The following is a 144,179-nucleotide window of genomic DNA, read 5'->3' on the forward strand; positions in this document are numbered from 1 at the left end:
CATTCAAAACCTAAATCCAGACATCCAGGATCACAGACTAACCCCATAACAGTAACACAGTACTGGGCATGATTTTATTCAGTAAAGGCCTGGTCCAACAGACTAACCCCATTATTATAAAACTTTTATGGGAATGATCTTGGCCGGGTTAAGTGTGACTTCTCTTAGGTTTTCCCACTATACCATGGTAACACTGGAATAAATTTTTAAGCGTTCAAAAGCTAAATATAGACATCCAGGCTCACAGACGAACCCCATAACAGTAAACCATTACTGGGCATGATTTTATTCAGTAAAGGCCTGAGCCCACAGACTCACCCCATTACTATAACACTATTATGGGCATGATCTTGGCCGGGTTAAGTGTGACTTCTCGTAGGCTTTCTTACTCGACCATGGTAACCCTGGAAGAAACTTTTAGGCATTCAAAACCTACGTCCAGACATCCAAGCACACAGACTAACCCCTTAATATTAACACATTACTGGGCATGATTTTATTCAGTAAAGGCCTGGGCCCGTAGACTCACTCCATTACTATAACACTATCAGGGTCATGATCTTGGCCGGGTTAAGTGTGACTTCTCGTAGGCTTTCCCACTCGACCATAGTAACCCTGGAAGAAGTTTTTAAGCATTCATAACCTACGCACAGACATCCAGGCGATATTGGCCAGTTTAAGTGCGACTTCTCGGACGCTAATCCACTCGACCATGGTAACCCTGGAACAAATATTGGAACGTTCAAAACCTGCGTCCAGACATCCAGGCTCACAGACTAACCCCATAACAATAACACATTACTGGACATGATTTTATTCAGTAAAGGCCCTGTATTACAGTTTTCTTTAAGGCATGGGCCCACAAACCCACCCCATTACTATAATACTTTCATGGGCATGATCTTGGCCGGGTTAAGCGTGACTTCTCTTAGATTTTCCCACTCGACCTTGGTAACCCAGGAAGAAATATTGAAGCATTCAAAACCTAAATCCAGACATCCAGGCTCACAGACTAACCCCATAAGAGTAACACATTACTGGGCATGATTTTATTCACGAAAGGCCCTGTATTACACTTTTCTTTAAGGCCTGGGCCCACAAACTCACCCCATTACTATGACACTTTCATGGGCATGATCTTGGCCGGGTTAAGTGTGACTTCTCGTAGGTTTTCCCACTCGACCATGGTAACCCTGGAAGAAATATTGAAGCATTCAAAACCTAAATACAGAAATCCAGGCTCATAGACTAACCCCAAAACAGTTACACATTACTGGGCATGATTTTATTCAGTAAAGGCCTGGGCCCACAGACTCACCCCATTACTATATCACTTTCATGGGCATGATCTTGGCCGGGTTAAGTGTGACTTCTCATAGGCTTTCCCACTCGACCATGGTAACCCTTGAAGAAATTTTTTACATTTCAAAAACTAAGTCCAGATATCCAGGCTCAAGACTAACTCCATAACAGCAAGACATTACTGGGAATGATTTTATTCAGTAAAGGCCTGGGACCAGAAACTCACCCATTACTATAACACGCTTTACGGGCATGATCTTGGCAGGGTTAAGCGTGACTTCTCGTAGGCTTTCTTACTCGACAGTGGTAACCCTGGAAGAAACTATTAAGCATTCAAAGCCTACGTCCAGACATCCAAGCACACAGACTAACCCCTTAATAGTAACACATTACTGGGCATGATTTTATTCAGTAAAGGCCTGGGCCAACAGACTCACCCCATTACTATAAAACTTTTATGGGAATGATCTTGGCCAGGTTAAGTGTGACTTCTCGTAGGCTTTCCCACTCAACTATGGTATGCCTGGAAGAAATATTGAAGCATTCAAAACTTACATCCAGGTTCACAGACAAACCCCATAACAATTACATACTACTGCGCATGATTTTACTCAGTAAAAGCCCTGTATTACAGTTTTCTTTAAGGCCTGGAACCACAAACTCAACCCATTACTATAACACTTTTATGGGAATGATCTTGGCCGGTTAAGTGTGACTTCTCGTAGGCTTTCCCACTCGACCATGGTAACCCTGGAACAAATTTTTAACACTTCAAAAACTAAGTCCAGATATCCAGGCTCAAGACTAACTCCATAACAGCAAGACATTACTGGGAATGATTTTATTCAGTAAAGGCCTGGGACCAGAAACTCACCCATTACTATAACACGTTTATGGGCATGATCTTGGCAGGGTTAAGTGTGACTTCTCGTAGGCTTTCCCACTCGACCATGGTAACCCTGGAACAAATTTTTAACACTTCAAAACTAAGTCCAGATATCCAGGCTCAAGACTAACTCCATAACAGCAAGACATTACTGGGAATGATTTTATTCAGTAAAGGCCTGGGACCAGAAACTCACCCATTACTATAACACGTTTATGGGCATGATCTTGGCAGGGTTAAGTGTGACTTCTCGTAGGCTTTCCCACTCGACCATGGTAACCCTGGAACAAATTTTTAACACTTCAAAAACTAAGTCCAGATATCCAGGCTCAAGACTAACTCCATAACAGCAAGACATTACTGGGAATGATTTTATTCAGTAAAGGCCTGGGACCAGAAACTCACACACTACTATAACACGCTTATGGGCATGATCTTGGCAGGGTTAAGCGTGACTTCTCGTGAGGCTTTCTAACTCGACAGTGGTAACCCTGGAAGAAACTTTTAAGCATTCAAAGCCTACGTCCAGACATCCAAGCACAGAGACTAACCCCTTAACAGTAACATATTACTGGGCATGATTTTATTCAGTAAAGGCCTGGGACCAGAAACTCACCCATTACTATAACACGTTTATGGGCATGATCTTGGCAGGGTTAAGTGTGACTTCTCGTAGGCTTTCTAACTCGACAGTGGTAACCCTGGAAGAAACTTTTAAGCATTCAAAGCCTACGTCCAGACATCCAAGCACACAGACTAACCCCTTAACAGTAACACATTACTGGGCATGATTTTATTCAGTAAAGGCCTGGGCCAACAGACTCACCCCATTACTATAAAACTTTTATGGGAATGATCTTGGCCGGGTTAAGTGTGACTTCTCGTAGGCTTTCCCACTCGACCATGGTAACCCTGGAACAAATTTTTAACACTTCAAAAACTAAGTCCAGATATCCAGGCTCAAGACTAACTCCATAACAGCAAGACATTACTGGGAATGATTTTATTCAGTAAAGGCCTGGGACCAGAAACTCAACCACTACTATAACATGTTTATGGGCATGATCTTGGCAGGGTTAAGCGTGACTTCTCGTAGGCTTTCTTACTCGACAGTGGTAACCCTGGAAGAAACTATTAAGCATTCAAAGCCTACGTCCAGACATCCAAGCACACAGACTAACCCCTTAACAGTAACACTCTACTGGGCATGATTTTATTCAGTAAAAGCCTGGGCAGAAAGACTCACCCCATTACTATAAAACTTTTATGGGAATGATCTTGGCCGGTTAAGTGTGACTTCTCGTGGGCTTTCCCACTCACCATGGTAACCCTTGAGAAAATTTTTTACATTTCAAAAACTAAGTCCAGATATCCAGGCTCAAGACTAACCCCTTAACAGCAAGACATTACTAGGAATGTCTTTATTCAGTAAAGGCCTGGGATCAGAAACTCACCCATTACTATAACACGTTTATGGGCATGATCTTGGCAGGGTTAAGTGTGACTTCTCGTAGGCTTTCTAACTCGACAGTGGTAACCCTGGAAGAAACTTTTAAGCATTCAAAGCCTACGTCCAGACATCCAAGCACACAGACTAACCCCTTAACAGTAACACATTACTGGGCATGATTTTATTCAGTAAAGGCCTGGGACGAGAAACTCACCCATTACTATAACACGTTTATGGGCATGATCTTGGCAGGGTTAAGTGTGACTTCTCGTAGGCTTTCTAACTCGACAGTGGTAACCCTGGAAGAAACTTTTAAGCATTCAAAGCCTACGTCCAGACATCCAAGCACACAGACTAACCCCTTAACAGTAACACATTACTGGGCATGATTTTATTCAGTAAAGGCCTGGGCCAACAGACTCACCCCATTACTATAAAACTTTTATGGGAATGATCTTGGCCGGGTTAAGTGTGACTTCTCGTAGGCTTTCCCACTCGACCATGGTAACCCAGGAAGAAATATTGAAGCATTCAAAACCTACATCCAGACATCCAGGCTCACAGACTAACCCCATAAGAGTAACACATTACTGGGCATGATTTTATTCACGAAAGGCCCTGTATTACACTTTTCTTTAAGGCCTGGGCCCACAAACTCACCCCATTACTATGAGACTTTCATGGGCATGATCTTGGCCGGGTTAAGTGTGACTTCTCGTAGGTTTTCCCACTCGACCATGGTAACCCTGGAAGAAATATTGAAGCATTCAAAACCTAAATACAGAAATCCAGGCTCATAGACTAACCCCAAAACAGTTACACATTACTGGGCATGATTTTATTCAGTAAAGGCCTGGGCCCACAGACTCACCCCATTACTATATCACTTTCATGGGCATGATCTTGGCCGGGTTAAGTGTGACTTCTCATAGGCTTTCCCACTGACCATGGTAACCCTTGAAGAAATTTTTACATTTCAAAAACTAAGTCCAGATATCCAGGCTCAAGACTAACTCCATAACAGCAAGACATTACTGGGAATGATTTTATTCAGTAAAGGCCTGGGACCAGAAACTCACCCATTACTATAACACGCTTACGGGCATGATCTTGGCAGGGTTAAGCGTGACTTCTCGTAGGCTTTCTTACTCGACAGTGGTAACCCTGGAAGAAACTATTAAGCATTCAAAGCCTACGTCCAGACATCCAAGCACACAGACTAACCCCTTAATAGTAACACATTACTGGGCATGATTTTATTCAGTAAAGGCATGGGCCAACAGACTCACCCCATTACTATAAAACTTTTATGGGAATGATCTTGGCCAGGTTAAGTGTGACTTCTCGTAGGCTTTCCCACTCAACTATGGTATGCCTGGAAGAAATATTGAAGCATTCAAAACTTACATCCAGGTTCACAGACAAACCCCATAACAATTACATACTACTGCGCATGATTTTACTCAGTAAAAGCCCTGTATTACAGTTTTCTTTAAGGCCTGGAACCACAAACTCAACCCATTACTATAACACTTTTATGGGAATGATCTTGGCCGGGTTAAGTGTGACTTCTCGTAGGCTTTCCCACTCGACCATGGTAACCCTGGAACAAATTTTTAACACTTCAAAAACTAAGTCCAGATATCCAGGCTCAAGACTAACTCCATAACAGCAAGATATTACTGGGAATGATTTTATTCAGTAAAGGCCTGGGACCAGAAACTCACCCATTACTATAACACGTTTATGGGCATGATCTTGGCAGGGTTAAGTGTGACTTCTCGTAGGCTTTCCCACTCGACCATGGTAACCCTGGAACAAATTTTTAACACTTCAAAAACTAAGTCCAGATATCCAGGCTCAAGACTAACTCCATAACAGCAAGACATTACTGGGAATGATTTTATTCAGTAAAGGCCTGGGACCAGAAACTCACCCATTACTATAACACGTTTATGGGCATGATCTTGGCAGGGTTAAGTGTGACTTCTCGTAGGCTTTCCCACTCGACCATGGTAACCCTGGAACAAATTTTTAACACTTCAAAAACTAAGTCCAGATATCCAGGCTCAAGACTAACTCCATAACAGCAAGACATTACTGGGAATGATTTTATTCAGTAAAGGCCTGGGACCAGAAACTCACACATTACTATAACACGTTTATGGGCATGATCTTGGCAGGGTTAAGCGTGACTTCTCGTAGGCTTTCTAACTCGACAGTGGTAACCCTGGAAGAAACTTTTAAGCATTCAAAGCCTACGTCCAGACATCCAAGCACACAGACTAACCCCTTAACAGTAACATATTACTGGGCATGATTTTATTCAGTAAAGGCCTGGGACCAGAAACTCACCCATTACTATAACACGTTTATGGGCATGATCTTGGCAGGGTTAGTGTGACTTCTCGTAGGCTTTCTAACTCGACAGTGGTAACCCTGGAAGAAACTTTTAAGCATTCAAAGCCTACGTCCAGACATCCAAGCACACAGACTAACCCCTTAACAGTAACACATTACTGGGCATGATTTTATTCAGTAAAGGCCTGGGCCAACAGACTCACCCCATTACTATAAAACTTTTATGGGAATGATCTTGGCCGGGTTAAGTGTGACTTCTCGTAGGCTTTCCCACTCGTCCATGGTAACCCTGGAACAAATTTTTAACACTTCAAAAACTAAGTCCAGATATCCAGGCTCAAGACTAACTCCATAACAGCAAGACATTACTGGGAATGATTTTATTCAGTAAAGGCCTGGGACCAGAAACTCAACCACTACTATAACATGTTTATGGGCATGATCTTGGCAGGGTTAAGCGTGACTTCTCGTAGGCTTTCTTACTCGACAGTGGTAACCCTGGAAGAAACTATTAAGCATTCAAAGCCTACGTCCAGACATCCAAGCACACAGACTAACCCCTTAACAGTAACACTCTACTGGGCATGATTTTATTCAGTAAAAGCCTGGGCAGAAAGACTCACCCCATTACTATAAAACTTTTATGGAATGATCTTGGCCGGTTATGTGACTTCTCGTGGGCTTTCCCACTCGACCATGGTAACCCTTGAGAAAATTTTTTACATTTCAAAAACTAAGTCCAGATATCCAGGCTCAAGACTAACCCCTTAACAGCAAGACATTACTAGGAATGTCTTTATTCAGTAAAGGCCTGGGATCAGAAACTCACCCATTACTATAACACGTTTATGGGCATGATCTTGGCAGGGTTAAGTGTGACTTCTCGTAGGCTTTCTAACTCGACAGTGGTAACCCTGGAAGAAACTTTTAAGCATTCAAAGCCTACGTCCAGACATCCAAGCACACAGACTAACCCCTTAACAGTAACACATTACTGGGCATGATTTTATTCAGTAAAGGCCTGGGCCAACAGACTCACCCCATTACTATAAAACTTTTATGGGAATGATCTTGGCCGGGTTAAGTGTGACTTCTCGTAGGCTTTCCCACTCGACCATGGTAACCCTGGAACAAATTTTTAACACTTCAAAACTAAGTCCAGATATCCAGGCTCAAGACTATCCCCATAACAGCAAGACATTACTGGGCATGATTTTATTCAGTAAAGGCCCTGTATTACGGTTTTCTTTAAGGCATGGGCCCACAAACTCACCCCATTACTATGACACTTTAATGGGCATGATCTTGGCCGGGTTAAGTGCGACTTCTCGGACGCTAATCCACTCGACCATGGTAACCCTGGAACAAATTTTTAAGCGTTCAAAACCTAGATCCAGACATTCAGGCTCACAGACTAACCCCATAACAGTAACACATTACTGGGCATGATTTTATTCAGTAAAGCCCTGGGCCCACAGACTCACCCCATTACTATAACAGGCGTGATCTTGGCCGGGTTAAGTGTGACTTCTCGTAGGTTTTCCCACTCGACCATGGTAACCCTGGAAGAAGTTTTTAAGCGCTTCAAAACCTACGCCAAGACATCCAGGCGATATTGGCCAGTTTAAGTGCGACTTCTCGGACGCTAATCCACTCGACCATGGTAACCCTGAAGAAATATTGAAGCATTCAAAACCTAAATCCAGACATCCAGGCTCACAGACTAACCCCATAACAGTTACACATTATTGGGCATGATTTTATTTAGTAAAGGCCTGAGCCCACAGACTCACCCCATTAGTATAACACTTTTATTGGCATGATCTCGGCCGGGTTAAGTGTGACTTCTCATAGGCTTTCCCACTCGACCATGGTAACCCTTGAAGAAATTTTTTACATTTCAAAAACTAAGTCTAGATATCCAGGCTCAAGACTAACCCCATAACAGCAAGACATTACTGGGAATGAATTTATTCACTAAAGGCCCTGTATTACAGTTTTCTTTAAGGCTTGGGCCCACAAACTCACTCCATTACTATAAAACTATTAGGGGCATGATCTTGGCCGGGATAATTGTGACTTCTCATAGGTTTTCCCACTCGACCATATTAACCCTGGACGAATTTTTTAAGCGTTCAAAAACTAAATCCAGACATCCAGTCGATATTGGCCAGTTTAAGTGCGACTTCTCGGACGCTAATCCACTCACCATGGTAACCCTGGAAAAATATTTGAACGCTCAAAACCTACGCCGAGACATCCAGGCTCACAGACTAACCCCATAACAGTAACACATTACGGGCATGATTTTATTCAGTAAGGGCCCTGTATTACAGTTTTCTTTAAGGCCTGGGCCCACAAACTCACCCCATTACTATGACACTTTAATGGGCATGATCTTGGACGGGTTAAGTGTGACTTCTCGTAGAGGTTTTTCCACTCGACCATGGTGACCCTGGAAGAAATTTTTAAGCGTTTAAAACCTAGATCCAGACATCCAGGCTCACAGACTAACCCCATAACAGTAACACATTACTGGGCATGTTTTTATTCAGTAAAGGCCTGGGCCCACAGACTCACTCCATTACTTTAACACTATTAGGGGCATGATCTTGGCCGGGTTAAGTGTGACTTCTCATAGGCTTTCCCACTCGATCATGGTAACCCTGGAAGAAGTTTTTAAGCGTTCAAAACCTACGCCCAGACATCCAGGCGATATTGGCCAGTTTAAGTGCGACTTCTCGGACGCTAATCCACTCGACCATGGTAACCCTGGAACAAAAATTTGAACGTTCAAAACCTACGTCGAGACATCCAGGCTCACAGACTAACCCCATAACAGGTTATACCCCATAACGGGGCATGATTTTATTCAGTAAGGGCCCTGTATTACAGTTTTCTTTAAGGCCTGGGCCCACAAACTCACCCCATTACTATGACACTTTAATGGGCATGATCTTGGCCGGGTTAAGTGTGACTTCTCGTAGGTTTTTCCACTCGACCATGGTGACCCTGGAAGAAATTTTTAAGCGTTCAAAACCTAAGTCCAGACATCTAGGCACTTCATCCAGGCGATATTTGCCGGTTTAAGTGCGACTTCTCGGACGCTAATCCACTCGACCATGGTAACCCTGGAACAAATTTTTAAGCCGTTCAAAACCTAGATCCAGACATCCAGGCTCACAGACTAACCCCATAACAGTAACACATTACTGGGCATGATTTTATTCAGTAAAGGCCTGGGCCCACAGACTCACTCCATTTCTTTAACATTATTAGGGGCATGATCTTGGCCGGTTTATGTGACTTCTCGTAGGCTATCCCACTCGACCATGGTAACCCTGGAAGAAGTTTTTAAGCGTTCAAAACCTATGCCCAGTCATCCAGGCGATATTGGCCAGTTTAAGTGCGACTTCTCGGACGCTAATCCACTCGACCATGGTAACCCTGGAACAAATATTTGAACGTTCAAAACCTATGTCGAGACATCCAGGCTCACAGACTAACCCCATAACAGTAACACATTACGGGCATGATTTTATTCAGTAAGGGCCCTGTATTGCAGTTTTCTTTAAGGCCTGGGCCTGACAAACTCACCCCATTACTATGACAGTTTAATGGGCATGATCTTGGCGGGGTTAAGTGTGACTTCTCGTAGGTTTTTCCACTCGACCATGGTAACCCTGGAAGAAATTTTTAAGGGTTCAAAACCTAAAGCCAGACATCCAGGCTCACAGACTAACCCAATAACAGTAACACATTAGTGGGCATGATTTTATTCAGTAAAGGCCTGGGCCCACAAACTCACCCCATTATTACAACACTATTATGGGCATGATCTTGGCCGGGTTAAGTGTGACTTCTCGTAGGTTTTTCCACTCGACCATGGTAACCCTGGAAGAAATTTTTAAGGGTTCAAAACCTAAATCCAGACATCCAGGCTCACAGACTAACCCAATAACAGTAACACATTAGTGGGCATGATTTTATTCAGTAAAGGCCTGGGCCCACAAACTCACCCCATTATTACAACACTATTATGGTCATGATCTTGGCCGGGTTAAGTGTGACTTCTCGTAGGCTTTCTTACTCGACCATGGTAACCCTGGAAGAAACTTTTAAGCATTAAAATCCTGCGGCCAGACATCCAAGCACACAGACTAACCCCTTAACAGTAACACATTAGTGGGCATGATTTTATTCAGTAAAGGCCTGGGCCCACAAACTCACCCCATTATTACAACACTATTATGGTCATGATATTGGCCGGGTTAAGTGTGAATTCTCGTATGCATTCACACTCGATCATGGTAACCCTGGAAGAAATATTGAAGCATTCAAAACCTAAATCAAGACATCCAGGCTCACAGACTAACCCCATAACAGTTACACATTACTGGGCATGATTTTATTCAGTAAAGGCCTGGGCCCACAGACGCAAACCATTACTATAACAGGCGTGATCTTGGCTGGGTTAAGTGTGACTTCTCGTAGGCTTTCCCACTCGACCATGGTAACCCTGGAAGAAGTTTTTAAGCGTTCAAAACCTACGCCCAGACATCCAGGCGATATTGGCCAGTTTAAGTGCGACTTCTCGGACGCTAATCCACTCGACCATGGTAACACTGGAACAAATATTTGAACGTTCAAAACCTACGTCGAGACATCCAGGCTCACAGACTAACCCCATAACAGTAACACATTACGGGGCATGATTTTATTCAGTAAGGGCCCTGTATTACAGTTTTCTTTAAGGCCTGGGCCCACAAACTCACCCCATTACTATGACACTTTAATGGGCATGATCTTGGCCGGGTTAAGTGTGACTTCTCGTAGGTTTTTCCACTCGACCATGGTAACCCTTGAAGAAATTTTTTACATTTCAAAAACTAAGTCCAGATATCCAGGCTCAAGACTAACCCCATAACAGCAAGACATTACTGGGAATGATTTTATTCAGTAAAGGCCTCGTACCAGAAACTCACCCATTACTATAACACGTTTATGGGCATGAGCTTGTCAAGGTTAAGCGTGACTTCTCGTAGGCTTTCTTACTCGACAGTGGTAACCCTGGAAGAAACTTTTAAGCATTCAAAGCCTACGTCCAGACATCCAAACACCCAGACTAACCCCTTAACAGTAACACATTACTGGGCATGATTTTATTCAGTAAAGGCCTGGGCCAACAGACTCACTCCATTATTATAAAACTTTTATGGGAATGATCTTGGCCGGGTTAAGTGTGACTTCTCGTAGGCTTTCCCACTCCACCATGGTAACCCTGGAAGAAATTTTTAACACTTCAAAACTAAGTCCAGATATCCAGGCTCAAGACTAACCCAATAACAGCAAGACATTACTGGGCATGATTTTATTCAGTAAAGGCCCTGTATTACGGTTTTCTTTAAGGCATGGGCCAACAAACTCACCCCATTACTATAACACATTCATGGGCATGATCTTGGCCGGGTTAAGTGTGACGTCTTGTAGGTTTTCCCACTCGACCATGGTAACCCTGGAAGAAATATTGAAGCATTCAAAATCTAAATCCAGACATCCAGGCTCACAGACTAACTCCATAACAGTAACACATTACTGGACATGATTTTATTCAGTAAAGGCCTGGGCCCACAGACTCATCCCATTACTATAACACTATTATGAGCATGATCTCGGCCGGGTTAAGTGTGACTTCTCATAGGCTTTCCCACTCGACCATGGTAACCCTTGAAGAAATTTTTTACATTTCAAAAACTAAGTCCAGATATCCAGGCTCAAGACTAACCCCATAACAGCAAGACATTACTGGGAATGATTTTTTTCAGTAAAGGCCTGGGACCAGAAACTCACCCATTACTATAACATGTTTATGGGCATGATCTTGGCAGGGTTAAGCGTGACTTCTCGTAGGCTTTCTTACTCGACAGTGGTAACCCTGGAAGAAACTATTAAGCATTCAAAGCCTACGTCCAGACATCCAAGCACACAGACTAACCCCTTAACAGTAACACTCTACTGGGCATGATTTTATTCAGTAAAGGCCTGGGCCAACAGACTCACCCCATTACTATAAAACTTTTATGGGAATGATCTTGGCCGGGTTAAGTGTAACTTCTCGTAGGCTTTCCCACTCGACCATGGTAACCCTTGAAGAAATTTTTTACATTTCAAAAACTAAGTCCAGATATCCAGGCTCAAGACTAACCCCATAACAGCAAGACATTACTGGGAATGATTTTATTCAGTAAAGGCCTGGGACCAGAAACTCACCCATTACTATAACACGTTTATGGGCATGATCTTGGCAGGGTTAAGTGTGACTTCTCGTAGGCTTTCTAACTCGACAGTGGTAACCCTGGAAGAAATATTGAAGCATTCAAAACTTACTTCCAGGTTCACAGACAAACCCCATAACAATTACATACTACTGCGCATGATTTTACTCAGTAAAAGCCCTGTATTACAGTTTTCTTTAAGGCCTGGAACCACAAACTCAACCCATTACTATAACACTTTTATGGGAATGATCTTGGCCGGGCTAAGTGTGACTTCTCGTAGGCTTTCTAACTCGACAGTGGTAACCCTGGAAGAAACTTTTAAGCATTCAAAGCCTACGTCCAGACATCCAAGCACACAGACTAACCCCTTAACAGTAACACATTACTGGGCATGATTTTATTCAGTAAAGGCCTGGGACCAGAAACTCACCCATTACTATAACACGTTTATGGGCATGATCTTGGCAGGGTTAAGTGTGACTTCTCGTAGGCTTTCTAACTCGACAGTGGTAACCCTGGAAGAAACTTTTAAGCATTCAAAGCCTACGTCCAGACATCCAAGCACACAGACTAACCCCTTAACAGTAACACATTACTGGGCATGATTTTATTCAGTAAAGGCCTGGGCCAACAGACTCACCCAATTACTATAAAACTTTTATGGGAATGATCTTGGCCGGGTTAAGTGTGACTTCTCGTGGGCTTTCCCACTCGACCATGGTAACCCTTGAGGAAATATTTTACATTTCAAAAACTAAGTCCAGATATCCAGGCTCAAGACTAACCCCTTAACAGCAAGACATTACTGGGTATGATTTTATTCAGTAAAGCCCTGGGCCCACAGACTCACCCCATTACTATAACAGGAGTGATCTTGGCCGGGTTAAGTGTGACTTCTCGTAGGCTTTCCCACTCGACCATAGTAACCCTGGAACAAGTTTTTAAGCATTCAAAACCTACGCACAGACATCCAGGCGATATTGGCCAGTTTAAGTGCGACTTCTCGGACGCTAATCCACTCGACCATGGTAACCCTGGAACAAATATTGGAACGTTCAAAACCTGCGTCCAGACATCCAGGCTCACAGACTAACCCCATAACAATAACACATTACTGGACATGATTTTATTCAGTAAAGGCCCTGTATTACAGTTTTCTTTAAGGCATGGGCCCACAAACCCACCCCATTACTATAATACTTTCATGGGCATGATCTTGGCCGGGTTAAGCGTGACTTCTCTTAGATTTTCCCACTCGACCTTGGTAACCCTGGAAGAAATATTGAAGCATTCAAAACCTAAATCCAGACATCCAGGCTCACAGACTAACCCCATAACAGTAACACATTACTGGGCATGATTTTATTCACGAAAGGCCCTGTATTACACTTTTCTTTAAGGCCTGGGCCCACAAACTCACCCCATTACTATGACACTTTCATGGGCATGATCTTGGCCGGGTTAAGTGTGACTTCTCGTGAGGTTTTCCCACTCGACCATGGTAACCCTGGAAGAAATATTGAAGCATTCAAAACCTAAATACAGAAATCCAGGCTCATAGACTAACCCCAAAACAGTTACACATTACTGGGCATGATTTTATTCAGTAAAGGCCTGGGCCCACAGACTCACCCCATTACTATAACACTATTATTGGCATGATCTTGGCCGGGTTAAGTGTGATTTCTCGTATGCATTCCCACTCGACCATGGTAACCCTGGAAGAAATTTTTAACATTTCAAATACTAAGTCCAGATATCCAGGCCCAAGACTATCCCCAAAACAGCAAGACATTACTGGGCATGATTTTATAGAGTAAAGGCCTGGGCCCACAGACTCACCCCATTACTATAACACTATTATGGGCATGATATTGTCCGGGTTAAGTGTGACTTCTCGTATGCTTTCCCACTCGACCATGGTAACCCTGGAAGAAATATTGAAGCATTCAAAACCTAAATCCAGACATCCAGGCTTACAGACTAACCCCATAACAGTTACACATTACTGGGCATGATCTTATTCAGTAAAGGGCAGGGCCCACAGACTCACCCCATTACTATAACACCATTATGGGCATGATCTTGGCCTGGTTAAGTGAGACTTCTCGTATGCTTTCCCACTCGACCATGGTAACCCTGGAAGAAATTTTTAACATTTCAAAAACTAAGTCCAGATATCCAAGTTCAAGACTATCCCTATAACAGTAACAATTTACTAGGAATGAATTTATTCATTAAAGGCCCTGTATTACAGCTTTCCTTAAAGCCTGGACCCACAGACTCACCCCATTACTATATCACTTTCATGGGCATGATCTTGGCCGGGTTAAGTGTGACTTCTCATAGGCTTTCCCACTCGACCATGGTAACCCTTGAAGAAATTTTTTACATTTCAAAAACTAAGTCCAGATATCCAGGCTCAAGACTAACTCCATAACAGCAAGACATTACTGGGAATGATTTTATTCAGTAAAGGCCTGGGACCAGAAACTCACCCATTACTATAACACGTTTATGGGCATGATCTTGGCAGGGTTAAGTGTGACTTCTCGTAGGCTTTCTAACTCGACAGTGGTAACCCTGGAAGAAACTTTTAAGCATTCAAAGCCTACGTCCAGACATCCAAGCACACAGACTAACCCCTTAACAGTAACACATTACTGGGCATGATTATATTCAGTAAAGGCCTGGGCCAACAGACTCACCCCATTACTATAAAACTTTTATGGGAATGATCTTGGCCGGGTTAAGTGTGACTTCTCGTAGGCTTTCCCACTCGACCATGGTAACCCTTGAGGAAATTTTTACATTTCAAAACTAAGTCCAGATATCCAGGCTCAAGACTAACCCCTTAACAGCAAGACATTACTGGGAATGACTTTATTCAGTAAAGGCCTGGGACCAGAAACTCACCCATTACTATAACACGTTTATGGGCATGATCTTGGCAGGGTTAAGTGTGACTTCTCGTAGGCTTTCTAACTCGACAGTGGTAACCCTGGAAGAAACTTTTAAGCATTCAAAGCCTACGTCCAGACATCCAAGCACACAGACTAACCCCCTTAACAGTAACACATTACTGGGCATGATTTTATTCAGTAAAGGCCTGGGCCAACAGACTCACCCCATTACTATAAAACTTTTATGGGAATGATCTTGGCCGGGTTAAGTGTGACTTGTCGTAGGCTTTCCCACTCGACCATGGTAACCCTGGAACAAATTTTTAACACTTCAAAAACTAAGTCCAGATGTCCAGGCTCAAGACTATCCCCATAACAGCAAGACATTACTGGGCATGATTTTATTCAGTAAAGGCCCTGTATTACGGTTTTCTTTAAGGCATGGGCCAACAAACTCACCCCATTGCTATAACACATTCATGGGCATGATCTTGGCCGGGTTAAGTGTGACGTCTTGTAGGTTTTCCCACTCGACCTTGGTAACCCTGGAAGAAATATTGAAGCATTCAAAACCTAAATCCAGACATCCAGGATCACAGACTAACCCCATAACAGTAACACAGTACTGGGCATGATTTTATTCAGTAAAGGCCTGGGCCAACAGACTAACCCCATTATTATAAAACTTTTATGGGAATGATCTTGGCCGGGTTAAGTGTGACTTCTCTTAGGTTTTCCCACTATACCATGGTAACACTGGAATAAATTTTTAAGCGTTCAAAAGCTAAATATAGACATCCAGGCTCACAGACGAACCCCATAACAGTAAACCATTACTGGGCATGATTTTATTCAGTAAAGGCCTGAGCCCACAGACTCACCCCATTACTATAACACTATTATGGGCATGATCTTGGCCGGGTTAAGTGTGACTTCTCGTAGGCTTTCTTACTCGACCATGGTAACCCTGGAAGAAACTTTTAGGCATTCAAAACCTACGTCCAGACATCCAAGCACACAGACTAACCCCTTAATATTAACACATTACTGGGCATGATTTTATTCAGTAAAGGCCTGGGCCCGTAGACTCACTCCATTACTATAACACTATCAGGGTCATGATCTTGGCCGGGTTAAGTGTGACTTCTCGTAGGCTTTCCCATTCGACCATGGTAACCCTGGAAGAAGTTTTTAAGCGTTCAATACCTAAGTCCAGACATCCAGGCGATTTTGGCCGGTTTAAGTGCGACTTCTCGTAGGCTTTTCCATTCAACCATGGTAACTCTGGAAGAAGTTTTTAAGCATTCAAAACCTAAGTCCAGACATCCAGGCGATATTGGCCGTTTTAAGTGCGACTTCTCGAACGCTAATCCACTCGACCATGGTAACCCTGGAACAAATATTGGAACGTTCAAAACCTGCGTCCAGACATCCAGGCTCACAGACTAACCCCATAACAATAACGCATTACTGGACATGATTTTACTCAGTAAAGGCCCTGTATTACAGTTTTCTTTAAGGCATGGGCCCACAAACCCACCCCATTACTATAACACGTTTATGGGCATGATCTTGGCAGGGTTAAGTGTGACTTCTCGTAGGCTTTCTAACTCGACAGTGGTAACCCTGGAAGAAACTATTAAGCATTCAAAGCCTACGTCCAGACATCCAAGCACACAGACTAACCCCTTAACAGTAACACATTACTGGGCATGATTTTATTCAGTAAAGGCCTGGGCCAACAGACTCACCCCATTACTATAAAACTTTTATGGGAATGATCTTGGCCGGGTTAAGTGTGACTTCTCGTAGGCTTTCCCACTCGACCATGGTAACCCTGGAACAAATTTTTAACACTTCAAAAACTAAGTCCAGATATCCAGGCTCAAGACTAACTCCATAACAGCAAGACATTACTGGGAATGATTTTATTCAGTAAAGGCCTGGGACCAGAAACTCACCCATTACTATAACATGTTTATGGGCATGATCTTGGCAGGGTTAAGCGTGACTTCTCGTAGGCTTTCTAACTCGACAGTGGTAACCCTGGAAGAAACTATTAAGCATTCAAAGCCTACGTCCAGACATACAAGCACACAGACTAACCCCTTAACAGTAACACTCTACTGGGCATGACTTTATTCAGTAAAGGCCTGGGCCAACAGACTCACCCCATTACTATAAAACTTTTATGGGAATGATCTTGGCCGGGTTAAGTGTGACTTCTCGTAGGCTTTCCCACTCGACCACGGTAACCCTTGAAGAAATTTTTTACATTTCAAAAACTAAGTCCAGATATCCAGGCTTACAGTCTAACCCCATAACAGTAACACATTACTGGGTATGATTTTATTCAGTAAAGCCCTGGGCCCACAGACTCACCCCATTACTATAACAGGAGTGATCTTGGCCGGGTTAAGTGTGACTTCTCGTAGGCTTTCCCACTCGACCATGGTAACCCTGGAACAAATTTTTAACACTTCAAAAACTAAGTCCAGATATCCAGGCTCAAGACTATCCCCATAACAGCAAGACATTACTGGGCATGATTTTATTCAGTAAAGGCCCTGTATTACGGTTTTCTTTAAGGCATGGGCCCACAAACTCACCCCATTACTATGACACTTTAATGGGCATGATCTTGGCCGGGTTAAGTGCGACTTCTCGGACGCTAATCCACTCGACCATGGTAACCCTGGAACAAATTTTTAAGCGTTCAAAACCTAGATCCAGACATTCAGGCTCACAGACTAATCCCATAACAGTAACACATTACTGGGCATGATTTTATTCAGTAAAGCCCTGGGCCCACAGACTCACCCCATTACTATAACAGGCGTGATCTTGGCCGGGTTAAGTGTGACTTCTCGTAGGTTTTCCCACTCGACCATGGTAACCCTGGAAGAAGTTTTTAAGCGTTCAAAACCTACGCCAAGACATCCAGGCGATATTGGCCAGTTTAAGTGCGACTTCTCGGACGCTAATCCACTCGACCATGGTAACCCTGGAAGAAATATTGAAGCATTCAAAACCTAAATCCAGACATCCAGGCTCACAGACTAACCCCATAACAGTTACACATTATTGGGCATGATTTTATTTAGTAAAGGCCTGAGCCCACAGACTCACCCCATTAGTATAACACTTTTATTGGCATGATCTCGGCCGGGTTAAGTGTGACTTCTCATAGGCTTTCCCACTCGACCATGGTAACCCTTGAAGAAATTTTTACATTTCAAAAACTAAGTCTAGATATCCAGGCTCAAGACTAACCCCATAACAGCAAGACATTACTGGGAATGAATTTATTCACTAAAGGCCCTGTATTACAGTTTTCTTTAAGGCTTGGGCCCACAAACTCACTCCATTACTATAAAACTATTAGGGGCATGATCTTGGCCGGGATAATTGTGACTTCTCATAGGTTTTCCCACTCGACCATATTAACCCTGGACGAATTTTTTAAGCGTTCAAAAACTAAATCCAGACATCCAGTCGATATTGGCCAGTTTAAGTGCGACTTCTCGGACGCTAATCCACTCGACCATGGTAACCCTGGAAAAAATATTTGAACGTTCAAAACCTACGTCGAGACATCCAGGCTCACAGACTAACCCCATAACAGTAACACATTACGGGGCATGATTTTATTCAGTAAGGGCCCTGTATTACAGTTTTCTTTAAGGCCTGGGCCCACAAACTCACCCCATTACTATGACACTTTAATGGGCATGATCTTGGACGGGTTAAGTGTGACTTCTCGTAGGTTTTTCCACTCGACCATGGTGACCCTGGAAGAAATTTTTAAGCGTTTAAAACCTAGATCCAGACATCCAGGCTCACAGACTAACCCCTTAACAGTAACACATTACTGGGCATGATTTTATTCAGTAAAGGCCTGGGCCCACAGACTCACTCCATTACTTTAACACTATTAGGGGCATGATCTTGGCCGGGTTAAGTGTGACTTCTCATAGGCTTTCCCACTCGATCATGGTAACCCTGGAAGAAGTTTTTAAGCGTTCAAAACCTACGCCCAGACATCCAGGCGATATTGGCCAGTTTAAGTGCGACTTCTCGGACGCTAATCCACTCGACCATGGTAACCCTGGAACAAATATTTGAACGTTCAAAACCTACGTCGAGACATCCAGGCTCACAGACTAACCCCATAACAGGTTATACCCCATAACGGGGCATGATTTTATTCAGTAAGGGCCCTGTATTACAGTTTTCTTTAAGGCCTGGGCCCACAAACTCACCCCATTACTATGACACTTTAATGGGCATGATCTTGGCCGGGTTAAGTGTGACTTCTCGTAGGTTTTTCCACTCGACCATGGTGACCCTGGAAGAAATTTTTAAGCGTTCAAAACCTAAGTCCAGACATCTAGGCACTTCATCCAGGCGATATTTGCCGGTTTAAGTGCGACTTCTCGGACGCTAATCCACTCGACCATGGTAACCCTGGAACAAATTTTTAAGCGTTCAAAACCTAGATCCAGACATCCAGGCTCACAGACTAACCCCATAACAGTAACACATTACTGGGCATGATTTTATTCAGTAAAGGCCTGGGCCCACAGACTCACTCCATTTCTTTAACATTATTAGGGGCATGATCTTGGCCGGGTTAAGTGTGACTTCTCGTAGGCTATCCCACTCGACCATGGTAACCCTGGAAGAAGTTTTTAAGCGTTCAAAACCTATGCCCAGTCATCCAGGCGATATTGGCCAGTTTAAGTGCGACTTCTCGGACGCTAATCCACTCGACCATGGTAACCCTGGAACAAATATTTGAACGTTCAAAACCTATGTCGAGACATCCAGGCTCACAGACTAACCCCATAACAGTAACACATTACGGGCATGATTTTATTCAGTAAGGGCCCTGTATTGCAGTTTTCTTTAAGGCCTGGGCCCACAAACTCACCCCATTACTATGACAGTTTAATGGGCATGATCTTGGCGGGGTTAAGTGTGACTTCTCGTAGGTTTTTCCACTCGACCATGGTAACCCTGGAAGAAATTTTTAAGGGTTCAAAACCTAAAGCCAGACATCCAGGCTCACACACTAACCCAATAACAGTAACACATTAGTGGGCATGATTTTATTCAGTAAAGGCCTGGGCCCACAAACTCACCCCATTATTACAACACTATTATGGGCATGATCTTGGCTGGGTTAAGTGTGACTTCTCGTAGGTTTTTCCACTCGACCATGGTAACCCTGGAAGAAATTTTTAAGGGTTCAAAACCTAAATCCAGACATCCAGGCTCACAGACTAACCCAATAACAGTAACACATTAGTGGGCATGATTTTATTCAGTAAAGGCCTGGGCCCACAAACTCACCCCATTATTACAACACTATTATGGTCATGATCTTGGCCGGGTTAAGTGTGACTTCTCGTAGGCTTTCTTACTCGACCATGGTAACCCTGGAAGAAACTTTTAAGCATTAAAATCCTGCGGCCAGACATCCAAGCACACAGACTAACCCCTTAACAGTAACACATTAGTGGGCATGATTTCATTCAGTAAAGGCCTGGGCCCACAGACTCACCCCATTATTATAACACTATTATGGGCATGATATTGGCCGGGTTAAGTGTGAATTCTCGTATGCATTCACTCTCGATCATGGTAACCCTGGAAGAAATATTGAAGCATTCAAAACCTAAATCAAGACATCCAGGCTCACAGACTAACCCCATAACAGTTACACATTACTGGGCATGATTTTATTCAGTAAAGGCCTGGGCCCACAGACGCAAACCATTACTATAACAGGCGTGGTCTTGGCTGGGTTAAGTGTGACTTCTCGTAGGATTTCCTACTCGACCATGGTAACCCTGGAAGAAGTTTTTAAGCGTTCAAAACCTAAATCCAGACATCCAGGCTCACAGACTAACCCAATAACAGTAACACATTACTGGGCATGATTTTATTAAGTAAAGGCCTGAGCCCGCAGACTCACTCCATTACTTTAACACTATTAGGGGCATGATCTTAGCCGGATTAAGTGTGACTTCTCGTAGGCTTTCCCATTCGACCATGGTAACCTTGGAAGAAGTTTTTAAGCGTTCAAAACCTAAGTCCAGACATCCAGGCGATATTGGCCGGTTTAAGTGCGACTTCTCGGACGCTAATCCACTCGACCATGGTAACCCAGGAACAAATATTTGAACGTTCAAAACCTACGTCCAGACATCCAGGCTCACAGACTAACCCCATAAAAATAACACATTACTGGGCATTATTTTATTCAGTAAAGGCCCTGTATTACAGTTTTCTTTAAGGCATGGGCCCACAAACTCACCCCATTACTATGACACTTTCACAGGCATGATCTTGGCCGGGTTAAGTGTGACTTCTCTTAGGTTTTCCCACTTGACCATGATAACCCTGGAAGAAATATTGAAGCATTCAAAACCTAAATCCAGACATCCAGGCTCACAGACTAACCCCATAACAGTTACGCATTATTGGGCATGATTTTATTCAGTAAAGGCCTGGGCCCACAGACTCACCCCATTAGTATAACACTTTATTGGCATGATCTCGGCCGGGTTAAGTGTGACTTCTCATAGGCTTTCCCACTCGACCATGGTAACCCTTGAAGAACTTTTTTACATTTCAAAAACTAAGTCTACATATCCAGGCTCAAGACTAACCCCATAACAGCAAGACATTACTGGGAATGATTTTATTCACTAAAGGCCCTGTATTACAGTTTTCTTTAAGGCTTGGGCCCACAAACTCACTCCATTACTATAAAACTATTAGGGGCATGATCTTGGCCGGGATAATTGTGACTTCTCATAGGTTTTCCCACTCGACCATATTAACCCTGGACGAATTTTTTAAGCGTTCAAAAACTAAATCCAGACATCCAGGCTCACAGACTAACCCCATAACAGGAAAACATTACTGGGCATGATTTTATTCAGTAAGGGCCCTGTATTACAGTTTTCTTTAAGGCCTGGGCCCACAAACTCACCCCATTACTATGACACTTTAATGGGCATGATCTTGGCCGGGTTAAGTGTGACTTCTCGCAGGTTTTTCCACTCGACCATGGTGACCCTGGAAGAAATTTTTAAGCGTTCAAAACCTAAGTCCAGTCATCTAGGCGCTTCATCCAGGCGATATTTGCCGGTTTAAGTGCGACTTCTCGGACGCTAATCCACTCGACCATGGTAACCCTGGAACAAATTTTTAAGCGTTCAAAACCTAGATCCAGACATCCAGGCTCACAGACTAACCCCGTAACAGTAACACATTACTGGGCATGATTTTATTCAGTAAAGGCCTGGGCCACAGACTCACTCCATTACTTTAACACTATTAAGGGCATCGTCTTGGCTGGGTTAAGTGTGACTTCTCGTAGGCTTTCCCACTCGAGCATGGTAACCCTGGAAGAAGTTTTTAAGCATTCAAAACCTACGCCCAGACATTCAGGCGATATTGGCCAGTTTAAGTGCGACTTCTCGGACCCTAATCCACTCGACCATGGTAACCCTGGAACAAATATTTGAACGTTCAAAACCTACGTCGAGACATCCAGGCTCACAGACTAACCCCATAACAGTAACACATTACGGGCATGATTTTATTCAGTAAGGGCCCTGTATTACAGTTTTCTTTAAGGCCTGGGCACACAAACTCACCCCATTACTATGACACTTTAATGGGCATGATCTTGGCCGGGTTAAGTGTGACTTCTCGTAGGTTTTTCCACTCGACCATGGTGACCCTGGAAGAAACTTTTAAGCGTTCAAAACTTAAGTCCAGACATCCAGGCGCTTCATCCAGGCGATTTTTGCCGGTTTAAGTGCGACTTCTCGGACCCTAATCCACTCGACCATGGTAACCCTGGAACAAATTTTTAAGCGTTCAAAACCTAGATCCAGACATCCAGGCTCACAGACTAACCCCATAACAGTAACACATTACTGGGCATGATTTTATTCAGTAAAGGGCTGGGCCACAGACTCACTCCATTACTTTAACACTATTAGGGCATGATCTTGGCCGGGTTAGTGTGACTTCTCGTAGGCTTTTCCCCACTCGACCATGGTAACCCTGGAAGAAGTTTTTAAGCGTTCAAAACCTACGCCCAAACATTCAGGCGCTTCATCCACGCGATATTTGCCGGTTTAAGTGCGACTTCTCGGACGCTAATCCACTCGACCATGGTAACCCTGGAACAAATTTTTAAGCGTTCAAAACCTAGATCCAGACATCCAGGCTCACAGACTAACCCCATAACAGTAACACATTACTGGGCATGATTTTATTCAGTAAAGCCCTGGGCCCACAGACTCACCCCATTACTATAACAGGCTTGATCTTGGACGGGTTAAGTGTGACTTCTCGTAGGCTTTCCCACTTGACCATGGTAACCCAGGAAGAAATTTTTAAGGGTTCAAAACCTAAATCCAGACATCCAGGCTCACAGACTAACCCAATAACAGTAACACATTACTGGGCATGATTTTATTCAGTAAAGGCCTGGGCCCACAAACTTACCCCATTATTACAACACTATTATGGGCATGATCTTGGCCGGGTTAAGTGTGACTTCTCGTAGGCTTTCTTACTCGACCATGGTAACCCTGGAAGAAACTTTTAAGCGTTCAAAACCTAGATCCAGACATCCAGGCTTACAGACTAACCCCATAACAGTAACACATTACTGGGCATGATTTTATTCAGTAAACCCCTGGGCCCACAGACTCACCCCATTACTATAACAGGCGTGATCTTGGCGGGTTAAGTGTGACTTCTCGTAGGCTTTCCCACTCGACCATGGTAACCCTGGAAGAAGTTTTTAAGCGTTCAAAACCTACGCCCAGACATCCAGGCGATATTGGCCAGTTTAAGTGCGACTTCTCGGACGCTAATCCACTCGACCATGGTAACACTGGAACAAATATTTGAACGTTCAAAACCTACGTCGAGACATCCAGGCTCACAGACTAACCCCATAACAGTAACACATTACGGGCATGATTTTATTCAGTAAGGGCCCTGTATTACAGTTTTCTTTAAGGCCTGGGCCCACAAACTCACCCCATTACTATGACACTTTAATGGGCATGATCTTGGCCGGGTTAAGTGTGACTTCTCGTAGGTTTTTCCACTCGACCATGGTAACCCTTGAAGAAATTTTTTACATTTCAAAAACTAAGTCCAGATATCCAGGCTCAAGACTAACCCCATAACAGCAAGACATTACTGGGAATGATTTTATTCAGTAAAGGCCTCGTACCAGAAACTCACCCATTACTATAACACGTTTACGGGCATGATCTTGTCAAGGTTAAGCGTGACTTCTCGTAGGCTTTCTTACTCGACAGTGGTAACCCTGGAAGAAACTTTTAAGCATTCAAAGCCTACGTCCAGACATCCAAACACCCAGACTAACCCCTTAACAGTAACACATTACTGGGCATGATTTTATTCAGTAAAGGCCTGGGCCAACAGACTCACTCCATTATTATAAAACTTTTATGGGAATGATCTTGGCCAGGTTAAGTGTGACTTCTCGTAGGCTTTCCCACTCCACCATGGTAACCCTGGAAGAAATTTTTAACACTTCAAAACTAAGTCCAGATATCCAGGCTCAAGACTAACCCAATAACAGCAAGACATTACTGGGCATGATTTTATTCAGTAAAGGCCCTGTATTACGGTTTTCTTTAAGGCATGGGCCAACAAACTCACCCCATTACTATAACACATTCATGGGCATGATCTTGGCCGGGTTAAGTGTGACGTCTTGTAGGTTTTCCCACTCGACCATGGTAACCCTGGAAGAAATATTGAAGCATTCAAAATCTAAATCCAGACATCCAGGCTTACAGACTAACTCCATAACAGTAACACATTACTGGACATGATTTTATTCAGTAAAGGCCTGGGCCTACAGACTCATCCCATTACTATAACACTATTATGAGCATGATCTCGGCCGGGTTAAGTGTGACTTCTCATAGGCTTTCCCACTCGACCATGGTAACCCTTGAAGAAATTTTTTACATTTCAAAAACTAAGTCCAGATATCCAGGCTCAAGACTAACCCCATAACAGCAAGACATTACTGGGAATGATTTTTTTCAGTAAAGTCCTGGGACCAGAAACTCACCCATTACTATAACATGTTTATGGGCATGATCTTGGCAGGGTTAAGCGTGACTTCTCGTAGGCTTTCTTACTCGACAGTGGTAACCCTGGAAGAAACTATTAAGCATTCAAAGCCTACGTCCAGACATCCAAGCACACAGACTAACCCCTTAACAGTAACACTCTACTGGGCATGATTTTATTCAGTAAAGTCCTGGGCCAACAGACTCACCCCATTACTATAAAACTTTTATGGGAATGATCTTGGCCGGGTTAAGTGTGACTTCTCGTAGGCTTTCCCACTCGACCATGGTAACCCTTGAAGAAATTTTTTACATTTCAAAAACTAAGTCCAGATATCCAGGCTCAAGACTAACCCCATAACAGCAATACATTACTGGGAATGATTTTATTCAGTAAAGGCCTGGGACCAGAAACTCACCCATTACTATAACATGTTTATGGGCATGATCTTGGCAGGGTTAAGTGTGACTTCTCGTAGGCTTTCTAACTCGACAGTGGTAACCCTGGAAGAAACTATTAAGCATTCAAAGCCTACGTCCAGACATCCAAGCACACAAACTAACCCCTTAACAGTAAAACATTACTGGGCATGATTTTATTCAGTAAAGGCCTGGGCCAACAGACTCACCCCATTACTATAAAACTTTTATGGGAATGATCTTGGCCGGGTTAAGTGTGACTTCTCGTAGGCTTTCCCACTCGACCATGGTAACCCTGGAACAAATTTTTAACACTTCAAAAACTAAGTCCAGATATCCAGGCTCAAGACTAACTCCATAACAGCAAGACATTACTGGGAATGATTTTATTCAGTAAAGGCCTGGGACCAGAAACTCATCCCATTACTATAACACTACTATGAGCATGATCTCGGCCGGGTTAAGTGTGACTTCTCATAGGCTTTCCCACTCTGACCATGGTAACCCTTGAAGAAATTTTTACATTTCAAAAACTAAGTCCAGATATCCAGGCTCAAGACTAATCCCATAACAGCAAGACATTACTGGGAATGATTTTATTCAGTAAAGGCCTCGTACCAGAAACTCACCCATTACTATAACACGTTTATGGGCATGATCTTGTCAAGGTTAAGCGTGACTTCTCGTAGGCTTTCTTACTCGACAGTGGTAACCCTGGAAGAAACTATTAAGCATTCAAAGCCTACGTCCAGACATCCAAGCACACAAACTAACCCCTTAACAGTAAAACATTACTGGGCATGATTTTATTCAGTAAAGGCCTGGGCCAACAGACTCACCCCATTACTATAAAACTTTTATGGGAATGATCTTGGCCGGGTTAAGTGTGACTTCTCGTAGGCTTTCCCACTCGACCATGGTAACCCTGGAACAAATTTTTAACACTTCAAAAACTAAGTCCAGATATCCAGGCTCAAGACTAACTCCATAACAGCAAGACATTACTGGGAATGATTTTATTCAGTAAAGGCCTGGGACCAGAAACTCATCCCATTACTATAACACTACTATGAGCATGATCTCGGCCGGGTTAAGTGTGACTTCTCATAGGCTTTCCCACTCGACCATGGTAACCCTTGAAGAAATTTTTTACATTTCAAAAACTAAGTCCAGATATCCAGGCTCAAGACTAACCCCATAACAGCAAGACATTACTGGGAATGATTTTATTCAGTAAAGGCCTCGTACCAGAAACTCACCCATTACTATAACACGTTTATGGGCATGATCTTGTCAAGGTTAAGCGTGACTTCTCGTAGGCTTTCTTACTCGACAGTGGTAACCCTGGAAGAAACTTTTAAGCATTCAAAGCCTACGTCCAGACATCCAAACACCCAGACTAACCCCCTTAACAGTAACACATTACTGGGCATGATTTTATTCAGTAAAGGCCTGGGCCAACAGACTCACTCCATTATTATAAAACTTTTATGGAATGATCTTGGCCGGGTTAAGTGTGACTTCTCGTAGGCTTTCCCACTCCACCATGGTAACCCTGGAAGAAATTTTTAACACTTCAAAAACTAAGTCCAGATATCCAGGCTCAAGACTAACCCAATAACAGCAAGACATTACTGGGCATGATTTTATTCAGTAAAGGCCCTGTATTACGGTTTTTTTAAGGCATGGGCCAACAAACTCACCCCATTACTATAACACATTCATGGGCATGATCTTGGCCGGGTTAAGTGTGACGTCTTGTAGGTTTTCCCACTCGACCATGGTAACCCTGGAAGAAATATTGAAGCATTCAAAATCTAAATCCAGACATCCAGGCTTACAGACTAACTCCATAACAGTAACACATTACTGGACATGATTTTATTCAGTAAAGGCCTGGGCCCACAGACTCATCCCATTACTATAACACTATTATGAGCATGATCTCGGCCGGGTTAAGTGTGACTTCTCATAGGCTTTCCCACTCGACCATGGTAACCCTTGAAGAAATTTTTTACATTTCAAAAACTAAGTCCAGATATCCAGGCTCAAGACTAACCCCATAACAGCAAGACATTACTGGGAATGATTTTTTTCAGTAAAGTCCTGGGACCAGAAACTCACCCATTACTATAACATGTTTATGGGCATGATCTTGGCAGGGTTAAGCGTGACTTCTCGTAGGCTTTCTTACTCGACAGTGGTAACCCTGGAAGAAACTATTAAGCATTCAAAGCCTACGTCCAGACATCCAAGCACACAGACTAACCCCTTAACAGTAACACTCTACTGGGCATGATTTTATTCAGTAAAGTCCTGGGCCAACAGACTCACCCCATTACTATAAAACTTTTATGGGAAAGATCTTGGCCGGGTTAAGTGTGACTTCTCGTAGGCTTTCCCACTCGACCATGGTAACCCTTGAAGAAATTTTTACATTTCAAAAACTAAGTCCAGATATCCAGGCTCAAGACTAACCCCATAACAGCAAGACATTACTGGGAATGATTTTATTCAGTAAAGGCCTGGGACCAGAAACTCACCCATTACTATAACATGTTTATGGGCATGATCTTGGCAGGGTTAAGTGTGACTTCTCGTAGGCTTTCTAACTCGACAGTGGTAACCCTGGAAGAAACTATTAAGCATTCAAAGCCTACGTCCAGACATCCAAGCACACAAACTAACCCCTTAACAGTAAAACATTACTGGGCATGATTTTATTCAGTAAAGGCCTGGGCCAACAGACTCACCCCATTACTATAAAACTTTTATGGGAATGATCTTGGCCGGGTTAAGTGTGACTTCTCGTAGGCTTTCCCACTCGACCATGGTAACCCTGGAACAAATTTTTAACACTTCAAAAACTAAGTCCAGATATCCAGGCTCAAGACTAACTCCATAACAGCAAGACATTACCGGGAATGATTTTATTCAGTAAAGGCCTATGACCAGAAACTCATCCCATTACTATAACACTACTATGAGCATGATCTCGGCCGGGTTAAGTGTGACTTCTCATAGGCTTTCCCACTCGACCATGGTAACCCTTGAAGAAATTTTTACATTTCAAAAACTAAGTCCAGATATCCAGGCTCAAGACTAATCCCATAACAGCAAGACATTACTGGGAATAATTTTTTTCAGTAAAGGCCTGGGACCAGAAACTCACCCATTACTATAACATGTTCATGGGCCTGATCTTGGCAGGGTTAAGCGTGACTTCTCGTAGGCTTTCTTACTCGACAGTGGTAACCCTGGAAGAAACTATTAAGCATTCAAAGCCTACGTCCAGACATCCAAGCACACAGACTAACCCCTTAACAGTAACACTCTATTGGGAATGATTTTATTCAGTAAAGGCCTGGGCCAACAGACTCACCCCATTACTATAAAACTTTTATGGGAATGATCTTGGCCGGGTTAAGTGTGACTTCTCGTAGGCTTTCCCACTCAACCATGGTATGCCTGGAAGAAATATTGAAGCATTCAAAACTTACATCCAGGTTCACAGACAAACCCCATAACAATTACATACTACTGCGCATGATTTTACTCAGTAAAAGCCCTGTATTACAGTTTTCTTTAAGGCCTGGAACCACAAACTCAACCCATTACTATAACACTTTTATGGGAATGATCTTGGCCGGGCTAAGTGTGACTTCTCGTAGGCTTTCCCACTCGACCATGGTAACCCTGGAACAAATTTTTAACACTTCAAAAACTAAGTCCAGATATCCAGGCTCAAGACTAACTCCATAACAGCAAGACATTACTGGAAATGATTTTATTCAGTAAAGGCCTGGGACCAGAAACTCACCCATTACTATAACACGTTTATGGGCATGATCTTGGCTGGGTTAAGTGTGACTTCTCGTAGGCTTTCTAACTCGACAGTGGTAACCCTGGAAGAAACTTTTAAGCATTCAAAGCCTACGTCCAGACATCCAGGCACACAGACTAACCCCTTAACAGTAACACATTACTGGGCATGATTTTATTCAGTAAAGGCCTGGGACCAGAAACTCACCCATTACTATAACACGTTTATGGGCATGATCTTGGCAGGGTTAAGTGTGACTTCTCGTAGGCTTTCTAACTCGACAGTGGTAACCCTGGAAGAAACTTTTAAGCATTCAAAGCCTACGTCCAGACATCCAAGCACACAGACTAACCCCTTAACAGTAACACATTACTGGGCATGATTTTATTCAGTAAAGGCCTGGGCCAACAGACTCACCCCATTACTATAAAACTTTTATGGGAATGATCTTGGCCGGGTTAAGTGTGACTTCTCGTAGGCTTTCCCACTCGACCATGGTAACCCTGGAACAATTTTTTAACACTTCAAAAACTAAGTCCAGATATCCAGGCTCAAGACTAACTCCATAACAGCAAGACATTACTGGGAATGATTTTATTCAGTAAAGGCCTGGGACCAGAAACTCACCCACTACTATAACATGTTTATGGGCATGATCTTGGCAGGGGTTAAGCGTGACTTCTCGTAGGCTTTCTTACTCGACAGTGGTAACCCTGGAAGAAACTATTAAGCATTCAAAGCCTACGTCCAGACATCCAAGCACACAGACTAACCCCTTAACAGTAACACTCTACTGGGCATGATTTTATTCAGTAAAAGCCTGGGAAAACAGACTCACCCCATTACTATAAAACTTTTATGGGAATGATCTTGGCCGGGTTAAGTGTGACTTCTCGTGGGCTTTCCCACTCGACCATGGTAACCCTTGAGGAAATATTTTACATTTCAAAACTAAGTCCAGATATCCAGGCTCAAGACTAACCCCTTAACAGCAAGACATTACTGGGTATGATTTTATTCAGTAAAGCCCTGGGCCCACAGACTCACCCCATTACTATAACAGGAGTGATCTTGGCGGGTTAAGTGTGACTTCTCGTAGGCTTTCCCACTCGACCATAGTAACCCTGGAAGAAGTTTTTAAGCATTCAAAACCTACGCACAGACATCCAGGCGATATTGGCCAGTTTAAGTGCGACTTCTCGGACGCTAATCCACTCGACCATGGTAACCCTGGAACAAATATTGGAACGTTCAAAACCTGCGTCCAGACATCCAGGCTCACAGACTAACCCCATAACAATAACACATTACTGGACATGATTTCATTCAGTAAAGGCCCTGTATTACAGTTTTCTTTAAGGCATGGGCCCACAAACCCACCCCATTACTATAATACTTTCATGGGCATGATCTTGGCCGGGTTAGCGTGACTTCTCTTAGATTTTCCCACTCGACCTTGGTAACCCTGGAAGAAATATTGAAGCATTCAAAACCTAAATCCAGACATCCAGGCTCACAGACTAACCCCATAACAGTAACACATTACTGGGCATGATTTTATTCACGAAAGGCCCTGTATTACACTTTTCTTTAAGGCCTGGGCCCACAAACTCACCCCATTACTATGACACTTTCATGGGCATGATCTTGGCCGGGTTAAGTGTGACTTCTCGTAGGTTTTCCCACTCGACCATGGTAACCCTGGAAGAAATATTGAAGCATTCAAAACCTAAATACAGAAATCCAGGCTCATAGACTAACCCCAAAACAGTTACACATTACTGGGCATGATTTTATTCAGTAAAGGCCTGGGCCCACAGACTCACCCCATTACTATAACACTATTATTGGCATGATCTTGGCCGGGTTAAGTGTGATTTCTCGTATGCATTCCCACTCGACCATGGTAACCCTGGAAGAAATTTTTAACATTTCAAATACTAAGTCCAGATATCCAGGCCCAAGACTATCCCCAAAACAGCAAGACATTACTGGGCATGATTTTATAGAGTAAAGGCCTGGGCCCACAGACTCACACCATTACTATAACACTATTATGGGCATGATATTGTCCGGGTTAAGTGTGACTTCTCGTATGCTTTCCCACTCGACCATGGTAACCCTGGAAGAAATATTGAAGCATTCAAAACCTAAATCCAGACATCCAGGCTTACAGACTAACCCCATAACAGTTACACATTACTGGGCATGATCTTATTCAGTAAAGGGCAGGGCCCACAGACTCACCCCATTACTATAACACCATTATGGGCATGATCTTGGCCTGGTTAAGTGAGACTTCTCGTATGCTTTCCCACTCGACCATGGTAACCCTGGAAGAAATTTTTAACATTTCAAAACTAAGTCCAGATATCCAAGTTCAAGACTATCCCTATAACAGTAACAAATTACTAGGAATGAATTTATTCATTAAAGGCCCTGTATTACAGCTTTCCTTAAAGCCTGGACCCACAGACTCACCCCATTACTATATCACTTTCATGGGCATGATCTTGGCCGGGTTAAGTGTGACTTCTCATAGGCTTTCCCACTCGACCATGGTAACCCTTGAAGAAATTTTTTACATTTCAAAACTAAGTCCAGATATCCAGGCTCAAGACTAACTCCATAACAGCAAGACATTACTGGGAATGATTTTATTCAGTAAAGGCCTGGGACCAGAAACTCACCCATTACTATAACACGTTTATGGGCATGATCTTGGCAGGGTTAAGTGTGACTTCTCGTAGGCTTTCTAACTCGACAGTGGTAACCCTGGAAGAAACTTTTAAGCATTCAAAGCCTACGTCCAGACATCCAAGCACACAGACTAACCCCTTAACAGTAACACATTACTGGGCATGATTATATTCAGTAAAGGCCTGGGCCAACAGACTCACCCCATTACTATAAAACTTTTATGGGAATGATCTTGGCCGGTTAAGTGTGACTTCTCTCTTGTAGGCTTTCCCACTCGACCATGGTAACCCTGGAACAAATTTTTAACACTTCAAAACTAAGTCCAGATATCCAGGCTCAAGACTAATCCCTTAACAGCAAGACATTACTGGGAATGACTTTATTCAGTAAAGGCCTGGGACCAGAAACTCACCCATTACTATAACACGTTTATGGGCATGATCTTGGCAGGGTTAAGTGTGACTTCTTCGTAGGCTTTCTAACTCGACAGTGGTAACCCTGGAAGAAACTTTTAAGCATTCAAAGCCTACGTCCAGACATCCAAGCACACAGACTAACCCCTTAACAGTAACACATTACTGGGCATGATTTTATTCAGTAAAGGCCTGGGACGAGAAACTCACCCATTACTATAACACGTTTATGGGCATGATCTTGGCAGGGTTAAGTGTGACTTCTCGTAGGCTTTCTAACTTCGACAGTGGTAACCCTGGAAGAAACTTTTAAGCATTCAAAGCCTACGTCCAGACATCCAAGCACACAGACTAACCCCTTAACAGTAACACATTACTGGGCATGATTTTATTCAGTAAAGGCCTGGGCCAACAGACTTACCCCCATTACTATAAAACTTTTATGGGAATGATCTTGGCCGGGTTAAGTGTGACTTCTCGTGAGGCTTTCCCACTCGACCATGGTAACCCTGGAACAAATTTTTAACACTTCAAAACTAAGTCCAGATATCCAGGCTCAAGACTATCCCCATAACAGCAAGACATTACTGGGCAAGATTTTATTCACTAAAGGCCCTGTATTACGGTTTTCTTTAAGGCATGGGCCAACAAACTCACCCCATTGCTATAACACATTCATGGGCATGATCTTGGCGGGTTAAGTGTGACGTCTTGTAGGTTTTCCCACTCGACCTTGGTAACCCTGGAAGAAATATTGAAGCATTCAAAACCTAAATCCAGACATCCAGGATCACAGACTAACCCCATAACAGTAACACATTACTGGGCATGATTTTATTCAGTAAAGGCCTGGGCCAACAGACTAACCCCATTATTATAAAACTTTTATGGGAATGATCTTGGCCGGGTTAAGTGTGACTTCTCTTAGGTTTTCCCACTATACCATGGTAACACTGGAAGAAATTTTTAAGCGTTCAAAAGCTAAATATAGACATCCAGGCTCACAGACGAACCCCATAACAGTAAACCATTACTGGGCATGATTTTATTCAGTAAAGGCCTGGGCCCGTGGACTCACTCCATTACTATAACACTATCAGGGCATGATCTTGGCCGGGTTAAGTGTGACTTCTCGAGGCTTTCCCATTCGACCATGGTAACCCTGGAAGAAGTTTTTAAGCGTTCAATACCTAAGTCCAGACATCCAGGCGATTTTGGCGGTTTAAGTGCGACTTCTGTAGGCTTTTCCATTCAACCATGGTAACTCTGGAAGAAGTTTTTAAGCATTCAAAACCTAAGTCCAGACATCCAGGCGATATTGGCCGTTTTAAGTGCGACTTCTCGACGCTAATCCACTCGACCATGGTAACCCTGGAACAAATATTGGAACGTTCAAAACCTGCGTCCAGACATCCAGGCTCACAGACTAACCCCATAACAATAACACATTACTGGACATGATTTTATTCAGTAAAGGCCCTGTATTACAGTTTTTTTAAGGCAGCATGGGCCCACAAACCCACCCCATTACTATAATACTTTCATGGGCATGATCTTGGCCGGTTAAGCGTGACTTCTCTTAGGTTTTCCCACTCGACCTTGGTAACCCTGGAAGAAATATTGAAGCATTCAAAACCTAAATCCAGACATCCAGGCTCACAGACTAACCCCATAACAGTAACACATTACTGGGCATGATTTTATTCACTAAAGGCCCTGTATTACACTTTTCTTTAAGGCCTGGGCCCACAAACTCACCCCATTACTATGACACTTTCATGGGCATGATCTTGGCCGGGTTAAGTGTGACTTCTCGTAGGTTTTCCCACTCGACCATGGTAACCCTGGAAGAAATATTGAAGCATTCAAAACCTAAATACAGAAATCCAGGCTCATAGACTAACCCCAAAACAGTTACACATTACTGGGCATGATTTTATTCAGTAAAGGCCTGGGCCCACAGACTCACCCCCATTACTATAACACTATTATTGGCATGATCTTGGCCGGGTTAAGTGTGATTTCTCGTATGCATTCCCACTCGACCATGGTAACCCTGGAAGAAATTTTTTACATTTCAGAACCTAAATCCAGACATCCAGGCACACAGACTAACCCCATAACAGTTACACATTACTGGGCATGATCTTATTCAGTAAAGGGCAGGGCCCACAGACTCACCCCATTACTATAACACCATTATGGGCATGATCTTGGCCTGGTTAAGTGAGACTTCTCGTATGCTTTCCCACTCGACCATGGTAACCCTGGAAGAAATTTTTAACATTTCAAAACCATTTCAAAAGTCCAGATATCCAAGTTCAAGACTATCCCCATAACAGTAACACATTACTAGGAATGAATTTATTCATTAAAGGCCCTGTATTACAGCTTTCCTTAAAGCCTGGACCCACAGACTCACCCCATTACTATATCACTTTCATGGGCAAGATCTTGGCCAGGTTAAGTGTGACTTCTCGTAGGTTTTCCCACTCGACCATGGTAACCCTGGAAGAAATTTTTTACATTTCAAAACCTACATCCAGACATCCAGGATCACAGACTAATCCCAAAACAGTAACACATTACTAGCCATGATTTTATTCAGTAAAGGCCTAGGACCAGAAACTCAAGCCATTACTAAAACGCTTTTATGGGCATGATCTTGGCCGGGTTAAGTGTGACTTCTCGTGAGGCTTTCCCACTCGACCATGGTAACCCTTGAAGAAATTTTTACATTTCAAAAACTAAGTCCAGATATCCAGGCTCAAGACTAACCCCATAACAGCAAGACATTACTGGGAATGATTTTATTCACTAAAGGCCCTGTATTACAGTTTTCTTTAAGGCTTGGGCCCACAAACTCACTCCATTACTATAAAACTATTAGGGGCATGATCTTTGCCGGGATAATTGTGACTTCTCATAGGTTTTCCCACTCGACCATATTAACCCTGGACGAATTTTTTAAGCGTTCAAAAACTAAATCCAGACATCCAGGCTCACAGATTAACCCCATAACAGGAAAACATTACTGGGCATAATTTTATTCACTAAAGGCCCTGTATTACAGCTTTCTTTAAAGCCTGGACCCACAGACTCACCCCATTATTATAACACTTTCATGGGCATGATCTTGGCCGGGTTAAGTGTGACTTCTCGTAGGTTTTCCCACTTGACCATGGTAACCCTGGAACAAATATTTGAGCGTTCAAAACCTACGTCCAAACACCCAGGATCACATACTAATCCCATAACAGTAACACATTACTGGGCATGACTTTATTCAGTAAAGGCCTGGACCCACAAAATCACCCCATTATTACAACAATGTTATGGGCATGATATTGGTCGACTTCTCGTAGGCTTTCCCACTCGACCATGGTAACCCTGGAACAATTATTTGAGCGTTCAAAACCTACGTCCAGACATCCAAGCTCACAGATTAACCCCATAACAATTACACATTACTGGGCATGATTTTACTCAATAAAGGCCCTGTATTACAGTTTTCTTTAAGGCCTGGGTCCACAAACTCAATCCATTATTACAACACTATTATGGGCATGATCTTGGCCGGGTTAAGTGTGACTTCTCGTAGGCTTTCTTACTAGACCATGGTAACCCTGGAAGAAACTTTTAGGCATTCAAAACCTACGTCCAGACATCCAAGCACACAGACTAACCCCTTAACAGTAACACATTACTGGGCATGATTTTATTCAGTAAAGGCCTGGGCCCGTAGACTCACTCCATTACTATAACACTATTAGGGGCATGATCTTGGCGGGTTAAGTGTGACTTCTCGTAGGCTTTCCCATTCAACCATGGTAACCCTGGAAGAAGTTTTTAAGCGTTCAATACCTAAGTCCAGACATCCAGGCGATTTTGGCCGGTTTAAGTGCGACTTCTCGACGCTAATCCACTCGACCATGGTAACCCTGGAACAAATATTTGAACGTTCAAAACCTACGTCCAGACATCCAGGCTCACAGACTAACCACATAACAATAACACATTACTGGGCATGATTTTATTCACTAAAGGCCCAGTATTACAGTTTTCTTAAAGGCCTGGGCCCACAAACTCACCCCATTACTATGACACTTTCATGGGCATGATCTTGGCCGGTTAAGTGTGACTTCTCGTAGGTTTTCCCACTCGACCATGGTAACCCTGGAAGAAATTTTTTGAATTATTCAAAACCTAAATCCAGAAATCCAGGCTCACAGACTAACCCCAAAACAGTTACACATTACTGGGCATGATTTTATTCAGTAAAGGCCTGGGCCACAGACTCACCCCATTATTATAACACTATTATGGGCATGATCTTGGCCGGGTTAAGTGTGAATTCTCGTATGCATTCACACTCGACCATGGTAACCCTGGAAGAAATATTGAAGCATTCAAAACCTAAATCCAGACATCCAGGCTCACAGACTAACCCTATAACAGTATCACATTACTGGGCATGATTTTATTCAGTAAAGGCCTGGGCCCACAGACTCACCCCATTACTGTAACAGGCGATATCTTGGCCCAAGTTAAGTGACTTCTCGTAGGCTTTCCTACTCGACCATGGTAACCCTGGAAGAAATTTTTGCGTTCAAAACCTAAATCCAGACATCCAGGCTCACAGACTAACCCAATAACAGTAACATTTTACTGGGCATGATTTTATTCAGTAAAGGCCTGGGCCCACAAACTCACCCCATTACTATAACACTTTCATGAGCATGATCTTGGCTGGGTTAAGTGTGACCTCTCGTAGGTTTTCCTCTCAACCATGGTAACCCTGGAACAAATATTTGAGCGCTCAAAACATACGTCCAGACATCCAGGCTCACAGACTAACCCAATAACAGTAACATGTTACTGGGCATGATTTTATTCAGTAAAGGCCTGGGCCCACAAACTCACCCCATTACTATAACACTTTCATGAGCATGATCTTTGCCGGGTTAAGTGTGACCTCTCGTAGGTTTTCCCTCTCAACCATGGTAACCCTGGAACAAATATTTGAGCGTTCAAAACATACGTCCAGACATCCAGGATCACAGACTAATCCCATAACAGTAACACATTACTGGGCATGATTTTATTCAGTAAAGGCCTGGTCCCACAAACTCACCCCATTATTACAACACTATTATGGGCATGATCTTGGTCAACTTAAGTGAGACTTCTCGTATGCTTTCCCACTCGACCATGGTAAACCTGGTACAAATATTTGAGCGTTCAAAACCTACATCCAGACATCCTGGCTCACAGATTAACCCCATAACAACTACACATTACTGCGTATGACTTTATTCAGTAAAGGCCTGGGACCAGAAACTCAACCCATTACTATAACACTTTTATAGGCATGATCTTGGCCGGTTAAGTGTGACTTCTCGTAGGCTTTCTTACTCGACCATGGTAACCCTGGAAGAAATATTGAAGCATTCAAAACCTAAATCCAAACATCCAGGCTCACAGACTAACCCCATATCAGTTACACATTACTGGGCATGTTTTTATTCAGTAAAGGCCTGGGCTCACAGACTCACCCCATTACTATAAAATTTTTATGGGAATGACCTTGGCCGGGTTAAGTGTGACTTCTCATAGGCTTTCCCACTCGACAATGGTAACCCTGGAAGAAATTTTTAAGCGTTCAAAACCTAAATCTAGACATCCAGGCTCACAAACTAACCCCATAACAATAACACATTACTGGGCATGATTTTATTCAGTAAAGGCCTGGGCCCACAGACTCACTCCATTACTATAACACTATTAGGGGCATGATCTTGGCCGGGTTAAGTTTGACTTCTCGTAGGCTTTCCCAATCGACTCATGGTAACCCTGGAAGAAATTTTAAGCGTTCAAAACCTACGTCCAGACATCCAGGCTCACAGACTAACCCCATAACAGCTACACATTACTGCGTATGACTTTATTCTGTACAGGCCTGGGCCCAGAAACTCAACCCATTAATATAACACTTCTTTTATAGGCATGATCTTGCTCATGTGTTAAGTCTGACTTCTCGTAGGCTTTCTACTCGAATTACGGTAACCCTGGAACAAATATTTGAACGCTCAAAACCTACGCGAGACATTCAGTAAGGGCTCCTTTATTACAGTTTCTTTTAAGGCCTACCCACAAAGTCACCCCATTACTATGACACTTTACGGGCATGAGGCTGGTTAAGTGTGACTTCTCTAGGTTTTTCCACTGCACCATGGTGACCCTGGAAGAAATTTTTGCCGCTCAAAACCTAAGTCCAGACATCTAGCGCTTCCATCCAGGCGATATTTGCCGGTTTATGCGACGGATGCTAATCCACCCGACCATGGTAACCCTGGAACAAATTTTTAAGCGCTCAAACCTAGATCCAGACATCCAGGCTCACAGATTCAATCCCATAACAGTAACACACATTGGGCATGATTTTATTCAGTAAAAGCCCTGGGCCCACAGACTCACCCCATTATTATAACAGGCGTGACCTTGGCCGGGTTAAGTGTGACTTCTAGGGCTTTCCACTCGACCATGGTAACCTCCTGGAAGAAATTTCTTAGGCGTTCAAAACCTAGATCCAGACACATCCAGGCTCACAGACTGCCCATAACAATAAATACATTACTGGGCATGATTTTATTCAGTAAAGCTCTGGTCCAGACTCACCCCATTATTATGGGCCACAGGTATGATCTTGGCCGGGTTAAGTGTGACTTCTCGTAGGCTTCCACTTGACCATGGTAACCCTGAAAGAAATTTTTAAGGGTTCAAAACCTAACCAGACATCCAGGCCTGTTACAGACTAACTCCAATAATAACAGTAACACATTACTGGGTATGATTTTATTCAGTAAAGGCCTGCCTACAAACTCACATTAATACAACACTATTATGGGGCATGATCTTGGCCAGTTAAGTGTGACTTCTCGAGGGCTTCATCACCATGGTAACCCTGGAAGAAACTTTTAAGCATTAAAACCTGCGTCCAGACATCCAAGCACACAGACTAACCCCTTAACAGTATCACACATTGGCATGATTTATTCAGTGTGCTGGGCCTGGGCCAACAGATTCACCCCATTACTATAAAACTTTTATATGAATGATCTTGGTCAAGGCGTGACTGTAGGTTTTCCCACTGACCATGGTAACCCTGAAGAAGCGCGCGGCCTGGAAACTCACTTCAGACATCCAGGCGATATTGGCCGGGTTAAGGTGACTGAGGTTTTCCCACTTGACCATGGTAACCTGGAAGAAATATTTGAGCTGCTCAAACCTACCTCCAGACACCCAGGATCACAGACTAATCCTATGCAACAGTAACACATTGGGCATGATTTTTATTCATAAAGGCCTGGGCTCACAAACCCACCCATTATTACAACACTACAGGCATGATCTTGGCAGGGTTAAGCGTGACTGTGAGGCTTTACCTGACAACGTAACCCTGAAGAAACTTCTTACATCGTGCTTTCCACGTCCAGACATCCAAGCACACAAATCCAAACCCCAACAGTAACACATTACTTGGCATGATTTATTCAGTAAAAGTCCCGGCCAACATATCACCCTATTACTATAAAACTTTTATGGGAAATGATCTTGGCTGGTTATGTGACTTCAGAGGCTTTCCACTGACCATAAAATCTGGAACAAATATTTAGACGCTCAAACTCACGCCAGACACCCAGGCTCACAGGACTAACCCCATAACAGTTATGCACAATGTAAGACTGTCTTAGTAGGGCCTGAACCTACAGACTCACCCCATTAGTACAGGCTATGGGGGCATCTTGGCAGGGTTATGTGACTTCTCGCAGGCTTTCCCACTCACTCATGGTAACCTGGAACAACATTTAGATTTTCAAAATCTACGCCAAGACATCCAGGCTCACAGATCAACTTGCTAACAGCACATTACTGGGCATGATTTTATTCAGTAAAGGCCTGAACCTACAGATTCACCCCATTACTTATACCACTATTATGGGCATGATTCCATTGTTATGTGACTTCGATGTTTACACTCACCATGGTAACTCCTGGAAGAAGACATTGAAGCATCCAACACTAAATCCAGACATCCAGGTTCATAGACTAAACTCATAACAATTACATTATCAAAATACTACCCAGCAAAGGCCCTGTATTACAGTTTTCTTTAAGGCCTGAGCCCACAAACTCAATCCATTATTATAACACTTTATAAAACGATCTTGCAGGGTTATGACTTCTCGTGGCTTTCTACTCAACAATGGTAATAATGTAAAATTGGAAGAAATTTTTGCCGCTCAAAACCTAAGTCCAGACATCCAGGCGATATTGGCTTGCCGGCGGCGTACTCGGACGCTAAACTCCACTCGACCATGGTAACTCCAGAACAAACATTTGAACTCAAAACCTACGCCCAGACATCCAGGATCACAGACTAATCCTACACAGTAATACATTACTGGGCATGATTTATTCAGCAAAGGCCTGGGCCTACAAACTAACCCTCATTACTATAACACTATTATTGGTAATGATCTGGCCTAAGGCGATTGCATGCATTCCCACTGACCATGGTAACTCCCAAGAAACTTCTTGCCGTTCAAACCTGTGATCCAGACATCCAGGCCCAAGACTATCCCAAAACAGCAAGACATTACTGGGTACAAAGATTTTATAGAGTAAAGGCCTGGCCTACAGACTCACCCTCTAATACTATAACACTATTATGGGCATGATATTGTCCTGCTATGTGACTTCTCGTATGCTTTCCCACTCCGACCATGGTAACCCTGAAGAAGCCATTGAAGCATTCAAACCTAAATCCAGACATCCAGGATCATGACTAACTCTACAACAGCAATATTACTGGGCATGATCTTATTCAATAAAGGGCAGGGCCTACAGATCACCCCATTACTATAACACTATGGGCATGATTAAGTGGACTTCTCGCATGCTTTCCACCTGACCATGGCAACTCTGGAACAAATACTTGAGCTGCCCAAAACTCACGCCCACACTCCAGGATCACATATCAATCCCACAGTAACACATTACTGGGCATGACTTTTTATTCAGTAAAGGCCTGGGCCCACAAACTCACCTCCCATTAATATTACAACAATGTTATGGGCATGATATTTGGCTCGACTTCGAGGCTTTCCCACTGACCATGGTAACCTGGAACAAGTATTTGAGCTGCTCAAAACCTACGCTCCAGACATCCAAGCTCACAGATTAACCCCATAACAGCTACACATTACTGCGATGACTTATTCAGTAAAGGCCTGGGACCAGAAACTCAACCCATTACTATAACACTTATCGCATGATCCGTCAGGGTTAAGCGGACTTCTCGTAGGCTTTTACCTGACAAACGTAACTCCTGGAAGAAAATTTTAAGCATTCAACGCCACGCCCATAGACATCCAAGCACACAAACTAAACCTCCAATAGTAAATAATACTTGGCATGATTTTATTCAGTAAAGTCCTGGGCTGTCAGACTCACCCTCTATTGTCAAACACTATTATGGCAAGGATATTGTCCGGTTATGTGTGATCAGATGTTTTCCCACTCCGACCTCATGCAACCCTGGAAGAAATATTAGCATTCAAAACCCAAATCCAGACATCCAGGATCATGTGATCAACCCCATAACAGTTGCACACATTGGGCATGATCTTATTCAATAAAATGGCAGGGCCTACAGACTCACCTCATTACTATAACAACACCATTATGGGCATGATCTTGGCCTGGTTAAGTGAGACTTCTCGTATGCTTTCCCACTCACCATGGTAACTCTGGAAGAAATTTTTAACACCCAAAATCCAAGTCCAGATATCCAAGTTCAAGACTACTCCCATAACTGTAACATTACTAGGAATGAATTCTATTCATTAAAGGCCCTGTATTACAGCTGTAAAGCCTGACTCCACAGACTCACCCACATTACTATATCACTTTCAGGCATGATCTGACCGGTTAAGTGTGACCTCTCGTAGGTTTTCCCACTCGACTACGGTAACCCTGGAATACATTTTTGAGCGTTCAAAACCTACATCCAGACATCCAGGATCACAGACTAATCCCAAAACAGTAACACATTACTGGCCATGATTTTATTCAGTAGCTGCCTAGGACCAGAAACTCAAGCCATTAGCTAAAACGCTTTTATGGGTGAATATGATCTTGCCGGGTTATGTGACTTCGTAGGCTTTCTCCCCACTCCTACTCATGTTAACTCCTTGGAGAAATTTCTTTTACATTTCAAAAACTAAGTCCAGATATCCAGGCTCAAGACTAACCCCATAACAGCAAAGACATTACTGCTGGGAATGATTTTATCTACTAAATCTTATATTACAGTTTCTCTTTAAGGCTTGGGGCCTACAAACTCACTCCATTACTATAAAACTATTAGGCATGATCTTGGCCGATAATGTGACTTCTCATAGGTTTTCCCACTGACCATATTAACCTCTGGACGAATTTTTTAAGCGCTCAAAACTAAACCAGACATCCAGGCTCACAGATTAACCCCATAACAGGAAAAAACATTGGGCATGATTTTATTCACTAAAGGCCCTGTATTACAGCTTTCTTTAAAGCCTGACCCAGACTCACCTCATTTTTATAACACTTTCATGGGCATGATCTTGGCCGGGTTATGTGACTTCTCGTATGCTTTCCCACTCCTAATTATGGTAACTCCTGAACAAATATTTGACGCTCAAAACCTACACCAGACACCTCATGATCACGTATCAATCCCATAACAGTAACACACACTGGGCATGACTTTATTCAGTAAAGGCCTGGGGCCTACAAACTCACCCTATTATTACAAATAATGTTATGGGCATGATATTGGTCGACTTCCTCGTAGGCTTTCCCACCACCTCATGGTAACTCCTGGAACAATTATTTGAGCGCTCAAAACCCACGCCCAGACATCCAAGCTCACAGATTAACCCCATAACAGCTGCTGGGCTAATAATGCATGACCTTTATTCAGTAGCTGCCTGGGACCAGAAACTCAACCTAATACTATAACACTTTATGGGGCATGATCTTGTCAGGGTTGCGGACTTTGCAGGCTTTCTTACCTGACAATGGTAACTCCTGGAAGAAATGTAATTTAAGCATTCAAAGCCTACGTCCAGACATCAAACACACAAACTAAACCCTTAATAATAACACACATTTGGCATGATTTATTCATAAAGTCCTACAACAGGACTACCCAATTACTATAAAACTATTATGGGCATGATCTTGGCTGCTAAGTGTGACTCGTATGCTTTCCCACTCGACCATGGTAACCTCTGGAACAAAGATTTAGACGCCCAAAACCTAACCAGACATCCAGGTTCACAGACTAACCCCCATAACAATTACACATTACTGGGCATGATTTTACTCCAAAAAGGCCCTGTATTACAGTTTTCTTTAAGGCCTGGTCTACAACTCAACCCATTACTATAACACACTTTTTATGGGCATGATCTTGGCAGGGCTAAGTGTGACTTGTTGTAGGCTTTCTTACTCAACAATGGTAACTCTAAGAAACTTTTTACATTCAAAGCCTACGCCCAGACATCCAAGCACACAGACTAACCCTCAATAGTGTACATTACTGGGCATAATTTTATTCAGCAAAGGCCTGGGCCCACACCACCTCCCATTATTACAACACTATGAGCATGATCTTGGCCGGTTAAGTGTGACTGTAGGGCTTTCTTATCCACCATGGTAACCCTGAAGAAGAAACCTTTAGGCATTCAAAACTTCCACGTCCAGAACATCCAAGCACACAGACTAACCCCTTAACAGTAACACATTACTGGGCATGATTTTATTCAGTAAAGGCCTGGGCCCGAGACTCACTCCATTACTATAACACTATTAGGGCATGATCTTGGCCGGTTAAGGTGACTTCGTAGGCTTTCCCATTCCACCACATGGTAACTCCTGGAACAACATTTAGACGTTCAAAACTCTAAATCCAGACATCCAGGTTCACAGACTAACCCCATAACAATTACATTACTGGGCATGATTTTACTCAAAAGGCCTCTGTATTACAGTTTTCTTTAAGGCCTGGGTCCACAAACTCAACCTATTACTATAACACTTTTTATGGGCATGATCTGGCAGGTTAAGCGTGGACTTGTTGTAGGCTTCTCTTACTCAACAATGGTAACCCTGGAAGAAACTTCTTTAAGCATCTGGGCTTCACAACCAGACATCCAAGCACACAGACTAACCTCTCTTTATTAGTAACACATTACTGGGCATAATTTTATTCAGTAAAGGCCTGGGCCCACACCACCCATTATTACAACACACTACATGAGTACATCTTGGCCGGTTAAGTGTGACTTCTCGTAGGCTTTCTTATCACTCATGGTAACCCTGAAGAAACCTTAGGCATTCAAAACCTACGTCCAGACATCCAAGCACACAGACTAACCCCTTAACAAAATACACATTGGGCATGATTTTATTCAGTAAAGGCCTGCCCGTAGACTCACTCCATTACTATAACACTATTAGGGGTACGATCTTGGCCGTTAAGTGTGACTTCTCAGAGGCTTTCCCATTCCACCATGGTAACTCCTGGAAGAAGTTTTTAAGCGTTCAATACCGCAGTCTAGACATCCAGGCGATTTTGGTCGGTTTAGCGACTTCTCGACGCTTAATCCATCGACCATGGTAACTCCTGGAACAACATTTGAACGCTCAAAACCTACGCCCAGACATCCAGGCTCAGCATACTAACCCCATAACAATAACACATTACTGGGCATGATTTTATTCACTAAAGGCCCAGTATTACAGTTTTCTTAAAGGCCTGGCCTACAACTCACCCCATTACTATGACAGTTTCATGGGCATGATCTTGGCCGGTTAAGTGTGACTGTGAGGGTTTTCCCACCTGACCATGGTAACTCCTGGAAGAAATTTTGAAGCATTCAAAACCTAAATCGAGACATCCAGGCTCACAGACTAAACCACACAACAGTATCACATTACTGGCATGATTTTATTCAGTAAAGGCCTCCAAGCGCACAGACTCACCCCATTACTGCACACTATTATTGGCATGATTCGGCCGGGTTATTATGTGACTTCCTCAGGCTTTCCACTCGACCATGGTAACCTCTGAAGAAATTCTTTTACACTTCAAAAACTAAGTCCAGATATCCAGGCCTTAAGACTAACTTCTACAACAGCAAGACATTACTGGGAATGATTTGGTCCAGTAAAGGCCTGGGACCAGAAACTCACCCATTACTATAACACGTTTATGGGCATGATCTTGCAGGGTTAAGCGTGACTCTCATAGGCTTTACTCATACAGTGGTAACTCCTGGAAGAAACTTTAAGCATTCAAAGCCTACGTCCAGACATCCAAGCAATACAGACTAACCCCTTAACAGTAACACATTACTGGGTATGATTTTATTCAGTAAATGCCTGGGCCAACAAACCCACCATTACTATAAAACTTTTTATGGAACATCTGGCAGGTTAAGTGTGACTTCTCGTGAGGGCTTTCCCACTGACCATGTAACCCTGAAGAAATATTGAAGCATTCAAAACCTAAACTAGAAATCCAGGCTCACAGATCAATCTCATAACAGTAACACATTACTGGACAAGATTTTATTCAGTAAAGGCCTGGGCCCACAGACTCATCCCATTACTATACACTATTATGGGCATGATCTCGGCCGGTTATATGTGACTTCTGGTATGCTTTCCTGACCATGGTAAACCTTCTGGAACAAATATTGAAGCTATTCAAAGCCTACGTCCAGACATCCAAACACCCAGACTAACCCTTTAACAGTAACACATTACTGGGCATGATTTTATTCAGTAAAAGCCCTGTATTACAGATTTTTTTAAGGCCTGGACCCACAAACCCAACCCATTACTATAAAACTTTCATGGGGAATGATCTTGGCCGGTTAGTGTGACTTCGTAGGCTTTCCCACTGACCATGGTAACCCTTGAAGAAATTCTTTACATTTCAAAAACTAAGTCCAGATATCCAGGCTCAAGACTAACCCCATAACAGCAAGACATTACTGGAATGATTTTATTCAGTAAAGGCCTGGGACCAGAAACTCACCCATTACTATAACACGTTTATGGGCAAGGATCTTGCAGGGTTATGTGACTTCTCGTAGGCTTTCTAACTCGACAGTGGTAACCCTGGAAGAAACTATTAAGCATTCAAAGCCTACGCTCCAGACATCCACGCACACAGACTAACCCCTTAACAGTAAAACACATTGGGCATGATTTTATTCAGTAAAGGCCTGGGCCAACAGACTCACCCCATTACTATAAAACTTTTATGGGAATGATCTTGGCCGGGTTTAGTGTGACTTCTCGTAGGCTTTCCCACTCGACCATGGTAACCCTGGAACAAATTCTTCCACACTTCAAAACTAAGTTCAGATATCCAGGCTCAAGACTAACTCCATAACAGCAAGACATTACTGGGAATGATTTTATTCAGTAAAGGCCTGGGACCAGAAACTCACCCATTACTATAACATGTTTATGGGCATGATCTTGGCAGGGTTAAGCGTGACTTCTCGAGAGGCTTTCTCACTCGACAGTGGTAACCCTGAAGAAACTATTAAGCATTCAAAGCCTACGTCCAGACATACAAGCACACAGACTAACCCCTTAACAGTAACACTCTACTGGGCATGACTTTTTATTCAGTAAAGGCCTCCAATAACAGACTCACCCCATTACTATAAAACTTTTATGGAATGATCTTGGCCGGGTTAAGTGTGACTTCTCGTAGGCTTTCCCACTCGACCATGGTAACCCTTGAAGAAATTTTTACATTTCAAAACTAAGTCCAGATATCCAGGCTTACAGTCTAACCCCATAACAGTAACACATTACTGGGTATGATTTTATTCAGTAAAGCCCTGGGCCCACAGACTCACCCCATTACTATAACAGGAGTGATCTTGGCCGGTTAAGTGTGACTTCTCGTAGGCTTTCCCACTCGACCATAGTAACCCTGGAAGAAGTTTTTAAGCATTCAAAACCTACGCACAGACATCCAGGCGATATTGGCCAGTTTTAAGTGCAACTTCTCTCGACGCTAATCCACTCCGACTATGGTAACCCTGGAACAAATATTGGAACGTTTAAAACTCTGGCCCAGACATCCAGGCTCACAGACTAACCCCATAACAATAACACATTACTGGACATGATTTTATTCAGTAAAGACCTGTATTACAGTAGTTTTTAAGGCATGGGCCCACAAAACCCACCCCATTACTATAATACTTTCTTGGGCATGATCTTGGCCGGGTTAAGCGTGACTCTCTTAGATTTTCCCACTTGACCTTGGTAACCCCTGGAAGAAATATTGAAGCATTCAAAACCTAAATCCAGACATCCAGGCTGGCTCATAGACTAACCCCAAAAACAGTTACACATTACTGGGCATGATTTTATTCAGTAAAGGCCTGGGCCCACAGACTCACCCCATTACTATAACACTATTATTGGCATGATCTTGGCCGGGTTAAGTGTGATTTCTGATGCATTCCCCACTCGACCATGGTAACCCTGGAAGAAATTTTTAACATTTCAAATACTAAGTCCAGATATCCAGGCCTAAGACTATCCCCAAAACAGCAAGACATTACTGGGCATGATTTTTATAGAGTAAAGGCCTGGGCCCACAGACTCACCCCATTACTATAACACTATTATGGGCATGATATTGTCGGGGTTAAGTGTGACTTCTGTGATGCTTTCCCACTCGACCATGGTAACCCTGGAAGAAATATTGAAGCATTCAAAACCTAAATCCAGACATCCAGGCTTACAGACTAACCCCATAACAGTTAAGTGCACATTACTGGGCATGATCTTATTCAGTAAAGGGCAGGGCCCACAGACTCACCCCCATTTCTATAACACCATTATGGGCATGATCTTGGCCTGCTAAGGAGACTTCTCAGATGCTTTCCCACTCCACCATGGTAACTCCTGGAAGAAATTTTTAACATTTCAAAACTAAGTCCAGATATCCAAGTTCAAGACTTGATCCTATAACAGTAAATAAATTACTAGGAATGAATTTATTCATTAAAGGCCCTGTATTACAGCTTTCCTTAAAGCCTGGACCCACAGACTCACCCCATTACTATATCACTTTCATGTGCATGATCTTGTCCAAGTTATGTGACTTCTCATAGGCTTTCCCACTCGACCATGGTAACCCTTGAAGAAATTTTTTACATTTCAAAAACTAAGTCCAGATATCCAGGCTCAAGACTAACTTCATAACAGCAAGACATTACTGGGAATGATTTTATTCAGTAAAGGCCTGGGACCAGAAACTCACCCATTACTATAACACGTTTACGGGCATGATCTTGGCAGGGTTAGCGTGACTTCTCGTAGGCTTTCTTACTCGACAGTGGTAACCCTGGAAGAAACTATTACATTCAAAGCCTACGTCCAGACATCCAAGCACACAGATTAACCCTTAACAGTAACACATTACTGGGCATGATTTTATTCAGTAAAGTCCTGGGCCAACAGACTCACCCCATTACTATAAAACTTTTATGGGAATGATCTTGGCCAGGTTAAGTGTGACTTCTCCGTAGGCTTCTCCCACTCAACCATGGTATGCCTGGAAGAAATATTGAAGCATTCATAACTTGGCATCCAGGTTCACAGACAAACCCCATAACAATTACATACTACTGCGCATGATTTTACTCAGTAAAAGCCCTGTATTACAGTTTTCTTTAAGGCCTGGAACCACAAACTCAACCCATTACTATAACACTTTTATGGGAATGATCTTGGCCGGGTAAGTGTGACTTCTCGTAGGCTTTCCCACTCGACCATGGTAAACCTGGAACAAATTTTTAACACTTCAAAACTAAGTCCAGATATCCAGGCTCAAAACTAAATCCATAACAGCAAGACATTACTGGGAATGATTTTATTCAGTAAAGGCCTGGGACCAGAAACTCACCCATTACTATAACACGTTTATGGGCATGATCTTGGCAGGGTTAGTGTGACTTCTCGTAGGCTTTCTAACTCGACAGTGGTAACCCTGGAAGAAACTTTAAGCATTCAAAGCCTACGTCCAGACATCCAAGCACACAGACTAACCCCCTTAACAGTAACACATTACTGGGCAGCATGATTTATTCAGTAAAGGCCTGGGCCAACAGACTCACCCCATTACTATAAAACTTTTATGGGGAATGATCTTGGCCGGGTTATGTGACTTCTCGTAGGCTTTCCCACTCGACCATGGTAACCCTGGAACAAATTTTTAACACTTCAAAAACTAAGTCCAGATATCCAGGCTCAAGACTAACTCCATAACAGCAAGACATTACTGGGAATGATTTTATTCAGTAAAGGCCTGGGACCAGAAACTCACCCACTACTATAACATGTTTATGGGCATGATCTTGGCAGGGTTAAGCGTGACTTCTCGTAGGCTTTCTTACTCGACAGTGGTAACCCTGGAAGAAACTATTACATTCAAAGCCTACGCCCAGACATCCAAGCACACAGACTAACCTCTTAACAGCAAGACATTACTGGGAATGACTTTATTCAGTAAAGGCCTGGGACCAGAAACTCACCCATTACTATAACACTTTTATGGGCATGATCTTGGTCGGGGTTAAGCGTGACTTCTTGTAGGTTTTCCCACTTTGACCATGGTAACCCTGGAAGAAATTTTTAAACGTATAAAACCTAAATCCAGACATCCAGGCTCACAGACTAAACCTACTAACAGTAATACATTAGTGGGCATGATTTTATTCAATAAAGGCCTGGGCCTACAAACTCACCCCAGTATTACAACACTGTTATGAGCATGAACTTGGCTGGGTTAAGAGTGACTTCTCTGTAGGCTTTTACTCGACCATGGTAACTCCTGGAAGAAACTTTTTAAGCATTCAAAACCTACGCCCAGACATCCAAACACACAGACTAACCCCTTAACAGTAACACATTACTGGACATGATTTTATTCAGTAAAGGTCTGGGCCCGCAGACTCACTCCATTACTAAAACACTATTAGGGGCATGATCTTGGCCGGGTTAAGTGTGACTTCGTAGGTTTTTCCACTTGACCATGGTAACCCTGGAACAAATATTTGAGCATTTAAAACCTACGTCCAGACATCCAGGATCACAGACTAATCCCATAACAGTAAATACATTACTAGGCATGATTTTATTCAGTAAAGGCCTGGGCTCACAAACTCACCCCATTATTACAACACTATTATGGGCATGATCTTGGTCGACTTAAGTGAGACTTCTCGTAGGTTTTCCCACTTGACCATGGTAACCTGGAAGAAACTTAAGCATTCAAAGCCTATGTCCAAACATCCAGGTTCACAGACTAACCCCATAACAATTACACATTACTGGGCATGATTTTACTCAGTAAAGGTCCTGTATTACAGTTTTTTTAAGGCCTGGGCCCACAAACTCAACCCATTACTATAACACTTTTTATGGGCATGATCTTGGCAGGGTTAAGCGTGACTTGTCGTGAGGCTTTCTTACTCAACAATGATAACCCTGGAAGAAATTTTTAAGCTTTCAAAACCTAAATCTAGACATCCAGGCTCACAGACGAACCTCATAACAGTAACACAATACTGGACATGATTTTATTCAGCAAAGGCCGGGGCCCACAGATTCACTCCATTACTATAACACTATTAGTGGCATGATCTTGGCCGGGTTAAGTGTGACTTCTGGTATGCTTTCCCACTGACCATGGTAACCCTGTAAGAAATATTGAAGCATTCAAAACTTACATCCAGGTTCACAGACTAACCCCATAACAATTACACATTACTGGGCATGATTTTATTTACTAAAGGCCCTGTATTACAGTTTTCTTTAAGGCCTGGGCCCACAAACTCACCCCATTACTATGACACTTTCATGGGAATGATCTTGGCTGGGTTAAGTGTGACTTCCTCGTAGGTTTTCCCACTGACCATGGTAACCCTGGAAGAAATATTGAAGCATTCAAAACCTAAATCCAAACATCCAGGCTCACAGACTAACTCCATAACAGCTACACATTTACTGGGCATGATTTTGTTCAGTAAAGGCCTGGGCCCACAGACTCACCCCATTACTATAACACTATTATGGGGCATGATCTTGGCCGGGTTAAGTGTCACTTCTGACGCTTTCCCACTCGACTCATGGTAACCCTGGAAGAAATTTTTAACATTTCAAAAACTAAGTCCAGATATCCAGGCTCAAGACTATCCCCATAACAGCAAGACATTACTGGGCATGATTTTATTCTGTAAAGGCCTGGGCCCACAGACTCATCCCATTACTATAACACTATTATGGGCATGATCTTGGCCGGGTTAAGTGTGACTTCTGGCATGCTTTCCCACTCAACCATGGTATCCCTGGAAGAAGTTTTTAAGCGTTCAAAACTTACATCCAGACATCCAGGTTAACAGACTAACCCCATAACAATTACATTACTGGGCATGCTTTTTACTCAGTAAAAGCCCTGTATTACAGTTTTCTTTAAGGCCTGGACCCACAAACTCAACCCATTACTATAACACATTCATGGGCATGATCTTGGCCGGGTTAAGTGACATCTCAGATATGCTTTCCCACTGACCATGGTAACCTCTGGAAGAAATTTTTAACATTTCAAAAACTAAGGCCAGATATCCAGGCTCAAGACTATCCCCACAACAGCAAGACATTACTGGGCATGATTTTTATTCAGTAAAGGCCCTGTATTACGGTTTTCTTTAAGGCATGGGCCAACAAACTCACCCCATTACTATAATACATTTCATGGGCATGATCTTGGCGGGTTAAGTGTGACGTCTGTAGGTTTTCCCACTCGACCATGGTAACCCTGGAAGAAATATTGAAGCATTCAAAACCTAAATCCAGACATCCAGGCTCACAGACTAACTCCAATAACAGTAACACATTACTGGGCATGATTTTATTCAGTAAAGGCCTAGGCCCACAAACTCAACCCATTATTACAACACTATTATGGGCATGATCTTGGCCGGGTTAAGTGTGACTTCTCGTAGGCTTTCTTACTCGACCATGGTAACCCTGGAAGAAACTTTTAAGCGTTCAAAACCTAGATGCAGACATCCAGGCTCACAGACTAACCCCATAACAGTACAACACATTACTGGGCATGATTTTATTCAGTAAAGCCTGGGCCCACAGACTCACTCCCCATTACTATAACAGGCGTGATCTTGGTCGGGTTAAGTGTGACTTCTCGTAGGCTTTCCCACTCGACCATGGTAACCCTAGAAGAAGTTTTTAAGCGTTCAAAACCTACGCCCAGACATCCAGGCTCACAGACTAACCCCATAACAGTAACACATTACTGGGCATGATTTTATTCAGTAAAGCCCTGGGCCCACAGACTCAACCCATTACTATAACAGGCGTGATTTTGGCCGGGTTAAGTGTGACTTCTCGTAGGCTTTCCCACTCGACCATGGTAACCCTGGAAGAAGTTTTTAAGCGTTCAAAAACCTACGCCCAGACATCCAGGCGATATTGGCCAGTTTAAGTGCGACTTCTCGGACGCTAATCCACTCGACCATGGTAACCCTGGAACAAATATTTGAACGCTCAAAACCTACGCCGAGACATCCAGGCTCACAGACTAACCCCATAACAGTAACACATTACGGGGCATGATTTTATTCAGTAAGGGCCCTGTATTACAGTTTACTTTAAGGCCTGGGCCCACAAACTCACCCATTACTATGACACTTTAATGGGCATGATCTTGGCCGGGTTAAGTGTGACTTCTGGTAGGTTTTTCCACTCGACCATGGTGACCCTGGAAGAAGTTTTTAAGCGTTCAAAACCTAAGTCCAGACATCTAGGCGCTTCATCCAGGTGATATTTGCCGGTTTAAGTGCGACTTCTCGGACGCTAATCCACTCGACCATGGTAACCCTGGAACAAATTTTTAAGCCGTTCAAAACCTAGATCTAGACATTCAGGCTCACAGAGTAACCCCATAACAGTAACAGATTACTAAGCATGATTTTATTCAGTAAAGGCCTGGGCCCACAGACTCACTCCATTACTTTAACACTATTAGGGGCATGATTTTGGCCGGGTTAATGTGACTTCTAGAGGCTTTCCCACTCGACCATGGTGACCCTGGAAGAAATTTTTAAGCGTTCAAAACCTAAGTCCAGACATCTAGGCGCTTCATCCAGGCGATATTTGCCGGTTTAAGTGCGACTTCTCGGATGCTAATCCACTCGACCATGGTAACCCTGGAACAAATTTTTGCCGTTCAAAACCAAGATCCAGACATCCAGACTCACAGACTAACCCCTCTTAACAGTAACACATTACTGGGCATGATTTTATTCAGTAAAGGCCTGGGCCCACAGACTCACTCCATTACTTTAACACTATTAGGGGCATGATCTTGGTCGGTTAAGTGTGACTTCTCGTAGGCTTTCCCACTCGCACCATGGTAACCCTGGAAGAAGTTTTTAAAGCGTTCAAAACCTACGCCCAGACATCCAGGCGATATTGGCCAGTTTAAGCTGCGACTTCTCGGACGCTAATCCACTCGACCATGGTAACACTGGAACAAATATTTGAACGTTCAAAACCTACGTCGAGACATCCAGGCTCACAGACTAACCCCATAACAGTAACACATTACGGGGCATGATTTTATTCAGTAAGGGCCCTGTATTACAGTTTTCTTTAAGGCCTGGGCCCACAAACTCACCCCATTACTATGACACTTTAATGGGCATGATCTTGGCGGGTTATGTGACTTCTCGTAGGTTTTTCCACTCGACCATGGTAACCCTTGAAGAAATTTTTTACATTTCAAAAACTAAGTCCAGATATCCAGGCTCAAGACTAACCCCATAACAGCAAGACATTACTGGGAATGATTTTATTCAGTAAAGGCCTCGTACCAGAAACTCACCCATTACTATAACACGTTTATGGGCATGATCTTGTCAAGGTTAAGCATGACTTCTCGTAGGCTTTCTTACTCGACAGTGGTAACCCTGGAAGAAACTTTTAAGCATTCAAAGCCTACGTCCAGACATCCAAACACCCAGACTAACCCCTTAACAGTAACACATTACTGGGCATGATTTTATTCAGTAAAGGCCTGGGCCAACAGACTCACTCCATTATTATAAAACTTTTATGGGAATGATCTTGGCCGGGTTAAGTGTGACTTCTGTAGGCTTTCCCACTCCACCATGGTAACCCTGGAAGAAATTTTTAACACTTCAAAAACTAAGTCCAGATATCCAGGCTCAAGACTAACCCAATAACAGCAAGACATTACTGGGCATGATTTTATTCAGTAAAGGCCCTGTATTACGTTTTCTTTAAGGCATGGGCCAACAAACTCACCCCATTACTATAACACATTCATGGGCATGATCTTGGCGGGTTAAGTGTGACGTCTTGTAGGTTTTCCCACTCGACCATGGTAACCCTGGAAGAAATATTGAAGCATTCAAAATCTAAATCCAGACATCCAGGCTTACAGACTAACTCCATAACAGTAACACATTACTGGACATGATTTTATTCAGTAAAGGCCTGGGCCCCACAGACTCATCCCATTACTATAACACTATTATGAGCATGATCTCGGCCGGGTTAAGTGTGACTTCTCATAGGCTTTCCCACTCGACCATGGTAACCCTTGAAGAAATTTTTACATTTCAAAAACTAAGTCCAGATATCCAGGCTCAAGACTAACCCCATAACAGCAAGACATTACTGGGAATGATTTTTTCAGTAAAGTCCTGGGACCAGAAACTCACCCATTACTATAACATGTTTATGGGCATGATCTTGGCAGGGTTAAGCGTGACTTCTCGTAGGCTTTCTTACTCGACAGTGGTAACCCTGGAAGAAACTATTAAGCATTCAAAGCCTACGTCCAGACATCCAAGCACACAGACTAACCCCTTAACAGTAACACTCTACTGGGCATGATTTTATTCAGTAAAGTCCTGGGCCAACAGACTCACCCCATTACTATAAAACTTTTATGGGAATGATCTTGGCGGGTTAAGTGTGACTTCTTGTAGGCTTTCCCACTCGACCATGGTAACCCTTGAAGAAATTTTTACATTTCAAAAACTAAGTCCAGATATCCAGGCTCAAGACTAACCCCATAACAGCAAGACATTACTGGGAATGATTTTGTTCAGTAAAGGCCTGGGACCAGAAACTCACCCATTACTATAACATGTTTATGGGCATGATCTTGGCAGGGTTAAGTGTGACTTCTCGTAGGCTTTCTAACTCGACAGTGGTAACCCTGGAAGAAACTATTAAGCATTCAAAGCCTACGTCCAGACATCCAAGCACACAAACTAACCCCTTAACAGTAAAACATTACTGGGCATGATTTTATTCAGTAAAGGCCTGGGCCAACAGACTCACCCCATTACTATAAAACTTTTATGGGAATGATCTTGGCCGGTTAAGTGTGACTTCTCGTAGGCTTTCCCACTCGACCATGGTAACCCTGGAACAAATTTTTAACACTTCAAAAACTAAGTCCAGATATCCAGGCTCAAGACTAACTCCATAACAGCAAGACATTACTGGGAATGATTTTATTCAGTAAAGGCCTGGGACCAGAAACTCATCCCATTACTATAACACTACTATGAGCATGATCTCGGCCGGGTTAAGTGTGACTTCTCATAGGCTTTCCCACTCGACCATGGTAACCCTTGAAGAAATTTTTTACATTTCAAAAACTAAGTCCAGATATCCAGGCTCAAGACTAATCCCATAACAGCAAGACATTACTGGGAATGATTTTATTCAGTAAAGGCCTCGTACCAGAAACTCACCCATTACTATAACACGTTTATGGGCATGATCTTGTCAAGGTTAAGCGTGACTTCTCGTAGGCTTTCTTACTCGACAGTGGTAACCCTGGAAGAAACTTTTAAGCATTCAAAGCCTACGTCCAGACATCCAAACACCCAGACTAACCCCTTAACAGTAACACATTACTGGGCATGATTTTATTCAGTAAAGGCCTGGGCCAACAGACTCACTCCATTATTATAAAACTTTTATGGGAATGATCTTGGCCGGGTTAAGTGTGACTTCTCGTAGGCTTTCCCACTCCACCATGGTAACCCTGGAAGAAATTTTTAACACTTCAAAAACTAAGTCCAGATATCCAGGCTCAAGACTAACCCAATAACAGCAAGACATTACTGGGCATGATTTTATTCAGTAAAGGCCCTGTATTACGGTTTTCTTTAAGGCATGGGCCAACAAACTCACCCCATTACTATAACACATTCATGGGCATGATCTTGGCCGGGTTAAGTGTGACGTCTTGTAGGTTTTCCCACTCGACCATGGTAACCCTGGAAGAAATATTGAAGCATTCAAAATCTAAATCCAGACATCCAGGCTTACAGACTAACTCCATAACAGTAACACATTACTGGACATGATTTTATTCAGTAAAGGCCTGGGCCCACAGACTCATCCCATTACTATAACACTATTATGAGCATGATCTCGGCCGGGTTAAGTGTGACTTCTCATAGGCTTTCCCACTCGACCATGGTAACCCTTGAAGAAATTTTTTACATTTCAAAAACTAAGTCCAGATATCCAGGCTCAAGACTAACCCCATAACAGCAAGACATTACTGGGAATGATTTTTTTCAGTAAAGTCCTGGGACCAGAAACTCACCCATTACTATAACATGTTTATGGGCATGATCTTGGCAGGGTTAAGCGTGACTTCTCGTAGGCTTTCTTACTCGACAGTGGTAACCCTGGAAGAAACTATTAAGCATTCAAAGCCTACGTCCAGACATCCAAGCACACAGACTAACCCCTTAACAGTAACACTCTACTGGGCATGATTTTATTCAGTAAAGTCCTGGGCCAACAGACTCACCCCATTACTATAAAACTTTTATGGGAATGATCTTGGCCGGGTTAAGTGTGACTTCTCGTAGGCTTTCCCACTCGACCATGGTAACCCTTGAAGAAATTTTTTTACATTTCAAAAAACTAAGTCCAGATATCCAGGCTCAAGACTAACCCCATAACAGCAAGACATTACTGGGAATGATTTTATTCAGTAAAGGCCTGGGACCAGAAACTCACCCATTACTATAACATGTTTATGGGCATGATCTTGGCAGGGTTAAGTGTGACTTCTCGTAGGCTTTCTAACTCGACAGTGGTAACCCTGGAAGAAACTATTAAGCATTCAAAGCCTACGTCCAGACATCCAAGCACACAAACTAACCCTTAACAGTAAAACATTACTGGGCATGATTTTATTCAGTAAAGGCCTGGGCCAACAGACTCACCCCATTACTATAAAACTTTTATGGGAATGATCTTGGCCGGGTTAAGTGTGACTTCTCGTAGGCTTTCCCACTCGACCATGGTAACCCTGGAACAAATTTTTAACACTTCAAAAACTAAGTCCAGATATCCAGGCTCAAGACTAACTCCATAACAGCAAGACATTACTGGGAATGATTTCATTCAGTAAAGGCCTGGGACCAGAAACTCATCCCATTACTATAACACTACTATGAGCATGATCTCGGCCGGGTTTAAGTGTGACTTCTCATAGGCTTTCCCACTCGACCATGGTAACCCTTGAAGAAATTTTTTACATTTCAAAAACTAAGTCCAGATATCCAGGCTCAAGACTAATCCCATAACAGCAAGACATTACTGGGAATGATTTTTTTCAGTAAAGGCCTGGGACCAGAAACTCACCCATTACTATAACATGTTTATGGGCATGATCTTGGCAGGGTTAAGCGTGACTTCTCGTAGGCTTTCTTACTCGACAGTGGTAACCCTGGAAGAAACTATTAAGCATTCAAAGCCTACGTCCAGACATCCAAGCACACAGACTAACCCCTTAACAGTAACACTCTATTGGGAATGATTTTATTCAGTAAAGGCCTGGGCCAACAGACTCACCCCATTACTATAAAACTTTTATGGTAAAATGATCTTGGCCGGGTTAAGTGTGACTTCTCGTAGGCTTTCCCACTTGACCATGGTAACCCTGGAACAATTTTTAACACTTCAAAACTAAGTCCAGATATCCAGGCTCAAGACTAACTCCATAACAGCAAGACATTACTGGGAATGATTTTATTCAGTAAAGGCCTGGGACCAGAAACTCACCCACTACTATAACATGTTTATGGGCATGATCTTGGCAGGGGTTAAGCGTGACTTCTCGTAGGCTTTCTTACTCGACAGTGGTAACCCTGGAAGAAACTATTAAGCATTCAAAGCCTACGTCCAGACATCCAAGCACACAGACTAACCCCTTAACAGTAACACTCTACTGGGCATGATTTTATTCAGTAAAAGCCTGGGAAAACAGACTCACCCCATTACTATAAAACTTTTATGGGAATGATCTTGGCCGGGTTAGTGTGACTTCTCGTGGGCTTTCCCACTCGACCATGGTAACCCTTTTAGGAAATATTTTACATTTCAAAAACTAAGTCCAGATATCCAGGCTCAAGACTAACCCCTTAACAGCAAGACATTACTGGGTATGATTTTATTCAGTAAAGCCCTGGGCCCACAGACTCACCCCATTACTATAACAGGAGTGATCTTGGCCGGGTTAAGTGTGACTTCTCGTGAGGCTTTCCCACTCGACCATAGTAACCCTGGAAGAAGTTTTTAAGCATTCAAAACCTACGCACAGACATCCAGGCGATATTGGCCAGTTTAAGTGCGACTTCTGGGACGCTTAATCCACTCGACCATGGTAACCCTGGAACAAATATTGGAACGATTCAAAACCTGCGCCCAGACATCCAGGCTCACAGACTAACCCCATAACAATAACACATTACTGGACATGATTTTATTCAGTAAAGGCCCTGTATTACAGTTTTCTTTAAGGCATGGGCCCACAAACCCACCCCATTACTATAATACTTTCATGGGCATGATCTTGGCCGGGTTAAAGCGTGACTTCTCTTAGATTTTCCCACTCGACCTTGGTAACCCTGGAAGAAATATTGAAGCATTCAAAACCTAAATCCAGACATCCAGGCTCACAGACTAACCCCATAACAGTAACACATTACTGGGCATGATTTTATTCACGAAAGGCCCTGTATTACACTTTTCTTTAAGGCCTGGGCCCACAAACTCACCCCATTACTATGACACTTTTCATGGGCATGATCTTGGCCGGGTTAAGTGTGACTATCTCGTAGGATTTTCCCACTCGTATGCGACCATGGTAACCCTGGAAGAAATATTGAAGCATTCAAAACCTAAATCCAGACATCCAGGCTTACAGACTAACCCCATAACAGTTACACATTACTGGGCATGATCTTATTCAGTAAAGGGCAGGGCCCACAGACTCACCCCATTACTATAACACCATTATGGGCATGATCTTGGCCTGGTTAAGTGAGACTTCTCGTATGCTTTCCCACTCGACCATGGTAACCCTGGAAGAAATTTTTAACATTTCAAAAACTAAGTCCAGATATCCAAGTTCAAGACTATCCCTATAACAGTAACAAATTACTAGGAATGAATTTATTCATTAAAGGCCCTGTATTACAGCTTTCCTTAAAGCCTGGACCCACAGACTCACCCCATTACTATATCACTTTCATGGGCATGATCTTGGCCGGGTTAAGTGTGACTTCTCATAGGCTTTCCCACTCGACCATGGTAACCCTTGAAGAAATTTTTACATTTCAAAAACTAAGTCCAGATATCCAGGCTCAAGACTAACTCCATAACAGCAAGACATTACTGGGAATGATTTTATTCAGTAAAGGCCTGGGACCAGAAACTCACCCATTACTATAACACGTTTATGGGCATGATCTTGGCAGGGTTAAGTGTGACTTCTCGTAGGCTTTCTAACTCGACAGTGGTAACCCTGGAAGAAACTTTTAAGCATTCAAAGCCTACGTCCAGACATCCAAGCACACAGACTAACCCTTAACAGTAACACATTACTGGGCATGATTATATTCAGTAAAGGCCTGGGCCAACAGACTCACCCCATTACTATAAAACTTTTATGGGAATGATCTTGGCCGGGTTAAGTGTGACTTCTCGTAGGCTTTCCCACTCGACCATGGTAACCCTGGAACAAATTTTTAACACTTCAAAAACTAAGTCCAGATATCCAGGCTCAAGACTAACTCCATAACAGCAAGACATTACTGGGAATGCTTTTATTCAGTAAAGGCCTGGGACCAGAAACTCACCCACTACTATAACATGTTTATGGGCATGATCTTGGCAGGGTTAAGCGTGACTTCTCGTAGGCTTTCTTACTCGACAGTGGTAACCCTGGAAGAAACTATTAAGCATTCAAAACCTACGTCCAGACATCCAAGCACACAGACTAACCCCTTAACAGTAACACTCTACTGGGCATGATTTTATTCAGTAAAAGCCTGGGCCAACAGACTCACCCCATTACTATAAAACTTTTATGGAATGATCTTGGCCGGTTAAGTGTGACTTCTCGTGGGCTTTCCCACTCGACCATGGTAACCCTTGAGGAAATTTTTACATTTCAAAAACTAAGTCCAGATATCCAGGCTCAAGACTAACCCCTTAACAGCAAGACATTACTGGGAATGACTTTATTCAGTAAAGGTCTGGGACCAGAAACTCACCCATTACTATAACACGTTTATGGGCATGATCTTGGCAGGGTTAAGTGTGACTTCTCGTAGGCTTTCTAACTCGACAGTGGTAACCCTGGAAGAAACTTTTAAGCATTCAAAGCCTACGTCCAGACATCCAAGCACACAGACTAACCCTTAACAGTAACACATTACTGGGCATGATTTTATTCAGTAAAGGCCTGGGACGAGAAACTCACCCATTACTATAACACGTTTATGGGCATGATCTTGGCAGGGTTAAGTGTGACTCTCGTAGGCTTTCTAACTCGACAGTGGTAACCCTGGAAGAAACTTTTAAGCATTCAAAGCCTACGTCCAGACATCCAAGCACACAGACTAACCCCTTAACAGTAACACATTACTGGGCATGATTTTATTCAGTAAAGGCCTGGGCCAACAGACTTACCCCATTACTATAAAACTTTTATGGGAATGATCTTGGCCGGGTTAAGTGTGACTTCTCGTAGGCTTTCCCACTCGACCATGGTAACCCTGGAACAAATTTTTAACACTTCAAAAACTAAGTCCAGATATCCAGGCTCAAGACTATCCCCATAACAGCAAGACATTACTGGGCATGATTTTATTCAGTAAAGGCCCTGTATTACGGTTTTCTTTAAGGCATGGGCCAACAAACTCACCCCATTGCTATAACACATTCATGGGCATGATCTTGGCCGGGTTAAGTGTGACGTCTTGTAGGTTTTCCCACTGACCTTGGTAACCCTGGAAGAAATATTGAAGCATTCAAAACCTAAATCCAGACATCCAGGATCACAGACTAACCCCATAACAGTAACACATTACTGGGCATGATTTTATTCAGTAAAGGCCTGGGCCAACAGACTAACCCCATTATTATAAAACTTTTATGGGAATGATCTTGGCCGGGTTAAGTGTGACTTCTCTTAGGTTTTCCCACTATACCATGGTAACACTGGAAGAAATTTTTAAGCGTTCAAAAGCTAAATATAGACATCCAGGCTCACAGACGAACCCCATAACAGTAAACCATTACTGGGCATGATTTTATTCAGTAAAGGCCTGGGCCCGTAGACTCACTCCATTACTATAACACTATCAGGGGCATGATCTTGGCCGGGTTAAGTGTGACTTCGAGGCTTTCCCATTCGACCATGGTAACCCTGGAAGAAGTTTTTAAGCGTTCAATACCTAAGTCCAGACATCCAGGCGATTTTGGCCGGTTTAAGTGCGACTTCTCGTAGGCTTTTCCATTCAACCATGGTAACTCTGGAAGAAGTTTTTAAGCATTCAAAACCTAAGTCCAGACATCCAGGCGATATTGGCCGTTTTAAGTGCGACTTCTCGAACGCTAATCCACTCGACCATGGTAACCCTGGAACAAATATTGGAACGTTCAAAACCTGCGTCCAGACATCCAGGCTCACAGACTAACCCCATAACAATAACACATTACTGGACATGATTTTATTCAGTAAAGGCCCTGTATTACAGTTTTCTTTAAGGCATGGGCCCACAAACCCACCCCATTACTATAATACTTTCATGGGCATGATCTTGGCCGGGTTAAGCGTGACTTCTCTTAGGTTTTCCCACTCGACCTTGGTAACCCTGGAAGAAATATTGAAGCATTCAAAACCTAAATCCAGACATCCAGGCTCACAGACTAACCCCATAACAGTAACACATTACTGGGCATGATTTTATTCACTAAAGGCCCTGTATTACACTTTTCTTTAAGGCCTGGGCCCACAAACTCACCCCATTACTATGACACTTTCATGGGCATGATCTTGGCCGGGTTAAGTGTGACTTCTCGTAGGTTTTCCCACTCGACCATGGTAACCCTGGAAGAAATATTGAAGCATTCAAAACCTAAATACAGAAATCCAGGCTCATAGACTAACCCCAAAACAGTTACACATTACTGGGCATGATTTTATTCAGTAAAGGCCTGGGCCCACAGACTCACCCCATTACTATAACACTATTATTGGCATGATCTTGGCGGGTTAAGTGTGATTTCTCGTATGCATTCCCACTCGACCATGGTAACCCTGGAAGAAATTTTTTACATTTCAGAACCTAAATCCAGACATCCAGGCACACAGACTAACCCCATAACAGTTAAATATTACTGGGCATGATCTTATTCAATAAAGGGCAGGGCCCACAAACTCACCCCATTACTATAACACTATTATGGGCATGATTAAGTGGGACTTCTCGTATGCTTTCCCACTCGACCATGGTAACCCTGGAACAAATATTTGAGCGTTCAAAACCTACGTCCAGACACCCAGGATCACATACTAATCCCATAACAGTAACACATTACTGGGCATGACTTTATTCAGTAAAGGCCTGGGCCCACAAACTCACCCCATTATTACAACAATGTTATGGGCATGATATTGGTCGACTTCTCGTAGGCTTTCCCACTCGACCATGGTAACCCTGGAACAATTATTTGAGCGTTCAAAACCTACGTCCAGACATCCAAGCTCACAGATTAACCCCATAACAGCTACACATTACTGCGTATGACTTTATTCAGTAAAGGCCTGGGACCAGAAACTCAACCCATTACTATAACACTTTTATCGGCATGATCTTGTCAGGGTTAAGCGGGACTTCTCGTAGGCTTTCTTACCTGACAACGGTAACCCTGGAAGAAAATTTTAAGCATTCAACGCCTACGTCCAGACATCCAAGCACACAAACTAAACCCTTAACAGTAACACATTACTTGGCATGATTTTATTCAGTAAAGTCCTGGGCCAACAGACTCACCCCATTACTATAACACTATTATGGGCATGATATTGTCCGGGTTAAGTGTGACTTCTCGTGATGCTTTCCCACTCGACCATGGTAACCCTGGAAGAAATATTGAAGCATTCAAAACCTAAATCCAGACATCCAGGATCACAGACTAACCCCATAACAGTTACACATTACTGGGCATGATCTTATTCAATAAATGGCAGGGCCCACAGACTCACCCCATTACTATAACACCATTATGGGCATGATCTTGGCCTGGTTAAGTGAGACTTCTCGTATGCTTTCCCACTCGACCATGGTAACCCTGGAAGAAATTTTTAACAATTCAAAAACTAAGTCCAGATATCCAAGTTCAAGACTACCCCCATAACTGTAACACATTACTAGGAATGAATTTATTCATTAAAGGCCCTGTATTACAGCTTTCCTTAAAGCCTGGACCCACAGACTCACCACATTACTATATCACTTTCATGGGCATGATCTTGGCCGGGTTAAGTGTGACCTCTCGTAGGTTTTCCCACTCGACCATGGTAACCCTGGAACATATTTTTGAGCGTTCAAAACCTACATCCAGACATCCAGGATCACAGACTAATCCCAAAACAGTAACACATTACTGGCCATGATTTTATTCAGTAAAGGCCTAGGACCAGAAACTCAAGCCATTACTAAAACGCTTTTATGGGCATGATCTTGGCCGGGTTAAGTGTGACTTCTCGTAGGCTTTCCCACTCGACCATGTTAACCCTTGAAGAAATTTTTTACATTTCAAAAACTAAGTCCAGATATCCAGGCTCAAGACTAACCCCATAACAGCAAGACATTACTGGGAATGATTTTATTCACTAAAGGCCCTGTATTACAGTTTTCTTTAAGGCTTGGGCCCACAAACTCACTCCATTACTATAAAACTATTAGGGGCATGATCTTGGCCGGGATAATTGTGACTTCTCATAGGTTTTCCCACTCGACCATATTAACCCTGGACGAATTTTTTAAGGGTTCAAAAACTAAATCCAGACATCCAGGCTCACAGATTAACCCCATAACAGGAAAACATTACTGGGCATGATTTTATTCACTAAAGGCCCTGTATTACAGCTTTCTTTAAAGCCTGGACCCACAGACTCACCCCATTTTTATAACACTTTCATGGGCATGATCTTGGCCGGGTTAAGTGTGATTTCTCGTATGCTTTCCCACTCGACCATGGTAACCCTGGAACAAATATTTGAGCGTTCAAAACCTACGTCCAGACACCCAGGATCACGTACTAATCCCATAACAGTAACACATTACTGGGCATGACTTTATTCAGTAAAGGCCTGGGCCCACAAACTCACCCCATTATTACAACAATGTTATGGGCATGATATTGGTCGACTTCTCGTAGGCTTTCCCACTCGACCATGGTAACCCTGGAACAATTATTTGAGCGTTCAAAACCTACGTCCAGACATCCAAGCTCACAGATTAACCCCATAACAGCTACACATTACTGCGTATGACTTTATTCAGTAAAGGCCTGGGACCAGAAACTCAACCCATTACTATAACACTTTTATGGGCATGATCTTGTCAGGTTAAGCGGGACTTCTTGTAGGCTTTCTTACCTGACAATGGTAACCCTGGAAGAAAATTTTAAGCATTCAAAGCCTACGTCCAGACATCCAGCAAGCACACAAACTAAACCCTTAACAATAACACATTACTTGGCATGATTTTATTCAGTAAAGTCCTGGGCCAACAGACTCACCCAATTACTATAAAACTATTATGGGCATGATCTTGGCCGGGTTAAGTGTGACTTCTCGTATGCTTTCCCACTCGACCATGGTAACCCTGGAACAAATATTTAGACGTTCAAAACCTAAATCCAGACATCCAGGTTCACAGACTAACCCCATAACAATTACACATTACTGGGCATGATTTTACTCAAAAAAGGCCCTGTATTACAGTTTTCTTTAAGGCCTGGGTCCACAAACTCAACCCATTACTATAACACTTTTATGGGCATGATCTTGGCAGGGTTAAGCGTGACTTGTTGTAGGCTTTCTTACTCAACAATGGTAACCCTGGAAGAAACTTTTAAGCATTCAAAGCCTACGTCCAGACATCCAAGCACACAGACTAACCCCTTAATAGTAACACATTACTGGGCATAATTTTATTCAGTAAAGGCCTGGGCCCACAAATTCACCCCATTATTACAACACTATTATGAGCATGATCTTGGCCGGGTTAAGTGTGACTTCTCGTAGGCTTTCTTACTCGACCATGGTAACCCTGGAAGAAACCTTTAGGCATTCAAAACCTACGTCCAGACATCCAAGCACACAGACTAACCCCTTAACAGTAACACATTACTGGGCATGATTTTATTCAGTAAAGGCCTGGGCCCGTAGACTCACTCCATTACTATAACACTATTAGGGGCATGATCTTGGCCGGGTTAAGTGTGACTTCTCGTATGCTTTCCCACTCGACCATGGTAACCCTGGAACAAATATTTAGACGTTCAAAACCTAAATCCAGACATCCAGGTTCACAGACTAACCCCATAACAATTACACATTACTGGGCATGATTTTACTCAAAAAAGGCCCTGTATTACAGTTTTCTTTAAGGCCTGGGTCCACAAACTCAACCCATTACTATAACACTTTTATGGGCATGATCTTGGCAGGGTTAAGCGTGACTTGTTGAAGGCTTTCTTACTCAACAATGGTAACCCTGGAAGAAACTTTTAAGCATTCAAAGCCTACGTCCAGACATCCAAGCACACAGACTAACCCCTTAATAGTAACACATTACTGGGCATAATTTTATTCAGTAAAGGCCTGGGCCCACAAATTCACCCCATTATTACAACACTATTATGAGCATGATCTTGGCCGGGTTAAGTGTGACTTCTCGTAGGCTTTCTTACTCGACCATGGTAACCCTGGAAGAAACCTTTAGGCATTCAAAACCTACGTCCAGACATCCAAGCACACAGACTAACCCTTAACAGTAACACATTACTGGGCATGATTTTATTCAGTAAAGGCCTGGGCCCGTAGACTCACTCCATTACTATAACACTATTAGGGGCATGATCTTGGCCGGGTTAAGTGTGACTTCTCGTAGGCTTTCCCATTCCACCATGGTAACCCTGGAAGAAGTTTTTGCGTTCAATACCTAAGTCTAGACATCCAGGCGATTTTGGCGGTTTAAGTGCGACTTCTCGGACGCTAATCCACTCGACCATGGTAACCCTGGAACAAATATTTGAACGCTCAAAACCTACGCCCAGACATCCAGGCTCACATACTAACCCCATAACAATAACACATTACTGGGCATGATTTTATTCACTAAAGGCCCAGTATTACAGTTTTCTTAAAGGCCTGGGCCCACAAACTCACCCCATTACTATGACACTTTCATGGGCATGATCTTGGCGGGTTAAGTGTGACTTCTCGTAGGTTTTCCCACTCGACCATGGTAACCCTGGAAGAAATTTTGAAGCATTCAAAACCTAAATCGAGACATCCAGGCTCACAGACTAACCACATAACAGTATCACATTACTGGGCATGATTTTATTCAGTAAAGGCCTGGGCGCACAGACTCACCCCATTACTGTAACACTATTATTGGCATGATCTCGGCCGGGTTAAGTGTGACTTCTCATAGGCTTTCCCACTCGACCATGGTAACCCTTGAAGAAATTTTTTACATTTCAAAAACTAAGTCCAGATATCCAGGCTCAAGACTAACCCCATAACAGCAAGACATTACTGGGAATGATTTTATTCAGTAAAGGCCTGGGACCAGAAACTCACCCATTACTATAACACGTTTATGGGCATGATCTTGGCAGGGTTAAGCGTGACTTCTCATAGGCTTTCTTACTCGACAGTGGTAACCCTGGAAGAAACTTTTAAGCATTCAAAGCCTACGTCCAGACATCCAAGCACACAGACTAACCCCTTAACAGTAACACATTACTGGGTATGATTTTATTCAGTAAATGCCTGGGCCAACAAACTCACCCCATTACTATAAAACTTTTATGGGAATGATCTCGGCCGGGTTAAGTGTGACTTCTCGTAGGCTTTCCCACTCGACCATGGTAACCCTGGAAGAAATATTGAAGCATTCAAAACCTAAATCCAGAAATCCAGGCTCACAGACTAACTTCATAACAGTAACACATTACTGGACAAGATTTTATTCAGTAAAGGCCTGGGCCCACAGACTCATCCCATTACTATAACACTATTATGGGCATGATCTCGGCCGGGTTAAGTGTAACTTCTGGTATGCTTTCCCACTCGACCATGGTAACCCTGGAACAAATATTGAAGCATTCAAAACTTACATCCAGACATCCAGGTTCACAGACTAACCCCATAACAATTACACATTACTGGGCATTATTTTACTCAGTAAAAGCCCTGTATTACAGTTTTCTTTAAGGCCTGGACCCACAAACCCAACCCATTACTATAACACTTTTATGGGCATGATCTTGGCAGGGTTAAGCGTGACTTGTCGTAGGCTTTCTTACTCGTCAATGGTAACCCTGGAAGAAACTTTTAAGCATTCAAAGCCTACGTCCAGACATCCAAACACCCAGACTAACCCCTTAACAGTAACACATTACTGGGCATGATTTTATTCAGTAAAAGCCCTGTATTACAGTTTTCTTTAAGGCCTGGACCCACAAACCCAACCAATTACTATAAAACTTTCATGGGAATGATCTTGGCCGGGTTAAGTGTGACTTCTCGTAGGCTTTCCCACTCGACCATGGTAAACCCTTGAAGAAATTTTTACATTTCAAAAACTAAGTCCAGATATCCAGGCTCAAGACTAACCCCATAACAGCAAGACATTACTGGGAATGATTTTATTCAGTAAAGGCCTGGGACCAGAAACTCACCCATTACTATAACACGTTTATGGGCATGATCTTGGCAGGGTTAAGTGTGACTTCTCGAGGCTTTCTAACTTTCGACAGTGGTAACCCTGGAAGAAACTATTAAGCATTCAAAGCCTACGTCCAGACATCCAAGCACACAGACTAACCCCTTAACAGTAAAACATTACTGGGCATGATTTTATTCAGTAAAGGCCTGGGCCAACAGACTCACCCCATTACTATAAAACTTTTATGGGAATGATCTTGGCCGGTTAAGTGTGACTTCTCGTAGGCTTTCCCACTCGACCATGGTAACCCTGGAACAAATTTTTAACACTTCAAAAACTAAGTCCAGATATCCAGGCTCAAGACTAACTCCATAACAGCAAGACATTACTGGGAATGATTTTATTCAGTAAAGGCCTGGGACCAGAAACTCACCCATTACTATAACATGTTTATGGGCATGATCTTGGCAGGGTTAAGCGTGACTTCTCGTAGGCTTTCTTACTCGACAGTGGTAACCCTGGAAGAAACTATTAAGCATTCAAAGCCTACGTCCAGACATCCAAGCACACAGACTAACCCCTTAACAGTAACACTCTACTGGGCATGACTTTATTCAGTAAAGGCCTGGGCCAACAGACTCACCCCATTACTATAAAACTTTTATGGGAATGATCTTGGCCGGGTTAAGTGTGACTTCTCGTAGGCTTTCCAACTCGACCATGGTAACCCTTGAAGAAATTTTTTACATTTCAAAAACTAAGTCCAGATATCCAGGCTTACAGTCTAACCCCATAACAGTAACACATTACTGGGTATGATTTTATTCAGTAAAGCCCTGGGCCCACAGACTCACCCCATTACTATAACAGGAGTGATCTTGGCCGGGTTAAGTGTGACTTCTCGTAGGCTTTCCCACTCGACCATAATAACCCTGGAAGAAGTTTTTAAGCATTCAAAACCTACGCACAGACATCCAGGCGATATTGGCCAGTTTAAGTGCAACTTCTCGGACGCTAATCCACTCGACCATGGTAACCCTGGAACAAATATTGGAACGTTTAAAACCTGCGTCCAGACATCCAGGCTCACAGACTAACCCCATAACAATAACACATTACTGGACATGATTTTATTCAGTAAAGACCCTGTATTACAGTTTTCTTTAAGGCATGGGCCCACAAACCCACCCCATTACTATAATACTTTCTTGGGCATGATCTTGGCCGGGTTAAGCGTGACTTCTCTTAGATTTTCCCACTCGACCTTGGTAACCCTGGAAGAAATATTGAAGCATTCAAAACCTAAATCCAGACATCCAGGCTGGCTCATAGACTAACCCCAAAACAGTTACACATTACTGGGCATGATTTTATTCAGTAAAGGCCTGGGCCCACAGACTCACCCCATTACTATAACACTATTATTGGCATGATCTTGGCCGGGTTAAGTGTGATTTCTCGTAGGCTTTCCCACTCGACCATGGTAACCCTGGAACAAATTTTTAACACTTCAAATACTAAGTCCAGATATCCAGGCCCAAGACTATCCCCAAAACAGCAAGACATTACTGGGCATGATTTTATAGAGTAAAGGCCTGGGCCCACAGACTCACCCCATTACTATAACACTATTATGGGCATGATATTGTCGGGGTTAAGTGTGACTTCTCGTATGCTTTCCCACTCGACCATGGTAACCCTGGAAGAAATATTGAAGCATTCAAAACCTAAATCCAGACATCCAGGCTTACAGACTAACCCCATAACAGTTACACATTACTGGGCATGATCTTATTCAGTAAAGGGCAGGGCCCACAGACTCACCCCATTTCTATAACACCATTATGGGCATGATCTTGGCCTGGTTAAGTGAGACTTCTCGTATGCTTTCCCACTCGACCATGGTAACCCTGGAAGAAATTTTTAACATTTCAAAAACTAAGTCCAGATATCCAAGTTCAAGACGATCCCTATAACAGTAACAAATTACTAGGAATGAATTTATTCATTAAAGGCCCTGTATTACAGCTTTCCTTAAAGCCTGGACCCACAGACTCACCCCATTACTATATCACTTTCATGTGCATGATCTTGTCCGGGTTAAGTGTGACTTCTCATAGGCTTTCCCACTCGACCATGGTAACCCTTGAAGAAATTTTTACATTTCAAAAACTAAGTCCAGATATCCAGGCTCAAGACTAACTCCATAACAGCAAGACATTACTGGGAATGATTTTATTCAGTAAAGGCCTGGGACCAGAAACTCACCCATTACTATAACACGTTTACGGGCATGATCTTGGCAGGGTTAAGCGTGACTTCTCGTGAGGCTTTCTTACTCGACAGTGGTAACCCTGGAAGAAACTATTAAGCATTCAAAGCCTACGTCCAGACATCCAAGCACACAGACTAACCCCTTAACAGTAACACATTACTGGGCATGATTTTATTCAGTAAAGTCCTGGGCCAACAGACTCACCCCATTACTATAAAACTTTTATGGGAATGATCTTGGCCAGGTTAAGTGTGACTTCTCGTAGGCTTTCCCACTCAACCATGGTATGCCTGGAAGAAATATTGAAGCATTCATAACTTACATCCAGGTTCACAGACAAACCCCATAACAATTACATACTACTGCGCATGATTTTACTCAGTAAAAGCCCTGTATTACAGTTTTCTTTAAGGCCTGGAACCACAAACTCAACCCATTACTATAACACTTTTATGGGAATGATCTTGGCGGGTTAAGTGTGACTTCTCGTAGGCTTTCCCACTCGACCATGGTAAACCTGGAACAAATTTTTAACACTTCAAAAACTAAGTCCAGATATCCAGGCTCAAAACTAAATCCATAACAGCAAGACATTACTGGGAATGATTTTATTCAGTAAAGGCCTGGGACCAGAAACTCACCCATTACTATAACACGTTTATGGGCATGATCTTGGCAGGGTTAAGTGTGACTTCTCGTAGGCTTTCTAACTCGACAGTGGTAACCCTGGAAGAAACTTTTAAGCATTCAAAGCCTACGTCCAGACATCCAAGCACACAGACTAACCCCTTAACAGTAACACATTACTGGGCATGATTTTATTCAGTAAAGGCCTGGGCCAACAGACTCACCCCATTACTATAAAACTTTTATGGGAATGATCTTGGCAGGTTAAGTTAAGTGTGACTTCTCGTAGGCTTTCCCACTCGACCATGGTAACCCTGGAACAAATTTTTAACACTTCAAAAACTAAGTCCAGATATCCAGGCTCAAGACTAACTCCATAACAGCAAGACATTACTGGGAATGATTTTATTCAGTAAAGGCCTGGGACCAGAAACTCACCCACTACTATAACATGTTTATGGGCATGATCTTGGCAGGGTTAAGCGTGACTTCTCGTAGGCTTTCTTACTCGACAGTGGTAACCCTGGAAGAAACTATTAAGCATTCAAAGCCTACGTCCAGACATCCAAGCACACAGACTAACCCCTTAACAGCAAGACATTACTGGGAATGACTTTATTCAGTAAAGGCCTGGGACCAGAAACTCACCCATTACTATAACACTTTTATGGGCATGATCTTGGCCGGGGTTAAGCGTGACTTCTTGTAGGTTTTCCCACTCGACCATGGTAACCCTGGAAGAAATTTTTAAACGTATAAAACCTAAATCCAGACATCCAGGCTCACAGACTAACCCACTAACAGTAACACATTAGTGGGCATGATTTTATTCAATAAAGGCCTGGGCCCACAAACTCACCCCAGTATTACAACACTGTTATGAGCATGATCTTGGCGGGTTAAGAGTGACTTCTCGTAGGCTTTTTACTCGACCATGGTAACCCTGGAAGAAACTTTTAAGCATTCAAAACCTACGTCCAGACATCCAAACACACAGACTAACCCCTTAACAGTAACACATTACTGGACATGATTTTATTCAGTAAAGGTCTGGGCCCGCAGACTCACTCCATTACTATAACACTATTAGGGGCATGATCTTGGCCGGGTTAAGTGTGACTTCTCGTAGGTTTTCCCACTTGACCATGGTAACCCTGGAACAAATATTTGAGCATTCAAAACCTACGTCCAGACATCCAGGATCACAGACTAATCCCATAACAGTAACACATTACTAGGCATGATTTTATTCAGTAAAGGCCTGGGCCCACAAACTCACCCCATTATTACAACACTATTATGGGCATGATCTTGGTCGACTTAAGTGAGACTTCTCGTAGGTTTTCCCACTTGACCATGGTAACCCTGGAAGAAACTTTTAAGCATTCAAAGCCTATGTCCAAACATCCAGGTTCACAGACTAACCCCATAACAATTACACATTACTGGGCATGATTTTACTCAGTAAAGGTCCTGTATTACAGTTTTCTTTAAGGCCTGGGCCCACAAACTCAACCCATTACTATAACACTTTTATGGGCATGATCTTGGCAGGGTTAAGCGTGACTTGTCGTAGGCTTTCTTACTCAACAATGATAACCCTGGAAGAAATTTTTAAGCTTTCAAAACCTAAATCTAGACATCCAGGCTCACAGACGAACCCCATAACAGTAACACATTACTGGACATGATTTTATTCAGTAAAGGCCGGGCCCACAGATTCACTCCATTACTATAACACTATTAGTGGCATGATCTTGGCCGGGTTGAGTGTGACTTCTGGTATGCTTTCCCACTCGACCATGGTAACCCTGTAAGAAATATTGAAGCATTCAAAACTTACATCCAGGTTCACAGACTAACCCCATAACAATTACACATTACTGGGCATGATTTTATTCACTAAAGGCCCTGTATTACAGTTTTCTTTAAGGCCTGGGCCCACAAACTCACCCCATTACTATGACACTTTCATGGGAATGATCTTGGCTGGGTTAAGTGTGACTTCTCGTAGGTTTTCCCACTCGACCATGGTAACCCTGGAAGAAATATTGAAGCATTCAAAACCTAAATCCAAACATCCAGGCTCACAGACTAACTCCATAACAGCTACACATTACTGGGCATGATTTTGTTCAGTAAAGGCCTGGGCCCACAGACTCACCCCATTACTATAACACTATTATGGGCATGATCTTGGCCGGGTTAAGTGTCACTTCTCGTACGCTTTCCCACTCGACCATGGTAACCCTGGAAGAAATTTTTAACATTTCAAAAACTAAGTCCAGATATCCAGGCTCAAGACTATCCCCATAACAGCAAGACATTACTGGGCATGATTTTATTCTGTAAAGGCCTGGGCCCACAGATTCATCCCATTACTATAACACTATTATGGGCATGATCTTGGCCGGGTTAAGTGTGACTTCTGGTATGCTTTCCCACTCAACCATGGTATCCCTGGAAGAAGTTTTTAAGCGTTCAAAACTTACATCCAGACATCCAGGTTAACAGACTAACCCCATAACAATTACACATTACTGGGCATGATTTTACTCAGTAAAAGCCCAGTATTACAGTTTTCTTTAAGGCCTGGACCCACAAACTCAACCCATTACTATAACACATTCATGGGCATGATCTTGGCGGGTTAAGTGTGACTTCTCGTATGCTTTCCACTCGACCATGGTAACCCTGGAAGAAATTTTTAACATTTCAAAAACTAAGGCCAGATATCCAGGCTCAAGACTATCCCCACAACAGCAAGACATTACTGGGCATGATTTTATTCAGTAAAGGCCCTGTATTACGGTTTTCTTTAAGGCATGGGCCAACAAACTCACCCCAATACTATAATACATTCATGGGCATGATCTTGGCGGGTTAAGTGTGACGTCTTGTAGGTTTTCCCACTCGACCATGGTAACCCTGGAAGAAATATTGAAGCATTCAAAACCTAAATCCAGACATCCAGGCTCACAGACTAACCCAATAACAGTAACACATTACTGGGCATGATTTTATTCAGTAAAGGCCTAGGCCCACAAACTCAACCCATTATTACAACACTATTATGGGCATGATCTTGGCCGGGTTAAGTGTGACTTCTCGTAGGCTTTCTTACTCGACCATGGTAACCCTGGAAGAAACTTTTAAGCGTTCAAAACCTAGATGCAGACATCCAGGCTCACAGACTAACCCCATAACAGTAACACATTACTGGGCATGATTTTATTCAGTAAAGCCCTGGGCCCACAGACTCACCCCATTACTATAACAGGCGTGATTTTGGCCGGGTTAAGTGTGACTTCTCGTAGGCTTTCCCACTCGACCATGGTAACCCTGGAAGAAATATTGAAGCATTCAAAACCTAAATCCAGACATCCAGGCTCACAGACTAACCCCATTACAGTTACACATTACTGCGTATGACTTTATTCAGTAAAGGCCTGGGACCAGAAACTCAACCCATTACTATAACATTTTCATGGGCATGATCTTGGCGGGTTAAGCGGGACTTCTCGTAGGTTTTCCCACTCGACCATGGTAACCCTGGAACAAATATTGAAGCATTCAAAACCTAAATCCAGACATCCAGGCTCACAGACTAACCCCATAACAGTAACACATTACTGGGCATGATTTTATTCAGTAAAGGCCTGGGCCCACAGACGCACCCCATTACTATAACAGGCGTGATCTTTTTAAGTGTGACTGACTTCTCGTAGGTTTTTCCACTCGACCATGGTGACCCTGGAAGAAATTTTTAAGCGTTCAAAACCTAAGTCCAGACATCTAGGCGCTTCATCCAGGCGATATTTGCCGGTTTAAGTGCGACTTCTCGGACGCTAATCCACTCGACCATGGTAACCCTGGAACAAATTTTTAAGCGTTCAAAACCTAGATCCAGACATCCAGGCTCACAGACTAACCCCATAACAGTAACACATTACTGGGCATGATTTTATTCAGTAAAGGCCTGGCCCCACAGACTCACTCCATTACTATAACACTATTAGGGGCATGATCTTGGCCGGGTTAAGTGTGACTTCTCGTAGGCTTTCCCACTCGACAATGGTAACTCTGGAAGAAGTTTTTAAGCATTCAAAACCTACGCCCAGACATCCAGGCGATATTGGCCAGTTTAAGTGCGACTTCTCGGACGCTAATCCACTCGACCATGGTAACCCTGGAACAAATATTTGAACGTTTAAAACCTACGTCGAGACATCCAGGCTCACAGACTAACCCCATAACAGTAACACATTACGGGGCATGATTTTATTCAGTAAAGGCCCTGTATTACAGTTGTCTTTAAGGCCTGGGCCCACAAACTCACCCCATTACTATGATACTTTAATGGGCATGATCTTGGCCGGGTTAAGTGTGACTTCTCGTAGGTTTTTCCACTCGACCATGGTGACCCTGAAAGAAATTTTTAAGCGTCCAAAACCTAAGTCCAGACATCTAGGCTCTTCATCCAGGCGATATTTGCCGGTTTAAGTGCGACTTCTCGGACGCTAATCCACTCGACCATGGTAACCCTGGAACAAATTTTTAAGCGTTCAAAACCTAGATCCAGAAATCCAGGCTCACAGACTAACCCCATAACAGTAACACATTACTGGGCATGATTTTATTCAGTAAAGGCCTGGGACCAGAAACTCAACCCATTACTATAACACTTTTTTGGGCATGATCTTGGCAGGGTTAAGCGTGACTTCTCGTAGGCTTTCTTACTCGACAATGGTAACCCTGGAAGAAACTTTAAGCAATCAAAGCCTACGTCCAGAAACCCAAGCACACAGACTAACCCCTTAACAGTAACACATTACTGGGCATGATTTTATTAGGTAAAGGCCTGGGCCAACAGATTCACCCCATTACTATAAAACTTTTATGGGAATGATCTTGGCCGGGTTAAGTGTGACTTCTCGTAGGCTTTCCCACTCGACCATGGTAACCCTGGAAGTAGTTTTTAAGCGTTCAAAACCTACGTCCAGACACCCAGGATCACAGACTAATCCCATAACAATAACACATTACTGGGCATGATTTTATTCAGTAAAGGCCTGAACCCACAGACTCACCCCATTACTATAACACAATTATGGGCATGATCTTTGCCGGGTTAAGTGCGACTTCTCGTAGGCTTTCCCACTCGACCATGGTAACCCTGGAACAAATATTTAGATGTTCAAAATCTACGTCGAGACATCCAGGCTCACAGACTAACCCCATGACAGTTACACATTACTGGGCATGATTTTATTCAGTAAAGGCCTGAACCCACAGACTCACCCCATTACTATAACACTATTATGTGCATGATCTTGGCCGGGTTAAGTGTGACTTCTCGTAGGTTTTCCCACTCGACCATAGTAAACCTGGAAGAAATATTGAAGCATTCAAAACCTAAATCCAGACATCCAGGCTCACAGACTAACCCCATAACAGTTACAGATTACAGGGCATGATTTTATTCAGTAAAGGCCTGGACCCACAGACTCACCCCATTACTATAACACTATTATGGGCATGATGTTGGCCGGGTTAAATGTGACTTCTCGTATGATTTCCCACTCAACCATGGTAACCCTGGAAGAAATATTGACGCATTCAAAACCTAAATCCAGGTTCACAGACTAACCTCATAACATTTACACATTACTGGGCATGATTTTACTCAGTAAAGGCCCTGTATTACAGTTTTCTTTAAGGCCTGGGCCCACAAACTCAATCCATTACTATAACACTTTTATGGGCATGATCTTGGCAGGGTTAAGCGTGACTTGTCATAGGCTTTCTTACTCAAAACAATGGTAACCCTGGAAGAAACTTTTAAGCATTCAAAGCCTACGTCCAGACATCCAAGCACTCAGCCTAACCCCATAACAGTTACACATTACAGGGCATGAGTTTATTCAGTAAAGGACTGGGCCCACAGACTCACCGCATTACTGTAACAGGCATGATATTGGCCGGGTTAAGTGTGACTTCTCGTAGGCTTTCCCACTCGACCATGGTAACCCTGGAAGAAATTTTTAAGCGTTCAAAACCTAAATCCAGACATCTAAGCTCACAGACTAACCCAATAACAGTAACACATTACCGGTCATGATTTTATTCAGTAAAGGCCTGGGCCCACAAACTCACCCCATTATTACAACACTATTATGGGCATGATCTTGGCCGGGTTAAGTGTGACTTCTCGTAGGCTTTTTTACTCGACCATGGTAACCCTGGAAGAAACTTTTAAGCATTCAAAGCCTACGTCCAGACCTCCAAGCACACAGACTAACCCTTTAACAGTAAACACATTACTGGGCATGATTTTTTTCAGTAAAGGCCTGGGCCCACAGACTCACTCCATTACTACAACACTATCAGGGGCATGATCTTGGCGGGTTAAGTGTGACTTCTCGTAGGCTTTCCCATTTGACCATGGTAACCTTAGAAGAAGTTTTTAAGCGTTCAAATCCTAAGTGCAGGCATCCAGGCGATATTGGCCGGTTTAAGTGCGACTTCTCGGACGCTAATCCACTCGACCATGGTAACCCTGGAACAAATTTTAAAGCGTTCAAAACCTAGATCCAGACATCCAGGCTCACAGACTAACCCCATAACAGTAACACATTACTGGGCATGATTTTATTCAGTAAAGCCCTGGGCCCACAGACTCACCCCATTACTATAACAGGCGTGATCTTGGCCGGGTTAAGTGTGACTTCTCGTAGGCTTTCCCACTCGACCATGGTAACCCTGGAAGAAGTTTTTAAGCGTTCAAAACCTACACCCAGACATCCAGGCGATATTGGCCAGTTTAAGTGCGACTTCTCGGACGCTAATCCACTCGACCATGGTAACCCTGGAACAAATATTTGAACGTTCAAAACCTACGTCGAGACATCCAGGCTCACAGACTAACCCCATAACAGTAACACATTACGGGGCATGATTTTATTCAGTAAGGGCCCTGTATTACAGTTTTCTTTAAGGCCTGGGCCCACAAACTCACCCCATTACTATGACACTTCAATGGGCATGATCTTGGCCGGGTTAAGTGTGACTTCTCGTAGGTTTTTCCACTCGACCATGGTGACCCTGAAAGAAATTTTTAAGCGTTCAAAACCTAAGTCCAGACATCTAGGCGCTTCATCCAGGCGATATTTGCCGGTTTAAGTGCGACTTCTCGGACGCTAATCCACTCGACCATAGTAAACCTGGAAGAAATATTGAAGCATTCAAAACCTAAATCCAGACATCCAGGCTCACAGACTAACCCCATAACAGTTACAGATTACAGGGCATGATTTTATTCAGTAAAGGCCTGGACCCACAGACTCACCCCATTACTATAACACTATTATGGGCATGATGTTGGCCGGGTTAAATGTGACTTCTCGTATGATTTCCCACTCAACCATGGTAACCCTGGAAGAAATATTGACGCATTCAAAACCTAAATCCAGGTTCACAGACTAACCTCATAACATTTACACATTACTGGGCATGATTTTACTCAGTAAAGGCCCTGTATTACAGTTTTCTTTAAGGCCTGGGCCCACAAACTCAATCCATTACTATAACACTTTTATGGGCATGATCTTGGCAGGGTTAAGCGTGACTTGTCATAGGCTTTCTTACTCAAAACAATGGTAACCCTGGAAGAAACTTTTAAGCATTCAAAGCCTACGTCCAGACATCCAAGCACTCAGCCTAACCCCATAACAGTTACACATTACAGGGCATGAGTTTATTCAGTAAAGGACTGGGCCCACAGACTCACCGCATTACTGTAACAGGCATGATATTGGCCGGGTTAAGTGTGACTTCTCGTAGGCTTTCCCACTCGACCATGGTAACCCTGGAAGAAATTTTTAAGCGTTCAAAACCTAAATCCAGACATCTAAGCTCACAGACTAACCCAATAACAGTAACACATTACCGGTCATGATTTTATTCAGTAAAGGCCTGGGCCCACAAACTCACCCCATTATTACAACACTATTATGGGCATGATCTTGGCGGGTTAAGTGTGACTTCTCGTGAGGCTTTTTACTCGACCATGGTAACCCTGGAAGAAACTTTTAAGCATTCAAAGCCTACGTCCAGACCTCCAAGCACACAGACTAACCCTTTAACAGTAAACACATTACTGGGCATGATTTTTTTCAGTAAAGGCCTGGGCCCACAGACTCACTCCATTACTACAACACTATCAGGGGCATGATCTTGGCCGGGTTAAGTGTGACTTCTCGTAGGCTTTCCCATTTGACCATGGTAACCTTAGAAGAAGTTTTTAAGCGTTCAAATCCTAAGTGCAGGCATCCAGGCGATATTGGCCGGTTTAAGTGCGACTTCTCGGACGCTAATCCACTCGACCATGGTAACCCTGGAACAAATTTTAAAGCGTTCAAAACCTAGATCCAGACATCCAGGCTCACAGACTAACCCCATAACAGTAACACATTACTGGGCATGATTTTATTCAGTAAAGCCCTGGGCCCACAGACTCACCCCATTACTATAACAGGCGTGATCTTGGCGGGTTAAGTGTGACTTCTCGTAGGCTTTCCCACTCGACCATGGTAACCCTGGAAGAAGTTTTTAAGCGTTCAAAACCTACACCCAGACATCCAGGCGATATTGGCCAGTTTAAGTGCGACTTCTCGGACGCTAATCCACTCGACCATGGTAACCCTGGAACAAATATTTGAACGTTCAAAACCTACGCCGAGACATCCAGGCTCACAGACTAACCCCATAACAGTAACACATTACGGGCATGATTTTATTCAGTAAGGGCCCTGTATTACAGTTTTCTTTAAGGCCTGGGCCCACAAACTCACCCCATTACTATGACACTTCAATGGGCATGATCTTGGCGGGTTAAGTGTGACTTCTCGTAGGTTTTTCCACTCGACCATGGTGACCCTGAAAGAAATTTTTAAGCGTTCAAAACCTAAGTCCAGACATCTAGGCGCTTCATCCAGGCGATATTTGCCGGTTTAAGTGCGACTTCTCGGACGCTAATCCACTCGACCATGGTAACCCTGGAACAAATTTTTAAGCGTTCAAAACCTAGATCTAGACATTCAGGCTCACAGAGTAACCCCATAACAGTAACAGATTACTAAGCATGATTTTATTCAGTAAAGGCCTGGGCCCACAGACTCACTCCATTACTTTAACACTATTAGGGGCATGATTTTGGCCGGGTTAAGTGTGACTTCTCGTAGGCTTTCCCACTCGACCATGGTGACCCTGGAAGAAATTTTTAAGCGTTCAAAACCTAAGTCCAGACATCTAGGCGCTTCATCCAGGCGATTTTTGCCGGTTTAAGTGCGACTTCTCGGACGCTAATCCACTCGACCATGGTAAACCTGGAACAAATTTTTAAGCGTTCAAAACCTAGATCCAGACATCCAGGCTCACAGACTAACCCCATAACAGTAACACATTACTGGGCATGATTTTATTCAGTAAAGGCCTGGGCCCACAGACTCACTCCATTACTTTAACACTATTAGGGCATGATCTTGGCCGGTTAAGTGTGACTTCTCGGGACGCTAATCCACTCGACCATGGTAACCCTGGAACAAATATTTGAACGTTCAAAACCTACGTCGAGACATCCAGGCTCACAGACTAACCCCATAACAGTAACACACATTACGGGCATGATTTTATTCAGTAAGGGCCCAGTATTACAGTTTTCTTTAAGGCCTGGGCCCACAAACTCACCCCATTACTATGACACTTTAATGGGCATGATCTTGGCCGGGTTAAGTGTGACTTCTCGTATGCTTTCCCACTCGACCATGGTAACCCTGGAAGAAATTTTTAACATTTCAAAAACTAAGGCCAGATATCCAGGCTCAAGACTAACCCCATAACAGCAAGACATTACTGGGAATGATTTTATTCACTAAAGGCCCTGTATTACAGTTTTCTTTAAGGCTTTGGCCAACAAACTCACTCCATTACTATAAAACTATTAGGGGCATGATCTTGGCCGGGTTAAGTGTGACGTCTTGTAGGTTTTCCTACTCGACCATGGTAACCCTGGAAGAAATATTGAAGCATTCAAAACCTAAATCCAGACATCCAGGCTCAGCCCATAACAGTTACACATTATTGGGCATGATTTTATTCAGTAAAGGCCTGGGCCCACAGACTCACCCCATTACTTTAACACTTTTGTAGGTATGATCTCGGCCTGGTTAAGGGTGACATCTCATAGGCTTTCCCACTCGACCATGGTAACCCTTGAAGAAAATTTTTACATTTCAAAAACTAAGTCCAGATATCCAGGCTCAAGACTAACCCCATAACAGGAACACATTACTGGGCATGATTTTATTCACTAAAGGCCCTGTATTACAGATTTCTTTAAAGCCTGGACCCACAGACTCACACCCATTACTATAACACTTTCATGGGCATGATCTTGGCCGGGTTAAGTGTGACTTCTCGTATGCTTTCCCACTCGACCATGCTAACCCTGGAAGAAATATTGAAGCATTCAAAACGTAAATCTAGACATCCAGGCTCACAGACTAACCCCATAACAGTTACACATTACTGGGCATGATTTTATTCAGTAAAGGCCTGGGCCCACAGACTCACCCCATTACTATAACACTATTATGGGCATGATCTTGGCCGGGTTAAGTGTGACTTCTCGTATGCTTTCCCACTCGACCATGCTAACCCTGGAAGAAATATTGAAGCATTGAAAACCTAAATCCAGACATCCAGGCTCACAGACTAACCCCATAACAGTTACACATTACTGGGCATGATTTTATTCAGTAAAGGCCTGGGCCCAGAGCCTCACCCCACCACTATAACACTATTATGAGCATGATCTTGGCGGGTTAAGTGTGACTTCTCGTAGGCTTTCCCACTCGACCATGGTAACCCTGGAAGAAATATTGAAGGATTCAAAACCTAAATCCAGATATCCAGGCTCACCCCATTACAGTTACACATTACTGGACATGATTTCATTCAGTAAAGGCCTGGGCCAACAGACTCACCCCATTACTATAACACTATTATGGGCATGATCTTGGCAGGGTTAAGTGTGACTTCTCGTATGCTTTCCCACTCGACCATGGTAACCCTGGAAGAAATATTGAAGCATTCAAAACCTAAATCCAGACATCCAGGCTCACAGACTAACCCCATAACAGTTACACATTACTGGGCATGATTTTATTCACTAAAGGCCCTGTATTACAGTTTTTTTTTAAGGCCTGGGCCCACAAACTCACCCCATTTCTATGACATTTTCATGGGCATGATCTGGCGGGTTAAGTGTGACTTCTCGTAGGTTTTCCCACTCGACTATGGTAACCCTGGAAGAAATATTGAAGCATTCAAAACCTAAATCCAGAAATTCAGGCTCACAGACTAACCCCAAAACAGTTACACATTACTGGGCACAATTTTATTCAGTAAAGGCCTGGGCCCACAGACTCACCCCATTACTATAACACTATTATGGGCATGATCTTGGCCGGGTTATTTGTGACTGCTCGTATGCTTTCCCACTCGACCATGGTAACCCTGGAAGAAATATTGAAGCATTCAAAACCTAAATCCAGACATCCAGGCTCACAGACTAACCCCATAACAGTTAAACATTACTGGGCATGATTTTATTCACTAAAGGCCCTGTATTACAGTTTTTTTTTAAGGCCTGGGCCCACAAACTCACCCCATTTCTATGACACTTTCATGGGCATGATCTTGGCCGGGTTATTTGTGACTGCTCGTATGCTTTCCCACTCGACCATGGTAACCCTGGAAGAAATATTGAAGCGTTCAAAACCTAAATCCAGACATCCAGGCTCACAGACTAACCCCATAACAGTTACACATTACAGGGCATGATTTTATTCAGTAAAGGCCTAGGCCCACAGACTCACCCCATTACTATAACACTATTATGGGCATGATCTTGGCCGGGTTATTTGTGACTTCTCGTATGCTTTCCCACTCGACCATGGTAAACCTGGTACAAATATTTGAGCGTTCAAAACCTACATCCAGACATCCTGGCTCATAGATTAACCCCATAACAACTACACATTACTGCGTATGACTTTATTCAGAAAAGGCCTGGGACCAGAAACTCAACCCATTACTATAACACTTTTATGGGCATGATCTTGGCCGGGTTAAGTGTGACTTCTCGAAGGCTTTCCCACTCGACCATGGTAACCCTGCAAGAAATTTTTAAGGGTTCAAAACCAAAACCCAGACATCCAGGCTGACAGACTAACCCAATAACAGTAACACATTACTGGGCACGATTTTATTCAGTAAAGGCCCTTTATTACAGTTTTCTTTAAGGCATGGGTCCACAAACTCACCCCAATACTATGATACTTTCATGGGCATGTTCTTGGCCGGGTTAAGTGTGACTTCTCGTAGGTTTTCCCACTCGACCATGGTAACCCTGGAAGAAATATTGAAGCATTCAAAACCTAAATCCAGACATCCAGGCTCACAGACTAACCCCATAACAGTTAGACATTACAGGGCATGATTTTATTCAGTAAAGGCCTGGGCCCACAGACTCACCCCATTACTATAACACTATTATGGGCATGATCTTGGCCGGGTTATTTGTGACTTCTCGTATGCTTTCCCACTCGACCATGGTAAACCTGGCACAAATATTTGAGCGTTCAAAACCTACATCTAGACATCCTGGCTCAAAGATTAACCCCATAACAACTACACATTACTGCGTATGTCTTTATTCAGAAAAGGCCTGGGTCCACAAACTCACCCCATTACTATGATACTTTCATGGGCATGATCTTGGCCGGGTTAAGTGTGACTTCTCGTATGTTTTCCCACTCGACCATGGTAACCCTGGAAGAAATATTGAAGCATTCAAAACCTAAATCCAGACATCCAGGCTCACAGACTAACCCCATAACAGTTAGACATTACAGGGCATGATTTTATTCAGTAAAGGCCTGGGCCCACAGACTCACCCCATTACTATAACACTATTATGGGCATGATCTTGGCCGGGTTAAGTGTGACTTCTCGTATGCTTTCCCACTCGACCATGGTAAACCTGGCACAAATATTTGAGCGTTCAAAACCTACATCTAGACATCCTGGCTCAAAGAATAACCCCATAACAACTACACATTACTGCGTATGACTTTATTCAGAAAAGGCCTGGGTCCACAAACTCACCCCATTAGTATGATACTTTCATGGGCATGATCTTGGCCGGGTTAAGTGTGACTTCTCGTAGGTTTTCCCACTCGACCATGGTAACCCTGGAAGAAATATTGAAGCATTCAAAACCTAAATCCAGACATCCAGGCTCACAGACTAACCCCATAACAGTTACACATTACAGGGCATGATTTTATTCAGTAAAGGCCTGGGCCCACAGACTCACCCCATTACTATAACACTATTATGGGCATGATCTTGGCCGGGTTAAGTGTGACTTCTCGTATGCTTTCCCACTCGACCATGCTAACCCTGGAGGAAATATTGAAGCATTCAAAACCTAAATCCAGACATCCAAGCCCAAGACTATCCCCAAAACAGCGAGACATTACTAGGCATGATTTTATTCAGTAAAGGCCTGGGCCCACAAACTCAACCCATTACTATGACACTTTCATGGGCATGATCTCGGCCGGGTTAAGTGTGACTTCTCATAAGTGTGACTTCTCATTTCCCACTCGACCATGGTAACCCTTGAAGAAATTTTTAACATTTCAAAACCTAAATCCAGGCTCAGGACTAATCCCATAACAGTAACACATTACAGGAAATGATTTTATTCAGTAAAGGCCCTGTATTACAGTTTTCTTTAAGGCCTGGGCCCACAAACTCACCCCATTATTATGACACTTTCATGGGAATGATCTTGGCTGGGTTAAGTGTGACTTCTCATAGGTTTTCCCACTCGACCATGGTAACCCTTGAAGAAATATTGAAGCATTCAAAACCTAAATCCAAACATCCAGGCTCACAGACTAACCCCATAACAGCTACACATTACTGGGCATGATTTTATTCACTAAAGGCCTGGGCCTACAGACTCACCCCATTACTATAGCACTATTATGGACATGTTCTTGGCCGGGTTAAGTGTGACTTCTCGTAGGCTTTCCCACTCGACCATGGTAACCCCGGAAGAAGTTTTTAAGCATTCAAAACCTACGCCCAGACATCCAGGCGATATTGGTCAGTTTAAGTGCGACTTCTCGGACGCTAATCCACTCGACCATGGTAACCCTGGAACAAATATTTGAACGTTCAAAACCTACGTCGAGACATCCAGGCTCACAGACTAACCCCATAACAGTAACACATTACGGGGCATGATTTTATTCAGTAAGGGCCCTGTATTACAGTTTTCTTTAAGGCCTGGGCCCACAAACTCACCCCATTACTATGACACTTTAATGGGCATGATCTTGGCCGGGTTAAGTGTGACTTCTCGTAGGTTTTTCAACTCGACCATGGTGACCCTGGAAGAAATTTTTAAGCGTTCAAAACCTAAGTCCAGACATCTAGGCGCTTCATCCAGGCGATATTTTGCGGTTTAAGTGCGACTTCTCGGACGCTAATCCACTCGACCATGGTAACCCTGGAACAAATTTTTAAGCGTTCAAAACCTAGATCCAGACATCCAGGCTCACAGACTAACCCCATAACAGTAACACATTATTGGGCATGATTTTATTCAGTAAAGGCCTGAGCCCACAGACTCACTCCATTACTTTAACACTTATTAGGGGCATGATCTTGGCCGGGTTAAGTGTGACTTCTCGTAGGCTTTCCCACTCGACCATGGTAACCCTGGAAGAAGTTTTTAAGCGTTCAAAACCTACGCCCAGACATCCAGGCGATATTGGCCAGTTTAAGTGCGACTTCTTGGACGCTAATCCACTCGACCATGGTAACCCTGGAACAAATATTTGAACGTTCAAAACCTACGTCGAGACATCCAGGCTCACAGACTAACCCCATAACAGTAACACATTACGGGGCATGATTTTATTCAGTAAGGGCCCTGTATTACAGTTTTTTTTAAGGCCTGGGCCCACAAACTCACCCCATTACTATGACACTTTAATGGGCATGATCTTGGCCGGGTTAAGTGTGACTTCTCGTAGGTTTTTCCACTCGACCATGGTGACCCTGGAAGAAATTTTTAAGCGTTCAAAAACTAAGGCCAGATATCCAGGCTCAAGACTAACCCCATAACAGCAAGACATTACTGGGAATGATTTTATTCACTAAAGGCCCTGTATTACAGTTTTCTTTAAGGCTTTGGCCAACAAACTCACTCCATTACTATAAAACTATTAGGGGCATGATCTTGGCCGGGTTAAGTGTGACGTCTTGTAGGTTTTCCTACTCGACCATGGTAACCCTGGAAGAAATATTGAAGCATTCAAAACCTAAATCCAGACATCCAGGCTCACCCCATAACAGTTACACATTATTGGGCATGATTTTATTCAGTAAAGGCCTGGGCCCACAGACTCACCCCATTACTTTAACACTTTTGTAGGTATGATCTCGGCCTGGTTAAGGGTGACATCTCATAGGCTTTCCCACTCGACCATGGTAACCCTTGAAGAAAATTTTTACATTTCAAAAACTAAGTCCAGATATCCAGGCTCAAGACTAACCCCATAACAGGAACACATTACTGGGCATGATTTTATTCACTAAAGGCCCTGTATTACAGATTTCTTTAAAGCCTGGACCCACAGACTCACACCCATTACTATAACACTTTCATGGGCATGATCTTGGCCGGGTTAAGTGTGACTTCTCGTATGCTTTCCCACTCGACCATGCTAACCCTGGAAGAAATATTGAAGCATTCAAAACCTAAATCTAGACATCCAGGCTCACAGACTAACCCCATAACAGTTACACATTACTGGGCATGATTTTATTCAGTAAAGGCCTGGGCCCACAGACTCACCCCATTACTATAACACTATTATGGGCATGATCTTGGCCGGGTTAAGTGTGACTTCTCGTATGCTTTCCCACTCGACCATGCTAACCCTGGAAGAAATATTGAAGCATTGAAAACCTAAATCCAGACATCCAGGCTCACAGACTAACCCCATAACAGTTACACATTACTGGGCATGATTTTATTCAGTAAAGGCCTGGGCCCAGAGCCTCACCCCACCACTATAACACTATTATGAGCATGATCTTGGCGGGTTAAGTGTGACTTCTCGTAGGCTTTCCCACTCGACCATGGTAACCCTGGAAGAAATATTGAAGGATTCAAAACCTAAATCCAGATATCCAGGCTCACCCCATTACAGTTACACATTACTGGACATGATTTCATTCAGTAAAGGCCTGGGCCAACAGACTCACCCCATTACTATAACACTATTATGGGCATGATCTTGGCAGGGTTAAGTGTGACTTCTCGTATGCTTTCCCACTCGACCATGGTAACCCTGGAAGAAATATTGAAGCATTCAAAACCTAAATCCAGACATCCAGGCTCACAGACTAACCCCATAACAGTTACACATTACTGGGCATGATTTTATTCACTAAAGGCCCTGTATTACAGTTTTTTTTTAAGGCCTGGGCCCACAAACTCACCCCATTTCTATGACATTTTCATGGGCATGATCTTGGCCGGGTTAAGTGTGACTTCTCGTAGGTTTTCCCACTCGACTATGGTAACCCTGGAAGAAATATTGAAGCATTCAAAACCTAAATCCAGAAATTCAGGCTCACAGACTAACCCCAAAACAGTTACACATTACTGGGCACAATTTTATTCAGTAAAGGCCTGGGCCCACAGACTCACCCCATTACTATAACACTATTATGGGCATGATCTTGGCCGGGTTATTTGTGACTGCTCGTATGCTTTCCCACTCGACCATGGTAACCCTGGAAGAAATATTGAAGCATTCAAAACCTAAATCCAGACATCCAGGCTCACAGACTAACCCCATAACAGTTAAACATTACTGGGCATGATTTTATTCACTAAAGGCCCTGTATTACAGTTTTTTTAAGGCCTGGGCCCACAAACTCACCCCATTTCTATGACACTTTCATGGGCATGATCTTGGCCGGGTTATTTGTGACTGCTCGTGATGCTTTCCCACTCGACCATGGTAACCCTGGAAGAAATATTGAAGCGTTCAAAACCTAAGTCCAGACATCCAGGCTCACAGACTAACCCCATAACAGTTACACATTACAGGGCATGATTTTATTCAGTAAAGGCCTAGGCCCACAGACTCACCCCATTACTATAACACTATTATGGGCATGATCTTGGCGGGTTATTTGTGACTTCTCGTATGCTTTCCCACTCGACCATGGTAAACCTGGTACAAATATTTGAGCGTTCAAAACCTACATCCGGACATCCTGGCTCATAGATTAACCCCATAACAACTACACATTACTGCGTATGACTTTATTCAGAAAAGGCCTGGGACCAGAAACTCAACCCATTACTATAACACTTTTATGGGCATGATTTTGGCCGGGTTAAGTGTGACTCTCGTAGGCTTTCCCACTCGACCATGGTAACCCTGGAAGAAATTTTTAAGGGTTCAAAACCAAAATCCAGACATCCAGGCTGACAGACTAACCCAATAACAGTAACACATTACTGGGCACGATTTTATTCAGTAAAGGCCCTTTATTACAGTTTTCTTTAAGGCATGGGTCCACAAACTCACCCCAATACTATGATACTTTCATGGGCATGATCTTGGCGGGTTAAGTGTGACTTCTCGTAGGTTTTCCCACTCGACCATGGTAACCCTGGAAGAAATATTGAAGCATTCAAAACCTAAATCCAGACATCCAGGCTCACAGACTAACCCCATAACAGTTAGACATTACAGGGCATGATTTTATTCAGTAAAGGCCTGGGCCCACAGACTCACCCCATTACTATAACACTATTATGGGCATGATCTTGGCCGGGTTATTTGTGACTTCTCGTATGCTTTCCCACTCGACCATGGTAAACCTGGCACAAATATTTGAGCGTTCAAAACCTACATCTAGACATCCTGGCTCAAAGATTAACCCCATAACAACTACACATTACTGCGTATGTCTTTATTCAGAAAAGGCCTGGGTCCACAAACTCACCCCATTACTATGATACATTCATGGGCATGATCTTGGCCGGGTTAAGTGTGACGTCTTGTAGGTTTTCCCACTCGACCATGGTAACCCTGGAAGAAATATTGAAGCATTCAAAACCTAAATCCAGACATCCAGGCTCACAGACTAACCCAATAACAGTAACACATTACTGGGCATGATTTTATTCAGTAAAGGCCTAGGCCCACAAACTCAACCCATTATTACAACACTATTATGGGCATGATCTTGGCCGGGTTAAGTGTGACTTCTCGTAGGCTTTCTTACTCGACCATGGTAACCCTGGAAGAAACTTTTAAGCGTTCAAAACCTAGATGCAGACATCCAGGCTCACAGACTAACCCCATAACAGTAACACATTACTGGGCATGATTTTATTCAGTAAAGCCCTGGGCCCACAGACTCACCCCATTACTATAACAGGCGTGATTTTGGCGGGTTAAGTGTGACTTCTCGTAGGCTTTCCCACTCGACCATGGTAACCCTGGAAGAAATATTGAAGCATTCAAAACCTAAATCCAGACATCCAGGCTCACAGACTAACCCCATTACAGTTACACATTACTGCGTATGACTTTATTCAGTAAAGGCCTGGGACCAGAAACTCAACCCATTACTATAACATTTTCATGGGCATGATCTTGGCCGGGTTAAGCGGGACTTCTCGTAGGTTTTCCCACTCGACCATGGTAACCCTGGAACAAATATTGAAGCATTCAAAACCTAAATCCAGACATCCAGGCTCACAGACTAACCCCATAACAGTAACACATTACTGGGCATGATTTTATTCAGTTAAGGCCTGGGCCCACAGACGCACCCCATTACTATAACAGGCGTGATCTTTTAAGTGTGACTTCTCGTAGGTTTTTCCACTCGACCATGGTGACCCTGGAAGAAATTTTTAAGCGTTCAAAACCTAAGTCCAGACATCTAGGCGCTTCATCCAGGCGATATTTGCGGTTTAAGTGCGACGACTTCTCGGACGCTAATCCACTCGACCATGGTAACCCTGGAACAAATTTTTAAGCGTTCAAAACCTAGATCCAGACATCCAGGCTCACAGACTAACCCCATAACAGTAACACATTACTGGTCATGATTTTATTCAGTAAAGGCCTGGGCCCACAGACTCACTCCATTACTATAACACTATTAGGGGCATGATCTTGGCGGGTTAGTGTGACTTCTCGTGAGGCTTTCCCACTCGACAATGGTAACTCTGGAAGAAGTTTTAAGCATTCAAAACCTACGCCCGACATCCAGGCGATATTGGCCAGTTTAAGTGCGACTTCTCGGACGCTAATCCACTCGACCATGGTAACCCTGGAACAAATATTTGAACGTTTAAAACCTACGTCGAGACATCCAGGCTCACAGACTAACCCCATAACAGTAACACATTACGGGCATGATTTTATTCAGTAAAGGCCCTGTATTACAGTTGTCTTTAAGGCCTGGGCCCACAAACTCACCCCATTACTATGATACTTTAATGGGCATGATCTTGGCCGGGTTAAGTGTGACTTCTCGTAGGTTTTTCCACTCGACCATGGTGACCCTGAAAGAAATTTTTAAGCGTCCAAAACCTAAGTCCAGACATCTAGGCTCTTCATCCAGGCGATATTTGCCGGTTTAAGTGCGACTTCTCGGACGCTAATCCACTCGACCATGGTAACCCTGGAACAAATTTTTAAGCGTTCAAAACCTAGATCCAGAAATCCAGGCTCACAGACTAACCCCATAACAGTAACACATTACTGGGCATGATTTTATTCAGTAAAGGCCTGGGACCAGAAACTCAACCCATTACTATAACACTTTTTTGGGCATGATCTTGGCAGGGTTAAGCGTGACTTCTCGTAGGCTTTCTTACTCGACAATGGTAACCCTGGAAGAAACTTTAAGCAATCAAAGCCTACGTCCAGAAACCCAAGCACACAGACTAACCCCTTAACAGTAACACATTACTGGGCATGATTTTATTAGGTAAAGGCCTGGGCCAACAGATTCACCCCATTACTATAAAACTTTTATGGGAATGATCTTGGCCGGGTTAAGTGTGACTTCTCGTAGGCTTTCCCACTCGACCATGGTAACCCTGGAAGTAGTTTTTAAGCGTTCAAAACCTACGTCCAGACACCCAGGATCACAGACTAATCCCATAACAATAACACATTACTGGGCATGATTTTATTCAGTAAAGGCCTGAACCCACAGACTCACCCCATTACTATAACACAATTATGGGCATGATCTTTGCCGGGTTAAGTGCGACTTCTCGTAGGCTTTCCCACTCGACCATGGTAACCCTGGAACAAATATTTAGATGTTCAAAATCTACGTCGAGACATCCAGGCTCACAGACTAACCCCATGACAGTTACACATTACTGGGCATGATTTTATTCAGTAAAGGTCTGAACCCACAGACTCACCCCATTACTATAACACTATTATGTGCATGATCTTGGCGGGTTAAGTGTGACTTCTCGTAGGTTTTCCCACTCGACCATAGTAAACCTGGAAGAAATATTGAAGCATTCAAAACCTAAATCCAGACATCCAGGCTCACAGACTAACCCCATAACAGTTACAGATTACAGGGCATGATTTTATTCAGTAAAGGCCTGGACCCACAGACTCACCCCATTACTATAACACTATTATGGGCATGATGTTGGCCGGGTTAAATGTGACTTCTCGTATGATTTCTCCCACTCAACCATGGTAACCCTGGAAGAAATATTGACGCATTCAAAACCTAAATCCAGGTTCACAGACTAACCTCATAACATTTACACATTACTGGGCATGATTTTACTCAGTAAAGGCCCTGTATTACAGTTTTCTTTAAGGCCTGGGCCCACAAACTCAATCCATTACTATAACACTTTTATGGGCATGATCTTGGCAGGGTTAAGCGTGACTTGTCATAGGCTTTCTTACTCAAAACAATGGTAACCCTGGAAGAAACTTTTAAGCATTCAAAGCCTACGTCCAGACATCCAAGCACTCAGCCTAACCCCATAACAGTTACACATTACAGGGCATGAGTTTATTCAGTAAAGGACTGGGCCCACAGACTCACCGCATTACTGTAACAGGCATGATATTGGCCGGGTTAAGTGTGACTTCTCGTGTAGGCTTTCCCACTCGACCATGGTAACCCTGGAAGAAATTTTTAAGCGTTCAAAACCTAAATCCAGACATCTAAGCTCACAGACTAACCCAATAACAGTAACACATTACCGGTCATGATTTTATTCAGTAAAGGCCTGGGCCCACAAACTCACCCCATTATTACAACACTATTATGGGCATGATCTTGGCCGGGTTAAGTGTGACTTCTCGTAGGCTTTTTTACTCGACCATGGTAACCCTGGAAGAAACTTTTAAGCATTCAAAGCCTACGTCCAGACCTCCAAGCACACAGACTAACCCTTTAACAGTAAACACATTACTGGGCATGATTTTTTTCAGTAAAGGCCTGGGCCCACAGACTCACTCCATTACTACAACACTATCAGGGCATGATCTTGGCCGGGTTAAGTGTGACTTCTCGTAGGCTTTCCCATTTGACCATGGTAACCTTAGAAGAAGTTTTTAAGCGTTCAAATCCTAAGTGCAGGCATCCAGGCGATATTGGCCGGTTTAAGTGCGACTTCTCGGACGCTAATCCACTCGACCATGGTAACCCTGGAACAAATTTTAAAGCGTTCAAAACCTAGATCCAGACATCCAGGCTCACAGACTAACCCCATAACAGTAACACATTACTGGGCATGATTTTATTCAGTAAAGCCCTGGGCCCACAGACTCACCCCATTACTATAACAGGCGTGATCTGGCGGGGTTAGTGTGACTTCTCGTAGGCTTTCCCACTCGACCATGGTAACCCTGGAAGAAGTTTTTAAGCGTTCAAAACCTACACCCAGACATCCAGGCGATATTGGCCAGTTTAAGTGCGACTTCTCGGACGCTAATCCACTCGACCATGGTAACCCTGGAACAAATATTTGAACGTTCAAAACCTACGTCGAGACATCCAGGCTCACAGACTAACCCCATAACAGTAACACATTACGGGGCATGATTTTATTCAGTAAGGGCCCTGTATTACAGTTTTCTTTAAGGCCTGGGCCCACAAACTCACCCCATTACTATGACACTTCAATGGGCATGATCTTGGCCGGGTTAAGTGTGACTTCTCGTAGGTTTTTCCACTCGACCATGGTGACCCTGAAAGAAATTTTTAAGCGTTCAAAACCTAAGTCCAGACATCTAGGCGCTTCATCCAGGCGATATTTGCGGTTTAAGTGCGACTTCTCGGACGCTAATCCACTCGACCATGGTAACCCTGGAACAAATTTTTAAGCGTTCAAAACCTAGATCTAGACATTCAGGCTCACAGAGTAACCCCATAACAGTAACAGATTACTAAGCATGATTTTATTCAGTAAAGGCCTGGGCCCACAGACTCACTCCATTACTTTAACACTATTAGGGGCATGATTTTGGCCGGGTTAAGTGTGACTTCTCGTAGGCTTTCCCACTCGACCATGGTGACCCTGGAAGAAATTTTTAAGCGTTCAAAACCTAAGTCCAGACATCTAGGCGCTTCATCCAGGCGATATTTGCCGGTTTAAGTGCGACTTCTCGGACGCTAATCCACTCGACCATGGTAACCCTGGAACAAATTTTTAAGCGCTCAAAACCTAGATCTAGACATTCAGGCTCACAGACTAACCCCATAACAGTAACAGATTACTGGGCATGATTTTATTCAGTAAAGGCCTGGGCCCACAGACACACTCCATTACTTTAACACTATTAGGGGCATGATTTTGGCGGGTTAAGTGTGACTTCTCGTAGGCTTTCCCACTCGACCATGGTAACCCTGGAAGAAGTTTTTAAGCGTTCAAAACCTACGCCCAGACATCCAGGCGATATTGGCCAGTTTAAGTGCGACTTCTCGGACGCTAATCCACTCGACCATGGTAACCCTAGAACAAATATTTGAACGTTCAAAACCTACGTCGAGACATCCAGGCTCACAGACTAACCCCATAACAGTAACACATTACGGGGCATGATTTTATTCAGTAAGGGCCCTGTATTACAGTTTTCTTTAAGGCCTGGGCCCACAAACTCACCCCATTACTATGACACTTTAATGGGCATGATCTTGGCCGGGTTAAGTGTGACTTCTCGTAGGTTTTTCCACTCGACCATGGTGACCCTGGAAGAAATTTTTAATCGTTCAAAACCTAAGTCCAGACATCTAGGCGCTTCATCCAGGCGATATTTGCCGGTTTAAGTGCGACTTCACGGACGCTAATCCACTCGACCATGGTAACCCTGGAACAAATTTTTAAGCGTTCAAAACCTAGATCCAGACATCCAGGCTCACAGACTAACCCCATAACAGTAACACATTACTGGGCATGATTTTATTCAGTAAAGGCCTGGGACCAGAAACTCAACCCATTACTATAACACTTTTATGGGCATGATCTTGGCAAGGTTAAGCGTGACTTCTCGTAGGCTTTCTTACTCGACAATGGTAACCCTGGAAGAAACTTTAAGCAATCAAAGCCTACGTCCAGAAATCCAAGCACACAGACTAACCCCTTAACAGTAACACATTACTGGGCATGATTTTATTCAGTAAAGGCCTGGGCCAACAGACTCACCGCATTACTATAAAACTTTTATGTGAATGATCTTGGCCGGGTTAAGTGTGACTTCTCGTAGGCTTTCTTACTCGACAGTGGTAACCCTGGAAGAAACTTTTAAGCAATCAAAGCCTACGTCCAGACATCCAAGCACACAGACTAACCCCTTAACAGTAACACATTACTGGGCATGATTTTATTGAGTAAAGGCCTGGGCCAACAGACTCACCCCAGTACTATAAAACTTTTATGGGAATGATCTTGGCCGGGTTAAGTGTGACTTCTCGTAGGCTTTCCCACTCGACCATGGTAACCCTGGAAGAAAATTTTAACACTTCAAAAACTAAGTCCAGATATCCAGGCTCAAGACTAACTCCATAACAGCAAGACATTACTGGGAATGATTTTATTCAGTAAAGGCCTGGGACCAGAAACTCACCCATTACTGTAACACGTTTATGGGCATGATCTTGGCAGGGTTAAGCGTGACTTCTCGTAGGCTTTCTTACTCGACAGTGGTAACCCTGGAAGAAACTATTAAGCATTCAAAGCCTACGTCAAGACATCCAAGCACACAGACTAACCCCTTAACAGTAACACATTACTGGACATGATTTTATTCAGTAAAGGCCTGGGCCAACAAACTCACCCCATTACTATAAAACTTTTATGGGAATGATCTTGTCCGGGTTAAGTCTGACTTCTCGTAGGCTTTCCCACTCGACCATGGTAACCCTGGAAGAAATTTTTAACACTTCAAAAACTAAGTCCAGATATCCAGGCTCAAGACTAACCCCATATTAGCAAGACATTACTGGGCATGATTTTATTCAGTAAAGGCCCTGTATTACGGTTTTATTTAAGGCATGGGCCAAGAAACTCACCCCATTACTGTAACACATTCATGGGCATGATCTTGGCCGGGTTAAGTGTGACGTCTTGTAGGTTTTCCCACTTGACCATGGTAACCCTGGAAGAAATATTGAAGCATTCAAAACCTAAATCCAGACATCCAGGCTCACAGACTAACTCCATAACAGTAACACATTACTGGACATGATTTTATTCAGTAAAGGCCTGGGCCCACAGACTCATCCCATTACTATAACACTATTATGGGCATGATCTCGGCCGGGTTAAGCGTGACTTCTCATAGGCTTTCCCACTCGACCATGGTAACCCTTGAAGAAATTTTTACATTTCAAAAACTAAGTCCAGATATCCAAGCTCAAGACGAACCCCATAACAGCAAGACATTACTGGGAATGATTTTATTCAGTAAAGGACTGGGACCAGAAACTCACCCATTACTATAACACGTTTAAGGGCATGATCTTGGCAGGGTTAAGCGTGACTTCTCGTAGGCTTTCTTACTCGACAGTGGTAACCCTGGAAGAAACTATTAAGCATTCAAAGCCTACGTCAAGACATCCAAGCACACAGACTATCCCCTTAACAGTAACACATTACTGGGCATGATTTTATTCAGTAAAGGCCTGGGCCAACAAACTCACCCCATTACTATAAAACTTTTATGGGAATGATCTTGGCCGGGTTAAGTGTGACTTCTCGTAGGCTTTCCCACTAGACCATGGTAACCCTGGAAGAAATTTTTAACACTTCAAAAACTAAGTCCAGATATCCAGGCTCAAGACTAACCCCATAACAGCAAGACATTACTGGGCATGATTTTATTCAGTAAAGGCCTGGGACCAGAAACTCACCCATTACTATAACACGTTTATGGGCATGACCTTGGCAGGGTTAAGTGTGACTTCTCGTAGGCTTTCTTACTCGACAGTGGTAACCCTGGAAGAAACTTTTAAGCATTCAAAGCCTACGTCCAGACATCCAAGCACACAGACTAACCCCTTAACAGTAACACATTACTGGGCATGATTTTATTCAGTAAAGGCCTGGGCCAACAGACTCACCCCATTACTATAAAACTTTTATGGGCATGATCTTGGCCGGGTTAAGTGTGACTTCTCGTAGGCTTTCCCACTCAACCATGGTAACCCTGGTAGAAATTTTTAAGGGTTCAAAACCTAAATCCAGACATCCAGGCTCACAGACTAACCCAATAACAGTAACACATTACTGGGCATGATTTTATTCAGTAAAAGCCAGGGACCACAAACTCACCCCATTATTACAACACTATTATGGGCATGATCTTGGCCGGGTTAAGTGTGACTTCTCGTAGGCTTTCTTACTCGACCATGGTAACCCTGGAAGAAACTTTTAAGCATTAAAAACCTGCGTCCAGACATCCAAGCACACAGACTATCCCCTTAACAGTAACACAATACTGGGCATGATTTTATTCAGTAAAGGCCTGGGCCCGCAGACTCACTCCATTACTATAACACTATTAGAGGCATGATCTTGGCCGGGTTAAGTGTGACTTCTCGTAGGCTTTCCCATTCGACCATGGTAACCCTGGAAGAAGTTTTTAAGCGTTCAAAAAAAGTCCAGACATCCAGGCGATATTTGCCGGTTTAAGTGCGACTTCTCGGACGCTAATCCACTCGACCATGGTAACCCTGGAACAAATATTTGAACGTTCAAAACCTACGTCCAGACATCCAGGCTAAAGACTAAACCCATAACAATAACACATTAGTAGGCATGTCTTTATTCAGTATAGGCCCTGTATTACAGTTGTCTTTAAGGCCTGGGCCCACAAACTCACCCCATTACTATAATACTTTCATGGGCATGATCTTGGCCGGGTTAAGCATGACTTCTCATAGGCTTTCCCACTCGACCATGGTAACCCTGGAAGAAATATTGAAGCATTCAAAACCTAAATCCAGACATCCAGGCTCACAGACTAACCCCATAACAGTAACACATTACTGGGCATGATTTTATTCAGTAAAGGCCTGGGCCAACAGACTCACCGCATTACTATAAAACTTTTATGTGAATGATCTTGGCCGGGTTAAGTGTGACTTCTCGTAGGCTTTCTTACTCGACAGTGGTAACCCTGGAAGAAACTTTTAAGCAATCAAAGCCTACGTCCAGACATCCAAGCACACAGACTAACCCCTTAACAGTAACACATTACTGGGCATGATTTTATTGAGTAAAGGCCTGGGCCAACAGACTCACCCCAGTACTATAAAACTTTTATGGGAATGATCTTGGCCGGGTTAAGTGTGACTTCTCGTAGGCTTTCCCACTCGACCATGGTAACCCTGGAAGAAAATTTTAACACTTCAAAAACTAAGTCCAGATATCCAGGCTCAAGACTAACTCCATAACAGCAAGACATTACTGGGAATGATTTTATTCAGTAAAGGCCTGGGACCAGAAACTCACCCATTACTGTAACACGTTTATGGGCATGATCTTGGCAGGGTTAAGCGTGACTTCTCGTAGGCTTTCTTACTCGACAGTGGTAACCCTGGAAGAAACTATTAAGCATTCAAAGCCTACGTCAAGACATCCAAGCACACAGACTAACCCCTTAACAGTAACACATTACTGGACATGATTTTATTCAGTAAAGGCCTGGGCCAACAAACTCACCCCATTACTATAAAACTTTTATGGGAATGATCTTGTCCGGTTAAGTCTGACTTCTCGTAGGCTTTCCCACTCGACCATGGTAACCCTGGAAGAAATTTTTAACACTTCAAAAACTAAGTCCAGATATCCAGGCTCAAGACTAACCCCATATTAGCAAGACATTACTGGGCATGATTTTATTCAGTAAAGGCCCTGTATTACGGTTTTATTTAAGGCATGGGCCAAGAAACTCACCCCATTACTGTAACACATTCATGGGCATGATCTTGGCCGGGTTAAGTGTGACGTCTTGTAGGTTTTCCCACTTGACCATGGTAACCCTGGAAGAAATATTGAAGCATTCAAAACCTAAATCCAGACATCCAGGCTCACAGACTAACTCCATAACAGTAACACATTACTGGACATGATTTTATTCAGTAAAGGCCTGGGCCCACAGACTCATCCCATTACTATAACACTATTATGGGCATGATCTCGGCCGGGTTAAGCGTGACTTCTCATAGGCTTTCCCACTCGACCATGGTAACCCTTGAAGAAATTTTTTACATTTCAAAAACTAAGTCCAGATATCCAAGCTCAAGACGAACCCCATAACAGCAAGACATTACTGGGAATGATTTTATTCAGTAAAGGACTGGGACCAGAAACTCACCCATTACTATAACACGTTTAAGGGCATGATCTTGGCAGGGTTAAGCGTGACTTCTCGTAGGCTTTCTTACTCGACAGTGGTAACCCTGGAAGAAACTATTAAGCATTCAAAGCCTACGTCAAGACATCCAAGCACACAGACTATCCCCTTAACAGTAACACATTACTGGGCATGATTTTATTCAGTAAAGGCCTGGGCCAACAAACTCACCCCATTACTATAAAACTTTTATGGGAATGATCTTGGCGGGTTAAGTGTGACTTCTCGTAGGCTTTCCCACTAGACCATGGTAACCCTGGAAGAAATTTTTAACACTTCAAAAACTAAGTCCAGATATCCAGGCTCAAGACTAACCCCATAACAGCAAGACATTACTGGGCATGATTTTATTCAGTAAAGGCCTGGGACCAGAAACTCACCCATTACTATAACACGTTTATGGGCATGACCTTGGCAGGGTTAAGTGTGACTTCTCGTAGGCTTTCTTACTCGACAGTGGTAACCCTGGAAGAAACTTTTAAGCATTCAAAGCCTACGTCCAGACATCCAAGCACACAGACTAACCCCTTAACAGTAACACATTACTGGGCATGATTTTATTCAGTAAAGGCCTGGGCCAACAGACTCACCCCATTACTATAAAACTTTTATGGGCATGATCTTGGCCGGGTTAAGTGTGACTTCTCGTAGGCTTTCCCACTCAACCATGGTAACCCTGGTAGAAATTTTTAAGGGTTCAAAACCTAAATCCAGACATCCAGGCTCACAGACTAACCCAATAACAGTAACACATTACTGGGCATGATTTTATTCAGTAAAAGCCAGGGGCCACAAACTCACCCCATTATTACAACACTATTATGGGCATGATCTTGGCCGGGTTAAGTGTGACTTCTCGTAGGCTTTCTTACTCGACCATGGTAACCCTGGAAGAAACTTTTAAGCATTAAAAACCTGCGTCCAGACATCCAAGCACACAGACTATCCCCTTAACAGTAACACAATACTGGGCATGATTTTATTCAGTAAAGGCCTGGGCCCGCAGACTCACTCCATTACTATAACACTATTAGAGGCATGATCTTGGCCGGGTTAAGTGTGACTTCTCGTAGGCTTTCCCATTCGACCATGGTAACCCTGGAAGAAGTTTTTAAGCGTTCAAAAAAAGTCCAGACATCCAGGCGATATTTGCCGGTTTAAGTGCGACTTCTCGGACGCTAATCCACTCGACCATGGTAACCCTGGAACAAATATTTGAACGTTCAAAACCTACGTCCAGACATCCAGGCTAAAGACTAAACCCATAACAATAACACATTAGTAGGCATGTCTTTATTCAGTATAGGCCCTGTATTACAGTTGTCTTTAAGGCCTGGGCCCACAAACTCACCCCATTACTATAATACTTTCATGGGCATGATCTTGGCCGGGTTAAGCATGACTTCTCATAGGCTTTCCCACTCGACCATGGTAACCCTGGAAGAAATATTGAAGCATTCAAAACCTAAATCCAGACATCCAGGCTCACAGACTAACCCCATAACAGTAACACATTACTGGGCATGATTTTATTCACTAAAGGCCCTGTATTACACTTTTCTTTAAGGCCTGGGCCCACAAACTCACCCCATTATTATGACACTTTCATGGGCATGATCTTGGCCGGGTTAAGTGTGACTTCTCGTAGGTTTTCCCACTCGACCATGGTAACCCTGGAAGAAATATTGAAGCATTCAAAACCTAAATCCAGAAATCCAGGCTCACAGACTAACCCCAAAACAGTTACACATTACTGGGCATGATTTTATTCAGTAAAGGCCTGGGCCCACAGACTCACCCCATTACTGTAAAACTATTATTGGCATGATCTTGGCCGGGTTAAGTGTGATTTCTCGTATGCATTCCCACTTAGACCATGGTAACCCTGGAAGAAATATTGAAGCATTCAAAACCTAAATCCAGACATCCAGGCTCACAGACTAACCCCATTACAGTTACACATTACTGCGTATGACTTTATTCAGTAAAGGCCTGGGACCAGAAACTCAACCCATTACTATAACATTTTCATGGGCATGATCTTGGCCGGGTTAAGCGGGACTTCTCGTAGGTTTTCCCACTCGACCATGGTAACCCTGGAACAAATATTGAAGCATTCAAAACCTAAATCCAGACATCCAGGCTCACAGACTAACCCCATAACAGTAACACATTACTGGGCATGATTTTATTCAGTAAAGGCCTGGGCCCACAGACGCACCCCATTACTATAACAGGCGTGATCTTTTTAAGTGTGACTTCTCGTAGGTTTTTCCACTCGACCATGGTGACCCTGGAAGAAATTTTTAAGCGTTCAAAACCTAAGTCCAGACATCTAGGCGCTTCATCCAGGCGATATTTGCCGGTTTAAGTGCGACTTCTCGTAGGCTTTCCCACTCGACCATGGTAACCCTGGAACAAATATTTAGATGTTCAAAATCTACGTCGAGACATCCAGGCTCACAGACTAACCCCATGACAGTTACACATTACTGGGCATGATTTTATTCAGTAAAGGCCTGAACCCACAGACTCACCCCATTACTATAACACTATTATGTGCATGATCTTGGCCGGGTTAAGTGTGACTTCTCGTAGGTTTTCCCACTCGACCATAGTAAACCTGGAAGAAATATTGAAGCATTCAAAACCTAAATCCAGACATCCAGGCTCACAGACTAACCCCATAACAGTTACAGATTACAGGGCATGATTTTATTCAGTAAAGGCCTGGACCCACAGACTCACCCCATTACTATAACACTATTATGGGCATGATGTTGGCGGGTTAAATGTGACTTCTCGTATGATTTCCCACTCAACCATGGTAACCCTGGAAGAAATATTGACGCATTCAAAACCTAAATCCAGGTTCACAGACTAACCTCATAACATTTACACATTACTGGGCATGATTTTACTCAGTAAAGGCCCTGTATTACAGTTTTCTTTAAGGCCTGGGCCCACAAGCTCAATCCATTACTATAACACTTTTATGGGCATGATCTTGGCAGGGTTAAGCGTGACTTGTCATAGGCTTTCTTACTCAACAATGGTAACCCTGGAAGAAACTTTTAAGCATTCAAAGCCTACGTCCAGACATCCAAGCACTCAGCCTAACACCTTAACAGTAACACATTACTGGGCATGATTTTATTCAGTAAAGGCCTGAGCCCACAGACTCACCCCATTACTATTACACTATTATGGGCATGTTCTTGGCCGGGTTAAGTGTGACTTCTCGTAGGTTTTCCCACTCGACCATGGTAACCCTGGAAGAAATATTGAAGCATTCAAAACCTAAGTCCAGACATCCAGGTTCACAGACTAACCCCATAACAGTTACACATTACAGGGCATGAGTTTATTCAGTAAAGGACTGGGCCCACAGACTCACCGCATTACTGTAACAGGCATGATATTGGCCGGGTTAAGTGTGACTTCTCGTAGGCTTTCCCACTCGACCATGGTAACCCTGGAAGAAATTTTTAAGCGTTCAAAACCTAAATCCAGACATCTAAGCTCACAGACTAACCCAATAACAGTAACACATTACCGGTCATGATTTTATTCAGTAAAGGCCTGGGCCCACAAACTCACCCCATTATTACAACACTATTATGGGCATGATCTTGGCGGGTTAAGTGTGACTTCTCGTAGGCTTTTTTACTCGACCATGGTAACCCTGGAAGAAACTTTTAAGCATTCAAGCCTACGTCCAGACCTCCAAGCACACAGACTAACCCTTTAACAGTAAACACATTACTGGGCATGATTTTTTTCAGTAAAGGCCTGGGCCCACAGACTCACTCCGATACTACAACACTATCAGGGGCATGATCTTGGCCGGGTTAAGTGTGACTTCTCGTAGGCTTTCCCATTTGACCATGGTAACCTTAGAAGAAGTTTTTAAGCGTTCAAATCCTAAGTGCAGGCATCCAGGCGAAATTGGCCGGTTTAAGTGCGACTTCTCGGACGCTAATCCACTCGACCATGGTAACCCTGGAACAAATTTTAAAGCGTTCAAAACCTAGATCCAGACATCCAGGCTCACAGACTAACCCCATAACAGTAACACATTACTGGGCATGATTTTATTCAGTAAAGGCCTGGGCTCTCAGACTCACCCCATTACTATAACAGGCGTGATCTTGGCCGGGTTAAGTGTGACTTCTCGTAGGCTTTCCCACTCGACCATGGTAACCCTGGAAGAAGTTTTTAAGCGTTCAAAACCTACACCCAGACATCCAGGCGATATTGGCCAGTTTAAGTGCGACTTCTCGGACGCTAATCCACTCGACCATGGTAACCCTGGAACAAATATTTGAACGTTCAAAACCTACGTCGAGACATCCAGGCTCACAGACTAACCCCATAACAGTAACACATTACTGGGCATGATTTTATTCAGTAAGGGCCCTGTATTACAGTTTTCTTTAAGGCCTGGGCCCACAAACTCACCCCATTACTATGACACTTCAATGGGCATGATCTTGGCCGGGTTAAGTGTGACTTCTCGTAGGTTTTTCCACTCGACCATGGTGACCCTGAAAGAAATTTTTAAGCGTTCAAAACCTAAGTCCAGACATCTAGGCGCTTCATCCAGGCGATATTTGTCGGTTTTTAAGCTTTCAAAACCTAGATCCAGACATCCAGGCTCACAGACTAACCCCATAACAGTAACACATTACTGGGCATGATTTTATTCAGTAAAGCCCTGGGCCCACAGACTCACCCCATTACTATAACAGGCATGATCTTGGACGGGTTAAGTGTGACTTCTCGTAGGCTTTCCCACTTGACCATGGTAACCCTGGAAGAAATTTTTAAGGGTTTAAAACCTAAATCCAGACATCCAGGCTCACAGACTAACCCAATAACAGTAACACATTACTGGGCATGATTTTATTCAGTAAAGGCCTGGGCCCACAAACTCACCCCATTATTACAACACTATTATGGGCATGATCTTGGCCGGGTTAAGTGTGACTTCTCGTAGGCTTTCTTACTCGACCATGGTAACCCTGGAAAAAATTTTTAAGCGTTCAAAACCTAAGTCCAGACATCTAGGCGCTTCATCCAGGCGATATTTGCCGGTTTAAGTGCGACTTCTCGGACGCTAATCCACTCGACCATGGTAACCCTAGAAGAAATTTTTAAGGGTTCAAAACCTACATCCAGACATCCAGGCTCACAGACTAACCCAATAACAGTAACACATTAGTGGGCATGATTTTAGTCAGTAAAGGCCTGGGCCCACAAACTCACCCCATTATTACAACACTATTATGGGCATGATCTTGGCCTGGTTAAGTGTGACTTCTCGTAGGCTTTCCCACTTGACCATGGTAACCCTGGAAGAAATTTTTAAGGGTTCAAAACCTAAATCCAGACATCCAGGCTCACAGACTAACCCAGTAACAGTAACACAATACTTGGCATGATTTTATTCAGTAAAGGCCTGGGCCCACAAACTCACCCCATTATTACAACACTATTATGGGCATGATCTTGGCCGGGTTAAGTGTGACTTCTCGTAGGCTTTCTTACTCGACCATGGTAACCCTGGAAGAAACTTTTAAGCATTAAAAACCTGCGTCCAGACATCCAAGCACACAGACTATCCCCTTAACAGTAACACAATACTGGGCATGATTTTATTCAGTAAAGGCCTGGGCCCGCAGACTCACTCCATTACTATAACACTATTAGAGGCATGATCTTGGCCGGGTTAAGTGTGACTTCTCGTAGGCTTTCCCATTCGACCATGGTAACCCTGGAAGAAGTTTTTAAGCGTTCAAAAAAAGTCCAGACATCCAGGCGATATTTGCGGTTTAAGCTGCGACTTCTCGGACGCTAATCCACTCGACCATGGTAACCCTGGAACAAATATTTGAACGTTCAAAACCTACGTCCAGACATCCAGGCTAAAGACTAAACCCATAACAATAACACATTAGTAGGCATGTCTTTATTCAGTATAGGCCCTGTATTACAGTTGTCTTTAAGGCCTGGGCCCACAAACTCACCCCATTACTATAATACTTTCATGGGCATGATCTTGGCCGGGTTAAGCATGACTTCTCATAGGCTTTCCCACTCGACCATGGTAACCCTGGAAGAAATATTGAAGCATTCAAAACCTAAATCCAGACATCCAGGCTCACAGACTAACCCCATAACAGTAACACATTACTGGGCATGATTTTATTCAGTAAAGGCCTGGGCCCACAGACGCACCCCATTACAATAACAGGCGTGATCTTGGCCGGGTTAAGTGTGACTTCTCGTAGGCTTTTTTACTCGACCATGGTAACCCTGGAAGAAACTTTTAAGCATTCAAAACCTAAATCCAGACATCCAGGCTCACAGACTAACCCCTTAAGAGTAACACATTACTGGGCATGATTTTTTTCAGTGAAGGCCTGGGCCCGCAGACTCACTCCATTTCTATAACACTATTAGGGGCATGAGCTTGGCCGGATTAAGTGTGACTTCTCGTAGGCTTTCCCACTCGACCATGGTAACCCTGGAACAAGTTTTTAAGCGTTCAAAACCTACGCCCAGACATCCAGGCGATATTGGCCAGTTTAAGTGCGACTTCTCAGACGCTAATCCACTCGACCATGGTAACCCTGGAACAAATATTTGAACGTTCAAAACCTACGTCGAGACATCCAGGCTCACAGACTAACCCCATAACAGTAACACATTACTGGGCATGATTTTATTCAGTAAGGGTCCTGTATTACAGTTTTCTTTAAGGCCTGGGCCCACAAACTCACCCCATTACTATGACACTTTAATGGGCATGATCTTGGCCGGGTTAAGTGTGACTTCTCGTAGGTTTTTCCACTCGACCATGGTGACCCTGGAAGAAATTTTTAAGCATTCAAAACCTAAGTCCAGACATCTAGTCGCTTCATCCAGGCGATATTTGCCGGTTTAAGTGCGACTTCTCGGACGCTACTCCACTCGACCATGGTAACCCTGGAACAAATTTTTAAGCGTTCAAAACCTAGATCCAGACATCCAGGCTCACAGACTAACCCTATAACAGTAACACATTACTGGGCATGATTTTATTCAGTAAAGCCCTGGGCCCACAGACTCACCCCATTACTATAACAGGCAGGATCTTGGACGGGTTAAGTATGACTTCTCGTAGGCTTTCCCACTCGACCATGGTAACCCTGGAACAAATATTTAGACGTTCAAAACCTACGTCGAGACATCCAGGCTCACAGACTAACCCCATAACAGTTACACATTACTGGGCATGATTTTATTCAGTAAAGGCCTGGGCCCACAGACTCACCCCACTATTATAACACTATTATGGGCATGATCTTGGCCGGGTTAAGTGTGAATTCTCGTATGCATTCACACTCGACCATGGTAACCCTGGTAGAAATTTTTAAGGGTTCAAAACCTAAATCCAGACATCCAGGCTCACACACTAACCCAATAACAGTAACACATTACTGGGCATGATTTTATTCAGTAAAGGCCTGGGCCCATGAACTCACCCCATTATTACAACACTATTATGGGCATGATCTTGGCCGGGTTAAGTGTGACTTCTCGTAGGCTTTCCCATTCGACCATGGTAACCCTGGTAGAAATTTTGAAGGGTTCAAAACCTACGTCCAAACATCCAGGCTCACAGACTAACCCATAACAATAACACATTAGTAGGCATGATTTTATTCAGTAAAGGCCCTGTGTTACAGTTTTCTTTAAGGCATGGGCCCACAAACTCACCCCATTACTATAATACTTTCATGGGCATGAGCTTGGCCGGGTTAAGCATGACTTGTCGTAGGCTTTCTTACTCGACCATGGTAACCCTGGAAGAAACTTTTAAGCATTAAAAACCTACGTCCAGACATCCAAGCACACAGACTAACCCCTTAACAGTAACACATTACTGGGCATGATTTTATTCATTAAAGGCCTGGGCCCGCAGACTCACTCCATTACTATAACACTATTAGGGGCATGATCTTGGCCGGGTTAAGTGTGACTTCTCGTAGGCTTTCCCATTCGACCATGGTAACCCTGGAAGAAGTTTTAAAGCGTTCAAAAAAAGTCCAGACATCCAGGCGATATTGGCCGGTTTAAGTGCGACTTCTCGTAGGCTTTCCCATTCAACCATGGTAACCCTGGAAGAAGTTTTTAAGCGTTCAAAAAGTCCAGACATCCAGGCGATATTGGCGGTTTAAGTGCGACTTCTCGGACGCTAACCCACTCGACCATGGTAACCCTGGAACAAATATTTGAAAGTTCAAAACCTACGTCCAGACATCCAGGCTCACAGACTAACCCCATAACAATAACACATAAGTAGGCATGATTTTATCAGTAAAGCCCTGTATTACAGTTTCCTTTAAGGCATTGTCCCACAAACTCACCCCATTACTATACTACTTTCATGGGCATGATCTTGGCCGGGATAAGCGTGACTTCTCATAGGCTTTCCCACTCGACCATGGTAACCCTGGAAGAAGTTTTTAAGCATTCAAAACCTAAGTCCAGACATCCAGGCGATATTGGCCGTTTTAAGTGCGACTTTTCGAACGCTAATCCAATCGACCATGGTAACCCTGGAACAAATATTTGAACGTTCAAAACCTGTGTCCAGACATCCAGGCTCACAGACTAACCCCATAACAATAACAAATTACTGGACATGATTTTATTGAGTAAAGGCCCTGTATTAAAGTTTTCTTTAAGGCATGGGCTCACAAACCCACCCCATTAATATAATACTTTCATGGGCATGATCTTGGCCGGGTTAAGCGTGACTTCTCGTAGGTTTTCCCACTCGACCTTGGTAACCCTGGAAGAAATATTGAAGCGTTCAAAACCTAAATCCAGACATCCAGGCTCACAGACTAACCCCATTACAGTAACACATTACTGGGCATGATTTTATTCACTAAAGGCCCTGTATTACACTTTTCTTTAAGGCCTGGGCCCACAAACTCACCCCATTATTATGACACTTTCATGGGCATGATCTTGGCCGGGTTAAGTGTGACTTCTCGTAGGTTTTCCCACTCGACCATGGTAACCCTGGAAGAAATATTGAAGCATTCAAAACCTAAATCCAGAAATCCAGGCTCACAGACTAACCCCAAAACAGTTACACACTACTGGGCATGATTTTATTCAGTAAAGGCCTGGGCCCACAGACTCACCCCATTACTATAACACTATTATTGGCATGATCTTGGCCGGGTTAAGTGTGATTTCTCGTATGCATTCCCACTTAGACCATGGTACCCCTGGAAGAAATATTGAAGCATTCAAAACCTAAATCCAGACATCCAGGCTCACAGACTAACCCCATTACAGTTACACATTACTGCGTATGACTTTATTCAGTAAAGGCCTGGGACCAGAAACTCAACCCATTACTATAACATTTTCATGGGCATGATCTTGGCCGGGTTAAGCGGGACTTCTCGTAGGTTTTCCCACTCGACCATGGTAACCCTGGAACAAAAATTGAAGCATTCAAAACCTAAATCCAGACATCCAGGCTCACAGACTAACCCCATAACAGTAACACATTACTGGGCATGATTTTATTCAGTAAAGGCCTGGGCCCACAGACGCACCCCATTACAATAACAGGCGTGATCTTGGCCGGGTTAAGTGTGACTTCTCGTAGGCTTTTTTACTCGACCATGGTAACCCTGGAAGAAACTTTTAAGCATTCAAAACCTACGTCCAGACATCCAAACACACAAACTAACCCCTTAAGAGTAACACATTACTGGGCATGATTTTATTCAGTGAAGGCCTGGGCCCGCAGACTCACTCCATTACTATAACACTATTAGGGGCATGATCTTGGCCGGATTAAGTGTGACTTCTCGTAGGCTTTCCCATTTGACCATGGTAACCCTGGAAGAAGTTTTTAAGCGTTCAAAACCTAAGTCCAGACATCCAGGCGATATTGGCCGGTTTAAGTGCGACTTCTCGGTCGCTAATCCACTCGAACATGGTAACCCAGGAACAAATATTTGAACGTTCAAAACCTACATCCAGACATCCAGGCTCACAGACTAACCCCATAACAATAACACATTACTGGGCATGATTTTATTCAGTAAAGGCCCTGTATTACAGTTTTCTTTAAGGCATGGGCCCACAAACTCACCCCATTACTATAATACTTTCATGGGCATGATCTTGGCCGGGTTAACTGTGACTTCTTGTAGGTTTTCCCACTCGACCATGGTAACCCTGGAAGAAATATTGAAGCATTCAAAACCTAAATCCAGACATCCAGGCTCACAGACTAACCCTATAACAATAACACATTACTGGGCATGATTTTACTCAATAAAGGCCCTGTATTACAGTTTTCTTTAAGACCTGGGCCTACAAACTCAACCCATTACTATAACACTTTTATGGGCATGATCTTGGCAGGGTTAAGCGTGACTTGTCGTAGGCTTTCTTACTCAACAATGGTAACGCTGGAAGAAACTTTTAAGCATTCAAAGCCTACGTCCAGACATCCAAGCACACAGACTAACCCCATAACAATAACACATTACTGGGCATGATTTTATTCAGTAAAGGCCCTGTATTACAGTTTTCTTTAAGGCATGGGCCCACAAACTCACCCCATTACTATAATACTTTCATGGGCATGATCTTCGCCGGGTTAAGTGTGACTTCTCGTAGGTTTTCCCACTCGACCATGGTAAGCCTGGAAGAAATTTTTAAGCGTTGTAATGGAAATTATTCTAATTAATTACATTTAATGTTTATTGTTCACTTTTAACACTGAATTGAATTAACTTCACTATTAAACTAACTTTACTTAAAGATAGATTACATATATATTCGTAACATCACGGTACTAGGCACGAACACAGAAACATACATTAGTGACCTGGAATATTAGAGTTATGGGAAACCTACACTGTGTGCGTGACAGAGGTTGAACCCATGTTAAAACAACCTCATGGGAGTACAGGATGCCCTATCTGTGCTAGGTACGGGAGATAAACTGGAGAACAATCAGACACTGACTTTGGACTATTTCAATTGGTTCGAGATGAATTTGAGCGACCTTGGAATGTATACTTTTGCCTATAAAACCTCTAATCTGTGAGCTCACTGTTATCTCTTTGCTCACAGACTTCACTGTGTGTAAACCAGATCATTTCATTCTCTGCGCAGAGAAATAAAGCAAGACAAAGACAAATTTGCTGGACTCTTTATTTTTCAGTCTTCACATAATTCTGAGTTGAAAATTCCATGACAGCGTTCAAAACCTAAATCCAGACATCCAGGCTCACAGACTAACCCAATAACAGTAACATCTTACTGGGCATGATTTTATTCAGTAAAGGCCTGGGCCCACAAACTCACCCGATTACTATGACACTTCAATGGGCATGATCTTGGCCGGGTTAAGTGTGACTTCTCATAGGTTTTTCCACTCGACCATGGTGACCCTGGAAGAAATTTTTAAGGGTTCAAAACCTAAATCCAGACATCCAGGCTCACAGACTAACCCAATAACAGTAACACATTACTGGGCATGATTTTATTCAGTAAAGGTCTGGGCCCACAAACTCACCCCATTATTACAACACTATTATGGGCATGATCTTGGCCGGGTTAAGTGTGACTTCTCGTAGGCTTTCTTACTCGACCATGGTAACCCTGGAAGAAACTTTTAAGCATTAAAAACCTGCGTCCAGACATCCAAGCACACAGACTAACCCCTTAACAGTAACACAATACTGGGCATGATTTTATTCAGTAAAGGCCTGGGCCCGCAGACTCACTCCATTACTATAACACTATTAGGGGCATGATCTTGGCCGGGTTAAGTGTGACTTCTCGTAGGCTTTCCCATTCGACCATGGTAACCCTGGAAGAGGTTTTTAAGCGTTCAAAAAAATTCCAGACATCCAGGCGATATTGGCCGGTTTAAGTGCAACTTCTTGGACGCTAATCCACTCGACCATGGTAACCCTGGAACAAATATTTGAACGTTCAAAACCTACGTCCAAACATCCAGGCTCACAGACTAACCCATAACAATAACACATTAGTAGGCATGATTTTATTCAGTAAAGGCCCTGTATTACAGTTTTCTTTAAGGCATGGGCCCACAAACTCACCCCATTACTATAATACTTTCATGGGCATGAGCTTGGCCGGGTTAAGCGTGACTTGTCGTAGGCTTTCTTACTCGACCATGGTAACCCTGGAAGAAACTTTTAAGCATTAAAAACCTACGTCCAGACATCCAAGCACACAGACTAACCCCTTAACAGTAACACATTACTGGGCATGATTTTATTCATTAAAGGCCTGGGCCCGCAGACTCACTCCATTACTATAACACTATTAGGGGCATGATCTTGGCCGGGTTAAGTGTGACTTTTCGTAGGCTTTCCCATTCGACCATGGTAACCCTGGAAGAAGTTTTAAAGCGTTCAAAAAAAGTCCAGACATCCAGGCGATATTGGCGGTTTAAAGCGACTTCTCGTAGGCTTTCCCATTCAACCATGGTAACCCTGGAAGAAGTTTTTAAGCGTTCAAAAAAAGTCCAGACATCCAGGCGATATTGGCCGGTTTAAGTGCGACTTCTCGGACGCTAACCCACTCGACCATGGTAACCCTGGAACAAATATTTGAAAGTTCAAAACCTACGTCCAGACATCCAGGCTCACAGACTAACCCCATAACAATAACACATAAGTAGGCATGATTTTATTCAGTAAAGGCCCTGTATTACAGTTTCCTTTAAGGCATTGTCCCACAAACTCACCCCATTACTATACTACTTTCATGGGCATGATCTTGGCCGGGATGAGCGTGACTTCTCATAGGCTTTCCCACTCGACCATGGTAACCCTGGAAGAAGTTTTTAAGCATTCAAAACCTAAGTCCAGACATCCAGGCGATATTGGCCGTTTTAAGTGCGACTTTTCGAACGCTAATCCAATCGACCATGGTAACCCTGGAACAAATATTTGAACGTTCAAAACCTGTGTCCAGACATCCAGGCTCACAGACTAACCCCATAACAATAACAAATTACTGGACATGATTTTATTCAGTAAAGGCCCTGTATTAAAGTTTTCTTTAAGGCATGGGCTCACAAACCCACCCCATTAATATATTACTTTCATGGGCATGATCTTGGCCGGGTTAAGCGTGACTTCTCGTAGGTTTTCCCACTCGACCTTGGTAACCCTGGAAGAAATATTGAAGCGTTCAAAACCTAAATCCAGACATCCAGGCTCACAGACTAACCCCATTACAGTAACACATTACTGGGCATGATTTTATTCACTAAAGGCCCTGTATTACACTTTTCTTTAAGGCCTGGGCCCACAAACTCACCCCATTATTATGACACTTTCATGGGCATGATCTTGGCCGGGTTAAGTGTGACTTCTCGTAGGTTTTCCCACTCGACCATGGTAACCCTGGAAGAAATATTGAAGCATTCAAAACCTAAATCCAGAAATCCAGGCTCACAGACTAACCCCACAACAGTTACACATTACTGGGCATGATTTTATTCAGTAAAGGCCTGGGCCCACAGACTCACCCCATTACTATAACACTATTATTGGCATGATCTTGGCCGGGTTAAGTGTGATTTCTCGTATGCATTCCCACTTAGACCATGGTACCCCTGGAAGAAATTTTTAACATTTCAAAAACTAAGTCCAGATATCCAGGCTCAAGACTATCCCCATAACAGCAAGACATTACTGGGCATGATTTTATTCAGTAAAGGCCCTGTATTACAGTTTTCTTTAAGGCCTGGGAACACAAACTCACCCCATTACTATGACACTTTCATGGGCATGATCTTGGCCGGGTTAAGTGTGACTTCTCGTAGGTTTTCCCACTCAACCATGGTAACCCTGGAAGAAATATTGAAGCATTCAAAACCTAAATTCAGACATCCAGGCTCACAGACTAACCCCATAACAGTTACACATTACTGGGCATGATTTTATTCAATAAAGGCCTGGGCCCACAGACTCACCCCATTACTATAACACTATTATGGGCATGATCTTGGCTGGGTTAAGTGTGACTTCTTGTATGCTTTCCCACTCGACCATGGTAACCCTGGACAAAATTTTTAACATTTCAAAAATTAAGTCCAGATATCCAGGCTCAAGACTATCCCCATAACAGCAAGACATTACTGGGCATGATTTTATTCAGTAAAGGCCCTGTATTACAGTTTTCTTTAAGGCATGGGCCAACAAACTCACCCCATTACTATAACACTTTCATGGGCATGATCTTGGCCGGGTTAAGTGTGACTTCTTGTAGGTTTTCCCACTCGACCATGGTAACCCTGGAAGAAATATTGAAGCATTCAAAACCTAAATCCAGACATCCAGGCTCACAGACTAACCCCATAACAGTTACACATTACTGGGCATGATTTTATTCAATAAAGGCCTAGGCCCACAGACTCACCCCATTACTATAACACTATTATGGACATGATCTTGGCTGGGTTAAGTGTGACTTCTTGTATGCTTTCCCACTCGACCATGGTAACCCTGGACGAAATTTTTAACATTTCAAAAATTAAGTCCAGATATCCAGGCTCAAGACTATCCCCATAACAGCAAGACATTACTGGGCATGATTTTATTCAGTAAAGGCCCTGTATTACAGTTTTCTTTAAGGCATGGGTCAACAAACTCACCCCATTACTATAACACTTTCATGGGCATGATCTTGGCCGGGTTAAGTGTGACTTCTTGTAGGTTTTCACAGTCGACCATGGTAACCCTGGAAGAAATATTGAAGCATTCAAAACATAAATCCAGACATCCAGGCTCACAGACTAACCCCAATACAATAACTTATCACTGGGCATGATTTTATTCAGTAAAGGCCTGGGCCCACAGACTCACCCCATTACCATAACACTATTATGGGCATGAGCTCGGCCGGGTTAAGTGTGACTTCTCGTAGGCTTTCCCACTCGACCATGGTAACCCTTGAAGAAATTTTTAACATTTCAAAACCTAAATCCAGACATCCAGGCTCACAGACTATCACCCTAACAGTTACACATTACTGGGCATGATTTTATTCACTAAAGGCCCTGTATTACAGTTTTCTTTAAGGCCTGGGAACACAAACTCAACCCATTACTATGACACTTTCATGTGCATGATCTTGGCCGAGTTAAGTGTGACTTCTCGTAGGTTTTCCCACTCGACCATGGTAACCCTGGAAGAAATATTGAAGCATTCAAAACCTAAATCCAGACATCCAGGCTCACCCCATTACAGCAACACATTACTGGGCAGGATTTTATTCAGTAAAGGCCTGGGCCCACAGACTCACCCCATTACTATAACACTATTATGGGCATGATCTCGGCCGGGTTAAGTGTGACTTCTCATATGCTTTCCCACTCGACCATGGTAACCCTTGAAGAAATTTTTAACATTTCAAAACCTAAATCCAGACATCCAGGCTCACAGACTAACCCCATAACAGTTACACATTACTGGGCATGACTTTATACACTTAAGGGCCTGCATTACAGTTTTCTTTAAGGCCTGGGAACAGAAACTCACCCCATTACTTTGACACTTTTATGGGCATGATCTTGGCCGGGTTAAGTGTGACTTCTCGTAGGTTTTCCCACTCGACCATGGTAACCCTGGAAGAAATATTGAAGCATTCAAAACCTAAATCCAGACATCCAGGCTCACAGGCTAACCCCATAACAGGAACACATTACTTGGGCATGATTTTATTCACTAAAGGCCTGGGCCCACAGATTCAACCCATTACTATAACACTTTTATAAGTATGATCTTGGCCGGTTTAGGTGTGACTTCTCGTAGTCTTTCCCACTCAACAATGGTAACCCTGGAAGAAATATTCAAGTATTCAAAACCTACGTCCAGACATCCAGGCTCACAGACTAACCCCATAACAGTTTCACATTACTGGGCATGATTTTATTCAGTAAAGGCCTGGGCCCACAGACTCACCCCATTACTATAACACTATAATGGGAATGATCTTGGCCGGGGTAAGTGTGACTTCTCGTATGCTTTCCCACTCGATCATGGTAACCCTGGAAGAAGTATTGAAGCATTCAAAACCTAAATCCAGACATCCAGGCTCACAGACTAACCCCATTACAATAACTTATCACTGGGCATGATTTTATTCAGTAAAGGCCTGGGCCCACAGACTCACCCCATTACCATAACACTATTATGGGCATGAGCTCGGCCGGGTTAAGTGTGACTTCTCGTAGGCTTTCCCACTCGACCATGGTAACCCTTGAAGAAATTTTTACCATTTCAAAACCTAAATCCAGACATCCAGGCTCACAGACTATCACCCTAACAGTTACACATTACTGGGCATGATTTTATTCACTAAAGGCCCTGTATTACAGTTTTCTTTAAGGCCTGGGAACACAAACTCACCCCATTACTATGACACTTTCATGGGCATGATCTTGGCCGAGTTAAGTGTGACTTCTCGTAGGTTTTCCCACTCGACCATGGTAACCCTGGAAGAAATATTGAAGCATTCAAAACCTAAATCCAGACATCCAGGCTCACCCCATTACAGCAACACATTACTGGGCAGGATTTTATTCAGTAAAGGCCTGGGCCCACAGACTCACCCCATTACTATAACACTATTATGGGCATGATCTCGGCCGGGTTAAGTGTGACTTCTCATATGCTTTCCCACTCGACCATGGTAACCCTTGAAGAAATTTTTAATATTTCAAAACCTAAATCCAGACATCCAGGCTCACAGACTAACCCCATAACAGTTACACATTACTGGGCATGACTTTATACACTAAAGGGCCTGTTGCATTACAGTTTTCTTTAAGGCCTGGGAACAGAAACTCACCCCATTACTTTGACACTTTTATGGGCATGATCTTGGCGGGTTAAGTGTGACTTCTCGTAGGTTTTCCCACTCGACCATGGTAACCCTGGAAGAAATATTGAAGCGTTCAAAACCTAAATCCAGACATCCAGGCTCACAGGCTAACCCCATAACAGGAACACATTACTTGGGCATGATTTTATTCACTAAAGGCCTGGGCCCACAGATTCAACCCATTACTATAACACTTTTATAAGTATGATCTTGGCGGTTTAAGTGTGACTTCTCGTAGTCTTTCCCACTCAACAATGGTAACCCTGGAAGAAATATTCAAGTATTCAAAACCTACGTCCAGACATCCAAGCACACACACTAACCCCTTAACAGTAACACATTACTGGGCATGATTTTATTCAGTAAAGGCCCTGTATTACAATTTTCTTTAAGGCATGGGCCCACAAACTTACCCCATTACTATAATACTTTCATGGGCATGATCTTGGCCGTGTTAAACGTGACTTCTCGTAGGTTTTCCCACTCGACCATGGTAACCCTGGAAGAAACTTTTAATCATTCAAAACCTACGTCCAGACATCCAAGCACACAGACTAACCCCTTAACAGTAACACATTACTGGGCATGATTTTATTCAGTAATGGCCTGGGCCCACAAACTCACCACATTACTATAACACTTTCATGGGCATGATCTTGGCCGGGTTAAGTGTGACTTCTCGTAGGCTTTCCCACTTGACCATGGTAACCCTGGAACAAATAATTGAGCGTTCAAAACCTACGTCCAGACATCCAGGCTCACAGACTAATCCCATAACAGTAAGACATTACTGCATGTGACTTTATTCAGTAAAGGCCTGGGCCCAGAAACTCAACCCATTACTACATCACTTTTATGGGGCATGATCTTGGCCGACTTAAGTGTGACTTCTCGTAGGCTTTCCCACTCGACCATGGTAACCCTGGAAGAAATTTTTAAGCGTTCAAAACCTAAGTCCAGATATCCAGGCGATATTGGCCGGTTTAAGAGCGACTTCTCAGACGTTAATCCACTCGACCATGGTAACCCTGGAACAAATATTTGAACGTTCAAAACCTACGTCCAGACATCCAGGCTCACAGACTAACCCCATAACAGCAACACATTACTGGGCATGATTTTATTCACTAAAGACCCTGTATTACAGTTTTCTTTAAGGCCTGGACCCACAGACTCACCCCATTACTATAACACTTTCATGGGCATGATCTTGGATGGGTTAAGTGTGACTTCTCGTAGGCTTTCCCACTCGACCATGGTAACCCTGGAACAAATAATTGAGCGTTCAAAACCAACGTCCAGACATCCAGGCTCACAGACTAACTCCATAACAGTAACACATTACTGGGCATGATTTTATTTAGTAAAGGCCCTGTATTACAGCTGTCTTTGAGGCCTGGACCCACAGACTCACCCCATTACTATAACACTTTCATGGGCATGATCATGGCCGGGTTAAGTATGACTTCTCAAAGGCTTTCCCACTCGACCATGATAACCCTGGTTGAAATTTTTAAGCGTTCAAAACCTGAATCCAGACATCCAGGCTCACAGACTAACCCCATAATAGTAAAACATTACTGGTTATGATTTTATTCAGTAAAGGCCCTGTATTACAGCTGTCTTTAAGGCCTGGACCCACAGACACACCCCATTACTATAACACTTTCATGGGCATGATTTTGGCCGGGTTAAGTGTGACTTCACGTAGGCTTTCCCACTCGACCATGGTAACCCTGGAACAAATAATTGAGCGTTCAAAACCTACATCCAGACATCCAGGCTCACAGACTAACCCCATAACAGTAACACATTGCTGGGCATGATTTTCTTCAGTAAAGGCCTGGGCCCACAGAGTCACCACATTACTATAACTCTATTATGGGCATAATCTTGGCCGGGTTAAGTGTGACTTCTCGTATGCTTTCCCACTCGACCATGGTAACCCTGGAAGAAATATTGAAGCATTCAAAACCTAAATCCAGACATCCAGGCTCACAGACTAACCCCATAACAGTTACACATTACTGGGCATGATTTTATTCACTAAAGGTCCTGCATTACAGCTTTTTTTAAGGCCTCAACCCACAGACTCACCCCATTACTATAACACTTTCGTGGGCATGATCTTGGCGGGTTAAGTGTGACTTCTCGTAGGCTTTCCCACTCGACCATGGTAACCCTGGCACAAATGTTTGAGCGTTCAAAACCTACATCCAGACATCCAGGCTCACAGACTAAGCCCATAACAGTATCACATTACTGCGTATGACTTCATTCAGTAAAGGTCTGGGCCAAGAAACTCAACCCATTATTATAACGCTTTTATGGGAATGATCTTAGCCGGGTTAAGTGTGACTTCATGTAGGCTTTCCCACTCGACCATGGTAACCCTGGAACAAATAATTGAGTGTTCAAAACCTACATCCAGACATCCAGGCTCAGAGACTAATCCCATAACAGTAACACATTACTGCATGTGACTTTATTCAGTAAAGGCCTGGGCCCAGAAACTCAATCCATTGCTACAACACTTTTATCAGGCATGATCTCGGCCGACTTAAGTGTGACTTCTCGTAGGCTTTCCCACTCGACCATGGTAACCCTGGAACAAATTTTTAAGCGTTCAATACCTAAATCCAGACATCCAGGCTCACAGACTAACCCCATAACAGTAACACATTACTGGGCATGATTTTTTTCAGTAAAGGCCCTGTATTACAGCTGTCTTTAAGGCCTGAACCCAGAGACTCACCCCATTACTATAACACTTTCATGGGCATGATCTTGGCCGGGTTAAGTGTGATTTCTCGTAGGCTTTCCCATTAGACAATGGTAACCCTGGAAGAAATTTTTAAGCGTTCAAAAGATACATCCCGACATCCAGGCTCACAGACTAACCCCATAACAGCAACACATTACTGGGCATTATTTTATTCAGTAATGGCCTGGGCCCACAGACTCATTTCATTACTATAACACTATTATGGATATGATCTTGGCCAGGTTAAGTGTGACTTCTCGTGAGGCTTTCCCACTCGACCATGGTAACAATGGAAGAAATTTTAAAGCGTTTAAAACCTAAACCCAGACATCCAGGCTCATAGACTAACCCCATAACAGTAACACATTACTAGGCATGATTTTATTCAGTAAAGGCCTGGGCCCACAATCTCACCCTTTTCCTACAACACTATTATGGGCATGATCTTGGCCGACGTAAGTGTGACTTCTCGTAGGCTTTCCCACTCGACCATGGTAACCCTGGTAGAAATTTTTAAGCGTTCAAAACCTGAATCCAGACATCCAGGCTCAAGACTAACCCCATAACAGCAAGACATTATTGGGCATGATTTTATTCACTAAAGGCCCTGTATTACAGTTTTCTTTAAGGCCTGGGCCCACAAACTCACCACATTACTATAACACTTTCATGGGCATGATCTTGGCCGGGTTAAGTGTGACTTCTCGTAGGCTTTCCCACTTGACCATGGTAACCCTGGAACAAATAATTGAGCGTTCAAAACCTACGTCCAGACATCCAGGCTCACAGACTAATCCCATAACAGTAAGACATTACTGCATGTGACTTTATTCAGTAAAGGCCTGGGCCCAGAAACTCAACCCATTACTACATCACTTTTATGAGGCATGATCTTGGCCGACTTAAGTGTGACTTCTCGTAGGCTTTCCCACTCGACCATGGTAACCCTGGTAGAAATTTTTAAGCGTTCAAAACCTAAATCCAGACATCCAGGCTCAAGACTAAACCCATAACAGCAATACATTACTGGACATTATTTTATTCAGTAATGGCCTGGGCCTACAGACTCATTCCATTACTATAACACTATTATGGGCATGATCTTGGCGGGTTAAGTGTGACTTCTCGTAGGCTTTCCCACTCGACCATGGAAACACTGGAAGAAATTTTAAAGCGTTTAAAACCTAAATCCAGACATCCAGGCTCATAGACTAACCCCATAACAGTAACACATTAATGGGCATGATTTTTTTCAGTAAAGGCCCTGTATTACAGCTGCCTTTAAGGCCTGGACCCACAGACTCAACCCATTACTACAACACTTTTATGGGGCATGATCTTGGCGGGTTAAGTGTGACTTCTCGTAGGCTTTCCCACTCGACCATGGTAACCCTGGTAGAAATTTTTAAGCGTTCAAAACCTGAATCCAGACATCCAGGCTCAAGACTAACCCCATAAAAGCAAGACATTATTGGGCATGACTTTATTCACTAAAGGCCCTGTATTACAGTTTTCTTTAAGGCCTGGGCCCACAAACTCACCACATTACTATAACACTTTCATGGGCATGATCTTGGGCGGGTTAAGTGTGACTTCTCGTAGGCTTTCCCACTCGACCATGGTAACCCTGGAACAAATAATTGAGCGTTCAAAACCTACGTCCAGACATCCAGGCTCACAGACTAATCCCATAACAGTAACACATTACTGCATGTGACTTTATTTAGTAAAGGCCTGGGCCCAGAAACTCAACCCATTACTACAACACTTTTATGGGGCATGATCTTGGCCGACTTAAGTGTGACTTCTCGTAGGCTTTCCCACTCGACCATGGTAACCCTGGTAGAAATTTTTAAGCGTTCAAAACCTGAATCCAGACATCCAGGCTCAAGACTAACCCCATAACAGCAAGATATTATTGGACATGATTTTATTCACTAAAGGCCCTGTATTACAGTTTTCTTTAAGGCCTGGCCCCGCAAACTCACCACATTACTATAACACTTTTATGGGCATGATCTTGGCCGGGTTAAGTGTGACTTCACGTAGGCTTTCCCACTCGACCATGGTAACCCTGGAAGAAATTTTTAAGCGTTCAAAATTTATTTCCAGACATCCAGACTCAAAGACTAACCCCATAACAGCAATACATTACTGGGCATTATTTTATTCAGTAATGGCCTGGGCCCACAATCTCACCCTATTACTATAACACTTTTATGGGCATGATCTTGGCCAGGTTAAGTGTGACTTCTCGTAGGCTTTCTTACTCGACCATGGTAACCCTGGAAGAACCTTTTAAGCATTCAAAACCTACGTCCAGACATCCAAGCACACAGACTAACCCCTTAACAGTAACACATTACTGGGCATGATTTTATTCAGTAAAGGCCTGGTCCAACAGACTCACCCCATTACTATAACACTTTTATGGGCATGATCTTAGCAGGGTTAAGTGTGACTTCTCGTTGGCTTTCCTACTCGACCATAGTAAGCCTGGAAGAAGTTTTTAAGCGTTCAAAACCTACGTCCAAACATCCAGGCGATATTGGCCGGTTTAAGTGTGACTTCTCGGACGCTAATCCACTCGACCATGGTAACCCTGGAACGAATGTTTGAGCATTCAAAACCTAAGTCCAGACATCCAGGTTCACAGACTAACCCCATAACAGTTACACATTACTGGGCATGATTTTACTCAGCAAAGACCATGTATTACAGTTTTCTTTAAGGCATGGGCCCACAAACTCACCCCATTACTATAACACTTTTATGTGCATGATATTGGCCGGTTTAAGTGTGACTTCTCGGACGCTAATCCACTCGACCATGGTAACCCTGGAAGAAATATTGAAGCATTCAAAATCTAAATCCAGACATCCAGGCTCACAGACAAACCCCATAACAATAACACATTACTGGGCATGATTTTATTTAGTAAAGGCCTGGGCCCACAGACTCACCCCATTACTATAACAGGCGTGATCTTGGCCGGGTTAAGTGTGACTTCTCATAGGCTTTCCCACTCGACCATGGTAACCCTGGAAGAAACTTTTAAGCTTTCAAAACCTACGTCCAGACATCCAAGCACACAGACTAACCCCTTAACAGTAACACATTACTGGGCTTGATTTTATTGAGTAAAGGCCTGGGCCCGCAGACTCACTCCATTACTATAACACTATTAGGGGCAGGATCTTGGCCGGGTTAAGTGTGACTTCTCGTAGTCTTTCCCTTTCGACCATGGTAACCCTGGAAGAAGTTTTTAAGCATTCAAAATCTAAATCCAGACATTCAGGCGATATTGGCCGGTTTAAATGCTACTTCTCGGACGCTTCATAACACCCATCGTTATGAAGTGCTTTGAGCGACTAGTCCTGTCACATCTGAAGGACTCTCTGCCTTCCACACTGGACCCCCACCAGTTTGCCTATCAAGGCAATAGGAGCACTGAGGACGCAGTCTCCATCGCACTGCACTCTGTACTCACACACTTGGACAATAAAAATACTTACGCACGGATGCTGTTTGTTGACTTCAGTTCAGCATTCAACACGGTCATACCCTCTAAGTTAATCACCAAACTCAGAGATCTGGACATTAACACCTCACTGTGCAACTGGGTTATGGACTTCCTGACCAACAGACCTCAGCATGTTAGGTCAGGCCACATCTGTTCCACCACTATCACTCTCAACACCGGTGTACCACAAGGCTGTGTGCTGAGCCCCTTCCTCTACTCCCTCTTCACCCACAACTGCAGGCCTGTGTTTGGATCTAAAGTTTGCAGATGACACTACGGTGATCGGTCTCATCAGCAACAACGATGAGACTGCCTACAGAGAAGAGGTCCAGCATCTGGCCACGTGGTGCAAAGACAATAATCTGCTCCTTAACATCACCAAAACCAAGGAGCTCATTGTGGACTTCAGGAAGGTGAGAAGAGGCACACATGATCCCATCCACATTAATGGGATTGCTGTGGAGCCTGTCTCATGCATCAAGTTCCTGGGAACCCACATCTCTGAAGATCTGTCCTGGACCACCAACACCTCCAGCCTGGTCAAGAAGGCTCACCAGCGTTTATTCTTTCTGAGGAAACTTAAGAAGAACCAGCTGTCCTCAGCCATCCTGGTGAACTTCTATCGCTGTACAATAGAGAGCATCCTAACAAACTGTGTCACAGTCTGGTATGGGAGCTGCTCTGTTGCTGAGCGTAAGGCACTGCAGCGGGTGGTGAAGACTGCCCAGCGCATCACAGGAACTCCACTTCCATCCATTGAGGAGATCCAGAAGAGACACTGTTTGCGTCGAGCACGCAGTATTCTTAAGGACTCCTCTCACCCTGCCCACAAACTGTTTTCCCTCCTGCCATCCGGCAGGCGATTCAGATTCCCCCGGACTAGAACAAGTAGACTGAGGAACAGCTTTTTTACCAGAGCTGTCTCACTACTGAATTCTACCCCCCACTGATGTCTGCCCCTCCCACCCCATTAAAAACAAAAATACAAAAATGCACTGTTAACATTCATTGCACTCCACTGTATATATCTTTGTAAATGTATGTACATATCCACTGTACATACTCTTGTAAAATTGTCTATACATATCCTGTATATCCTGCTCTTTCTTATGTACATAACAATCTGTAAATTGCTTACACATAATCACTGTAAATTCCCCTTCTCATCTGTAATTTAATTTGTACATATTTATCTTTGTAAATTATATTTATATTTGTACCTATATCCTGCACTTGCTGCTTATTGCACTCCTGGTTAGACCTAAACTGCATTTTGTTACCTTGTACTTGTACATGTGTAATGACAATAAAGTTGAATCTAATCTAATCTAATCTAATGGGAATGATCTTGGTCGGGTTAAGTGTGAATTCTCGTAGGCTTTCCCACTTGACCATGGTAACCCTGGAAGAAATTTTTAAGCGTTCAAAACCTAAGTCCAGACATCCAGGCGATATTGGCGGTTTAAGTGCGACTTCTCGGACGTTAATCCACTCGATCATGGTAACCCTGGAACAAATATTGGAACGTTCAAAACCTACGTCCAGACATCCAGGCTCACAGACTAACCCCATAACAGTAACACATTACTGGGCATGATTTTATTCACTAAAGGTCCTGTATTACAGTTTTCTTTAAGGCCTGGGCCCACAAACTCACCCCATTACTATCACACTTTTATGGGCATGATCTTAGCAGGGTTAAGCGTGACTTCTCGTAGGCTTTCTTACTCGACAATGGTAACCCTGGAAGAAACTTTTAAGCATTCAAAGCCTACGTCTAGACATCCAGGCTCACAGACTAACCCCATAACAGGAACACATTACTGGGCATGATTTTATTCACTAAAGGCCCTGTATTACAGCTTTCTTTAAAGCCTGGACCCACAGACTCACCCCATTACTATAACACTTTCATGGGCATGATCTTGGCCGGGTTAAGTGTGACTTCTCATAGGTTTTCCCACTCGACCATGGTAACCCTGGAACAAATATTTGAGCGTTCAAAACCTACGTCCAGAGATCCAGGATCACAGACTAATCCCATAACAGTAACACATTACTGGGCATGATTTTATTCAGTAAAGGCCTGGGCCCACAAACTCACCCCATTATTACAACACTATTATGGGCAGGATCTTGGTCGACTTAAGTGTGACTTATCGTAGGCTTTCACACTCGACCATGGTAACCCTGGAACAAATATTTGAGCGTTCAAAACCTTCGTCCAGACATTCAGGCTCAAAGATTTAACCCCATTACAGCTACACATTACTGCGTATGACTTTATTCAGTAAAGGCCTGGGACCACAAACTCAACCCATTACTATAACACTTTTATGTGCATGATATTGGCAGGGTTAAGCGTGACTTCTCGTAGCCTTTCTTACTCGACAATGGTAACCCTGGAAGAAACTTTTAAGCATTCAAAGCCTACGTCCAGTCATCCAAGCACACAGACTAACCCCTTAACAGTAACACATTACTTGGCATGATTTTATTCAATAAAGGCCTGGGCCAACAGACTCACCCCATTGCTATAAAACTTTTATGGGAATGATCTTGGCCGGGTTAAGTGTGACTTCTCGTAGGCTTTCCCACTCGACCATGGTAACCCTGGAACAAATATTTGAACGTTCAAAACCTACGTCCAGACATCCAGGCGATATTGTCCGGTTTAAGTGCGACTTCTCGGACGCTAATCCACTCGACCATGGTAACCCTGGAACAAATATTTGAACGTTCAAAACCTACGACGAGACATCCAGGCTCACAGACTAACCTCATAACAGTAACACATTACGGGGCATGATTTTTTTCAGTAAGGGCCCTGTATTACAGTTTTCTTTAAGGCCTGGGCCCACAAACTCACCCCATTACTATAAAACTTCAATGGGCATGATCTTGACAGGGTTAAGACTGACTTCTCGTAGGCTTTCCCAATCGACCATGGTAACCCTGGAAGAAGTTTTTAAGCGTTCAAAACCTAAGTCCAGACATCCAGGCGCTTCATCCAGGCGATATTGTCCGGTTTAAGTGCGACTTCTCGGACGCTAATCCACTCGACAACGGTAATCCTGGAAGAAACTTTTAAGCATTCAAAGCCTACGTCCAGACATCCAAGCACACAGACTAACCCCTTAACAGTAACACATTACTTGGCATGATTTTATTCAATAAAGGCCTGGGCCAACAGACTCACCCCATTACTATAAAACTTTTATGAGAATGATCTTGGCCGGGTTAAGTGTGACTTCTCGTAGGCTTTCCCACTCGACCATGGTAACCCTGGAACAAATATTTGAACGTTCAAAACCTACGTCCAGACATCCAGGCGATATTGTCCGGTTTAAGTGCGACTTCTCGGACGCTAATCCACTCGACCATGGTAACCCTGGAACAAATATTTGAACGTTCAAAACCTACGACGAGACATCCAGGCTCACAGACTAACCCCATAACAGTAACACATTACGGGGCATGATTTTTTTCAGTAAGGGCCCTGTATTACAGTTTTCTTTAAGGCCTGGGCCCACAAACTCACCCCATTACTATAAAACTTCAATGGGCATGATCTTGACAGGGTTAAGACTGACTTCTCGTAGGCTTTCCCAATCGACCATGGTAACCCTGGAAGAAGTTTTTAAGCGTTCAAAACCTAAGTCCAGACATCCAGGCGCTTCATCCAGGCGATATTGTCCGGTTTAAGTGCGACTTCTCAGACGCTAATCCACTCGACAATGGTCACCCTGGAAGAAACTTTTAAGCATTCAAAGCCTACGTCCAGACATCCAAGCACACAGACTAACCCCTTAACAGTATCACATTACTTGGCATGATTTTATTCAATAAAGGCCTGGGCCAACAGACTCACCCCATTACTATAAAACTTTTATGGGAATGATCTTGGCCGGGTTAAGTGTGACTTCTCGTAGGCTTTTCCACTCGACCATGGTAACCCTGGAACAAATATTTGAACGTTCAAAACCTATGTCCAGACAACCAGGCGATATTGTCCGGTTTAAGTGCGACTTCTCGGACGCTAATCCACTCGACCATGGTAACCCTGTAACAAATATTTGAACGTTCAAAACCTACGTCAAGACATCCAGGCTCACAGACTAACCCCATAACAGTAACACATTACTGGGCATGATTTTATTCAGTAAAGGCCTGGGCCCACAGACTCACCCCATTACTATAAAACTTCAATGGGCATGTTCTTGACAGGGTTAAGACTGACTTCTCGTAGGCTTTCCCAATCGACCATGGTAACCCTGGAAGAAATTTTTAAGCGTTCAAAACCTACGTCCAGATATCCAGGCGCTTCATCCAGGCGATATTGTCCGGTTTAAGTGCGACTTCTTGGACGCTAATCCACTCGACCATGGTAACCCTGGAACAAATATTTGAGCGTTCAAAACCTACTTCCAGACATCCAGGACCACAGACTAACCCCATGACAGTAACACATTACTGGGCATGATTTTATTCAGTAGAGGCCTGGGCCCACAGACTCACCCCATTACTATAACGGGCATGATCTTGGCCGGGTTAAGTGTGACTTCTCATAGGCTTTCCTACTTGACCATGGTAACCCTGGAAGAAGTTTTTAAGCGTTCAAAACCTAAGTCCAGACATCCAGGCGATATTGGCCGTTTTAAGTGCGACTTCTCTAACTCTAATCCACCCGACCATGGTAACCCTGAAGCAAATATTTGAACGTTCAAAACCTACGTCCAGACATCCAGGCTCACAGACTAACCCCATAACAATAACACATTACTGGGCATGATTTTATTCAGTAAAGGCCCTGTATTAAAGTGTTCTTTAAGGCATGGGCCCACAAACTCACCCCATTACTATAATACTTTCATGGGCATGATCTGGGCCGGTTAAGCGTGATTTCTCATAGGTTTTCCCACTCGATCTTGGTAACCCTGGAAGAAATATTGAAGCTTTCAAAACCTAAATCCAGACATCCAGGCTCACAGACTAACCCCATAACAGTAACACATTACTGGGCATGATTTTATTCAGTAAAGGCCTGGGACCAGAAACTCAGCCCATTATTATAACACTTTTATGGGCATGATCTTGGCCGGGTTAAGAGTGACTTTCGTAGGCTTTCTTACTCGACAATGGTAACCCTGGAAGAAACTTTTAAGCGTTCAAAACCTACGTCCAGACATCCAGTCGATATTGGCCGGTTTAAGTGCGACTTCTCGGACGCTAATCCACTCGACCATGGTATCCCTGGAACAAATGTTTGAGCATTCAAAACCTACGTCCAGACATCCAGGCTCACAGACTATCCCCATAACAGTAACGCATTACTGGGTATGATTTTATTTAGTAAAGGCATGGGCCCACAAACTCACCCCATTACCATAACACTTTTATGGGCATGATCTTGGCCGGGTTAAGCGTGACTTCTCGTAGGTTTTCCCACTTGACCATGGTAACCCTGGAAGAATTTTTTAAGCGTTCAGAACCTAAATCCAGACAACCAGGCTCACAGACTAACCCAATAACAGTAACACATTACTGGGCATGATTTTACTCAGTAATGGCCTGGGCCCACAAACTCACCCCATTATTACAACACTATTATGGGCATGATGTTTGCCGGGTTAAGTGTGACTTCTCGTAGGCTTTCTTACTCGACCATGGTAACCCTGGAAGAAACTTTTAAGCATTCAAAACCTACGTCCAGACATCCAAGCACACACACTAACCCCTTAACAGTAACACATTACTGGGCATGATTTTATTGAGTAAAGGCCTGGGCCCGCAGACTCACTCCATTACTATAACACTATTAGGGGCAGGATCTTGGCCGGGTTAAGTGTGACTTCTCGTAGGCTTTCCCATTCGACCATGGTAACCCTGGAAGAAATTTTCAAGCGTTAAAAATCTAAGTCCAGACATCCAGGTGATAATGGCTAGTTTAAGTGCGACTCCTCGGAAGCTAATCCACTCGACCATGGTAACCCTGGAACAAATATTTGAACGGTCAAAACCTACGTCCAGACATCCAAGCTCACAGACTAACCCCATAACAATAACACATTACTGGGCATGATTTTATTCAGTAAAGGCCCTGTATTACAATTTTCTTTAAGGCATGGGCCCACAAACTTACCCCATTACTATAATACTCATGGGCATGATCTTGGCGTGTTAAGCGTGACTTCTCGTAGGTTTTCCCACTCGACCATGGTAACCCTGGAAGAAACTTTTAATCATTCAAAACCTACGTCCAGACATCCAAGCACACAGACTAACCTCTTAACAGTAACACATTAATGGGCATGATTTTATTCAGTAAAGGCCTGGGCCAACAGACTCACCCCATTACTATAAAACTCTAATGGGAATGATCTTGGCCGGGTTAAGTGTGACTTCTCGTAGGCTTTCCCACTCGACCATGGTAACCTTGGAAGAAATTTTTAAGCGTTCAAAACCTAAGTCCAGATATCCAGGCGATATTGGCCGGTTTAAGAGCGACTTCTCAGACGTTAATCCACTCGACCATGGTAACCCTGGAACAAATATTTGAACGTTCAAAACCTAAATCCAGACATCCAGGCTCACAGACTAACCCCATAACAGCAACACATTACTGGGCATGATTTTATTCACTAAAGACCCTGTATTACAGTTTTCTTTAAGGCCTGGACCCACAGACTCACCCCATTACTATAACACTTTCATGGGCATGATCTTGGATGGGTTAAGTGTGACTTCTCGTAGGCTTTCCCACTCGACCATGGTAACCCTGGAACAAATAATTGAGCATTCAAAACCAACGTCCAGACATCCAGGCTCACAGACTAACTCCATAACAGTAACACATTACTGGGCATGATTTTATTTAGTAAAGGCCCTGTATTACAGCTGTCTTTGAGGCCTGGACCCACAGACTCACCCCATTACTATAACACTTTCATGGGCATGATCATGGCCGGGTTAAGTATGACTTCTCAAAGGCTTTCCCACTCGACCATGGTAACCCTGGAACAAATAATTGAGCGTTCAAAACCTACATCCAGACATCCAGGCTCAGAGACTAATCCCATAACAGTAACACATTACTGCATGTGACTTTATTCAGTAAAGGCCTGGGCCCAGAAACTCAATCCAATACTACAACACTTTTATCAGGCATGATCTCGACCGACTTAAGTGTGACTTCTCGTAGGCTTTCCCACTCGACCATGGTAACCCTGGAAGAAATTTTTAAGCGTTCAATACCTAAATCCAGACATCCAGGCTCACAGACTAACCCCATAACAGTAACACATTACTGGGCATGATTTTTTTCAGTAAAGGCCCTGTATTACAGCTGTCTTTAAGGCCTGGACCCAGAGACTCACCCCATTACTATAACACTTTCATGGGCATGATCTTGGCGGGTTAAGTGTGATTTCTCGTAGGCTTTCCCATTAGACAATGGTAACCCTGGAAGAAATTTTTAAGCGTTCAAAAGATACATCCCGACATCCAGGCTCACAGACTAACCCCATAACAGCAACACATTGCTGGGCATCATTTTATTCAGTGATGGCCTGGGCCCACAGACTCATTTCATTACTATAACACTATTATGGATATGATCTTGGCCAGGTTAAGTGTGACTTCTCGTAGGCTTTCCCACTCGACCATGGTAACAATGGAAGAAATTTTAAAGCGTTTAAAACCTAAACCCAGACATCCAGGCTCATAGACTAACCCCATAACAGTAACACATTACTAGGCATGATTTTATTCAGTAAAGGCCTGGGCCCACAATCTCACCCTTTTCCTACAACACTATTATGGGCATGATCTTGGCCGATGTAAGTGTGACTTCTCGTAGGCTTTCCCACTCGACCATGGTAACCCTGATAGAAATTTTTAAGCGTTCAAAACCTGAATCCAGACATCCAGGCTCAAGACTAACCCCATAACAGCAAGACATTATTGGGCATGATTTTATTCACTAAAGGCCCTGTATTACAGTTTTCTTTAAGGCCTGGGCCCACAAACTCACCACATTACTATAACACTTTCATGGGCATGATCTTGGCCGGGTTAAGTGTGACTTCTCGTAGGCTTTCCCACTCGACCATGGTAACCCTGGAACAAATATTTGAACGTTCAAAACCTACGTCCAGACATCCAGGCTCACAGACTAACCCCATAACAGCAACACATTACTGGGCATGATTTTATTCACTAAAGACCCTGTATTACAGTTTTCTTTAAGGCCTGGACCCAAAGACTCACCCCATTACTATAACACTTTCGTGGGCATGATCTTGGACGGGTTAAGTTTGACTTCTCGTAGGCTTTCCCACTCGACCATGGTAACCCTGGAAGAAATTTTTAAGCGTTCAAAACCTAAGTCCAGATATCCAGGCGATATTGGCCGGTTTAAGAGCGACTTCTCAGACGTTAATCCACTCGACCATGGTAACCCTGGAACAAATATTTGAACGTTCAAAACCTACGTCCAGACATCCAGGCTCACAGACTAACCCCATAACAGCAACACATTACTGGGCATGATTTTATTCACTAAAGACCCTGTATTACAGTTTTCTTTAAGGCCTGGACCCACAGACTCACCCCATTACTATAACACTTTCGTGGGCATGATCTTGGACGGGTTAAGTGTGACTTCTCGTAGGCTTTCCCACTCGACCATGGTAACTCTGGAACAAATAATTGAGCGTTCAAAACCAACGTCCAGACATCCAGGCTCACAGACTAACTCCATAACAGTAACACATTACTGGGCATGATTTTATTTAGTAAAGGCCCTGTATTACAGCTGTCTTTGAGGCCTGGACCCACAGACTCACCCCATTACTATAACACTTTCATGGGCATGATCATGGCCGGGTTAAGTGTGACTTCTCAAAGGCTTTCCCACTCAACCATGATAACACTGGTTGAAATTTTTAAGCGTTCAAAACCTGAATCCAGACATCCAGGCTCACAGACTAACCCCATAATAGTAAAACATTACTGGTTATGATTTTATTCAGTAAAGGCCCTGTATTACAGCTGTCTTTAAGGCCTGGACCCACAGACACACCCCATTACTATAACACTTTCATGGGCATGATTTTGGCTGGGTTAAGTGTGACTTCTCGTAGGCTTTCCCACTCGACCATGGTAACCCTGGAACAAATAATTGAGCGGTCAAAACCTACATCCAGACATCCAGGCTCACAGACTAACCCCATAACAGTAACACATTACTGGGCATGATTTTATTCACTAAAGGTCCTGCATTACAGCTTTTTTTAAGGCCTCAACCCACAGACTCACCCCATTACTATAACACTTTCATGGGCATGATCTTGGCCGGGTTAAGTGTGACTTCTCGTAGGCTTTCCCACTCGACCATGGTAACCCTGGAACAAATAATTGAGCGGTCAAAACCTACATCCAGACATCCAGGCTCACAGACTAACCCCATAACAGTAACACATTACTGGGCATGATTTTATTCACTAAAGGTCCTGCATTACAGCTTTTTTTAAGGCCTCAACCCACAGACTAACCCCATTACTATAACACTTTCATGGGCATGATCTTGGCCGGGTTAAGTGTGACTTCTCGTAGGCTTTCCCACTCGACCATGGTAACCCTGGCACAAATGTTTGAGCGTTCAAAACCTACATCCAGACATCCAGGCTCACAGACTAACCCCATAACAGTATCACATTACTGCGTATGACTTCATTCAGTAAAGGACTGGGCCAAGAAACTCAACCCATTATTATAACGCTTTTATGGGAATGATCTTAGCCGGGTTAGACTTCTCGTAGGCTTTCCCACTCGACCATGGTAACCCTAGAACAAATAATTGAGCGTTCAAAACCTACATCCAGACATCCAGGCTCAGAGACTAATCCCATAACAGTAACACATTACTGCATGTGACTTTGTTCAGTAAAGGCCTGGGCCCAGAAACTCAATCCAGTACTACAACACTTTTATCAGGCATGATCTCGGCCGACTTAAGTGTGACTTCTCGTAGGCTTTCCCACTCGACCATGGTAACCCTGGAAGAAATTTTTAAGCGTTCAATACCTAAATCCAGACATCCAGGCTCACAGACTAACCCCATAACAGTAACACATTACTGGGCATGATTTTTTTCAGTAAAGGCCCTGTATTACAGCTGTCTTTAAGGCCTGGACCCAGAGACTCACCCCATTACTATAACACTTTCATGGGCATGATCTTGGCCGGGTTAAGTGTGATTTCTCGTAGGCTTTCCCATTAGACAATGGTAACCCTGGAAGAAATTTTTAAGCGTTCAAAAGATACATCCCGAAATCCAGGCTCACAGACTAACCCCATAACAGCAACACATTACTGGGCATGATTTTACTCAGCAAAGACCATGTATTACAGTTTTCTTTAAGGCATGGGCCCACAAACTCACCCCATTACTATAACACTTTTATGTGCATGATATTGGCCGGGTGAAGCGTGACTTCTCGTAGGTTTTCCCACTCGACCATGGTAACCCTGGAAGAAATATTGAAGCATTCAAAACCTAAATCCAGACATCCAGGCTCACAGACAAACCCCATAACAGTAACACATTACTGGGCATGATTTTATTTAGTAAAGGCCTGGGCCCACAGACTCACCCCATTACTATAACAGGCGTGATCTTGGCCGGGTTAAGTGTGACTTCTCGTAGGCTTTCCCACTCGACCATGGTAACCCTGGAAGAAACTTTTAAGCTTTCAAATCCTACGTCCAGACATCCAAGCACACAGACTAACCCCTTAACAGTAACACATTACTGGGCTTGACTTTATTGAGTAAAGGCCTGGGCCCGCAGACTCACTCCATTACTATAACACTATTAGGGGCAGGATCTTGGCCGGGTTAAGTGTGACTTTTCGTAGTCTTTCCCTTTCGACCATGGTAACCCTGGAAGAAGTTTTTAAGCATTCAAAATCTAAATTCAGACATTCAGGCGATATTGGCCGGTTTCAATGCTACTTCTCGGACGCTAATCCACTCGACCATGGTAACCCTGGAACAAATGTTTGAGCATTCAAAACCTACGTCCAGACATCCAGGCTCACAGACTAACCCCATAACAGTAACACATTACTGGGTATGATTTTATTCAGTAAAGGCCTGGGCCAACAGATTCACCCCATTACTATAAAACTGTTATGGGAATGATCTTAGCGGGGTTAAGTGTGACTTCTCGTAGGCTTTCCCACTCGACCATGGTAACCCTGGAACCAATTTTTAAGCGTTCAAAACCTACGTCTAGACATCCAAGCGATATTGGCCGGTTTAAGTGCGACTTCTCGGACGCTAATCCACTCGACCATGGTAACCCTGAATCAAATATTTGAGCGTTCAAAACCAACGTCCAGACATCCAGGCTCACAGACTAACCCCATAACAGTAACACATTACTGGGCATGATTTTATTCAGTAAGTACCATGTATTACAGTTTTCTTTAAGGCATGGGCCCACAAACTCACCCCATTACTATAACACTTTTATGGGCATGATCTTGGCCGGGTTAAGCGTGACTTCTCGTAGGTTTTCCCACTCGACCATGGTAACCCTGGAACAAATATTGAAGCATTCAAAACCTAAATCCAGACATCCAGGCTCACAGACTAACCCCATAACAGTAACACATTACTGGGCATGATTTTATTTAGTAAAGGCCTGGGCCCACAGACTCACCCCATTACTATAACAGGCGTGATCTTGGCCGGGTTAAGTGTGACTTCTCGTAGCCTTTCCCTTTCGACCATAGTAACCCTGGAAGAAGTTTTTAAGCATTCAAAATCTAAATCCAGACATCCAGGCGATATTGGCCGGTTTAAATGCTACTTCTCGGACGCTAATCCACTCGACCATGGTAACCCTGGAACAAATGTTTGAGCATTCAAAACCTACGTCCAGACATCCAGGCTCACAGACTAACCCCATAATAGTAACACATTACTGGGCATGATTTTATTCAGTAAGTAACATGTATTACAGTTTTCTTTAAGGCATGGGCCCACAAACTCACCCCATAACTATAACAGGCGTGATCTTGGCCGGGTTAAGTGTGACTTTTCGTAGTCTTTACCTTTCGACCATAGTAACCCTCGAAGAAGTTTTTAAGCATTCAAAATCTAAATCCAGACATCCTGGCGATATTGGCCGGTTTAAATGCTACTTCTCGGACGCTAATCCACTCGACCATGGTAACCCTGGAACAAATGTTTGAGCATTCAAAACCTAAGTCCAGACAACCAGGCTCACAGACTAACCCCATAACAGTAACACATTACTGGGTATGATTTTTGTCAGTAAAGGCCTGGGCCAACAGACTCACCCCATTACTATAAAACTTTTATGGGAATGATTTTGGCGGGTTAAGTGTGACTTCTCGTAGGCTTTCCCATTCAACCATGGTAACCCTGGAACCAATTTTTAAGCGTTCAAAACCTACGTCTAGACATCCAGGCGATATTGGCCGGTTTAAGTGCGACTTCTCGGACGCTAATCCACTCGACCATGGTAACCCTGGGTCAAATATTTGAGCATTCAAAACCTACGTCCAGACATCCAGGCTCACAGACTAACCCCATAACAGTAACACATTACTGGGCATGATTTTATTCAGTAAGTACCATGTATTACAGTTTTCTTTAAGGCATGGGCCCACAAACTCACCCCATTACTATAACACTTTTATGGGCATGATCTTGGCCGGGTTAAGCGTGACTTCTCGTAGGTTTTCCCACTCGACCATGGTAACCCTGGGTCAAATATTTGAGCATTCAAAACCTAAGTCCAGACATCCAGGCTCACAGACTAACCCCATAACAGTAACACATTACTGGGCATGATTTTATTTAGTAAAGGCCTGGGCCCACAGACTCACCCCATTACTATAACAGGCGTGATCTTGGCCGGGTTAAGTGTGACTTCTCGTAGGCTTTCCCACTCGACCATGGTAACCCTGGAAGAAATTTTTAAGCGTTCAAAACCTACGTCCAGACATCCAGGCTCACAGACTAACCCAATAACAGTGACACATTACTGGGCATTATTTTATTCAGTAATGGCCTGGGCGCACAAACTCACCCCATTATTACAACACTATTATGGGCATGATGTTGGCCGGGTTAAGTGTGACTTCTCGTAGGCTTTCTTACTCGACCATGGTAACCCTGGAAGAAACATTTCAGCATTCAAAACCTACGTCCAGACATCCAAGCACACAGACTAACCCCTTAACAATAACACATTATTGGGCATGATTTTATTGAGTAAAGGCCTGAGCCCGCAGACTCACTCCATTACTATAACACCATTAGGGGCAGGATCTTGGCCGGGTTAAGTGTGACTTCTCGTAGGCTTTCCCATTCGACCATGGTAACCCTGGAAGAAGTTTTTAAGCGTTAAAAATCTAAGTCCAGACATCCAGGCGATATTGGCTGGTTTAAGTGCGACTTCTCGGACGCTAATCCACTCGACCATGGTAACCCTGGAACAAATATTTGAACGTTCAAAACCTACGTCCAGACATCCAGGCTCACAGACTAACCCCATAACAATAACACATTACTGGGCATGATTTTATTCAGTAAAGGCCCTGTATTATAATTTTCTTTAAGGCATGGGCCCACAAACTCACCCCATTACTATAATATTTTCATGGGCATGATCTTGGCCGTGTTAAGCGTAACTTCTCGTAGGTTTTCCCACTCGACCATGGTAACCCTGGAAGAAATATTGAAGCATTCAAAACCTAAATCCAGACATCCAGGCTCACAGACTAACCCCATTACAGTAACACATTACTGGGCATGATTTTATTCACTAAAGGCCCTGTATTACAGTTTTCTTTAAGGCCTGGGCCCACAAACTCACCCCTTTACTATGACACTTTCATGGGCATGATCTTGGCCGGGTTAAGTGTGACTTCTCGTAAGTTTTCCCACTCGACCATGGCAACCCTGGAAGAAATATTGAAGCATTCAAAACCTAAATCCAGACATCCAGGCTCACAGACTATCCCCATAACATTAACGCATTACTGGGTATGATTTTATTCAGTAAAGGCTTGGGCCAACAGACTCACCCCATTACTATAAAACTTTTATGGGAATGATTTTGGCGGGTTAAGTGTGACTTCTCGTAGACTTTCCCACTCGATCATGGTAACCCTGGAAGAAATTTTTAAGCGTTCAAAACCTACGTCCAGACATCCAGGCGATATTGGCCGGTTTAAGTGCGACTTCTCGGACGCTAATCCACTCGACCATGGTAACCCTGGAACGAATGTTTGAGCATTCAAAACCTAAGTCCAGACATCCAGGTTCACAGACTAACCCCATAACAGTTACACATTACTGGGCATGATTTTACTCAGTAAAGTTCCTGTATTACAGTTTTCTTTAAGGCCTGGGCCCACAAACTTACCCCATTACTATTACACTTTTATGTGCATGATCTTGGCGGGTTAAGCGTGACTTCTCGTAGGTTTTCCCCCACTCGACCATGGTAACCCTGGAAGAAATTTTTTAAGCGTTCAAAACCTAAGTCCAGACATCTAGGCGCTTCATCCAGGCGATATTGGCGGTTTAAGTGCGACTTCTCGGACGCTAATCCACTCGACCATGGTAACCCTGGGTCAAATATTTGAGCGTTCAAAACCTACGTCCAGACATCCAGGCTCACAGACTAACCCCATAACAGTAACACATTACTGGGCATGATTTTATTCAGTAAGTACCATGTATTACAGTTTTCTTTAAGGCATGGGCCCACAAACTCACCCCATTACTATAACACTTTTATGGGCATGATCTTGGCCGGGTTAAGCGTGACTTCTCGTAGGTTTTCCCACTCGACCATGGTAACCCTGGAACAAATATTGAAGCATTCAAAACCTAAGTCCAGACATCCAGGCTCACAGACTAACCCCATAACAGTAACACATTACTGGGCATGATTTTATTTAGTAAAGGCCTGGGCCCACAGACTCACCCCATTACTATAACAGGCGTGATCTTGGCCGGGTTAAGTGTGACTTCTCGTAGGCTTTCCCACTCGACCATGGTAACCCTGGAAGAAATTTTTAAGCGTTCAAAACCTAAATCCAGACATCCAGTCTCACAGACTAACCCAATAACAGTAACACATTCCTGGGCATGATTTTATTCAGTAATGGCCTGGGCCCACAAACTCACCCCATTATTACAACACTATTATGGGCATGATGTTGGCGGGTTAAGTGTGACTTCTCGTAGGCTTTCTTACTCGACCATGGTAACCCTGGAAGAAACTTTTAAGCATTCAAAACCTACGTCCAGACATCCAAGCACACAGACTAACCCCTTAACAGTAACACATTACTGGGCATGATTTTATTGAGTAAAGGCCTGGGCCCGCAGACTCACTCCATTACTATAACACTATTAGGGGCAGGATCTTGGCCGGGTTAAGTGTGACTTCTCGTAGGATTTCCCATTCGACCAGGGTAACCCTTGAAGAAATTTTTTACATTTCAAAAACTAAGTCCAGATATCCAGGCGATATTGGCTGGTTGAAGTGCGACTTCTCGGACGCTAATCCACTCGACCATGGTAACCCTGGAACAAATATTTGAACGTTCAAAACCTACGTCCAGACATCCAGGCTCACAGACTAACCCCATAACAATAACACATTACGGGGCATGATTTTATTCACTGAAGGCCCTGTATTACAGTTTTCTTTAAGGCCTGGGCCCACAAACTCACCCCATTACTATGACACTTTCATGGGCATGATCTTGGCCGGGTTAAGTGTGACTTCTCGTAGGTTTTCCCACTCGACCATGGCAATCCTGGAAGAAATATTGAAGCATTCAAAACCTAAATCCAGACATCCAGGCTCACAGACTAACCCCTTAACAGTTACACATTACTGGGCATGATTTTATTCAGTAAAGGCCTGGGCCCACAGACTCAACCTATTACTATAACACTATTATGGGCATGATCTAGGGGCCGGGTTAAGTCTGACTTCTCATAGGCTTTCCCACTCGACCATGGTAACCCTTGAAGAAATTTTTTACATTTCAAAAACTAAGTCCAGATATCCAGGCTCAAGACTAACCCCATAACAGCAAGACATTACTGGGCATGATTTTATTCAGTAAATGCCTGGGCCAACAAACTCACCCCATTACTATAAAACTTTCATGGGCATGATCTCGGTCGACTTAAGTGTGACTTCTCGAAGTCTTTCCCACTCGAACATGGTAACCCTGGAACAAATATTTGAGCATTCAAAACCTACGTCCAGACATCCAAGCTCACAGATTAACCCCATAACAGCTACACATTACTGCGTATGACTTTATTCAGTAAAGGCCTGGGACCAGAAACTCAACCCATTACTATAGCACTTTTATGGGCATGGTCTTGGCAGGGTTAAGCGTGACTTCTCGTAGGCTTTCTTACTCGACAATGGTAACCCTGGAAGAAACTTTTAAGCATTCAAAGCCTACGTCCAGACATCCAAGCACACAGACTAACCCCTTAACAGTAACACATTACTTGGCATGATTTTATTCAGTAAAGGCCCTGTATTACATCTTTCTTTAAAGCCTGGACCCACAGACTCACCCTCCTTACTATAACACTTTCATGGGCATGATCTTGGTCGACTTAAGTGTGACTTCTCAAGTCTTTCCCACTCGAACATGGTAACCCTGGAACAAATATTTGACCGTTCAAAACCTACGTTCAGACATCCAAGCTCACAGATTAACCCCATAACAGCTACACATTACTGCGTATGACTTTATTCAGTAAAGGCCTGGGACCAGAAACTCAACCCATTACTATAACACTTTTATGGGCATGGTCTTGGCAGGGTTAAGCGTGACTTCTCGTGAGGCTTTCTTACTCGACAATGGTAACCCTGGAAGAAACTTTTAAGCATTCAAAGCCTACATCCAGACATCCAAGCACACAGACTAACCCCTTAACAGTAACACATTACTTGGCATGATTTTATTCAGTAAAGGCCTGGGCCAACAAACTCACCCCATTACTATAACACTATTATGGGCATGATTTTGGCCAGGTTAAGTGTGACTTCTCGTAGGCTTTCCCACTCGACCATGGTAACCCTGGAAGAAATATTGAAGCATTCAAAACCTACGTCCAGACATGCAGCCTCACAGACTAACCCTATAACAGCAAAACATTACTGGGCATGATTTTATTCAGTAAAGGCCTGGGCCCACAAACTCACCCCATTACTATAACACTTTTATGGGCATGATCTTGGCGGGTTAAATACGACGACTTCTCGTAGGCTTTTCCCACACCACCATGGTAGCCATGGAAGAAAGTTTTAAGCGTTCAAAACCTAAGTCCAAACATCTAGGCGCTTCTTCCAGTTCGATATCTTGGACGGTTTCCCACTCAACCCTCGCCACCCTGGATGAAATTTTTAAGCGTTTAAAAACAAAGCCCAAACATCTAGGCGCTTCTTCCTGCCGATCTTGCCCGAGTTAAGTTCGATATCTTGGATGGTTTCCCACTCGACCATGGTAATCCTGGAAGACATTTTTAAGCGTTCAAATCATAAGTCCAGACAACCAGGCGATATTAGCTGGGTTAAGTGCAACTTCTCGGATGCTTTCCCACCATGGTACCCTGGAAGAAATTTTTAAGCATTTAAAAATAAGTCCAGACATCCAGGCTCTTCGTCTAGCCGATCTTGGCGGGATAGGTGCGTTTTTCTCGGACGCTTTCCCACTCGACCATGGTAACCATTGAAGAAATTTTTAAGCATTCAAAACCTAAGCCCAGACATCCAGGCGCTTCATCGAAGCGATATTGGCCAGGATAGGAAGGACTTCTCACATGCTTTCCCACTTGACCACGGTAACCCTGGAAGAAATTTTTAAGCATTTTAAACCTAAGTACAAACATCCAGGAGCTTCGTCCAGCCGATCATGGCCGGGATAGGTGCGTTTTCTCGGACTCTTTTCCACTCAACCATGGTAACCCTGGAAGAAATTTTTAAGTGTTTAAAACCTAAGTCCAGATATCCAGGGGCTTCATTCAGACGATTTTGGCCGGGTAGGTGCGACTTCTCGGACGGTTTCCCACTCTACAATGGTAACCCTGTAAGAAGTTTTTAAGCGTTCAAAACCTAAGTCCAGACATCCAGGCGCTTCATCCTGACGGTATTGGCCAGGTTAAGTGCGACTTCTCGCACGCTTTTCCACTCGACCATGGGAAACCTGGAAACAATTTTTAAGCATTCAAAACCTAAGTCCAGACATACAGCCGAACTTGGCTGGGTTAAGCTCGACTTCTTGGACAGTTTCCCACTCGACCATGGTAATCCTGGAAGAAATTTTTAAGCGTTTTAAAGCTAAGTCCAGACATCCAGGCGCTTCATCCAGGTGATATTGGCCGAGACAGGTGCGACTTCTCAGACGCTTTCCCACTCAACCGTGGTAACCCAGGAGGAAATTTTTACGCATTTAATACTTAAGTCCAGACATCCAGGCGCTTCTTCCAGCCGATATTGGCCACTTTAGGTGCGACTTCTCCACTCAAAACCAGCAACCCTGTATGAAATTTTTAAGTGTTTAAAACCTAAGCCCAAACATCCAGGCGCTTCATCCAGCCGATCTTGGCGGGTTAAGTTCGACTTCTCAGACGCTTTCCCACTCAACCATGGTAACCCAGGAGGAAATTTTTACGCATTTAATACTTAAGTTCAGACATCCAGGCGCTTCATCCAGGCGATATTGGCCGAGATAGGTGCGACTTCTCAGACGCTTTCCCACTCGACCCCCTCCACCCTGAAGGAAATTTTTAATAGTTCAAAATCTAAGTCTAGACATCCAGGCGCTTCATCCAGCCAATATTGGCCAAGTTAGGTGCGACTTCTCGGACAACTTTTTCACTCGACCCTTGCCACCCTGGATGAAATTTTTAATCATTCAAAACCTAACCCAAAACATCCAGGCGTTTCATCCAGCCGATCTTGACCGATCTTGGCTGGGTTAAGTGTGATTTTATCGGACGCTTTACCACTCGACCCTGCCACCGGGAGGAAATTTTTAAATGTTCAAAACCTTAGTCCTAACATTCAGGCGCTTCATCCAGCCGATCTTAGCTAGGATAGATGCGATTTCTCGGACGCTTTCCCACTCGACCATGCTAACCCTGGAGAAAATTTTTAAGCGTTCAAAACGTAAGTCGAGACATCCAGGCGCTTCATCCAGCCGATATTGGCTGTGATAGGTGCTCATTCTTGGACGTTTTCCCACTCTAACACCGCCACCCTGGAGAAAATTTTTAAACGTTTCAAACCTAAGTCCAGACTTCACTCGTTAACTTCAGGCCAGGTGTGTGTGCCCGATGAAACCACCTATATCCCAGCAAGCTAACAGTTGTTTGTTGACTCACTAGTATGTTTATCAGTATCAGTGTGTGTGAGGCCCGAGAGCTACAGATCTCCATCCTGTAGATGGAGGAGAACACAACCTTCTCATGTTAAACCCAACTAAAACCGTTTCCTGTTCTGTTCTCATTGTACAGTATGTGCCGTGTTTCAGTGTCTGAGTCTCTTAACTTGTGATGTGTCTGCTTCTCTTTGTAGGACACGTAGTGTTCATGTCTTCAAAAGCTTCTTGGTTAGCCACATGCCCCTCGTGATTTCGCTGATGAAGCTATTTCCAGACAATGGTCACCTGTCCAGAGAAAAGAGGCGTTTCATCTCCTGTCCAGAACCGTGCACACATGATCACTGAAGAGGAAGTGGAAAGTCAACCAATCAAAATGAGCTTCACTGTAAATAAATGAACCTAATGGAGTACTACTAAAGCTGATTTAGATGAATCATTGATAGTTCATGTTGTTTTAGCATCTCAGAAATATCCACCTTGATTTTTTTCTCATTTATTTTTTAAACATAGGAATAACTTTCATACGTTAGCTTCATATTTTACATGTTAGCTCAGTTTGAATAAAATCATGCTTGATTTAAATCATCCGTCATCCTTGGCCCCATTTCACTCTATAATATGAAGGTCAAATGATTACGAATGATTTAAGAACAAATGAATATAAAAAAAACTGAAAGACAACACAAGTCTATGTTTGATCTCTTGAAGAAGCATGCACACACACACACACACACACACACACACACACATATATACACTCTCACTCTCACACACACACACAGGTTGCTACAACATACATTTTTATTTTATGTATGTTTGTATAAATGGTAAATAAACTGTTTAATAAGAATAATATTAGTAGAATTTTTTTCCAGAGTTAAAAAACACATGCTTGACTCTTTATACAGGGTCACATGATTGATTCAGTACATCCTCAAAACGACATTCAATCAAAAATGGGTGACCCTGATGAACTTAAAGCCTGATTAATTATACAGTTGTGGCCAAAAGTTTTGAGAATGACACAAATATTAGTTTTCACAAAGTTTGCTGCTAAACTGCTTTTAGATCTTTGTTTCAGTTGTTTCTGTGATGTACTGAAGTGTAATTACAAGCACTTCATACGTTTCAAAGGCTTTTATCGACAATTACATGGCATTTATGCAAAGAGTCATTATTTGCTGTGTTGGCCCTTCTTTTCAGGACCTCTGCAATTCGACTGAGCATGCTCTCAATCAACTTCTGGGCCAAATCCTGACTGATAGCAAC

The sequence above is a fragment of the Puntigrus tetrazona genome, unplaced genomic scaffold, assembly GCF_018831695.1.
Source record: "Puntigrus tetrazona isolate hp1 unplaced genomic scaffold, ASM1883169v1 S000001096, whole genome shotgun sequence".
Lineage (NCBI taxonomy): Eukaryota > Metazoa > Chordata > Actinopteri > Cypriniformes > Cyprinidae > Puntigrus > Puntigrus tetrazona.